The 144,179-nt window shown below is 37.2% G+C and overlaps 2 protein-coding genes across 3 annotated transcripts; both read right to left on the reverse strand.

The window, feature by feature from the left end:
* Positions 1 to 54,482: 54,482 nt before the first annotated feature.
* On the reverse strand, positions 54,483 to 87,280 carry LOC116177354 (dynein heavy chain 7, axonemal-like). 2 transcript variants are annotated; one of them, XM_031496318.1, is made up of 52 exons: positions 87,111 to 87,280; positions 86,855 to 87,061; positions 86,478 to 86,772; positions 86,137 to 86,426; positions 85,964 to 86,086; positions 85,763 to 85,916; positions 80,264 to 80,490; positions 79,934 to 80,207; positions 79,724 to 79,886; positions 79,557 to 79,672; positions 78,611 to 78,752; positions 78,430 to 78,566; positions 78,150 to 78,380; positions 77,942 to 78,107; positions 77,505 to 77,899; positions 77,300 to 77,460; positions 77,085 to 77,256; positions 76,859 to 77,038; positions 76,459 to 76,812; positions 76,215 to 76,412; positions 71,517 to 71,637; positions 71,287 to 71,462; positions 71,094 to 71,242; positions 70,898 to 71,045; positions 70,645 to 70,857; positions 70,421 to 70,593; positions 70,120 to 70,375; positions 69,767 to 70,066; positions 66,099 to 66,328; positions 65,823 to 66,048; positions 65,588 to 65,770; positions 63,973 to 64,198; positions 63,586 to 63,927; positions 63,304 to 63,532; positions 63,088 to 63,241; positions 62,673 to 62,806; positions 62,430 to 62,621; positions 62,159 to 62,385; positions 61,936 to 62,114; positions 61,697 to 61,887; positions 61,462 to 61,646; positions 56,865 to 57,163; positions 56,447 to 56,818; positions 56,246 to 56,402; positions 55,918 to 56,084; positions 55,770 to 55,778; positions 55,687 to 55,704; positions 55,612 to 55,626; positions 55,307 to 55,541; positions 55,105 to 55,256; positions 54,781 to 55,062; positions 54,483 to 54,728 (listed from the first exon to the last, which is right to left on the reverse strand). In XM_031496318.1, the coding sequence occupies exons 1-52, from the start codon at positions 87,263 to 87,265 to the stop codon at positions 54,522 to 54,524; spliced, it is 10,287 nt and encodes a 3,428-aa protein (XP_031352178.1). In that variant the 5' UTR covers positions 87,266 to 87,280; the 3' UTR covers positions 54,483 to 54,521. The 2 variants fall into 2 exon arrangements, with proteins under 2 accessions (XP_031352178.1, XP_031352179.1); XM_031496319.1 differs by lacking the exons at positions 55,612 to 55,626; positions 55,687 to 55,704; positions 55,770 to 55,778.
* A 41,326-nt stretch (positions 87,281 to 128,606) lies between these two features.
* Positions 128,607 to 139,419, reverse strand: LOC116176831. Its single transcript, XM_031495623.1, has 2 exons — positions 138,599 to 139,419; positions 128,607 to 128,638 (listed from the first exon to the last, which is right to left on the reverse strand). The coding sequence occupies exons 1-2, from the start codon at positions 139,396 to 139,398 to the stop codon at positions 128,635 to 128,637; spliced, it is 804 nt and encodes a 267-aa protein (XP_031351483.1). The 5' UTR covers positions 139,399 to 139,419; the 3' UTR covers positions 128,607 to 128,634.
* Between the last annotated feature and the right edge of the window lie 4,760 nt (positions 139,420 to 144,179).

Below are 144,179 nucleotides of genomic sequence, written 5' to 3' on the forward strand. Positions count from 1 at the left end.
GGAACTTACATTATACTAATAAGCGGGTTTGTTGCATTTGTCACGAAACCAAGAGCATAAATACAGCACAGGTCATAAAGTGGGGAGGGGGAGGGGGCTGAACTGATTTCTAATACGTATTCAAGCAAATTATGAAAATGTGGGGAGACAAGAAATATAACTTCGTTTTTTAAAAATGCGAAATTATATAAGCTAATTTGGAATCTTACGTACGTATTACGTCAAAGTCAATTATCGAGCATACATTATTCCTTAATTTCAATTTGCCATGTAGACATCGTTGCAACTGGCACTGCAAACTTGGTAAACGGGTTAAAGGTAGTGAAACAGTATACAGGGTGTCCACTCATGAGCAGAGTTGATTATCATATGGTAAATTAATGTGAACATATTTCTGAATTACATATATTAATGCACTTTGTACACTCACACTTTGTTATTTTAAACGGGTTGGCTTAGTTTATATATTTTTTAAATCAACGCCTAAATTAGCACTAAATTTGATACCGAGAATGTTGTAGGGTACACCTCGTCTTTATTTATCAGACAATAGAACTTGTTTCATGATGATTTTATTAAATAAAGGCCGTTTGAATATTAAAACGCTATAATGGCTGCCCCAATTTTTGATATCGTTTCACTTACTTAAATGGTTTTCATTTTAAGGTCATCGAGTGCAACGTATATGGATTTTTTAGTCACGTGTTTCAAAATTCTGGTACATAAAATTCGCAAATAATTTTATAATTTAATCAACAAAAACCAATACTCTTTGCCTGCGCGTTGGAAATTTTCCACATCTACCTCGTTGATTAAATGATTTGTTTACAATTCTTGTGCATTGGTAATCATCAACAGATCCCAAAAATGTTATTCTCGGCTGCCATCATTTGCTAGTATAAAATCCCAACTAAAAAAATGTTTGCACATCCAAATCTAAGAAGCGTAGGTAACATGATTATCAGAACACCCTGTATAAATTTATTTTATTTATTTATTTTTGACCTTTAGTTAGTGGACTGGGTTTCAGCCAAGGCTGCTCGACCAACCTATCCCACTATACATTTACAAATATTCCTGCCCGAACTCGGATTCGAACCAGGTTCCCTTAGTACTGTAGTCGAGTTTCAACTTCACTGCACTGCACGTGCCTGCAACAATTCTTACACAATAGATAAAGTCTAAGATTAAGACCTAAAGTTGTATAAAATTGTAAAGGCTCGTTAAATAACCCTTATGAACCGGTTTTCAGCAATTGATTCGTATATGTGTTTCCCATAGATAACGTATCTAACCTTATGGCTCCTCGTTGACACCCTGTATAATGGTTTTGGAGATAAGTAGTTTGCTAAAATATTTTAAAATGACATATAAACTTTAAACGATATTGAGCGATATACCTAGTACTCGTAAATTAATACAATGTGTCCCAACGAAAATTTGTACTACGACAAAGATTTGTCGTCGAAACTTCTTCCAAACTATAAGTCATTTGACCCACTGTCCCTTAGAATTTTGTGGGGGGTTGCGTCCCCTGACACAGAGTCATTTATTTTTGCATACAAATCCTAAATATAAAAATCGACCGGTTTTTGGATTTTGGTCAAAACATTTATTTTGTCGAGTTTTTGGGGAGGTTTAAGTTTTCGTTGGAACACAGTGTATACACGGCTTATCCAGGTTAAGATCACGCATAATTTCGTGATTCGCTTGGGCCCCATTGCTTCTTACATTGTAGGACATTAGATCCGTTCTCAAGGATGGAGAAATTTCAATTGCAATTTGAGGGTGATACTGATAACCTTTACATATCCCTCAGAAGACCATGAGTATCGTTTTAATAAAATCAGGGATTTTTTTTAATGTACAGGGTGTCCCATTAATAATGGTCACAGGCCATATCTATGGAACCATTAATTGCCCAGCTTCGGGAAAAAAATTTTGTTAACAAAAGGGGCCAAGAGAAATCGCTGGAAATTATTAGTTTCTAGCTTCGCCGCTAGAGAGCGAACGATTTATGGTTAAGTAGAAAAATGACTTTTTTCCTAAAATATACCCAACAAACTTGCATCAAAAATACATGCATAGCAATCTTGGATGAATATAAATATTGCAATTAAAATTTGTGAATGTTCGTATTTTCTTCATATCTATGCTTAGAAAACAGATATCAAAATGTGGTTTTCACTGATATTATCACTTTTTCATCTCATTTGATGATATCATATAATAATTATATCGTTCCATTTTTTTTATGTGCTGCATCAAAATGATGCAAAATTGATACAAGATTGCTATGCATGTATTTTTTATCCATGTTTGTTGGGTATATTAAAAAAAGTCATTTTTCTAATTAACCATGAATCGTGCGCCCTCTAGCGCGAAGCTAGAAACTTGAAAACAATTTCCAGCGATTTCTCTTGGCTAATTTTCTTAACAACATTTTGTCTGTGCAATTAACGGTTCCATAGATATCGCCTGTGACTATTATTAATGGAACACCCTGTACACATACTTAAAAAAACGGACCAAATTCATGGCATATATGGCAACCAACTTTACTCGATTTTGTTTTAAGTGATCTGCGTCTGCTATGGAAACAGTAACTTGATTATTTAATGTCAAATTAGGGTTAGCTATTAGTCTTTATTTTTATTATTAGCATCAAATTGTGATTTTTTAACACAACGATGTATAGCCAAGACGATAAGGTTAACAAGATATTAGGGTGGTAACAATTTAAAAACTGCAAAAGCAGATCTAGTTTGTCGCGTGTAATGTTGGTTGCCTACAGCCATCTACTCCATGCCGTGATATTTACTAAGTATCATAAGTATCATCATAGAGTAAATAATATTTTACTCTATGGTATCATGATACCATGCATTTGATCTATTTTTTAGCATAATACAACGAAGTTGTGGTAAGGCCTAATTCCGAGTAGCCGGCAGAATGCTTGAAACTGATCTAAGGAAATTCCCATTTATGCCACAGATGAAACATTCACCCCAACTCAGATTCGAACACCCTCCCTCCGATTTTGTAGCTCAACGCTCTACCACTGAGCTACAAAGCCGCCACCTAGAGCCTTCGGGTTTTTTTGCTAATTGATATCTGCTATGGCCTATATTTCCCGTTACGCGGCAACACCTACGACTGGGTTTTGAAACATTTTTTTAAGTACACATAGCCCATATGTACACATTTAGGAAACATTCCCTGCATTTAGATATTCATATGCGAGTGCCAAATTTGCGGATTCTTGTATCTTATAATTAAGACGTTAATTTTGGATCGTTAAATTTAAATTATACCTCCGTAGACGCTAGTCACAATCCATGCGACAATAGTAGCTCAACTCAAGTTGGTCGCGAACAGCGAAAGGCTCAAAGATGAATCAGTGTACTAGTTTTGAATTTAATTCACCTTATTGTAGATACCAAAATTCGCGATCAAGATTGCCGTAAGTAATTATCCGAAACCGGATTTTCCTAAAACGGCTGGGGTACCAATGGAAACGTTGAACATTGAAGAAAGGTACATCAATCGTTCGGAGATTTATTCAAAATATTTCATTGATACTATAAACAACGTATATTATTCGTTTGGGGATCTCGTGATGTTAACCGTAATTTTTCGAAATTGGATTTCTTAAAAAAGGCAGTTTTGTTACAATGAGGTGCATTGAACTCGGAACCAGGTACATTTCGCTTGGAGATGATATTTACGTTTGACCTGAATTGACACCTGATGCAATTTATCATTTGGCTACTTTGATTTCCCACGTGGTAGGCGAAAGTCTGGGCCAAGGAACAGAAAACCCAAATCAAAGCCTATTATGTAGTGCTGACTGGTTGTTGGTACAGTGAAGATGGGGTCTGTAGCTTGTTCCTGTGTCGTTCATTTTCTAGATTATGTTTCGTAAATCATTCCAAGTTTTCAGGTTTGAGGTTTTTGTTCTGTATGATTGAACTGGATCTCGGATTTCTCGAACCAAAGGGCCGGGTTCCGGAATCTTTGCTGATACAAATCCCATTATAGGCTCATAATAGCCCCCTAAACCAACACGGTGGCTAGAATTAAGGAAAACTGATTATGCTTCGTGTTAGTGCTTTAAGGAACCAATACCTACTTAAAATTTCGTCGTTGATCGAGTGTAATATAAGGCAAAAATATACCTAGGTTAACAACGCAAAAACACATACCTAAGTATGCATTGCAAGGTTGCATTCCATGCTGGATGCAAGATTGTGAAATATAGATACATTGGATGGCGACTGGGCAAAAAGCTGGATCAATCAAAAATAAAACTTTCAAGGCTAATTGATAAGCGAACCAAGATATGTAGAAGAAACCATGATCAACCAAGTAACCTAAAACACCAAATTGGGACCAAAACAGAATGGCGAACAGAAACAAGATCAAGCGCAGGTGACTTTTAGACGCCAAGCAGAAACGATAGCTGTTTAATCAGATATCAGAAAAATAACTAAACCTGATACGGTGGGATTAATATGGTGCGAGGACAGTAAATGCTTCTCTTATAGCAAAATAAAAACAATATAATAAGTACGGTATAAGTGTACGGGTTATTGAATAATTAATTGTTATGCAGTAAACTTGTTTATTCTTAATTGGACTAACATTAACACAATGAGAAACATAAACCATACATCAGGTAAAACGGTTATTCTAAGACTACTTTTAGAGGGCGCTATAGGTAACGTTTTTGGTAGCATTCAACACGGGTATGGATGAGCTGTACGATATTTCTGATACTGAGTGTTACTAACCAAATGCCTGGTGAAATTCCACTCGTTCGGTGTTCTTCTTCCTTGATAAGGATTTGCTGTGGGTGGTACTGCTGGAAACCTTTCTGAAATCGGCTTCAAAGGATAGCATATTACGTATAATAGTGCGTATTACGGGTGAGAAGATGTGCACGGTGCCGCGAAGCGACAGAGTGCGACAATTCTACGAACTTGCGAAATGAACATATGGCAAAACCCAAAACGACTTCTGTTGACAGTGTGGCTCATGAATTCGACAGTTTCACTCGCTAAAAAGTCAACTGTTTGACACGCTGAGCGCGACGTTGGTATCCAAGAACTGCGAAGCTGCCGTACGTTAGAATTGTAACATACCTACAGTTCAGGTTCACATAAACAAAATTAGGGCATATCTACGCGGTAGAAATTCGGGCGAAGGTTCAGGAGTTCGCCCCCTGACGACAGGGCAGGTATTAAGTGAGGCACCACTTGGTCCCAGGGAAAGTGACTCTCGTTACCGTTAGGATAGCAAGGGTTTCAGGCGTACAGATGCAGACCAAGAAAACTGCATGCATCTGAAAATCTTCAAAAATGGTTGTAAGAAAGGAGATCATGGTACAAATTGCAACCACAAGTTACATAAAATAATTTATTGGTAGTCAAGCTCGTAGCTAGTGCACAAGGCAACACGAAAATTCTAACGTTTTTCAGAATAAATGACTAAAAAGTAAAATAGAACAGACAAGAGAGACAAGGGCTTCGGCGTCAGGTTACCGAAACAATTAACAATCTTCGTCTTAACTTGAGAATTGAAAGAAATTCTGGAAAGCTCTCAAGCAATTTATTGTTAGTCAACATTTCAATAAAAGTCATAACATTGCCAATTTTCAAATTTGGGATCAGATAACCTCCCTTCCCCACTTCACCTAAAATAATTACCTCGTATCTACTTATTAGGGAGCATGGGCGCCGCTACATAGGAGCAAGGAGGGGCCTTGGCCCCCCCCTGGGAAAAGGGAAAAATAAAAGGTAACACTTGTCGTAAGCAACACAACGGGCAAGGGCCATGTAAATCGTTTCCCTTGCGTTGCGTATTCACTTGAGAAGTGCATAGATCTCTTTGGAACAGATAATAGAAGAGTTATGTTTTTGTTTAAATAAAATGAAACGCAATAAGTTTGTTACTGGCACGTAACCTTGAGTTTGCATACCCTACCCCCTCTACTCACGTCCATATTAATGGTGAGCTTGCCCCCTCCTACAAAATTTCCTGGCGGCGCCCATGTTAGGGAGTTTGCGGTTCGGAAAAGTAGAGGTGTACCTACTCATTTTCGTAGTTATTGTTACAGTATATAGGTAGATACATACATATAGGTAGTCTTGAAAATGACATAATTCAACAATTGACCAACATGTACAATTTTTGAGAGCAAATTTAAACACTGACAAAAACGTTTTTTTGCAGTCAATTTAGTTTTTGCAAACATTTGCAGTTGTTGATGGCTTTCTGGATTGGGGAAGAAGAGAACCGTACATTTGTCCTCCTTTAACACTTCTATTTGCATACGCACTCATTTGAGTAGGTACTAGGAGCGGTAGTATGAATATCTGTTGATCCATTGTGGATTTCCGGGAGCTGTGAGTATAGGTATCTCTTCAAAAATCACTTGGTATAGTAAACATTCCGTTTAGCTCCTTTTCTTTAATGTTTTTTTGTCGGTTTGGAACAACGCTTATAAAAAATACCTAGGTGGTCGGAATTTTTAAAAGTATCCTATAAGTCTGAGATCATATTATATTACAATACAGAGCTTTAGCTGCGTAACTTGCACTGATTATACTCGTACCAAACTAGACGGCAATCATCGCATTGTATTATCGCAGATAGTTGCCCATTGCAAAACTGGTCGCCTTTGAGGTGTACACAAATTATGCAATTATTGGAATATACAGGGTACCCATTATGTATGGAATATAGTACATGTTTCGGTAAATATCGACTACATACAAAATTTTTCTGTATGAAAGTTGTTGTTATTTCAGAAATCAAATGAATAACGAAATACAATTGAATTTTTTTAAATAGCAATTCGCACTTTCATTAGGCTAATTTGATAGAGATTTTTTATCTCTTTTCAATGACGTAACACGTTAGCACCCGTGAAGAAGAAATTAATTTTTTTCAAACTTTTTATGATATGTTATGCCACCGCCTTGCAGTTAATGTTGAACGTTTTGAACATTCATTGCGATAAAAACCATTTTACTGCTAATTTCGTTTTATATTCAAGGTCTAATAAAAAAGCGTACACGTTTATTTGTTTTATTTTGATGTAGGATATCTGAATTAATGTTATTGATCTAATTAGATATAATAAATTTTTTTGAAAAATTTTCTTGAATAAGAGTATACTAACATGTTCGAAAAGAGAAAAAAATCTCTATCAAATGAACCTAATGAAAAGGTGCACTGCCATTTAAAAAAATGCAATTGTTTTTCGTAACTCATTTGTTTTCTGAAATAAAAACAACTGAATGCTGCCATATTATGGAAAATAAAATGTTAAACACCTTTCATATAGAAAAATGTTATACAATTCCATACATAATGGGCACCCTGTATATGATCTAAGGCTATTATATTTTCATCTCTATCTAGCGCTAGCTCATGCGAAGAAAAAGACATAAGTTTTGCAGTGGGCGGCTACCTGCGGCTACCACCTCCCTGACGACGCGACGTCTAGGCACAAAGCGTTTGTCACCAATGTGCCTAGATGGCCTTTTGTTATCATATTCAATAAGAATGAAGCGCCACTGCCGAATCTTTAATACTAATTTTGAGTACTGTGGAAAAATGGTTTTACTGACTTTAAGACTTTTCCGTAATACCATTGCATAACAGTTATAATGGTGTGCGGTAAATTCGCTCCGGAAAATTCGCCCCCGGAATATTCGTCCCCAAGTAAATTCGCCCCCGGAATATTCGCCCCCAAGTAAATTCGCCCTCGGAGTATTAGCCCCCAACAAATTCGTCCCCGGAATATTCGCCCCCAACAAAGTCTCCTCCGAAAAATTCGCCCCGTAGGATTCACCCCATATAATTACCCTCGGAAGTAATAGGTTGGTTTGGTAGCATATTAAACAGAACTGCTGGCCCTGTTACCTCCGAGGATTAATAAATCTTATGGGGCGAATCCTATGGGAGCGGAATTGCCGGGGGCGAATCTTCCAGGAGCGAATGTATCGGGGGCGAACTTGCCGGGGGCGAATTTTCCGGGGCGAATCTTACGGAGGCGAATAGTCCGGGGGCGAATGTACTTGGGGGCGAGTTTCTTTGGGGGCGAATATTCCGGGGGCGAATTTACCGGGGCGAATTTTCGGGGGTGAATCATCCTACAATCGTTATAATACCTACTTATCTGTTAAACTGACGTAACTAGTAATGTCAATGTGGTTGATACGTTACTTATAGCGTCTTGGCCTGTTAAATTCCATAACATTTGTAAACAATGTTTCTATCGCAACGGGAAACGACATCAACTTGATTTATACGTAGGTACATTTTTATTTGGAATTTTATTTTCTAAATTTGAAATTGGGGTCTTTTCGTTTCGTAGGTATAGAACTACTGAACGAAATTCGGCCGATATTCAAATAACGTACCTGGTTAATTTTATTTATTTTATGTTATGTGACACATTCACATATACCGTCCTAATGACGTTAATAACTATAATAATTAAGCACAAGTAGTTACTATGCCGCCATTAGACTTTCATAGCAGATTTTTTGTTACGTGCAATATTTCGTTTGGTTTACCTATAGCTACTACCTATACACTCTGTCCAAGATACGGATGTCTACTATGGGGATCTTTAAAACCATAGAAAATACGACGATGGTTAAATGAGGGAAAAGTTGCGTCATTAAACAGTTTTGGGTGTAGTGCGCAGAAGCACCATCCTGCTGAAACCAACATAGTTGCCAACTTTTGTTTTTTTGGTGTGTGGTACATCGGTGTACTCGTAATAAAATAAATAAAATAATACAGCATGGAATTTTTTTGCGAGCCATATAAAAAACAAAGTTGATGATTTCGCCGAAACGTAACGTTCTATTGAAAATCTCTCAACGATGTATTTTAGAGCTCAAAAAGTGGCAGTGAGAATCTGATTTTTTTATTTTTTGTCTCTGTTCAAATAACAACAGAAAAAATGAAAACGAAATCGGAAAATTTCGGTATTTCTTTTCTCTAATTTGACCATCGTCGAATTTTCTATGGGTTCGAAGATACCAATGATAGGCATCTCTTGGACACAGTGTATATGCCACAGCTAATTCGTCAGCCATTTTGGAGCCCACTGACAATTAACGCTTGCAAAACATGCATATGTCCTGCATGTATGTTTTATTACTTAAAGAAAAACCATTGATTTTTTTACTGTTTATTAATGAATAAAGGTATTTAAGGTAGGACATTATTACACATTAAATAGTTTTTTTCTGCCCATATTTGGACTGCAAGTGGGCTCCAAAATGGTAGACGAGCCTGCTACCTTAATCGAGCGTAGGTTTACCTATAGTGTAAAAATTGCGACATTTGGAGTCACATTACCTTTTATACGGCGCGTGCTGTTTCTGAAAATTCAAGATGCAACTATGAAGTGCGTAGCTTATTGGTATTAACCAAGGATGCTATATATTATGGTATTAACGAATGAATGGAACACAAATCAAGAATTAATAATAATCCAGTCCTCGTCACTAAGATCTTTAAACTTTGTACGTAGTTGACATTAAACTTGTTTTACAAATCAAGACTTTTGACCGTTAACAATATTTCCTACCTTGTCATGGAAACAAATTCGTATAATGCTTTTACGGGAAAAATTAATTAAATGGTTTTTCTGTGCATTTAACCACACTAAACATTGCAATGAATACTTCCATTAATTTTCAATTAGCTACCGATCAATTACCAAAATCAATTTGCACAAAAATCTATTGAAAAATTCATGACTTTGCACATCCATATCTATAGGATCCTTGTCGTCGCCGTCGTCTAACAATGTAGCTGCCACGCGGGCGGCCCGGGTTCGATTCCCAGTCCCATTTTTTAAAAACTTATATATCTAGCATTTCTAAATTTCGCTAAAAGTCAAGACTAATGCTGATCGTTGATGTAGGATGTCCCACACGCCCGGAGGGCCTGGTATTTCTAGTTTCATACTAATTTGTTATAAATCGGCGAGTAAATAAAAATTCTGCTTCACTCGATCGGTAAACCGTTTACTAAGTATATCGCATATTCATTCTGTTCTATTAGTGCTTTATCATGTTAAGGTACACATTTTAATTTAAAAGTCGCAATAGAATTTATTTACTTTCAAAAAGATGCTAATTCATCGGTGGCGGCTTGGAAACGACTGAATTCGAATTAATTCTCTTCAATAACATATAAAAACCTCAATGGGGGGGTCCCCATTCTGTGTAAAAACGCGTTCACGACGGATGAGACAGTATATCACAGTTTGTAGCATGCCACGAATTTGACGTTTTGATGTTTTCTGTGTTTACCTCAAATTGCAATGAGAAAGTCCTCTTCGTTAATAATTCATACTCACTCTACAAGTGCGTTATTTGTCATACATATCGGATTTATGGCTCAGTGGTAGAGCATTGGGTTATAAATCCGGAGGTCGGGTGTTCGAACCTGGGTTGAGGTGAATTTTTCATCTGTGGCGGAGATGGAAATTACCTTAGACCAGTTCCGAGCATTCTACCGGCTACTCCGAATTAGGTTTTCCTGCAGTTTTCCTAATTCGTAAGGTAATACCGGAGTAGTATAGACCAACTTAAGACCTTCCCCTACAATTTTATTTATTTATTTATTTATTATCCCTCTCTTGTTCTGGGCCCTCAACAGGCTTGCAGCCAATTACAGAGTGACCCGCACAATGCTTTTTAGAGGTTCCTCTGCAGAAGGCCTTAAGTTGATCTATACTACTGCGGTATTTACCTTACGAATTAGGAAAGCTGCAGGAAAGCCTAATTCGGAGTAGCCGGCAGTAATGCTCGAAACTGGTCTAAGGTAATTTCCATCTCTGCCACAGATGAAAAATTCACCTCAACCCAGGTTCGAACACCCGACCGGATTTATAGCGCAGCGCTGTACCACTGAACCATAAAGCCACATAGTCTTTGCCCGCTTCATTTGACAATCGGCAATATTACCCCTTCCTTCCATTCTTCCGGTAGCACCCCTCCTGTCCATACCTTGTTTACTACATTTCTAATCTTCAGTCTTTTTTGTTGCTGCTCGATCTCTTCTCTTGTTACCTCATTTGCTTCAACTTTCTCTTTTCCTACCTCTTCCAAGTTCCATAGCCCCCCCTCTTCTGATTTTCTTGTAGTACCTTGATAAAATGTTGTTTCTATTCCTCTAATTGTATTTCTATTGCACTTGTTCGATTTTTCTTTTTCCTCTGTTTATTACCTTCTAACCTTTACATTTTCTTTTTTACTTTTCTATTCTTTCTTGATATCTATATTTCACGCTATTTCTTCTCCGCCTTGTCTCTGGCTCATAACTTTATCCCCCTTCGTCTTTGCGTCTTCTTATTTCTTGATCTTCTTATCTTCACTTGTAGGATGTATTTTGTTTGTGTGTTTATTTATTGTAATTTTTGTGTTCGAAGCTACACGGGGCGCGGGGTTGTGATTGTCACCGAGAAGAGTAGGTATCGTCTTGCTACATTAAAACTTTTAGGATATTGCCCATGACTCAGGCCTATTGCACACGAACGGTTAATCGACCGACCTGCTATTTCGCCAATCGGCAGATAAATTGAGATTATTTCACACACGGTACTAGCGACCGATCGGGAAATTCGGCTATTGAAACAGATACGTCGCCGTCGGTTGATTCATCGCATTTAAGGTTGCGAGAGGAATTTATACATTTCTTCACTTTTTTGGTTTTTTACTTAGTTAAAGTGTAGAAGACGAATGAGTATGGAGTGGAATTATCAATCCTTCTTTAAAAGAATCTTCTTTTGAATAACAGATCTTTAAATCTTTAAAAATTCGTAATCCTCCTTGTAAACACGGTAAACACCGATTGTGGGAAAACGTTCCCAGAAAAATTTTTCGATTCAGGAAGTTCTTCAAAAATGCCATTCTTTGAAATAAATTCTTCAAATAAAGTTTTTCGAACCGGAAATTTCATTCTTAAAAAAATGATTTATTGGGGTTGACTTTTTTAATAAACGTTTACTCGTTAGAGACTATCGGAGTTAACCAGAAGATACCGTGTTCCATAATTTTACGCGCTGTCGCGGTTGTCAACACTTTTTTTTTTCTATGTGTAAATTTTTTTACAAAATAGATATTTTAATTGGTAATGTTCTAGGCAACACTTGCAGAATATTACGGTTGGCAATACGTTTTTGGTTTTTAGCGCATTTTCCAACTCATGTTGGAAGGCGCTATTATGGCCGTTCGACGGTCCGCCCGACCATCCTTCCGAGGCGTTAACTACTCCTACAGGTGTAAAGTTATTTAGTTTCTTCTTTTTAAATTCGGTAGCCTATAGCTCTGGCACCTCAACTAAGAAAAATCTTGACGATTAATGTCGGTATGCTCGATTGAAATATTTCTTTTTGAAATGTTAACCACATATGCTACTAGTAAAGACAAGCATATCGTATATTGTAGCAATTAGATGTGCGCATGCGCGGACAGCGCATTACTAAGTTTGTTAATTATAAGAATATTTATACCATACATATAAGTAGTCCGTTACATGACCTTGTTTGTTTTCGCCTTAATGCGAGTAACTTTAGTGCATTTCCATGAATTGATCAGTACTTCCCGAAAGATCATCTGACGGACTATTTATGTGTACAAAGGAAAATAAGTTGAAGCATACAAATTTTTATAAAATAATAAGAAAATTAGAATTGGGTGCATGCGCACATTAAGCGCCAAGATTGTTCTTGGTTGGGTTACCAGAGCTATAAGCTACCGAAAAAAAAAGAACTAAATATCCTGAAAACTGTAGGAGTAGTCAAGGCTTCGAACGAATGGACGGACAAAGAAAGTGGCCATAATAGTGGCCTCTTCCAACATCTTATGTCTTAAAGTTCATATGAACATAGATCCGCAAACGCTTCGTTATCAATATACAGGGTGTTAAAATTTCTAAATTTTTTAAGTATTGATGTCTATATTTCCTGCGGTTTTGGAGATATTTCGCTCAAATTTGAAATATATTAATTTACGCGGAAGAGATTATATCCTTGGTTATGTCAATGGTAGTGAAAATCTACAGGGAGTTGTTTTTTCAGAGGTTAGTTCCATTTTGTACGCTCTGCGCCACTGGTAGATTATAAAAGAAGAATTTAATTTTTTGATTTGTTTAAAAACCGTTACCGAGAAAAATCAATTTTCGGTAGTCCAATCCAGCCCTGGCTTTATTTGGATCCGGTTTTTAGTAGATTTGACGTCTGCTTGAAAATTGTATTTTGTGATATCGTATCGTATCGTATCGTATGGGTGGCACTCCCCAGGTCCGGCCTTTTTCAGGTCGCATATGATAAATTAAAGGTTCCAATATTGTGTTCGGTAGAACTATATAACACCCTGTAGATCGGCAACGAAGCGTTTGCGGACCTATGTTTATATGACCTTTTATAGGCAATTTCATATTTACATCAAATTTAGGAACACCCTGTAGTTGTGCGCAGAGAGGTGGAGATACCTTAAATGTACTCGTTTGTTATGTATTTTTGGAAAGCCGTTGGTATGGCACAAGGGCAATTAAAATAAATATTTACAATTTTATCAACAAATTATTCAACATTCATTTTTATATAGGGTATCCCATAAATTGTTATATAAAACTATGTAAGATCTTGCTTCGTTTTCGAGTTATGAACTGCAAAACAGAATTAGAGTCACATGTGACGAAATCGTTGCTGAGCAGTGTCTAGGAGCTATTAGTGATGTTAATTGACGTGCCAAAAGCGTGTCTTAGTGCGGGTGGAGGACACTTTGAACAATTATTGAAATAATAAAAAATTTTAGTTTGCGTTTTACGTTTATTTTGTACTACACTGAAAACTAAGGTTAGTGATGGCCGTTTTTTTACCTTCAAGCTGCTATAACTCAAAAATGAAGCACCATCGGACATACGTTTATCTAGTAATTAACCCTTTTGAGGTACTGTATCTGATATTACAAGGTGGGTCTTTAGATATGGGACACCCTGTATATAAACTTCAAAACGATATATTTCAATGAGTTATTGTGTAAAATGACAGACAGCAATAAAAAAAGGTGTCAGAAATTCTGGAGGATCATTAATAAGCCAGGTTTTATCAGTAATGGTACATACGAGATATTAATTTTTCACAATGTTATTTTTATCGTTCCTTATTTATGGAAAGTTTGTTTATTACAAGTCAACATGGAATACCATCCAAATCGACAGCGTAAGATAAAGTATGCTCCAGAGTGATCCATGCGGAACTCCGTGCTCGACTATAAAGTAAATAAAAAATGCGTTATTTATATTTATAACCGTATAATCTGCAAATCATAATATTATTTCGATAAAAAAAATGAAATCGCATTCATTATTGATCAAATAGAATCTAATAAAATTAATGTTTCTAATTTTATACTGCAACATCGCCGACATTGAACGTTTTCAACGAAAGGTTTCGTTTATACATACATTAGATATAGTTTGTAATATTTCAATTTAATTTGCAAACCAGTAGGTACGTCCAAATAAACTTGAATTACATTAAGTTATTCCCTTGGGGTGCGCGGTTCCAGTTACCCCTTATTGTTCTCCTATACCCCGTGGTCAAAGCAACTCAATATTGAAACGACACGCGTCTATTTTTCAATACGTTATGTCTGCTCCAGCAGGATTTGTATGCTAAAATTATGATTCAATTCATATGAGCGGGGTTAACCATTTCGGAGAGTGACGTCGGACGTATACTATTTAATAGTTCCCAAGATCGAAAACGTGTAAAAGACAACTATAACTACTTTTATCGACCATGCTATGGTTTAACGCAATCTAGTGGGGCCGTCGCGGCGGTGGTGACGTCACTGTCTCACGCTATAGTCACGTGTTGGAACAGCTGATAACGCACCCCTGCATATAGCGGCAGAAGTGTCTAACACTTTAATTACTGCCAAATCACTAATTACGTTAAGGAAATGCGCGCGGAGTTTTTTTCCGTGCTTTGCGTTCGGAATTACACTTCCACATCAATCAGGCTTTGCACAAACATGTCGAGCCTTTTATACGACTTCTGTTTATAATCGCCCCTAAGATATTCTGATTGTTTGTTTAATGTTTATGCTTACATAAATCGATACATCAATTATAATTAACACTAATCGACCTTCTCTAATGCATTACATGTTTTCTAGATAAAGAAAAAGCGCTCTATTTTTGAGACATCCTTGGGGACGCCGTGGAAAGTCGTGACTACCTACCTACATATATTAAGGAAAATTAGGAAAACCAAAGCTGTTAGGTAAATACCTAATCTAATTGTTTAAGTCAACCTCAGGACATCAACATTTGTCGTTCTCCTAGTGTTCACTGTTGGCCTGTATGTTAAATGAAGTCATAAGGCACGCGGTGAATGCCAAGAGCAGACTTATCTCTACAATTTCGGGGAGCAGGATTTCCTTTACTCGCCGCAACTAGACTGCGAAAAATGTAATTAAAAACAGGTTTTCGCATAAAAAGTTGATTACTGTTAAAATCAAAACCAACTCGCTGCACGCGCATTGTATTAAACGTCGAGGGGTGTCATTTAGGGATGTCTAAATAGGGTGCATGTTTTATCAGCGCACTCACCCCTGTGCTTACTAGGGTGTTTGATTACAGATATGCAGCATTCTTGTTTGCTACATGACTTCAGTGGCGCGCATAAAAAAATTAGATTGGTAAAATCACACTGCAAAATTAGCACGATAGCTTTCAATGAGAATTGTAAGAAATAAAATAAAATTTCGTAATATTTCGCATGTGATCGCCCTTCGGTATTACATCAACAATTGAATTCGAACCAGCACTAATTTTCATCCATGGGCGGGTATATCTAATTTTATTGTTCCGGATATTTTAAAAAGTCATTATGCAAACATAAATGACGAGAGCGTATTTTCCTCTTAATAATATTAATGCTAGGACCAGGAAAAAATACCGGTAGGCGCACGAGATCCTTGCCCCATCCTCTTTCAAATGAACCGCCTATCGTCGAAGTCTATACAGTTTAATGAAAAATAGTGGAGCATATACAAATACATAGAAATTTTGAAATGGGCATTAGTGTACATATGGAATTTTTTATAAATGCTTTCGTAAATAGCATTGCGTATTCTCTACATTAGAAATTTCATTGAATACCTTCATAAATAAAACCTACAGCATGCCTTAAAAGTAATTTCGAAACCGGTATTAGTTTTAGTTTCATTGAAGGTGTCTACATATGATATTTCGTTTAACTGCTTTCATAAATAAGGAAGTTGCCATTGCGCATGCGCAAAACCAAATTTTAAAACTGATGTTAGATTTGCTTATATTCCAAGTGCTTATGTATTAAATTTCATTTAAATGCTTCAGTAAATAAGGAAGTTGGCATTGCGCATGCGCAAAACAACATTTTGAAAATGTCGTTAATTTTACTTATATTCGTAGTGTTTACATATAAAGTTTCATTTATATATCTTCATAAATAAAAAAGTTAGCATCGCACATGCGTTAAACCAAATTTTTGACACTGCGCATGCGCAAAACCAAAAAATATGGGTATGCACGGAATCCTTGGACCAAGCCCTTTCAAATGAGTCCTATATCGCCAAAATCGGTTCAGTGGTTTAGAAGGAGTACGTGTGACGGACAGACGGACGGACGGACGTCAAAGTGCAGCCAATAGCGATTTTTCACTTTGAGGAAAATACGCTAATAACTACTACGTTTCTTTTGTTTACACTGTTGTCAAACTAGTGTAAGGTGGATTGCATAACTGTCAGGCATATCAATGCATTGACTTGCATATTTAAGAATTGGACATAGGAGAATTTGTATGATCAGAGTAACATTTACTCACTGAGTTTGAGAAAGTAGTGGTCACAGTTTTAAACACATCGTAGATACCTTTTAAAAATTTTCCCAGTACCACCGTTTTACTTTTTGCAGTAAAATGTCGACGTTTTGTGCTCCGATGCCCTACTGCCACCTTTCAAAGGGGTGAGGTTTTTGTAGCACCGCTATTTTGTTGTTTGGAATGAAATTTGACGTTTTGTGTCCTCTACTGACCTAGCGCCAAGATTATAAACCTTGCATCCCCTCCCACCTTTCACTAGCACTACAATCAATTTTGGATGTTTTGAGTTGATGAATGGTTTCCGTCCTTCTCATCTAGCATTATTAAGCTTCTGTATATTAGACTTCTAGTATACTTAGGGATATTAATGTATTTATTTTATAATATAAATATATTTAAAACGAATATGAAACAGTCACTATAAAAGAATGCATGTATCAAATTTCATTTAATCATTGCATAAATAAGAAAGTTGACACTGCGATTGCGTATCCGCAAAACGGTTTTGAAACATGGTGTTATCCGCAAAACGGTTTTGAAACTGGTGTTACATTTGGTTTTATTTCGAATGCCTATGCATCAAATTTTATGCAAATAAATAAAAAAATTTGCATTTCGGTTCATACATGGCCGAAAGGCGAAAAGGACACTGTGAATGTTGAATCGATTCGACTCAACTTTTGGCACTGCGTATTATATGGCTCAAGTTGTGCCTATATTGCATTTCATGCAATTCGGTTTATAACTAACAGAGATGTCAAAAGGGCTTTCCTTATGTTTTGGCCTACATTGTCAATTCACGAACCCCGATCTACAAATTTGATAAAGAATCCACCTGCAAAATTTCATCGCAATCGGTCCATTACTTTTAGAGATATTGTGCTAAGGGACGGGCGGAGGGGCAGACGGACAGATACAGCCAAATTATAAACTCGCTAGGGGCTCTTTAATAATGTGACTACAAGGAAAATCAATGGTCGCTATGGTATTGATTGGGACTATGTCTAAAAAACCATATATGCTGGCCATAGAGATTCTAGCGCCGGAAATTTAAAATGGTGGTGCTAAGTTAACGAAGCCAATGTGTCACATACTTGCATCTGCGTTGATGAGCCGCGAGCGACTTCCGTAATGGGACCGTGTCAATATTAAAACCAAAATTCAACGTTTCGCCCCCTGAAACCGTGAAAAAATGTACTTACAAAATGTCAAATAACCTCGAAACCATGTTAGTTAGACATAGCATCATATTTACAAAGTCATTAGTCCGGTCAAAATAGACATTCACCTTTGCATAAATTCCCAAGAATCTGAAAATTTACATGCGAAAGTTGTCCCCATTGATCCCATGTGTGCAAAAAAATTTACTCAAGGTCCAAGTTCGTAAAAATGGGTTTTTTGAGGAAACGGTTAGTTTTATTATAAAAATAGTTCAGACAAAAATTGTAGATCATACAATTATCTACAAAAATTGCCCTTACACCTTTTCCCGTAATATTCATTATTTCTGAGAAAAATGGATTCTAAAATTTAAGTTGTATTCCCCATAACATGCAACACAATATGAAATGTTCCGGAGGGGTAAAAAAACAGCTTTTAAACTATTTAAAAAACAAGACTCTGTTACATCTGCTAAAGTTTTTGTAGATATCAACGCTGCTCCGGAAACTATAATTACCCACGGAATTCGTTTTTTCTTTCAGTATATGGAGCTCCAAAAAAAGTTACTTGTATAGGTGTTACGTTACTTATCGTTTGCAAAACTTACTCGTAATAAAAAAACGTGTGCCAATACCTTGTCTTCCTCCAACCTCGATTTCTGCTGAACAATACTTTTAACGGGTACTTAGGTATATTATCAGGTTCAAGTTTGGCTTAGTAATCAACTGGATCCAGAAGAATGGGGTTGAAAGCAAATTGATAACGTATTGGCACCAATCCACACATACCCATGACTTTTGTTGTATGATTTGTTACTAATAACAGAAATGTTGAAATTTATTTTTAAATTTGCGGGTATACCAACAGCTTAATAAAAGATGTAAAAAACAGTTTTGTATGCACCTTTTAATTCTGAACAACTTTAAACTCTACAGTTTTTTTTCTGTAAAATGTACAGGAGTGCAGGATATTGCATAGAACGAATTTCCCATGTTAAATCCCTATGTTCCCACTTACCGTGCACCATCCCATTATGTAAATGGGCAAAGAATTGCAGAAGTTTATGTACTTAGATTAAGTTTCCCATCAAAGTGTTTAGGATCACTGGTTTTGTAAAAATCCAATATCGTGTCCATAAAAAACAAGAAAGTTAATGTGATTTGCTCGAAACCCAGATAAAAATAGCATCACCAAAAAGCTGTGAAAAAATTAAAAAATTATTTTTTTATATCTTTGAAAATAAGCGAACGTTAGTGCATTTTGTAAAATTGCAGTTTTCGTTTTTTTGGTCATAACTTCGCTAAAAGAAACTTTGAATGAGAAAATGAATCAGCGATTTTGTTTTTATTTTTTTCTTCTTTCTTTTTCATAACCACTATTTGAGCTCTATAAAACAAATTCAACTGAGACAGTTTCAATACACCGTTTCGTTTCGGAAAAATCATCAACTTTATTTTTTATATGGCCCGTAAAAAAAGTACATACTGTAATGAGTATCATTTTTTATTCCGAATATATCATGTACGGCACACAAAAAGAAACAAAAGTTGGAAACTGTTGGTTTCAACAGGATGATGCACCCGCGCATAATGTCTTAATCGTGCGAGAATACCTATCGGACAAATGTCCTGCAAAATGGAAAATATGTCCGATAGGTATTCTCGCAAGATTAAAGGCCGATTTCCGCGCTGGCAGTTCGTAGTTCACCGAAGATATTGACCAATGGAAAAAGAGACTTTGACAGTTTGACTTTGACACTAATTTGCGCGCCAAATGGTTATCTTTGCTATAATTGTTCACCCATAGCGTAGGATCACCATCATCATCCATGTTAGTTGTTACAGCTGCATCTGAGGCCGTCACTGTTTACATAGCGTTACCGTTCTGTTAATATTCGGTTACCTACTAAACCTTCAGGTCTCCTTCGCGGGAAATAAAAAGAACGAGAAAAAGCACCAACTGAACTTTCTTAGAAACTTCTTAAAACGTTCCCCAGTACCGGATCCACTGTCACCGCTCCTAGGAACGCCCAGGCCTCATCGTCCAGAAGAGGTTCTGTAGGGCTCGCCGTTGCCTGCTTTACTATCACTGCTGTCTGCAAACCCTACACACTAAAAGAAGATATCGTGGGAGCTAACATCGGGCCTACCAATTCCAGTACATTACGCAGAAGTGTGCGTGCAATATAATTCTGTACGACCTCAGACGATTCCGCAGTCACACATTGTTCAGACATTTATCTTTAGAAAAGTGTTCACGTTGTTTTTTAAAAATGTTTAATGTTGTACAATTCTAATGTTCATGTTTAATTGTTCTTGTTAGAATTAGTTGTTTTATATAATGGATGTTCAAATTGTGTTCGCGTTAAATAAACTCAGTTCTTAAAAATTCAACTAAGCTTAAATACAAAAGGTTATTTAATTGTTTTGAATGAGTTGGATTGTAATTCGTCGCCACAGTCGGCAAAGTTTCGGTTTGTGAATTCATTCCCATTTAAATCTAATATAGCCAAGTCAATCTGCAATAGCCAAATAAAGATTAAAAAAGAATTATAATTTTGAAATTTGGGTACTTGGACCTTCCTCTTGGACATATTTAAAAACCCCAAATGTGGGGGGTGCGCAACAATTATGATAAGGGGGAAAGCATTTTGGTATCTGAAGATCATACACGAAAGGGGTTGCTAAGATACAACTCTATCAGTTATTTCCAAAGCTATGTGATTTTTTGATATTACCGTGAATTTCAATTTGATATCAATGCATTATTATCTAAGAGTCGTAGAGAAAATACATCCTGCAACCTGAGATACATAATTATTATACAAGAAATTAGGATTTAGTACATACGAGTGTACCATCGTAGATTAAGTAATCTAAAAAAAAGTAATCACTTTTAACATGTAGGTAATTATTAAATTAAATCAAATATTAGTATTTTCCTGAATGCAGTTCGTTTTGTCAAGTTTGGTCTATCTATTTTTTTTAAATTCATACAGACATTACTATAAGTATCAATTGAAATAATTTTTATTATTTATTGTGTAAGTGTTTTGCATTTGGGTTGAATACGAATGGGTTGTGATGATGGTGTGTATTTGTAGAAGGTGTCGTGTCTTTTACTTGTAGACTTTGTTGCGTTTGTGTACCTATTTGTTGTATTTGTTTATTCAGTAAATTGTATTTGTATGGTTGGCAATATTTACTATGTAAATAGATTTCTTGTATTTTACCTATAAATTTAATGTAGGGTCTATTATAAATTGTGAATAGTTTGGTCGTGAGTACCCCGATATAATTTATGTCTGTAGTTTGCAAGTATTATCTGTGGATTATATTTGTAGTAGTACCTATCTGTAATGGGATTTTGTTTAAGAGTTAATTTTTGATCTATGATTTTAGCTACTTGATCAGGTCTATGTTTGCATTCTGTTTGTATTGTGGACTGTTTCTGATACTCGTGAACAGGGTCCACAAGAATCATGTGACATTGTTCTTTCTTTAAGTATGTGCTTTTACAGTTGCCTGACGCTCTGTTGCTAACAGCAAACCATCATCAGGCTCTGGATGGATATTACGTACAGATAACCTAGGTTCCATATCTGTATATTATTTGTGATTTATACAGTCCAGTCAAATGAAAGTATGAGGTGGAAAGTTCTGGTGATTTTAGTGGTTTATTTTATGTTTTTCCCGCAAATATGAGAAATCATCAAAAAACCACTAAAAATAATGCTTTTTAGTGGTTTCCAGCTTATAATTTGCAAAGAAAGCTATTTACGAAAAAAGTGGTTGTAAAATAGAAAAGGAGAAAATTACCTAAAACATATATATCTCTGAACAGTTTTTTGTAGGTCGTGTAGTTTTCACACCAAAGAGTGTTGACGGACAGCTAATTATTATATGTAAGCATCAAAACTTCACGATGGATGGAACAGAAAGCTAAAGCATCCAATTTGCAAAAACCAATAATATTGAATACACAGAAGCCTGGGATAAAGACGAGAGTACAACAAAAAATTGGATGTTAGGATTTTAATGAAAATGGTCTCTGGAAAGATAGTAGCTTGGATATGAATTTTAGTGATGAAGATGAAAACTTTCCAAAAGTTAATACAAATTGCAGGAGAATATCTTTTAGTCAAGGTAAAGGTGGAAGAGAAAAAGAAATGTTCGTTCATTACGTTGAAAAAGCTTTACATGTAACAAGTTCTTCAGACAGAATTAAAATATCGCACCTCGGAAAACCCCCCTAAATTTTATTTTGCTACTAGATCTTGCTCCCCCGATTTCGTACTCTCGATATTGATGGATATATGATAACAGAAACCCAGCGTAAAGAATCTAAAAATGTGTACACATCGTCACAATACGACGCATGTATCGATCAGTATGTACGCGAAATATCAAGAGTGCGACATCAACGAAAAAATGAGTTTTTAACAAATATTATAATCCGTTCGGGCCCAATCGTGAATCTAAAAATCCGGAGATACACACAACACACAAAAAAAATGTCATCAAAATCCGCCCAGTCGTTTAGGATTTCAGTTACAACACACGTACAGAAGAATTTTATATACAAAAAGATAGAAATTGTCGCAAGTTGTTAAATGAACCAATTTCCAAAGGATCAAGCAAAAGACTTACTGTATACTTACATTTTAAAGAAAATTTGGATGACTGCTAATATTCGTTAATAGGTATTGTGTTATAGTCACAAACCTCCCAACAAAGGTCGGTTCAAACCTCCCTCACATAGTGATGTTTGGGACATCGTGCATTATTTTGTTTAACTTAAATTATAAAATTATGTTATATTTTTCTTAGAATAGTTTTGTTTTATTTTCACCAATAACTTTTCTATCATACACCTGACTTAAATATTTAGGGTTACGAAGGGCTTCTGCTATGGTTTTCAAGATAAATATTTCGAAAGGAAAGGAACTACAGATTAACTAAATTTAATAAATTTGACCCATTTCCAATAGTCTTGTTACATGTGGCATATAGGTCAACTGTGGAAAGTGTTTACAGACCGACAGCCAGGCAGATAGAGAGCTCCCATGAACTATAAAGCTTGCTCTGCCGCTTAATAATTCAGTTAAAGGGAAAATTGCACTTTACTTATTTTTAGCGCATTTTTTAAGAATTGAAAAAAATGTGGTATTGTTTGCGCTTTGTCCGTCCGGACCCACTTCTACCGTTTTGAACTACTTCTAGGGGAATAGTCCTAGAGTCCTGGAATGTTTTGCAGTAGGTAGCCTATACCTTGAAGGTGTGCCAGACGGCCATCAAATTTCGCTGTCTAAAGCCCCCCCCCCCCCACACGAATTGTTTCCTGAGATGCTGTTTTTGAAAGTAAAACGGGCATAACTTTTCACATGCGACAACCAATTGGTCTCAGATTTTGCATACGCATGCCTTTAGTGGTGCCAACTTTAGAAAATGGGGGGGGGGGGGTAAACACATAAACACATGGTCTACCCTTCATGGTATTCTAATAAAAGGTCTCATCGAAATAAATTAGTTTGTACAAACTATAACTTTCCCGTGAGACTCTTTTTAGAGATCAGTGAGGGGGGGGGGGGGTTAAAATTAATTTTATCTCTCATTGTATTCTAATTAAAGGTCTCAACGAAAGGAACAGTTTTCTACAAACTACTGCCCTTCTTTTGTCCTCTTATCAAAGTACGGGGCGGAAGGGGAAGGGGGGTGGGTGGAACTAGTTTTATTTCACAATTTGGTTTTGCGCATGCGCAGTACCAACTTATTACTTACTTATTTATGAAGGGATTTAAATGGAATTTGATACATAGCCACTTGGAATAAAAGAAAATTTAACAACAGTTTCAAAATTTGGTTTTGCGCATGCGCAGTGCCAACTTTCTTATTTATGGAAGAGATTTCGTAGGGATGCTTAAAAAAAATGCGCTTTACCTGCACAAGGGTTGTGCACAATTTGTACTTGTTTTGTTCTATTTTTCAAAATTACTGATTTCCCCAATATTTCAACACCCTTTGGCGCGGAAACCATATGAAGCGACGCGACGTACAAAATATGTTAAGCGATATTTTCCCGAAACTGTCTCATCATGAGTCATGATCCGTACATACCTCACACTAATTACTTGCAAAGCAACCACAACACATCAGAAATAAAGAGAATCACTTTAAAGAAATACGGTGATAGTCAAAACAATGGGCTCTTATTCAGGTAGACAATAAGCCAAGTATCAGTAATGGCATAGGTATCGAGAAAAATAATTTGCACGTAACCAACATGCAGGCAAGATCTTCTCTGAAAAGGAACGGAAAAAGTACAACTGTACGCAAGACCAAATTAAAGAAGGGATGGAATTGGAAGTATCACAGAAAACTTCTGCACGACCTTTGGCGGAGAAACAAAGAACTAAGGTAATAACAAATCTACCATAGAAATAACTTACATTTTAACTAAAGGCGTAGGAATACAAAAATAAACTAGTGTAAAAGTTACTTAAATAGACTTGGGGGAAACAAGTACCATTTTTGGTCTACACCAAAAATTTAACTTCAAATTAATTCACATTAATTCAAATTAATTCACATTAATTCAAATTAATTCACGCTAATTCAAATTAATGCACGTTGAGTGTAATTAATTCAAGTTAATTCAAATGAATTCAGAGGGGTGTACACCAAAAATTCAAAAATAAGGTTACAAAGCACAAGACTCCAATTTGAATTTGTATCTCGATAGTTTTTTCCATTTTAGAATTGTTTGTAAATTGTGTAATTTATTCAATTTAGATAAGACGCATTAAGTAAGAAACATCTGTCAAAATTTTTCGTACTTTATAAAGTGTGTGGGATACAAACTTTTGATATTAGGGGAAAGTTAATTAATTCCAACGAAAATGCCGAAAACGGGATATGCAGGCTGGTGTTCAACGATATGCGTGCGCATTAGTTCGGCGTAAGTGGGAACGCGATCCTGCTGCGTTATCAAGTCTGTGACGGTGTTTTTTGAAAGATCTTGAGGAAGGAGATTACTTTATTGTGGAAGTGGTGTTTCGTTAAATACAGGAATTAACGTAAAAACGAGGCTGTATCACGACAGTTGGAAAGCGTGTGCGTTTCTTTACGCTATTCGGGTAGTCCGCCCGATTTGATTAATTGGAGACATAGTTTGTCTTTATTGTAATAATTATGTGCAAAAGTTGTGTGAGAACTTTAAAGCGGTTTCAGAGCGAAGGCTTACACGGCCAGATCCTGGATTCATTAAGATGCGGGATACTTCTTTGGATTTTCTGAAGTTGATCGAGACTACTGAGTCTTCCAAATTATTAATTTAAGGCAATATTGGATTAAAAATTCTTAGTTTCAATTTTGATTTGTTTGAGGTAGCTGATGGACAGGTGTTACGTGGGCGGTGTCACAGATATATACAATGTATGTATATCTGTGGCGGTGTATATAATTATAGATGATTTTACTACAAATATGTACCTACCTCCAGTTTTCCAGGTTCAAATCAACACTTCTCTCCATACATAGTAACACAATTGATACAAACGTTCCAAACTTCTATCGAGTAGGTATGTTTTAAATATGTTTCCACAGGCCATTAAATTGCCTGAAACAGATGATACGAATGCAGAAGAAGTGGCGACGAAAAAAAAGAAGCAGTAAAGAAATACCTACAGGAAATTGAATTAATACTAAGCAGGTAATGATTTCCTAGTGGATTGGATACAGTCACGTGACGTATAATAGGTACATTTATTAAGCATATGGAAATGATATGGCTTTGTGTTTAGTTACTTTAAATTGCACTTAGCAACGCCATTGAAACCCTGCGAGATCAGTCATCACATTGGCATTGAGCGAGGCGAGGGTGTGCTAAATGACTACTGTTCCGCGAGGCATAACGCTGATAAAGTAAGGGCCGCAGAAATGCCCTTTATATATCCAGACGCACACGTCCTTGATATTGACATTGTCATCTCTCGGCGACTTAAAAAGCAATGTAGGTTATTAAAATAGTTGAATAAAACATTGAAAAAAGTCATCGATTATATTATCCCTAGTTACCACATTTAAAAGTATTCGATTAAACCGCTATGGGAACAAAGCACTTGTGCTAACGCGACGCAAGTCCCCTTTTGTTTAAAACGTGATAAATCAAAAACGAAAGCCTTTTTACGATACTTAAAACAGCGGAAAAAATGCTGCTATATCGGGCAAAAAAAATGCCTCGCGGGGCTCTCTCATTAAACTAGAGTTTCGGAATTATTATCTATACTATAGGTAAATATAGTACATCTGGTCCAGCTCGACCCAACCCAGTTCAGAAGCTCTGGAAAGCGCGCGTACACATTCCCTAGAAAATGATGAAAAGCTCGCTCGGCCCGGCAAATCGATCGCCGTTTCTATAGCAACAACTTGCAGATTTCATCCCGCACACTATGTACCAGCCCCAAATTCGCTAACCAAATATGTAACAGAGTTAGTCCTTATAGTATTCGCGGTATAACGTTATGAATTAATTTAAATGTAAATGAATATCAAGAGTATGCGTTAAAAAAGGAAAATTAGCTATTTAGTCAAAATTAATATGTATTAGGGCTTAAGTTTTAAAAAAAGGACGAGAAGGACGAAGCGTAACAATGATAATTTATTTCCAGGCCTTAGAATTTTCAATGCCGATCCGTTACCGGACTGACGATTAGGTAACGCTAATACGAAAATGAAATTTTTATGTTCATCATTTACCTGTGTTCTAAAACTCTTACAAATCTTCCTTTAAAGTCGAAGGGTGCTTATGTAAGAATTTCGGTACACACATCGGTCTTTAATAAAAATTTAATCACTGCGTAATCTTTCCCATCTGTGGCATAGTTGATACTCTGATTAAGGTATTCCTCAAACAAATATCCTCAAAACTTGCTTATATTTACTTTAATCTCATAATGTCGTTTCTAGAAAATTGTGTTTATTCGTGAAATAAATTTTTTACCACAATTAACTTTCGAAGTTCTGTGAAAATTTACTTTTACTTACATTAAATTTGTCGATAGTAACTCCCCTTACCTTAACTTTATCATTGGTTTTCAATCCCATTTTGATTACTTTTAATTTCTGGTGAGTTTAAATTGCTCGCGAATGTCATTTTAGGCTTTCGTCCCAGAATGCTGCTTTTTGTGTTTCATGTGCGTATAGTGTGAGGTTCACCTTGTCTGATCTCCTTGTTTTGAGACTCTCGAAGTCTCGAAAGATCTGTAATTGGCCATTTCATTACATATTGCCGACATACCACGCATAATTATAGTTTGCGTAAATATTTCACGTTTATCAGAATGACCGATTGCTCTATGAGGAGTTCGTCGTTGATTTAAAGTGAATTTCAGCAATTATTAGATAAAAATACAAAATTCTTGTTTTTATTTAAATTGATAAGACATCGTAAAATGATAAAGTTGTTTTTCTGTTTGCATAGAATTTTTTTTAATTTTAGAAACTATTTGTTACACCCACTTTTAGCACACGCAACAAAAGTGAAGCACGGTAAGCGACGGCGAACAAGGTACACTAAGAGCCAAATTCAGAGTCCTTCCTAATTTCAAACTCACACTCAGATCCTACTAATTTCAACCTAAACTCTGACATTGGTATTCAGAAACAAATTAGACTGAATGAGTGACTAAAATCTTACTAACTAGTGAGTAAGAGATGAGTACGATGTAAGTCAGCTTTGGACTACCCTTAAGTGTCACTAATTTAAAATAACTTGGTTATGTCAAATGTGTTTCCTGTGTTTGTTAGAATATTTTATTGCAAAGTAGTTTTTAAGTGTGTTGTTATAGACATTATCTTAGTAAGTAAGGACACGATTGTCTGCCAGACCTTTTTTCGTTGTGACACGGACACAGCATCGGTCTTCTTACATTCGACGATGTTAATATACCGGGTCACAATTTCTTAAAAAAAATTCACAGATTTCGCAATCCTTGCAACCATCGGGGGCATTGGAAATAATAACCGTACAAGTATCACTTGCTCCACTCGCTCGCAAGCTTGCTCGTGTCGTAACATGGGTGTAATACCATCACGGGCGATGTGCGATAAATTTAGATTCGAATTAACAAAACCCTTGCGCAGTACCTACCGTATCGACAGTATCCGCGACTTTTCCTGAATCTACCGATTGCAGTCAAGTACGGGACAATCATCACTTGATGCGACACCAATTGTCTTCTTTTCTGCTCGACTAACCAGTAACTTCAAACCCATACAAAACATAAGCATTTCCAATGCTAAAAGTCTTCTCATCTCGGGTTATAAATGGTTTTTTATTGGCGTTCATAGTTATGACGATAAGAACAATGTTAACAGTAACAAAATTAATAACCCCAATAACATAAACTAATAAGAAGACTAAAAAAAACTATGAGATTTGCGAAAACGTCAGAAATAAGTTCAAATTAAATATCTGTTTATGCTGAAGTTAGCGTTTCCAGAGCGGTTTGTTAGTTACTTGGGAAAATTTCCACTACCAATCGTTCCCCTAACAATATTTTTGACAGATTCCATACTAAAACCCCACTCAAATTAGTCACTCATTAAGTCATTACAGATGTTCTCTGAATACCAAAAGTGAGAATGAGCAGGATTCGCACTAACTTGAGTTAGAAATGAGTGACTAACTAGTTAAGTGTGAGTTTGAAATTAGGAAGGACTCTGAATTCGGCTCTAAGAGATTCTTGTTCTATTTTTGATAAAGCTAAAAGGGGTTGGACTTACACAATCACGGAAGTCAAAGAATACCTGAAATCGATGGCAATTTAATTTAAAAATATAAAATATAACAAATGATTCTACAAAACAGACTACAAATAGTAAGATATATGATTCTTACTCAAAACCAAAATTTAAATTCAAAGTCATTTCCAAAACGGGATCAACACGTAGTCAGAAAGTAGGTAATTATCGAAATATACTTCCGCTAAAATAACGGAGTTATAATTGTTCAAATGACTTCGCCATCACAAAAAGTATACAGTGCTATTTATTAAGAAGTAGACATAGGGATTTGCATGTATCAGCGGCGATTTTGGGGAGGGGGGGGGCAGGGGCGATCGCCCCCCCCCCAAACATACTGCTCAATTGTTTTTTTATTTCATTAGGTTTACATAATAATCGAATTAAATAGACCTAACCACAAACCACCTGACGGAAAAGTAAAATTGAATAAAATAGGTACATAAATTAATGCCGGCGGGGGTGGAATCGTGTATTGTCCAGACTGCGACTCACGACACATACGAAAAAATAATAAACGAGGCACTTTATAGTCTGTTTATTCAGTCTGACTGAGGTAAAATGTTTTTTGGAGTCACCGACAAATCTACCATTGTTCTCACTGCACAACGCAAGTGCAAGGCTGCAAGCCATCCTATCTTTAGCTTTACCCACTTTACCTGCTTTCTAAACGCTAATTAATGCTAACTCAACCTCAGTTTTCTTTCTACGATCTACGGGCCCTGGTCGGTGGCCGTGACGGCGTATTTTCAATTTTTTGGGCCGGGTATTATGATTGCATGACCAGGCCGGGACGTTCTACGGAACGGCACTGGCGGCAATAGATAGTTTAACAAAAAAACAGCTGAAATTGGGTCAAAGCTACTCAAAAAAAATTTCCGGGCACCTCTGCATCTGCAATCTGCAATTCTGTAGCTTTTTTTATTTTCGCCCCCCCCCCTCCCCTGAGTGGATGTATAAAACCGCCCTTGGCATGTATTGTTTTCCCTATGTATACTTTTACATGACAAAATCACTTCCGAAGGGCGTCTAATTTTATACATTCCACTTAATTTTTTAAAACAAATAAACTGTCATATTAATTAGTTTGAGCCTATACCACCGTGGTTTGAATATTGTCGCTATGGCTTAACAGAAAATAAATCACTTACGCTCCTTAAACTGTTACCGGCACTTTACGAATTGGCAATGTCAACTTTTTCTTCAGTTGAATAAAAGTAGATATAGGGAAAACAATACACATAAATCCCTATGTCTACTTCTTAATACACAGCACTGTCGCTTTATACCGACAAGGTGACAACTTTCGTTTTAAATCGGCAATATATAATGCATAAGCGTAACTTTAACCTAAAAAAACTACTTTACAAATCAAAAATGGCTAAATGTCGATGCAACAAAACTAACCTGACGGATTTATACCTACGTAAGTAAACTAACATGAATGTATTCTTCGAAAGCACATAAAGTAACTTAAATAAAATGTATGGATGCCGGATGTCGTAACTTATATCGAAGCAATTGGCGATAGCAATATTCTCTAAAAACCCTTCTGTAGATAATACTTGCAGTTACAAATCAAGAACAGTAATTCAAGTCGTTAGTAAATAATTTCGATGTAGGTCACGTGGTGTCCTCCAACTTGAAACTTAAAATGGCGGTTGCATGTAAAAATGCGATGTCATCCAAATTCTGATTATTTATCAAATGCGTCGGTGTTGGTCGACACATTCAGGAAGAAAAACTAAAAAAAGAAGAAAGGCGGGAAGAAAACAAAGCTCAAAAAGATCATACGTGTTAAAATAATACGGCGTCATCACCTCGTACCTCACGGCATATAAATCGCTTGTACCTAAATGTAAATCCGCTAAAGCTTATTCTATGGCTCTGTCAACCATTACACCAGAAAGAGAGAAACTCCAAAGAAAATATTATAATAGCCTATACACATCCCATTTAAGATAGACATAAGTTAAGTAAAATAAAGGCGTATTAATATTAACACCAAGGAAAGATTAAGAGAGAGGGAAAACTAGAGAAAGGTACTACATTCGGATGACCTATAGCGGAAGAATACAGAACTATGAAATAACATCGAAATTGATCTATAACGAACTTGTATTTTAAAACATATTAAATATTTGTGAGATTTTAATTTCGTGTAAAAGGGGAAATCTGTATTTAAAGTACATGAGTTTAGATAAGAAAGTAATTGACATCTTAATTACGTGATAAGAAAAGTGTTTTATTATAGTACATTAATATGGATGTGTCATTTCTACCTATTTATGGGATTTTGTTCTTTAATAGCCTATGTCGTCTTCTAGTCCGCCAATTATCTCAGGATTCACATCCGTAACGGACTATGTTCATTTCATTTCTGAAACAGCATGAGATAAACTCGTACCGTGGAAACCACTTGACTTAAAATTTTTGAGTTATTAGGTTCGACAAGCATTGCTATTCCATAGTTTTCGCTTTCATGTTCCTGACAAAAATAAAAACAAAGTAAAATAGATCCAGCATTTAAAAAATGTGTATTAGGATGGTGTATGAAAATAAGTCTGGGGGATTATTTACGAATAAGCACGCACAACGTTAGTTTATATTACATGAATTTGTTTTCTGAGTGTCTATTTTTCCTTTTAGAATTGTTTGTAATTACGTATTATTTTATTGTTTTGAATTTAATTGCTTTTGTAAATTGCTTATTTAGATTTGTAAAACCTGAAATTGTATGTTTAAATGTAGGGACATCTGGTCGTTTGCGATAAGGAGTTTTTTAAGAAGAAATTTTGTTAACGGACGTGTTCTAATTGCGGTTAGTAGTAGTAGTAGTAGTAGTAGGTGGGGACGCGTTCCTTCGAAACCGTCGTATTAAGTCTAATTGTGACTGGCGGTGTTTTTTTGAAAATCCTGAAGGAGAAAATTTTCTAGCGGTAGTTGTGTTCCCTTATATACTGGAATCAACGTAAAAACGCGGCGGCTGCTGCTACGAGTTCCGCGACGGTTAAAGAGCGTGTCAATTTGTTTATGCTAATTTCTCGGGCAGTTGGTCCTATCTGTTTGATTGAAGACGCAGTTCGTCGGTTTCGAAATAAAGTGTGCAGAAGAAGTTAAGCACTCTTAATAAATGATTTAGGTTTTCGTCAAGTGAAGTAGTAAAAGCGTGCGGAACGTTTTCAAAAAGGTCTGTCTGTATTCCGAAAAAGTTAGCTCGAATGGGAGTACACAAAGCAGTTGTCAGCTTAGTAAAACCGTTGTAAAAGGTTGGTCTATAATTAAAAGTTAAAAGTTTCTACCGTCTGAGCGGCCACCGAAAATTTGTTCAGTGTGCTTATCAAACGAGATTTTGTTCAGTGTTTTCAAGAAGTTAAATTCAGAAACTGTTAGCGTATGTGTGAATTTAGTGCGCCTTTATGGCAAAAATGTTTTACGCTCATTATTTGGATGATGAAGAAAAAACCGTAAGTAATTTAAGTGTTTTTTTTATTTTTAATTACCATTGTTTGGCAGCTTTTCTTTCTTTCAGGGGTTTTGTTCTAATTGTTTCATGTTCATGTTTTTTCATTGTCAATGGTGTGTTTATTCGAATCCTTTGTGCGACCCGGATAGAGTTTTCATGTCAAATTTTTTCTATTGGTGCCCATGATTTATTTCATGCATTGATCAAAATTTGTGTAACAAATTCTTTGGAATTTTCGGAAATTATTGGACGGAATTGAAGGCAGAAAATGAATTGCCAAAAAAATAGTCTCGCAGAGTGAAAAAATTGAGAAAATGCATAAGGCGTTTAAGTCATTACCCCCAAGTGTAGCCAGACCTGGACCACATGAGATGCAGTTAGAAGAGAAACCGAACCACGACGAGTTCAAGTTGAATGGGTTCAGTTACAAGAAGAGATTGAAGTTCAGAAACAAGTCGGCGGAAGAAGTTGAAGATAAACAAGAAGCGGTTATAGATGAAGTGGTTGGGAAGAAATAATTTAATGCCATTGCACACAGCATTATAAAATATGTGATGGGATGGTGAAGATTCGCCCAAAAAAGATTGTTTGCACAAGTTCAAGGAAATTGGTTCCGACTTAATTTTTCTTGTTACTCACTGGTGGTTTGAAGCCGAATTTATTCTGACCTAAACTCTACGATGGCCAAAGACGGAATCCTCCCAAAGCGCTCCTCTAGATTAATCCTTACCTCTCTTTTTTATTTAAAGAAGCACCCACAAAAATGGCGCCGAGCAATTGAATTAGCCATCTTTAACCACGAATTAATCCCATTCGCATTTTCCCGGCGAATTATCAGAGTAATAACTAAAAATCTACCACTATTTAATTCTATATCAGCGATTTCGTTCACACGTACCTCGTTAAGACAATGTTATCATCTCTTGTCATCGCCGACAGGCTGTCGCCAACACTTCCGAAAACTATTAAATGGTCACTACGCACATGGAACTCAATTCACCCTAGAAGGAATATCGATATTTTCAAAAAACCTTCAAACTTTTAAAAATCTAGATTTACTAAAATTTTAGAATTATCGACTCTACAATGGAGACTCTAAAAACTGCGTTACCCTAAATAAATTAAATATCAACCATTTTTAAAAGCTTCCACTACATTATATTATATTGACAAAAACTGTTTCAATAAACGAATCGAATGTAGGTATATTCGGTATTGCTAAGAAGCGGGTTAAGTGGAAGAACACCTGGTGGGGATGTTGCCCCTAGGCGAACTCCGCCCTTTAGATTTACATCTAATAAAGACGTTATTACTATTATTATTAAATTGCTCCAAACAACATTATTGCAAAATATTTATTTTAGACCGATTAAGGACAATTGCATAATGCATATTAATATCGAATTACATTGTGTAACTTTCGTCAAATAAAACAGCAGCCAATACGTTGCTATTGGCAGCGTGTCTCCAAAAAACCTCGCCACGTTGTTCTTCTAAAACGTTGTAGTACATTCTGTACGAAAGCTCTCTTACAACATTTGTCTTCCAAATGTTATACTTTCTACAAAATCGTAGAATCACAATTAAAAATACTCCTCCGCAGGTGTTTCATTTTTCAACAAACAGAATACCAAAACGTTCGTTAGCCGTTAGCCTTATATATTTAAACAAATAGGGGTGCATTATGGCGTATAATAAATCTTTGGAATGACAGCAAACTGTTCATATTGCAATTTTCTCGGTGTCAACCTCTAGCCATAATAAAAAGTCAACGTTTTATTTGAATAATACGGCAAAATTTATACGGTTTTGCGTCTTAGTTCAGCTATATAAATAAATTCTAGGAAATGTGACAGTATTGTATAAATTTTCATATAACAAATGTGCCAACTAACTGAGACGAATGGGCTGGAGTATAAGAGAAAAACTTCTCATTAATCTTCTGCCTCACTTCTTGCCTTACGATCAAGCGGCCCAAGCGAGACGTAATCGGTTTTCTTCCACTGCCGTTATGAAATGGACAATACAGGGCGAATGGTCAAGATGGATAATGGAACTACCAACAAGCAAACTACGATTAGTAAAACAATGGAAATTTGTTATGCGAAAATGTTAGTTGTGATGTTTATTATACCCCCCTCATGATAATGCTGGTGCTCGTAGATGTGATTTAAACTTATTATTGATATATTTGTTGAAAAAATGTTTAACATCGTCATGCTCACCAGTTTTTTTTACTTTAGAAACAAAATGAGCGATAAGCCATTTCTCTCCTTCCGCTATCATCCAAACGTTAACCGATTTCGCTGACTAATGAAACTCTCCGATCTCTGTGCTTATAGCTATTGGTTTCGGAAAACAGAAAATTTGCTTTTGTTCTCGAGTTATCGCGTGGATTGACGGGTGGACAGACTAACACAGCGAAACGAAGGGAATGCCAATATATATTGCTCTTGCGCATACGCCACATGGCACGAAGCTCAGCCCAACCATTGCCACCGACTTAAACATATTCGTAAACAATGGCACATAAACTTGAAATAATTGGATATCTTTCACTAAATTTCGTCCACCTAGTGCTCAGCTGCATACGTTCAAGAAGAAGTCATTATCAGAAAGTTTAGAAACCCGAAATGGACTTTTTTATTTAGGTACTAGCTTCTTGCTACTTCCTTTAGTAACAATGGAAGAGATCTTTCCCAAAACCAAACATCTGTAACATCCTTCCTTCCCAGGTCTCGTATAATGAATGGATTCTCTGATTTGTAATTCAAACACAGCCACTGAAAAGATTAGGTGATCCGTCGGTAAAAGTTATTGGGTATAAAAATAGTATATAGTGTATGTTTTAATCCCAAGGGTGCAGTAAACGTAGTTGTAAATAAGTATACAGTTTGAGCATGGGAGTTTAGAGAACTGTTTATAGGGGTAACTATTAATTAGTAGGTCCACTAACAGTGCAAAATTTGACAATCCCTCAAATATTGGTTGTTGTTCTGAAATGTTATAGAAACAAACGACAGCAAAATTACAATGAATAAGCTATGATGCGACCTTGGAACAATCTCTAGCAATTCCAATCATTTGGAAACTCAACATTTTTCTGCTGTACTGTAGTCATGTCGGCAGTTGTGCTTTGGCCCAGGAAGAATTTGGCAAGTGTTCTAGTAAGTTACTGTGATCAGTAACTGTCCATAATAATCAGCGATGGTTCTTATAAATTCGGTAGCAAATGGTCCCCGAACCACATAGGAAAACTGTCCTTGTTTATTTCCCCATGGTAATTTGGATCATCTGTTTTTGAAATTAAAGATGTTCCAGTAATAAAACTATTCATGTTTCCGGCATGTAAATCCACATATCTTAAATAGTTCTAAGATGATACTGTCGTCATCGATACTAGTATGTTACCCGTGTCTCTCGGGTTTAATTTTTCTTGCGCTTTTTGCACTGTGGTCTTGCCATGACTTACACATTGTTACATTTTTAAATACTTACTCACGTTTCAACCAAAAAAACACATTTGCGTCCAGTCTCAAGTTGCATATTTTTTACATAAACATCTAGAAAATGGACTCTTTTGATAGTGCAATATTGAATAACTCCATTAAATCTTTTCTTGGATTATCTTTTTGGTAGCGGAAATCAATATTCGCAACAACTTCACTTAAGGAACTTTTAAACCCCTTAATACGCCTTTTTTTTCTAAAATACAAACTTAAACTTATAATATCTACAAATTACAAACATTAATTTAATATAATATAATCTTTGCACAGTTCAGATAAACGTCTATCTACATTGAAGCATTCAACGCGTGTTTTAACTTACTGTGTTGGATCATGTCGTAGATAGAGTTCCGAATCGCTGCTTGTGTGAAACAATCAACATCGCTAACTGGTTAGATTTAGAAATTTGTGAAATAGAAGCCGCTGTTCGCAGGCGAATATTTAATGCATCCGCAACTCTCTGTGAAGTGAAACTGCAACTGGTAAAAACTCAAAGAAGGATTTATTTTTGTACTTAACCTTCAGGTTGAACAATTTCATGGAATGAACTTGAGAGGAACCCGACGAGAATGTGATGGGAACATGCAGGAATCATAAATGAAATTTTAGGGGTAACTTGAGAGCGTCGTATAAGAAAATTGAGTAAACGTCAAAGGAAATTTGAGGAAAACATGAGCAGGGTTTGAGAGGAGCCTGATGACACTTTTAGGAGAAACTTGAACGCGAGGTTGAACGAAACAGCGGCTGAGATCACGGGAAACTTAAATATGAATTTGAGACTCTCATGGAATTTTATCAGAGGACTTGTATCTATTATTTAATTCTTTGTTGTTGTTCTAGATATATTTTTAAAGAGTAATAATAAAATAATAATGATAGAAACGGTTCTTTTCTATTCCGATATTTTATGATTATCATATTATACTCGTAGATAAACAAGCAATCGTTTGAAATACTGAATGTTAGGCAACCCATAATACGTATAATCAAAGTGTGTTTGTATTCAATGGTGTAGCGACGGTGGTGAAGTTCACAACTTTTTAGCGCATTTTTTAAGAATTAAAAAAATGTGCTATTGTTTGCGTTTTGTCCATTCGTCCGTCCGTCCGGACCAACTTCTGTCGTTTCGAACTACTTCTAGGGGAATGGTCCTAGAGTCCTTTGCAGTAGGTCGCCTATACTTTGAAGGTGTGCCAGACGGCCATCAAATTTCTGCATTTTCAGCGGATTTTTGCAAATTTATTTGTAAAAGGGCAGCTTTTAATATCACTTTCGCCGGCTGACTGGCTGGCAGCAAATAAGAACCCGTAGAAGAACGCTTGTATAAAGACTAAAGATGAGGAGAGTACGTGTACCTACCCGGTCACGTAATTAACAACTTTAAGGACGGGAATACATTATGTGGGGTCGACGACATCTGGGCGCCATCCCAGAGCGTGATAGTGATTTTTCAGTTTTTTATTATGTTCTTCTACACTTTTGGTCCGATTGTTTTCAAATTGGTGTCGCCGGAAATATTTTGTAAACACGCACAGTCGCACAATTCCTGCGTGACGGAATTTTGTTTTTCCCCTAGGGGCATAATTAACCACGCGCAAGGCAAGGACTTCGGGCGCCCAAAAGTTTCTTTCAGTTCGAATTGCGGTATCTTTCTCGTGTCTCGAGCATAGTAATACTGCAACAGTAAAAGAGCGAAAACTTGATCTTGATCTTTGCACGACATGGTTAGTCTGATAAATTTTAAATTCAAATAATTTCTCAATTCCTGGCACATTAGTCACTAAACACCAGAGTATGCTCAAAGCAACGGATTTATAGAACGTGCAAACTATAAAATGAATTTTCAAAAGGGTATATTGTTGTGTACCCAACGTTATGCTGAGGTTTGGTTTGGAATCGGCACCTATAACAACAATGGGTCACCCTGTATGTGGAATATCAATTTTTTTGAAGTGTAAAATGGTTTTTGATTATTGATGGACGTTAGTTGATTTAAAGTAGGACGTCATCCAATGAATTAGTCGAGTTCATGAGAAGGGGGGGGGGGGGGGCAACTAGTTTTATCCTTCATGGTACTCTAATGAAACGTCTCAACGAAAGGAATTAATTTCTACCAACCATAGTCCTCTTCCTCGACCTCTTATCGTGATCATATTATTATATCATATCGGGTATATTCCTTTATACCTCAAGAACGGATTGTCAGGAGAGCGTCCTCACAAAGGGCGATTGAGACGTCTGCAAGAAATATATCCATTGGTGATGTCAAAACAAAAGCTATTTCGGTTAAAAAAAATGCGCTTTATCTGCACAGGAGTTGTGCACAATTTATACTTGTTTAGAATATAGAATTTATCAAAGCTATCAAAAAATGACAACGTAAGGATTTTAAAGGGAATAAGATCCTTGTACAGTTATCAGACCTGATGAAGTAAGAGCCAGAGGCTACAATGGTAAACATAATGTATCTGGCAGAATATTTATTTACTTATTGTCCCTCTTGTTCTAGGCCCTCAACAGGCTTACATCTACCGGGTGATTCATTAGAAGTGATGAACGCTTGAATTTCGCGCGTAAGGTTTTAGTATTTTTTGCATTGTTACATTGACGGTTTGAATTTCGTTAGTAATTTTTTCTGTCACGACTGTCATTTAAGAAACCAGTGTCGTCGTTAATTGTTGTGTGCCATTTGCGGTTTATTACTTTTTCCATTTTGAACAATTTTTAGAGTTGATGCACTAAAATATGTAAGAAACGTGACTGTGTCTAGTGTTAGTTTATAATTTGTGGTAAAACAGAAGCAGGATTTGTAGATTATAAATAAGTAAACGATTTACTGAATGCATGATGATACACCACTGCAATTAAATAAATTATCATCAGTTAGTACCAACTTCATAATTTTTTTGATTTGCGGGAAATTCAAATTGTCCTCACTTCTAATGAATCACCCGGTAATTACAAACACAGGTATTTAGTCCAAATAAACGTTTACTCAGAAAATTTTGTGTTAATAATTTTAGAAATAGAGATTTTGATATTATATACAGAATGTTCTTAAATATAATGTAAATACGGAAGGGGCTAATTCATTGACTTATTTTATCACTAAAAGTTAATATAAACATAGGTACGCAAACGCTTCGTTTTTGATCTACAGTGTGTCAAAGTTTTTAGAATGTATAAGTTTTTTATTTATCTCTCCTGCAGTTTCTCAGATATTTGGTTCAAATTTGGATTATAAGTTACGCTGAAGGGCTTACATCATTAGTCATGTCAATAATAGTGAGTATCCACAGGGTGTTGTTTTTTCAGGGTCATGTTCCATTTTCTAACCCTGATTTTTTTCGATGTGCCACTGTTAGATTGTAAAATAAGAAATTGTCTTGTCTCTTGTAATGTTTCTGTATTTGTCACCGTTAACGAGAATAAAAGTAAAAATAATTTTCGGTAGTTACCTAATTACCCGTATGACTTGGAGTTATTTGGATAATCCTTTTTTATTAGTTTTGACAGTTAACATATTAAATTGTACTTATCTTGTGTTTGTATAGGTATACCTATTCTGATAACTTAACGGTTTAATTTGTAAAGTGTATATACGGTGTAAAATTAGAACACCCTGTATGTTTGCTTATATGACTTCTTGGTCATAAAATAAGTCAAAGACTTAGCTTAGCCCCTTCCGTATTTACATCATATTTAGGAACACCCTGTACAATGAATTGTATGATTAAAACATGAAAAAATATGAGACACATGAAATGATGATTGAAACACCAGGAAAAAGTGAAATACCAATAGTAGTGCAAAGAATAACCAAAATGTAACCAATAGGTAGTTAATAGACGTTGTTTCAAGTAGAAACTTCAAAAATCACGTTAGGTATAGATGTACATAACTTGGCAACTATGTAACTGACAGTGGATGTTTTGTAGGAATTGTATCTTGAATTTGTTTGCCATCCCCATATTAATAACAAGAGTTATATAACAGCGTACGTCTGTGTGTCTGAAGTCGAAACTCATAACTCAAAAAACACACAGACGAATTCAATGAAACTTGGAACGTAGGTATACCTACGGATCAGGAACAAAGGTAAAACTAATTGCAAACGAGTTTGAAACCCAAGGATTAGATAACTTCTGGAAATCCCACCCTGCAGACGGGCGGCCAGTATATACAGAGTGGCTCAACGAGAAGTATACAGAGGGCTTTTAGGGTATTAAATTTAGAAATATCGAAAAATCCTCGAACACGTCAATTTTGTATTCGAGGGGGACAACTTTTGAAATACAAATCACGAGCCCAAGTCTTCACCCCTCTACGTAGGGAGCTTAACTCCTAAAATTTTAAATGGAATCCTATGGCAAATGGCACATTATTTGAAAGCCAATTTAATCGTGATTACTAATCTGCTTTGCTTTTTAAATTCTATTGATTTGTTTCGGAGATATTCGCATTTGAAGTGGTTTTTTCCCCTGATTTAAGTCCTTTAGATTGTACTTCTTGTGGAGATATTTAAAGAATAAAGTTTATGCTACTCCACCCGAAACATTACAAGGGTTGCGAGCACGTATAACCATAGTGTAAGAATAGAATACACTATGGTATAACTCAACAATTACGAGCGATTACCCCTGAAATCTTGCAATATGTACGGCAGCGTTTTGAAGCAAATCTTTATTATTGCATGGAAGCAGGCGGAAGGCAATTCGAGTATTTATTGAAATAAATGTTGTATGTTTAAAGTTATTTGTTATTTTTTGCACAATTTAAACCTTGTATTAAAATTTAAAAATTTTAATGCAAGGTGACTTAGATCGCATTTGTTTTGGTTTTTTTTAGGAAAAACCATTTCAAATGCGAATATCTCCGAAACGAATCAATAGAATTTAAAAAGCAAAGCAGATTAGTAATGACGATTAAATTGGCTTTCAAATAATGCGCCATTTGCATTTTAGGGGTTAAGCTCCCTACGTAGAGGGGTGAAGACCTGGGTTCGTGATTTGCATTCCAAAAGTTGTCCCCCTCGAATACAAAATTGACGTGTTCGAGGATTTTTCGAAATTTCTAAATTTAATACCCTAAAAGCCCTCTGTATACTTCTCGTTGAGCCACTCTGTATATACATCTATAGTTCATTTTAAGATGTTAATTATTTTAATGACTTATCAGGAACTTTAGAACTATGATTTTTTCGGAATAGACAACCTGATATAGTCCTTCACACTATAGATAATATGAACCAAACAGACATTGATTGTATCTCTATACGTGGAATTAAGTCAAAAATGCAAACAAAGTATGACCCATAGGTAGGTATCATATTTAACTGCATTGTTTAATATGCAAAACAGAGGTTTGCTTGCACCACCTTTATTTAACATATAGGTACAGAGTAAGTATGCATTTTTTGTGGAAAAACGTCCAAAAAGTGAACTACGACGGCTAAAATATATTCGCTGCACAAATGTAGATTTTATAAATTCGCATGGCGTTTGCCCGTTTGTCTCATGTGGAAGTATCTACTGAATTTCAAATTTCTAACATCGCTTCTCGCTTAGGTACGTATAGGTAGGTACTACCTACACATACATTTTGCTATAGAAACATTTTCAAAGCATCTCTTCTACCTACACCAATACCTTTTCCACCATCAGCACACATGATATTAAAAGGGTTGTATAAAATATGTTGATTATATTCCCATTGGAACACTGTTGATGATTTCCACGGCAAGTTTGAATTTTGAAGAGATCGCAAATATTCGTATGCTACCAAAATATTGGACAAACCGGTGATGAGTGACCGAATGAGCGAGATAGCTTTATCTCATATGCAATCAAAAAATTCGGTCGGTGGAATAAATGTTTGGAATCGTTCCATCTGACAATCACGTTGCTAATTTTAAATAAATTTGAATGAAGACTGGATGCTATCGTGTTTGTGTTATTTCACGAGTCAACTCGTAATATGAGTGACGTTTGACAAAAGCTCATTTTATGACCCTTCTCTAACAGTCGAATCGCCATTTTCAGTTTTACGATTTGTTTGCTCAAAGAGGCGTAAATGGGAGGACAGAAGAGGAAAACGCTTCAGCTCGATCGTTCTTATCGTGAAGTGAAGGTCACTAACTACTAAGCAAAAGTGTTGAAGCTTGAAGGGAACAATTACCTATCCGTGATTCAACGGAAACATGAAAGCTTCGGATTAAAGGTGTTAAGAACGCTACAATCGGAAACAAAAGCAATCACAACGGAATAAAAGCACAAAGTAAAAAAATTACGTAAAAACATCAAAGAAAGGGGGTAACGAGAAAAGAATAACAGCGCGCTTCGCAAATTATATGTGTAAAAGAAGGTAAAAACTGCATTTGATGTAATTTTTTGGGCCGCGAATTTCAGAGCTTTAGCATCCCTGAAAGTCGGTGGTAGGGAGGATTTCCTGAAAGATCAATATCGAGCCTCGCAGGGACGTTGCCGTGGCGACCAGCTGCTGCGAGACAGTGTGCCGCCCACGCCCGGGTCGACCACGCCCAACATGCGCTTCCCTAAGCGGGACACCCCCGCAAAAATAACGAGAAAAGCGGCCCAAGCTTCGAAAATGTGCTTAATCGCTTTCGGAGTTGTCGTTTAGGAATTAATTACGAGCACCAACCTGATTTGTACCTACCTGCATTGTAAGTGTAAAGATCATCCATCGATTCTTCTATTACAATAGCTTTCAAGTGCCCAACTTCGCCGCGACTTTCACATTCACGCATTCTTGATAATCACATTATATTTCGTTTCATATTTTCTCAAAACAAACGAATATACGAAAGCGTAAGACGTTGGGGTTAGATACGTGCACGCAATTTAATTAGATGCATTACAGATGAAGTGATTTTTGGATTGTTTCCACACGGTTAACACGTAAAGTTTGTGTAAAGTTGGCAGGGGCGGACTGGGGACAACTGACCGGCCCTGTGATTTGAAGAGTATGTAGGTGGCGTTCGAAAATATTGGGGTGGAAATATTATGGTCTGTCGTTTCTACTTCAGAGGAACCATGCAACCGATTTCGGGATTAGTCATTGGCGATAAGGAATAAGAGCGGATGAGAAATAAGATCAGTATTCTATTAGCCAGTTTTGACTCCACCATCAATATGATCTTGTCGAAGGCCACCACATTCCCTTTGTCGGTACCCACTTCCGACGTTTCGTTCACCCGCTATTCGCATTTTGGTGGATTTCGCTAAAACCCTCCACAAAATAGTACTCATTCAATTTTTGGGGAACTTACCTATATCTCAAGCGACACGAGAAAGAGAAACCGCGATTCGATCTTTAAGAAACTTTTGGCCGACATAAATGGACAACCCCTCGAAGACGCGTAATTTGGAAAAGGGGGCTAATTTAGCCCCTAGGAAAAAAACAAGATTCCGTTATGCAAAAGTTTACAAGATCATTCCGACGACAACAATTTGAAAACAATCTGACCAAAACGGTAGAAGAGGAAAGTAAAAAAAAACTAAAAAAATCACCACGTTAGTATACCACCATCCGTGATGGCGCCCAGATGTCGCGGACCGCACATAATGTCACCTCGTTTATCTTTTAACAAATAAATTTGCAAAAATGCGATAAAAAGTAAAGAAGATATGTTAGCGCAGCTACAGCTTAAGTGCAGAGGTCGTGGCGTAAACAATTTATTGACGTACACAAAGCCACGATTTTAGAGAAAGTTAAACGCCTTATCATCGCGTCAATAGCTTAATAAAATTGCATACTACCTAAGTAATAAAGTATTATTATTATTAATTATTTACATATTTTCCGTTACTAAAGGAAGAGATAAAACATAAAAAAGTGTATTGCAAATGCTGGCTAATGTTTTATTTACTAAGAGCCATGCACCTTCTTTTTTTACGGCTAACAATTACAATGAGAAGAAAATTCTGAATCATTGTACACGAAGGGTAAATATATGCGAAAAATCTGGAGCAATATCTGCAATATACAACAATTAACAATCCGAGGAACTAACTCTTGAATTTGAATAATTTAAATCTGACTTTAATGTAATACAAAATTTGATATGCTCAAAAGTAGTCAACTCAAATACCTAGATTTAAAAGCAACTCCACCCCTCTCCCGTTTGAGAAAAATAACATTCCGAAGTTTCTTACATACAGTAGATGAAATACAGTGACGGATCATGAGTTACGTAGCCGGTGAGGCTGCCGGGCATGATAAAGGCGGAGGGGGAGGGGATTAGGTACAATGTATCACCATACATATGGGCGCCTTTTCGCGATGGATTGTGTGCGCCTCTTCTCTGCGAGCACTATAATAAATTCTCTTTGTCAGTTGGATAAGTACTTTTTACAGGCAGTTTCTAATTCTGCCCTTAAATTTATTTGACAATTAACGATGATTTTAACCCCGTTACTTAAATCATAAATCCCGTGAACCAATCATTTTTTTCACACCATTTCTTAGTAAGCTCTATTTGATTTTCCACAAAATAAGAATTATTTTGTTCCAGATATCTTGTGCACACTGTATGTATGGTTTAACATTTCATTACACGCCACTTTTTAACTAGAAGAAACTTAACAAAAAATGCGGAATATTTTTTATGCTTACGTTAATTAACGAACAGGAACAGGACCCTTCTACCACTACCACCGCAAATTATATGAATATTATTATATTTTCATTCTATCATACATTAAATAATAAAACTCAATCGGCATTCGTCGTCCTCCCCGGTCAAAATTCGCTGCTCCGCAATCGAAAACGCCCGACGACAGTATTTCGGTCATGGAATCGAATCTTTACCATCTAGTTTACACTTTAGCTACTAAACGGGTAGAGGCTTGCCTCAAATCGGTCTTTGTTTATCATACAGTATTTAAACTGCCGTGGAAAATATTCGTAATGTACCAAATTAGAAATCTACAGGTAAGGCCTCACTTGCCTCATCAAGCAGAAATACTTTGTTAATTATCGGAACCTTCTCCAATCCAGAAGGTATCTGGAGGTCCTGGATACGGTAACCTTAAATTGAAGTTAAGTTAAAAAAAGGCAGATTCATATACAAAGAATTGAAATCGCTAATCAAACTAAACGAGTTTAAACATCAAAGGAACTGGTCAATATTAAACAAATCAAAATAGGAATAACATTGAAAGTGAAACAATTAAATAACAAACAAATTCAAGGGTTACCTACCCTTAGTTACAAATAGCTGAAGAATTACAATTAAAATTAAGCATTATTACCTATCCATACTGTAGAAAACGAAATAAAAAAGCACAAAAGCGTTGGTGTTCATTAGTAAAATTAAAACTTACGTGCTAGCGATGAATGCGGTTCCCAGAATGAAGCATGAATGCGCAATTCAAGCGGTCAGATTCAAAGCTAAGATTCAGCCATCTATGATAAAATGCATATACGTCAGAAATAGACGTTACAAGGTTTTTGGTAGGTCTATAACTATATTCGCACACTGACATTCTCGGTATGCGTATAACTAAAGCGAACCCCCCTAAAAAAGTTAGCAACAAACGATATGATGCGGAAAAATAATGAGAGTTGCCTTTGAAATTCCGTATGAAAAATTTCTATAATTTCTCATAAATCATATACATATGTATATAGTTTGGAAAGTAAAATTTACTACACATTTTTGAAATTTTTCCAAAATTTCCTATACTTTTCCACATTTGAGATACGTTTTTGAAACATTTTCCATATTTTTCCATCACCTCTGATATATTTTTTGATTTTTCTAAACATTTCCAAATTATCATTTGCACCATCCAAACATTTTCTACACGTTCTTTGGAAAGCGTTACCAAAGTGTCTTAAACATTTTCAAAATTTCCTACATTGCCCTCAAATTTACAATAAGTATACGTAAATTGGTAGCGAACTTTTTATAATTTGGGATACCTACCATAAATAGTTTCTTTGAAAAAAATCTTGGTTCTAGTGTTCCAGACAAGATGTTCACCCTGTATGCACGATAGTGGAAAAATCAAACTCAACATACAACTTAATCTTAATCTAACAATAAACGAACAGCATTAGAAGTTATTATGGAGAGTGCCTCGAATTTCCCGCTTGGATAGACTGATTTAAAGAGTGGAAGGATTAAAACGAAGAAAAATAGGAAGTTTTTACTTGTTGTCGAGCAAAGTTTTAATATAAGTTTATTTCGCGCTCGGAATTCTGGTAGCGAAATGCTGTTGGCGGCGTGCCATTTTTATCTCTGTTCGATACTTTAATGTAACCCACTCTCGCGGTGCACGTATACCTCATGAAATATATCCAAAGTCAAAACAAAAAGGCTTCCATCTTGATGTTGTAGCAAGAATTTGGCACGGCTTAAATTATATCCTTCTATGTTTCAAACTTTCAGTGCCATTTATAAAGACTCATCAATTGCCTCTCTCCTCCCTATAAATTACTCTACGATGAAATACCGCTTACCTCATACCTGAAGTTTCGGAATGCCCGCACTCCTTTCCAATGGCGATTCAGAAAGTGGTCGATTGTTTTAGAGAGAGTGAATTTCAAAAACGTTGATTAATAATTTGTATATTAGGTAGGTACATATGTAAAGGATCATTTTTAAATTAAAGTAGATAGTAAATTGAAGTACACAAATATCCAAAAGTAATTTGGTTTAAGTACTTAGTTTTATTTCAGAAAACGTCATTGGAAATTGAGAAAATGCCATTTGCAATTTGGATTCCGTATACTTCTTTTTATGTAAATAATTAATATTTCATTACGGGAATATAGTCTAAAACTCACAATAACACTTTTTCTATAATCGAGGATAAAATCCTAAAAACACAATATATCGTTGCGAACCTTCTAGAACGTTATCGAGGCGTCATAAAAGACTATTTATAAAATATGTCATATCCTTGTATTTAAATTTGTTTGCAAGTAAGCAGTAAATATTAACTAAACTGATTTACTTATTTTTTATTTTTTTAGGTTTTGTGTCCTACGTCGGTTGATATGACGTGATTATCTAGGGTTACGGGAAAATGTTTGTTTATGTTGGATTCGTTGTTATCTGGCTTTTGCGTTGTGTAAGATTACGTTGAGTAGATGGAAAATATTGGACGGGCGAAGTTGATTGAATCTTAATACAATTTTCCACAAATAAATTGGTACTCCGGTCAAAAATTCGCACGTATAGGATCAAGTACACGTAAAATATATAAGGCAACTCTTAGCTGGAATAAAGTTAGACGCCAAGAAATGAGCTCAGTTCTCGCATCCATCTGAAAACAATCAAAGAGAAAAGAAACTCCCAAACCGCAGGGCTCGGTATATATAATTAGTTGATTAATGCCTGAAGGGCCTCTATGTACTCGTAATCTGCTTTTATACCAGGTACGGTTTAATTGGTCAATCCCTTCAGAAGCAGGTGGTGGTTTCGAACAATATACGCGTTTCAAACTCGATGATAACTTAACAGAAATGGCAAAGATACTGAAGTTTACAAATCACTTAAATGTAATCGCATATAACCCTGAAGGGGCAAACTAGTTATCCACTAACACGTTAAAAATTTACGAAAGTTGTCCCTTAGGCAAGTCGATCCTTGACATTAAATCTCCTTCATGATCCGGTGACCCATTTCACAGCAAAATGGCCGCTTGTTATCTGCAGGTAGAAACATCAGTGAAGGGCCTGGGTCTTTAAAGTAGAAATTAAACTGGAACTAAAACCCTAGATTTACCTGCCTTTTAAATAAGAGGGATAATCGTAGACGAAGCAACCATTGTCGATGAAAATTGTACTACAAGAATTAGAAATTACAGCCGAAACCTAAAGGAGGTACACTCTAAATTAACGAAATGCAAATGGCGGTACCTACTTACGATAAGAAAGGAGGAACGCAAATTTATATCCTCACTAGGAGCATTGATGGGTGAATCCTGTCCAAATGAATTACTTCGGAATCCCCCAATTATGAATCCAATCGCCAGAGATCAATATATACGGAAGATAGCAATTAAAATTCCATGCATTCCACCTTATGCTTTCAGCTATTTTATTAAGCGACGAGTACCTCGACACAGCGCATGAAGGAAAGGAAGGCGACAATCAACAACTACCTGGCGCAAGCAAAGTGCGGTCAAAGCAATTTTGTGATCGAAAAGCATTCATTCTACGGTTAATTATACTCACTTAATTGTCCGGATTAAAATTTCTAGATTCATAAATCTAGTTATACCCCTTTTTTACTTGAAATGTTTAGGTTAGTCGCAAAAGTCCGCCTTGTATACGTAAACTGCACGGCAATTTTAGCAAATCAAATTACGTTTCATGGCAATTCTGATTTCAATGCCAAAGTAATAAACAATTCGCGCTGTTATAAATATTGTGTATATGTGAGTGAAAAATAATATTTTGGTTTATATATTATAATAACATATTCGTTTCGTGTCGTGAAGCGATATGCCTAGAAAATCTGTGGAGTGAAAAAGGATGAAATCGTAGAGAGAACCGAGGACTGGCACTCAGCGCGTTTGAGGCGTTGTGCTACTCTTAGTTCTGTTCGGTATCTCCGGTCCCAGAAAGTTTAGCTTATTTTTACTGAACAACCAAAGAGTACCAATCGAACAACAAAACCGTTGTACCCTAATATTAAGTTTTTCGTATTTCTTCCTCGTCGCCAGTTACGAATTTTCAAGCTTGCAACTTTTCCAAACGACAACGATCTCTTGACGATTACATATTCTGAAAGTACTGATGCTAACGTTTCTATAATTTCGCTTTCAGGTTTCAGGGTAATTTTTACGCTTTTATCTCTTATATGTACAAGTAGCAGCGCCCCCAATTAATAAAAACCTTCTATTGTTTTCCAGACATTGTGGCTATCTACAACTCTTTAACGGTTTTCCATGTAGCGATTGTGTATTTTGAAATACACGAAACCCGGGGGGCCATAGGAGGAGGGCGGGGGAGGCTAGTGGAGAGATTCTTACATATCTTCGCATGCGGGCTTTTTGCTACAAATGTTACAAATTTTATTTAATTTGCTGTTCAAAATACACTTCACTTTACAAATACGCCACAAAAACAACATAAGAACAAGATGTATTTTAACTACAAATAGAAGTCTTCTCATATAAAACTATTATTACACTCACTTTCGGCCCTATTCCATAATCGTATGTCGCAATATTCCTATTAAACAATATATACATATGCTTCGTAGACACCTTACCCCAAACACCTTGACAATGGACATACATTGTGGTAAACAATAAAAGTAAAAGAAACAATTTCGTATATTGGTAAGAGATCGTATAAATTTAACATGAGACGTCGTTCACTAAATGCAATTGGTAAATACACAGTCGGAGGGAGCAGGACTTTCCCTACTCTTCCAATTTCGTATTACGCTTCTTGCTACCGGTACAGAGGCTAAAGTGCCCACTTAATGCAACATTACTTTCGAGATCCGGGCGCTCTATTTAACCATTTTATGAAACACTCAGTTTTTATGTCGGATGCTCCCTTTTGGGTGTTTTTAATTTATATTTTGTGGAAGTACCTCTTGAAAAGGCCGGGGATGCTTTTTACGGATCTCCGAAGAAAGTCACTCCACAATGAAATGGTATCTTGTAATTATGCCGAAAATAAGTTGTAAATTGGGCACACCTAATTGAACACAATGACGGATGTGGGTATCCGTTCTGAAAAAATTTCATGTTTGTACCTCTTTTTATAAAGATAAAATTAATTCATTTTTGTCTGTTGTTGTCTGGGGAGAGACCGGTCACCCCGCAGATAGTTTCGTCTTTGATTAAAATAATGTAGGTCAGATGTACGCGCAGAATGGTTGCTTAGTTTAACTTGGTACTTATGAGGTTTAAATTAAATGCAATTTGCAGGCGTGTCCTTTTATAAAATTTTTGTTTTAAGATTATTGTTAGGCGATCGACGAGCGTGTTCATAAACGGGGTTTAAAGAAAGAAAGTTGGGCATTCATGTCATTCAAATTATTCAGTGAATTGACGTAGATGCACGTACAGCGAAAGAAGAAGAAGTCAACAAGTATGTAAACCAGCGACGTGGGTGACATGTATTTGGCGAATATTAAATTTGTTTTGTGGTAGATTAAGTTTAGATGCAGGTTGTAGAAAAAAGTTAATTTACAATATGTAAATTTATAATACGAGCGCGAATTTCATTATTTGTCACTTCGAAACTTAAATTAAGTACAATGTAATTTGCTTATAATAGAGCACCCAATAACCCCTAAAAGTCTAGAATAAGCATATCATATTTCCTGGAAAAAATGCGACACATCCACATTCCCTTTCATTTGGTGGCGACTTGTTGACGCCTCGACATCGCTCTAGAAGATTCCATACAGCATTATATCATAGTATTATATTATGATTATATTTTACTGATGCAAATTGGGTAGAGTAGACGTATACGATCATTAATGTTAAAACATTTCTCTGGAAGAAAATACAGGTTGCTAAATAGAGATGATGTTGTATTTCACCGCCCAACTAAAAACAAAAAGTGTTTACCCATGAAAGGTCCTATAAAATATAAAGGGCAGCGTACACATGCCTATGAAGATGGAGCCGCCCTTCCCGTCGTGACTCGTAATTCATGAATCCTATTAAGTCTCGTTTCCTAAGTCTTGTATCTTCAACTACGTATTTTATAGTATGTGGGAAAGACCATTAAAAATAAAGTTAAACTTCTCAAAAATAAAGTCTTATTTTGGTTGAGCTGCAGTGTATCTCAACTGTTTTTAAAGATGATTTGCGGTTTTGGCGACTCTGTCCCACTGTTTTGCGAAACTTTTAATACCCACCACAAACAGAATCAATCTCGTTATGTTTGTTTCTGAGATAGAGGGTGAAAACGCAACTTTTTGGGATGTTATCATATCTTACTACCCATAAGATAGAAGAAAAGGTCAAAACTGCCTATTTTATAGTATTCTACATTATTACCCAAGTAGGTAAGGGAGTTCTTACTGGCGACAAGAGAAGTTGACTATAGCGAGCCGTCAGGCGATCCTGTCATCTCCTAGAGCCAGTATAAACTAATATATTACCTGGTGTATACTGTACACTATTTTATTTGTTACTCATTTATAAGCAATAATAAACATAAATAATTAGTTCTAAAATTGATCTGTAAGAAATGTGCAGGGTGCTCCAAATTGTTTGTTTTCGATATTTTTCGGGTATATTTTGAAAACTAGAAGAGATAGAGTGATGTGGTTTGCACTTCTCGGAGTTACTTTTCATAGCTGCCTAGACTGACGATCACTTGCGCGAACGTGGCAACAGCGCAAAAGTCCAGTTCTCGAGGGCGACGAGTTAAAAAGCTCGAGGGCATATGGCCCGAGAGCTTTTTAGTCGCCCGAGAGTATAAACATCAGTTTATGCCCGTGGTACATACACAATTTTATGTTTTACAAATAGTTTTCTTCGTCAAAATTCGTTTACAAAATAATTCATTATGTTTGATCGAGTATGCGTGGTTCAAATTTGTTAATGTGATTGAAACCATCCAAACGTCAAACGTAATTTTAAATAATTCAATTCATCGTGAATGAGCAAGAAGTTCCAGAAACTATACGAAATAAGGCTACTCTTGTGATTTAGTAGGTATTGACAATTAATAATTGACGTTTCTAATTTTCAATGACCTGCAAATATTTGTTCCTTTTGTCATTAAGTATAAAAGAGTTACTATGGTGATACTTAATGCTCTAGGGTATAAAGTGGTACTTTATGCCCGCGTATTACAGATATAAAATGTGCTGTGATAGGTTAGTAAGACATAAAAATATATACAGATATCTCCAAACAGGTGGAACAATCTCTAACATTAAAGTTACTAGAATCTGGTAACTTCCGCCATTTTTGGGCAAAAATCATGCGTTCTCTCTCTAACACACGAGCCCAAAGGGTTGCGGTACTTTCTATATTTAGTCACTTTAGAATATAAGTGTTGTTCAACTATTTCCAAATATGCAATTGACTTGTAGTCCTTGACAGTACGTATTTTCGCATCGACTCGCCTCTTCTAATTGTTTACCAAATCTAAATATTTCGGCTACCTCTAAGGGAGCTGATGAGTAGGAATGGTCCAATGTCTGTATTATTCCTGGAAACGTTTTACTTTCGAGAGATAATATGTTTGCGAGGATGTCGTACGTATTTACTCCAATGGAGTACATTTTTATATCGTTCGTAGGATTGAATACCTTGAACGCACTTTCTAGACGTTTTACCCACCTGGCTCATGACGTTGCACTTGGATTGAATTGGATAGAATGCTTCAATTGTAAATGACGACTGCACTGTATTCGTAGATGTGGCGAGTTTATATAACTGTGGAAGCGTCAGAAGTGGGTACCGACAAGGGAAATATGGTAACTACGAACAAGATCTGGCTGATGGTGGAGTCAAAATTTCAAACGCGATTTTCGAGCGAACGGAACGTCGCAAGTGGGTACCGACAAAGGAAATGTGGTAGCCTTCGACATGATCTTATTGATGGTGAAACTAGCTAATAGAATTAATACTGATCTGCCACACAAAAATGGGCTCTTCGATCTCAGACGAGGACTGTCATAATTTTTTTCTTTGTCCTCGAATTGCCACTTGTTGTATGTATTTGTAGGTCGTAGGTTCGGTGTGTAAAAAACTGAAAATAAAAATGTTAACAATATTTAGCGCGTAATCTGAAGAGATCCATAACAAAGAGAGTCCTAACCAACGAGAGAAATTTACTCGCCATAAGAAAACACATTTTACATTCGCACTAAATGAACAACAAAGGAATTCACGACTTTCGGGTCACAATAAAAATAGAAATTAAAATTTATGCACTGTGGGCACTTTGATGGGTCATCACCATCAGCGATTATATGGTCCTCCTAAATCAACCTGTAACGGGGCTTATCCTGACTGGCCTAAACCGGTGGCATTCTCAAGGGTACTAGGGGTGAACATCGATCTCTAAAGCGTAACCCTAGCAACCACATGAAGGTATTATCTAAAGACGTTATACTAACAGGATGCTAACTTATTATCGCCACTTTTTCCCTTACATTTGCATATTGTCTACATTCTTTACGTCGAAAGAGGGCATTTAGAAGAGAACAGCGGGCCAACAAACATTTACGTTATTCTCTTTACAGAGAGATTCAAATTAAATTCAACCTTTGTGTCTTTGGAGCACAAAGTAATGTACCTACCTACACGGAATTGGAATTAATTAAAATATGCAGGTACACAGTGCGCTGAAGTAATTGGATTAGCACTGCCGGCAATTGTCGTTGTGTACAAACGCAAATCGTCCCTTCAACAACCTACCTTTGATTTGTAGAAGTAGGTATTTGATTTCAATGTGGTAAGAAATGGATTGTTTAGCGTATATACTGCCAAAATGAGATCGCAATTTGGGAGTGGAAATTTCGACTGAATTAACATTCAGGAGTTTCTTTCATCGCCTTGTACGAGGCGTGCAGAACAGTAGGCGTAAGTCGGGTAAGATGACTTTGAAATTAACAATTTTACTTTATGGTGGCGTCATCTATCCTCAACTAGAAGAATTTCTCCCTATAGGTAGCTTCTACAGATTCCGAAAATGCTATATTAAGCGATCTTTTTGCTGAACACGTGTTGTAATATCTCTTTGGCGTCATCAACAAGTTTTTCAAACTGTGTATTGTGTTTGGCCATTAATAATACTTTTTTTCTTTTAAATTTAAGTATACATTAAGTATATATATATTGGTGAAGCGGATTTCACAGTGGAGTGACTTTGTTTATGGACCAAGGCCGTGGTCTTGGTGCCGTAACTAAGGCGTGATCTTGTTTTTATAGTGCGAAAAAATCAAAAGCAAAACGTTCGATAAATAAATAATATGAGAGAAAAATGCCGTATTGCAATATCTAAGCTACACTTAAAAAATGACAAATTATGCATTTCAAATTTACCACAGCTCCAATTTGGTCAAGATTGTATAAATACTTTAGGAGATAGCGTTAGCATGCCAAAAGAGGTTTCTGCACTCGGAATATTCATATTAATGCTAATTAACCGTATTTCAAATTTCATTAAAAAAAACTGGATGGGTAGTTTAGCAGATAGCATTGGAAATTCCAAAAGGGCACATGACGATTATTTTTGCAGTTTCGGGAATTTAAATCAATGAATTGAAGCATTTCTTTTGAAATTAAACTTTGATATTGATAAATTAATTCTGCTACTTGATTTAAAGGAACCTATAGAGAGAAAAGAGAGTGATGCCATATTACAAAACCTAAGTTACTCTAATTAGGAACGCGATTTTTTCCAAACGTATTACAAGTCAACTTTGCACAATCAAATGATCTTCAGGCATCTGTAACCTTGTAAGTTTTTCAAACGTATTCGGTGGCTTTGGTTACATAACTAACTAAGGGGTGACCTTGTTTTATGGTGCAGGGTCGCCATCGGAAATTTCCCTTGCGTTTTTAAGTTTAATTTTATACAATTCTGGGGGATTTATTTGAGGTGATTAAATATAACATAGAATTGACGTCCATGGTTTACATTTGTATATATTGGTGTATAAAATTATAAAAATAATAAATACTACTTTTGTAAATGTAAAGTCATTGTGATAATTGGCACAGTAAAGCCACGCCTCGCATGATCCAGTGCTCTGGCGGTTTCTGAGTCGGTAACGTGATCGGTATCACAAAATTAGTCGAATGTCCGGTAGTAGACAAGACACCTCTTCGCTCGGAAGTCTTATACACGGGAGAGGTGTAACAAAATCTGGGAACTAAATCACTCCTTTTCAATGGAATGAACCACATCTAAAACATTTGTCTTTTTAAAATCATGTTTGATATCCTGTAATCTACTAACGAATGGCATGGTATCGTACAGTACTTTGGGGTAGGATTCGCTCAAAACCATAGTATTCAAATCAAATCTAGCGCCTTCCAGGTATAAACCATAGATGTACACGCCGTTTTCGGGCGGTGTTTTGAATGTGGTTTGTTTTAATATCTGGTAGTCAAACGCAAGAAGGTCAATTGGGATCTTGTACTTTCTGGCAAAGTTTTGCTGTGCTCCCGTTAGGAACGCTTGGGTAAAGAAGAATCCCGACAACCAAAAGGTGACAGGGGCACCATCGTCGTACCATTTCTAAATTTTTCGATCAGAAACAGCAGTCGCGCATTTTTTTACCTGTAAAAATTCCAATCGCGCCAAGAAATCGTGGACATAACTTCCTAGTGGTTTTAAAGATGGATACGAATTTTTAGCCCACATTTTAGGTATTTTTCCTGTCAACATGCTTGTTACAACTTCCTCCAAATCGTCGGACATAATAATTTGACCTGTTGACAAAAATAGTGTGTCAAACCCGCATGTGACTAAACTAAATTACCTTTTATAGCTTTTTTTACATTAACAAGGCTGTTTCTAATGCACGTCAGCAGTTTGTTGAATCTTACAAACTCCTGTACCAAGACTGTGTTCATGCTTTGCATGTATTCGGTTGGGTATTTTTCCATCGCTGCGTCGCGATCAAAATTTGGAGGTAGTTTTTTTAGAATGTCAGTGGCCACATCAAAGACAACTTCGTCGGGAGACTTGGCGGACCCTCCACTAGCAAGTGCATCCTAAGAGGTAGGGGTAAGGTAAATAACGACACACATTTCCGAGATTTTTAGTTTAGTTGGAGAGACTCACCTGGATTTTTAAATCCTAGTGTGCAAAAAAGTGCATGAAACAATCTATACTTTGAAAATAAAAGGTGTGACTTACCCGCAATAGTTTCAAATCCTGGTATTGCAATACAATAAGGTAGGTATATTATAAATTGGAAGCTTAATCAATGTGTAACTTACGGTTCGGTCCTGAAGAGTCAAGCAGCAAGAGGTAATATTAGTTAATATTAGAGAGAATAAAAAAATACAAGAATGGTTTGCAATACCTACCTTTAGCTATATTATAAAGAAATGACACCTTTTGCAAACTAATTTATGTAAATGATACCTGTGTTAGCAGAACAGTTGAGAATAGTAAATCCGTTTCCTTCTGGTCCTTTACAATGTCGGCATTTTCATTCATTCCAAATACTTCAGGATGCGTTATCAGAGGAAGAGATTTCGTATAATTCATAAATTCATCGTAATCGGTGAGATCGGGAGCATAGTATCGCCCTACAAGTTTATTACATCAAAGTAATCGTAATGCCATACAAGTTTGTTAATTTAAATTTAATGAACATTGCTAGCCGGTCTCACCTATCGGTACACTCGAATTTAAAAGAGATACTATACTACATAAGTCGTAGGTACGTAGTAACATTATTCCTACCTACCTGTGGAATCAAGAGGGTAATTCGGTGTCTCAACCAACGCAGGACAATAAAAACGCCTTAAAATCGTCATCAAGCATCTTCTATCCCAATCGTCCGTAACTCGACCGCCATAATTACATTCGCCTGTCAAGTAAGTTATAGCGTCATATTGAATATCCTAAAAAAATCCATTATTGAATAAAAATTGCGAGCTTAATTTACTTCATATTGGTTTAAGAATATTTGAAGTTGCATAACGCTGATTCGCAAATCAGTTTCGTTAAATTCGTAAGGTATGTTCCAACCTAAAGGGCCGAAGCTTCTTCTTTCTTGAATCAGTGCATGAAAAAAGCATAAGCTGAATAATAATTTCTTAAAAGCGGGCCCTTGCTGACAACCATCGAACCAATCGGGGTTCGAGACGGGATCACTTAAGTATGATCTTGTTATATTTGCCCGTAGACCTTTTGGCGGTTCGTTAGTCATTTTTACGCCGTTTTGGAGAATGACGACAGGAAAATGGTCCGCCGGGTACGAAGTTAACCACAAACGAAAATCGGGATTAGTCGAATCCGGTGCAAAACTTTCACAAATCTAAAAGTGCCGTAAGACCAACTGTGCCGTGCGAGTATAGTATTACCCTTTCTAACGTTGGCATGAAGCTCTTCGCGAGGTGACAATTTTGTAGAACCACCCACGTGCCATTTCTAATTCCATCATCAATTAGTCGAATCGCAATTGGTCCCTGTCCTTGTCCTAATGACAACGAGAACAGTCGCGAAGTTCCAAATCCTTGATCGTCGGCGAATTTTAACAGCAACGCCATCGGGTCGGCTCCGGGTGTTAAAATAAATATTAGTGGTATGCAGCAGTGCGAATCGTAGTAAGATGATGTTAAATCAAAAGGCGGTGGTTCGATGTATCGTCTTCCCAGTTGTGCTGCAAAATCGCGATTCAATAACAAACTAACAATTTCGTGAAGTGAGCATAATAATAATTTTGTCAGTTAAAAGTTTTATGCTGTTGGATTCATCAAGACACTAAAAAAGACACAAGCGGTCACATGCCACTGTATTACGTATTATGCAAGCAAAGTTTTTAAAAGGTAACAAACAATTTTGTGTTGATTTTGTGCTGTTATTTTTAACAAGAGACACAAATTTTGTACTCATTAATGGTGCAAACAATCTCTGAAGAAAGGTGAGTGCAGTAAATTTTACTCTCCTTAGCCTATAGATTTTTTTGTGTAAGTGGGCGTGGTTTCAGCCCTGCCCGAAGCCAGATCCGAACCGGGGATTGTTAGTTCCGCAGTCTCGTTTGCACTCTGCTGTGACAAGCGGGCCGGCTGCACCAAGGTCTCCTTGTTTATGCTGAGTCCGTCCTTCCGTCTGTCAATGCGAATGACAGATATCAGCACAGAAAAGCCGTAGAAAGCTCATTGATGTCTCATTCCATTGATATGGGTCCCCCATTAGAGCAGCAAGAAGTGTTTTTTTCCTAACCTAATTATGTTCTATAAACCTAAATGAATGAATGAATCTCGAGTCCAAATTGAAAAGAAACACACGGAGTACATGAACGGGACGCAATTTTTAGAAATCTTCATGTAGTGCTGTGTTTATTTCGTCCGGCAGGATGAAATATTCGGAAAACCTAATTAAGGCGGTCTCCTTTTCTAATTAATTTTATTATTTGTCGTTGCTGTATATAACGGCATGGAGATTATTTTGTCATACGAGAAAGCAGTCAAGGTTGTTTTGTTTACATTTTATTTAATCGTAGAAAGTTCCGGGAATTTTGTTGGGTCTTTACCTGGTATCAAATGTAAATGCTTAATTTAATAGACAGGTAGATGTGATTTATCGCCTTTTCTGTGTAGGTAAGAGAGATTGAATTTTATTTTTTCTGGAATATAAGTTTGGATTTATCTCTTAATGTCTGATAACTACGAAGCTCTGGATAGGACACATAGGAAATTATTTTGTAAATTACAGTTGTAACTGGGAATTATACTAATTTACAGTTGTAACTGGGAATTAGTTTATAATTTACAGTTGTAATCGGGAATTACACTAATTTACAGTTGTAACTGGGAATCATGCTAATTTACAGTTGTAACTGGGAATAATACTAATTTACAGTTGTAACTGGGAATTATCCTTGACAGTTACAACGGTAAATTAGTTTAATTCCCAGTTATAACTGTAAATTAGTGTAATTCCCAATGACAACTGTAAATTATAAACTAATTCCTAGTTACAACTGTAAATTAGTATAATTCCCAGTTACAACTGTAAATTAGTATAATTCCTAGTTACAACTGTAAATTAGCATAATTCCCAGTTACAACTGTAAATTAGTGTAATTCCCAATTACAACTGTAGATTATAAACTAATTCCCAGTTACAACTGTAATTTACAAAATAATTTCCTCTGTGTCCTATCCAGAGCTTCGTAGATAACAAATTGATTTAAAAAAATTAATCTACCTCTATTTTCTTGGCCTAATAACGTTCGTTGATAAGATAGTTTTGTTTCTCTCTTTGTGGTCAACTTTGTATCATTGGTTGTTGTAATTTTTGTTTTCGGAAGAAGGGTTTCACAAAAGCGTCGCTTTCAGCCATAGTCTACGCAGAGTTACGTTTCGTGGAAGAATTTAAAATCAGCTTTTAGCCACGTTCAGCGCCGAGATACATTTCGTTTGAAGATTTAGTTCCATAGTTGAATTACGGTCAGTTTATTATTTATTTGAAGCTACAGCCAGCATCAAAAGTTTTCGTTCAATGTGAGATTCAGGTGAGATTGAAGACTGAAGAAGTTCCGTTTGTGAAGCCGGAAGCCGAATTCGCGGCTAATTATTGTTCTACGTTTGTTCGTGCATAGTACAACGCCGAAGTTTTTTTTATCTTACCGACTGGAGGATTATCGTAAAGCTTTGGCCATCAAATGTGCTGCAAGGAGAGGTGTTTGTCGGCCTGTGTTTTCAACGTGACTCAGTTTGAAGTTGAGTTTTTTTATTGAACGTCTTTGTCTACCCTAAGAGAAGATGTGGCGATTAGCTAATGTCGTTAGTGTAAAGTGTCAATTGTATTAATTGAAATTTTTTTGTGAACTGTGTACGGATACCTTTTATTTGGATATTCCAATTCCCGGACAAGTATGTATGTAGTAAGTCGTAATTTTAGTACATTATTGTAATAATTGTTTATGTTTTTGTACCATTTTCCTTTTGTGTGTTAAGATTAAATCACACTTTTGTAATTTTCACATTAATTTTTAAGCAGTTCACTTAAGTTTTTTTTAATTGCCGCTAGAGGTCTCGTTCTTTGAAAGGCGAATATAATATTTACTTTTTTTACTTACATATTTTATTGTAACTTTAAATATTTATATTGATAACATGCAGTAATTGATACTTTGTAAGTTTAATGTAAGAAACTTGACGCAGTTGACATAGATTGAACAAATCTGATCACATCTGTAAAGGGGATACACTTTTATTAACATAAACCCCATTCCTTTATTGAGTGGTAGAGTCCAGTCGCAATGACGTCACGCATAGGCATACCTTGTCTTATTGTACCATGCAAATATCCATGCCCGAACCCGGATTCGAACCAGGGACCCTTAGTACCGCAGTCCAGCTTCAACTGAACCGGGCCACACGGACCCGCGTTTGTATCTATGTGGACAGCGTCTTCAGAATGAACCACAGTAAGTCACATGACTTTGGTGTTCAGATTTCGTGCGTTAATTACGAGTGTGTTCATTAACAGACATTCTGTTAGAGTTAATTTTGGAATAAGGGAATAGTCGGTGGTAGTGGGATGGGGGGGGGGGGGGCGAGGACATCCCTAATCGTGTCTTGTGCTGGGTAGGCGCCGGCGTCCGCTTCTGGTCTGCGTGGGGAACAGTGACGACATTTATTAATAACTACGGTTACAATATACATACACGTGAGTGTTGGCACCGCGATACACCGGTCAGGGAGGACCGTCAACGCGGAAAGTGATGGATTAGAGCCAATTGACCAGTCTAAGTCGCTTGTAGAAGGATAGTGGAAGACTTGTCCAAATCCCGTGCCTTCTGGGCGTCTCGGATGCTGTATTTATTTCCTGCCGAACCTTTGTTCTGAGGTTCGGCCACTGGCGGGTCGGGTCGTAATCCTTTTGATGGGGGTTGATGGCGGAGCTGGACCGGGGGGGTGTAACAATCGAGCGCATTCTGTGAGCGGTCCGTGTATTTCTAACGTGGTATCTAGGTACACTCCTCTTATACTGACCGTTTATTTTGACGTCTATCGCCAAGTATTGCGTTTCGTTAACAATTTGGGTAAAGATTTTCGCGTGGTCATTTAATTTAGAGATTATTTCTATTGCAAAAAGATTTCAAATCGGTCGCTTACGTTTTCGTTGTTTTGTCAGTAGAGGTATCAATTTGTTATAGGTCCATTGGCCTTGTTTCTAATTAGCATGAGTAAAGTAGGTGTAAACGTTTGTTGTTTGATATGTCAGTATTTTGTGTGCAAGTAGTTTACTTTTACAGTACCTTCAAGGTGAATTAATAGGGGTAATTATATATACATTTTTTGCTTTAACTAAAAATAAATTGATAAATAGTGAGAGTGTGGCGTTAACATTTGCTTTTTCAGTCACTTGCCTCGTTCTTTTTCTTTCAGCGGTACAAGCGGTACAATTCATAAGACATAAAACCCCTTTCGCGAAACAAATAAATAAAGATTACTGTCCCTTATTTTCACATATCCTTTTCGAGGCGATAAAAATCGGCTAGCCGAGGTCTTATATACACGAATCCCACAGAAGGAGGGGTACTTTTACATTACGTGGACAACGTGAAGGTTTTTCTTGGTTCTTTGAACAAATGCTACGGATGTATCATTACATTTTGGCCACCTGTGATGATTCCTCATTCTGTTTGAGAGTACAAAATTTGTAACACTCGGCAATAAGATAAATAGAAAATGGAAAGGAAAATAAATCGGCGCGTGCAGCAGCATCGACCCCCTCCTACTTCGTTGCGGAATTGCAATGAATGAGAGCATAGAATGTGTTCTTTGGTGATGAAATGATTGTTATAAATTTTGCTTTGCCTCGCAATATTCGCTTTTATAATAATTATCAGAACAGCATAATATTTTTAAGGCCGAAATCAAGTTGTATCAAATTGGCGGTTGGGTACCCACAGCCAAGTTCACGGATCTCAAACTAATTACCTACCTTCGACAAACTTCTGTATCGCGGGTACTATCTTGTCGGGCCTGATGCACCGCAAGACCAACAAAGCTTGAAACTGGGACAGCTTCGTATCCCAAGGGTTAGGTAATGGGAACATGTGAGGTTCGGGGTGATCAAACATTTCTCTCCAGTCTGTAATGTGTTTCGAAAAGTGATCCTTAATGCCCCTACAACAACCGCTCAGAAAAAAAATTGGTTAGCTTCAGCTCGTACTTACGAAAACGTGGGATAATTGTCTAAACGACACAGCTCGTCCCAACTCTTCGTTACCAACCAATTACTGGGATTTTTATTTGGATTATCCAACCCAACACCGCCAGTAAGTAAAAACATCCACTCGCCAATGTCAACGGCGTTGATACTCTTGAGCAAGTTTATCGACAAAATCAAGGAAAAGAGAAGTTTGTCCTAGAAACTGATTGTGCAAGACTATAGTAAAGTACCGTTAACCGTTACCTTCTCAAACAAGCTTCTGCATATGTTCACATAGAGCGAATATGTGAACGCACTTTCTAAGTCCTTCAATCGCTGTTCCACATCCTCAACACGTTCAGTGTTGTCTATACAAGTGCGGAATAAATTCATAAACCAGACCAATGAGTACTGATACATAGGGTCAATATTCGCAAGATCCGCTAAAAGTAATGTTGTAAGTCGGCCACATAGCCTGGATACTTACCAATTGTAAAAAATAATATTGCGGAATGAACAGCAATGGGTGTATATGCCAGCCTTGCCATATCGATATTCTTCTCGGTCACTTCTGCTACGGCTTGTTTCGCTGCAATGTCGTTCGACAGAACCTTTGAAGAGCTCAAAATCTGCACACCGGTCTCATCCTCCAATATATTCCCTTGCGACTCACTCAGAACTGCCAGAATCTTATCTTCGATCTCTTTCAACATTCTAAATGACGCAGTTAGTGTCGGTTTGACCCAAAATATACTTACCGCTTATTTTGAGCGCCCTGTATAATCAATTGATTCTTTTCGGTCTCTAAGTCGGGCCTTTCTTTAGCCACGGTAATGCCGAGCAGTTGATCCTCTAGTCCGACGCTCGTAATCATGAAGTTAACCAAAGTGACTTTTACAGCAACCTCGGGTAGGTAGTGGGGATTGCGAAGCTTGGTGGTGATGTAAAACCTGCACGCTTGCTGTAACTAAGTGGCTGTCGCTGCAACTATGGTTACTTACTTGAACAAGTGGTTGTACTCGATTATTGTATCGCCCAGTTTTAAGCAAAGCGCGCCGCCCTGTTTGAAAGTTTGCTTCCCTAAAACGGATTCTAAAATCGGATCCAGTTCTTGTCCTACGTTTTCGAGAAGGACCTATATAAAAAAATTATTTTGATCATTAAATAACCGTTAATCGAATAAGAATAAGATTTAAGAGTTCCCATCCATGGAGTGTTTTCCAATGGTGATTAAAGCTCTGCTAGATGATAGCCATTATTTGAGAATGGAGAAAAAACGTATAAAGTGGTCTAAAAAATATATGACACATTCGAAGAAAATTGGGGAAATTGGGAAAATAAGACGAATCTCAAAGTTACATTGATTAATGCCGAAATTCTGTCTTTTAATTACTAAAAACAAAGAAAGTTAAGTACCGGTTGTCCAAACTGAATGGCGTTCTCCAGCATTCGTACGTAGTCGGATTGATTTAAACGGATAACTATTAAGTTGTTTTGTTTTTCCATATTTCTAATCCACTTATTGGCTTGTCCCTGAGGATCAATCAATAGCGGCCATCTTCTCGAATTTCTAATATAAAAAAATCCAATATTTTTTGAGACTACTCTACCTTGTGGATAATGCAGACTTACGCAACAATGATTCCATTATCAATACTAAACGAGTCAGTTGGCAATCCAAATATATTCCACTGTCTTATTACCACTGGTTCTCCTAACACTGCTGTCAATTGGAAATCTTTTGAACAAGTAATTCCCAATTGGCTTAAATGCTTTGCCCAAGCCTCAATTTGCAAAACTCGAAATTGTAAAGTAAATGGTCCCAGATAGGCTACAACGCCGGAACTTATTAAAATGTCTCCTAAAATAAATCCAGTGGTAGTAGGTACCATAAATAATACGGCATCAGTTTACCTGTCAGCAGCATGTAGGTAACTCCTAATTCCTTCGCCGTGTTTGACCACCGGGTCTTCTCCCCGCCCAAACCACCGATTAACTCTTCAGCCCTTTGAAGCTTCTTAGCACAAAGTTCGGCTTCATCATTTAATTGCTGGAACTTGGTCTTCTCCGTGTCTAACAACGCCTCCAGTTTGGCAACGCGTTCTCGCGCAGCTCTCAGCATGCTCCTCTTTATCTCCAATGCGGACATAGCGGTTTGGAACTCTCCTTCGGCCTTGGCCAGCGCAAGTTTTTTGGGCGCTACAACTTTCGCCACCTTATCATACTTTGAAATCGCTATCACCCACTTGCATAAACCTAGACAAAGCGTTCAGATGGTCTCCGTCGCTATTAAGAGTTCACCTTCCGCGGCGGTGGACGCTGACTTGACCTTGTCCGGGTCGAAATTTTCGTCGGTTAAAATGGTGCTCGCCAATTTCTTCATGTATTCGGGTGGAATGTTGTCCTTGTCAAATAGGATTAAATTTTCCAAAAATTTCATGTCGCCCAATAGTTTTTTGGAAGGCCCCCAGTAGTCTTCGACGGTACCAATTCCACTAGGAGCAGGCACTTTATCCGGTTTTATACCCTACATAGGAAACGTTTGATTATATTGTGTCAAGTGCGATCACAATTGCCCAATAGAAATATTGTTCATCAATGCCAACCATATTTAAGAAAGTAAGTGTGAGTGTAAATTTGCATAAAATAAAATACGCATCATAGGTCTTTATCGCTAGCAGTTAAAAGCGCGTCAGCAGGAACCTGGCACCATCTACTTGTGGAAGTTGCGAAACTTTTCGGAACAATTCCTATAGAATATAGGCAGACTACCGTTACAGTAGTTCTATTTACACAACTTGTGAATCGGCAATCTATTACAATAACATATGCTGTAATGTAAGTATAAAAAAATTGTACTTGACTTTTGTTAAATTAAAATAAACAAATCCTCCAACCAGCTGCCATATGCCTCATAATGTCAAACTCCAAGAGTAAAATTAAGGAATTAAGGTATTTAACGAATTTTCGTTATTTTTTAGCGCATTTCCACAAAAATATAAAAAAATGCGCTATTGTGGTCACTTTGTCCGTTCGTCCGTCCGTTTTTTACATGTTCCACAATTTTACACTTTTGCCGTTTATTAACGATCCTAGAGATCGTTTATAATTTTGTATTGTTGTCTGTCGTCTGTCTGTTGGTCTGTCCATCTGTTCCTTTGTCTGTCTGTCCCTCTATCTGTTCATGTGAACGATAACTCTGTTTAGAAATGTCCGATTGCTTTTACATCTCCGTTAGTTATTAACTGAATTGCATGAAATTCAATATGGACATAGCTTTAGCCATATAATACGCAATGCCAAAAGTTGAGTCGAATCGATTCAAAATTCACAGTGCCCTTTTCGGATCTCGACCATTTATATACCGAATTGCAAACTTTTTTATTTATAAAAGTATTTGAATGAAATTGATACATAGGCAGTTGGAATAAATGAAAATGTAATGCCAATTTCAAAATTTGGTTTTGCGCATGCGCAGTGCCAACTTTTTTTCTATGGAAGCATTTAAGTGAAATTTGATACTTAGGCACTTGGAACAAAGGAAAATCTAACATTAGTTTCAAAATTTAGGTTTGCGCATGCGCAGTTCCAACTTTCTTATTTAGAAAAGCATTGAAATGAAATTCTTCTTATAAACTGAAATTGAAATAGCATGTCAAAAATGGATGGCTCATGTGCAACGTTATCTTTCATATTGTGGCCGGATTTTTACGATTTTAACAGAAGTTGCATCTTACAAATGGGAAATGAATGCAAGTGGAAATGCGCTTTATGTAAATCGTTTACGATTACTTTTTAACTGTTTGCTTATTTCGAAAGTAAAATCATATTTCGTAGATAAAAGTAAATTTTGCTGCACTTCGTGTTTTGCCACTTGGTAATTGCAAGGAGGAATTTAAAGGGCGCATCTTTGTACCTTAACAATGCAAACAGCTTCCATAACCAGTTTGACTCCTTTTGGAGGATTTTTCATGGTTTTTACGATAGTTATATCCGCAGGCGTCAATGTATTTAATGCCGCCAAAGCCGCTTCTAAAATCGGCATTGCCTCGGCAAGGTTTGCGTCACACTCGTCCTTAATGGCTTGGGCTGCTTTCGCCTAAAATAGACGAAAATTAACCTATATACCTTTAACCTCTAAATCAACAAACCTGCTCGTTTGCAACCGCCTCGTCGACCATAACAACTTTCTCAACCTCAGACGCCTCGGCCGACTCGGCCACCACTTTCTTCATCGTCTCGCCCACCGCAGCCGCCGCAACCACCAGCTGAGGCTGTAGAGCTTCCAAACTTTCCTGCATGATTGCCACCTGCGCTCCGGCGTAGTCCAGTTTTTCCAAGCCTACCTCATACCGCCTTTTCATTTTCAGTATCTCCCTGCAAGGTACGTGGTCAGTTAGCGAAAATCGTAAGCGGGAATGACTTACTCCCGTTTTTTCGTTAGAAATCCTTTAAAAGTGTTAATTAGTTCCAAGTATGACGTGGGTGTGACGTAATTGTGACGTTTCAATCTTAAGTAGAATTCGGCGGACAGATCTTGGGTACTCACGTGGAACGCCTGGCACATTTCGATGCAGGCGGATCTTTCGTCGGTTGTCAACTCAATGTCTCCTAAGAATCTGGTGGCTACCGCCAACAGAGCATCTTCAGGCCAAGGCTGTATAAAAAAGGGAGATATTATACCAGATGTGTACGGTGTGTAAATAAGTATTTGAAAAAATTGGGTAATAGGGCACCAATACAAATATGTTTTTTGAAATACACAAAGGGTCTTGCGTTTTGAAGCCACCCTAAGAAAAAAGTGGTAACATATTCGGGTAAAAATGACCCCCACACTCTCCGACGGAAATACACATTTGAAGCACCAGGAATCCGAATAAAAAGTATGCTGTGACTACCACAGATACCACTTGCACACCTGCATATGCGTGATTCTGCCCTTTTATGTCTAAGAATATGTGTACCAAATTAGGTTCCATTCGGTTCAGCCGTTTAGCCGGAAATCAGAGTTTGGCACACTTGGGCATGCACGATCCTGTCCAAAAGCTCTTCAGCACTTCCTTTTATGTCTAATAATGTGGATATCAAATTTTGTTCCAATCGGTTCGAGATGACAGTACTGACGGACCGACAGACCGACATCATCCAGATTTTGTTTGATTCGAATTCCTGGTGCTTCAAAACGTGTATTTTCGCGGGGGGTCATTTTTTACCCCAATGAAATACCTCCCTTTACTAACGCGCGTGTGGTAAAAATCTCGATGATGTCTGTCTGTCTGTCGGTCCGTCTGTACTCTCATTTCCAGTTAAACAGCTGAACCGATTTGAACCAAATTTGGTACACCTATTCTTAGACATCGGCTCCCACTACCGATGATAGATGATATTACAGGAATCTAAAAGAACTAATTTCATACCAACCATAGACTTAAAATTACCCATAGACAGAGATAAAGTTACGTTTGTAACGCGGTATTCATAATGTATAGATTCATAGTATTGCATTGTTTAATTTGATATGGGAAAATACATGACAACGAATTCGAGTCGGTGCATTTTCGAGAAAGCGGTTTACGAGTGGTTTTGTTTCGCAAATTTGAAAGACGACAAACTAATATTGTGGTTACAATCGTGATTCTAAGAATAGAAAGCAACAAATCTGTACCTTGACATCAGGAAAGCAGAAATCACCATAGATCACTAACACCTGGCATAATGACCGACAATCGAAATTCCGACCCCGCAGTAAATTATGGTGCTGAGGGGTCGTATCAGAAAGTTGCAAAAAGATATTACTGACCCGGAAAGAAGCGTTACATAACCCAATCCGTTAGCAAACGCATGGGGTGCCAGATGTACAGAGTGGCCCAATAAGAATGCGAGGTACTGTATCTGGGAACCTGTCCATGGTAAAAAAATTTATTACTAAAACGGCCACGAGAAAAACCTGGAAAATATTTTTAAGTTTCTGCAATGGCCGCTAGGGGGCGTAACTGCAATCTGGAATCTAAAAAAGTGAGTTTTTTCTGTGAATTCCGCTATACTAACCTAACAAAAAAGTCCGGTCTTTCAAGTTGGCGATAATCTGAACCTTTTTGTTTGACATTTTTTCCTGTATCTCTAAAAATGAAGTGGTGGGGGGTATTCAAAGGTTTCCGTAAAGAACACCCTGTATCTTCGAAACGACTGAGCCGATTTTAACAAACTCGGGTTAATTGAAAAGAGTTATTCTTCAGCTACAAATATTATAATATTTGAAGTTTTGTTAGTTTCACATATCGCCGCTTGAGGGCTTTTTTCGACATTCCGACAGAAATGGTTAATTTTCTCAACAAAATTAAATACGTTGGTTTGATTTTTTTTCATGAAGAAGTAGCTAAATGGTGCCTAAACAAGCTCGCGAAAACCGCATCTCGATATCTTGTTTCTAACCTAAAATTTAGGCCAAAGAAATTTTATACCCTCAAAATTTTATTTTGAAGGTATTTTTTCCGGAATTATTTTTATTATATAATTTGTGGCCCTAAGGTGGATCGATTTAGAAAAGGAAGCTTTTAATGCCGCCGTAAATGCCCGAAATGCTGGCTATCACGATATAAAAATATACTATATCTCAAGATATCGAGATGCTGTTTTGGCGAGTTTGTTTAGGCATCATTTAGCTACTTTTTCATGAAAAAAAATCAAACCAACGTATTTAATTTTTTTTGAGAAAATTAACCATTTCTGTCGGAATGTCGAAAAAACCCTCAAGCGGTGATATGTGAAACTAACAAAACTTGAAATAGTATAATATTTGTAGCTGAAAAATAGCTCTTTTGAACTAACCCGAGTTTGTTTAAATCGGCTCAGCCGTTTCGAAGATACAGGGTGTTCTTTACGGAAACCTTTGAATACCCCCACCACTTCATTTTTAGAGATACAGAAAAAATTGTCAAACAAAAATTGTTCAGATTATCGTCAACTTCAAAGATTGGACATTTTTTTGTTAGGTTAATATAGCGGAATTCACAGAAACATCACTTTTTTAGATTCCAGATTGCAGTTACGCCCCCTAGCGGTCATTTCAGAAACTTAAAAATATTTTCCAGGTTTTGCTCGTTGCCATTTTAGTAATATATTTTTTTACCGCAAGCCTCTGCGATGGATAGATTCTCAGATACAGTACCTCAGATACAGTACCTCAGATACAGTACCTTAGATACAGTACCTCAGATACAGTACCTCAGATACAGTACCTCAGATACAGTACCTCAGATACAGTACCTCAGATACAGTACCTGAGCCGATTTTAACGAACTCGGGTTAATTGAAAAGAGTTATTCTTCGGCTACAAATATTCTTAGTTGGCCACCCTGTACATACAAGCCTACCAACCTAAAACCAGCTAGATTCTTGCAAACACTTTCGTTTGTCTGAATATTTGAGGTGTTGTCAATTGATTTTATATACACGTACCTACTCTACCACAGAAGGCACTACGTGTTGTAGGAGGCTACTAAACAAAGGTAAGTCAACCGCAAACCTAGCGTTGGAGTTTGGTTGTGTTGCGTGGGCGAAAAATACGGTCCTGCGTTTGAAAACTCAAGGCGCCAGTGAGCCGTGAGATGTCGCGTGATTGGTTCAGATTACAGGAAAAATTTTGTTCATTGTACAGTCGTCGTTATGCTACGTAGCGTGGGTTTTACAAGATCCGCGGAAAATTACTCCACATTCGGTCGATGTATTGGTGGCAAGTAATTGTCTGACTGGTTGTACAAAATTTGTCTTATTAGTGAAAACGGCTTGCGTCCCGGAATTGGTGCCAATCAAGAAAAAAAGTAGCGGGAAGTTCGTTGTTTTAGGAGAACCGTCAGGCGTCAGGCAATTCGCGTCGAACCACGAGAGCACATTGGCGTAAAGCGGTCAGCGCAGTTACTCGGTCGCCTGTAAATTACCGTAGGGTGGTTTTACTTTTGTGGGAAATGCGCGTTGAATCGTGAGCCAAAGTAAATCGGTGACCTACAATTTAACGCAATGTGGTTTTATAGTCTGGGATGGGGGGTGTCAATGATTCTTTCACAAGCCAAGTGAATTTGATACGATTGCTATTTACCTGGAACCAATCTATGGTGCAACAATTTACGATCGCCGGAAATTTCCGAATTCTGTTCCTAAAGCCGTCACCAATAGGACTCATCACCAACACAACGTGCAGCTGCTCTCTCACAATTTGCACGAACAAATTAAACAAAGCAGCCGCACTTCCGTCCGTTTGTACCGATTTGTCCCTTTGTCGATCTATTTGTCGCATTTTCTCGCATAACTCCATCTTTTCTTCCGTCGAGAACAAATTGGGCACTTCTCCCGAATTCAGTAGATTACTCAAATCCTCTAGAAACGATTCTTCTTTTATCTAAATAAGAACGTGTCAAATTCGAATATTTTTTACCATCATTGGAAATTCACCTGAGCATCTGAGAACATCAACACTCCATGCTGATCACTTGCGCTAGATTTCCTTAAGATAATTTTTACATCTTCGCGCCATTCGACTGCGCCATATGTTTTTGTAATTTCCACTTGAAACAGTTCGTATTCGGCGATATGAGTTGAGAGCCTAGTCAACGATTGCCTACCAGACCCTCCTACTCCAACCAGTAAACAGTGGCTTCTGGGTTGCTTGACCACTCGACAAATTTTAGACAAGTGCTCAATTGCGAACCTAAAATATTGCGTTAGTTCTTGCGTTCGCGCCGATTGCAAATACCTAAATAATACAAGATTCATTGGCTTCTTAGACATATTGTTAAACTCTGCCAAATATCCTTCGACTATTTCGCGTAGTTGATTCAAGTCCAAAACTTCTGCATAATTGCGCGTATCGGCTTTGGGATTGGCGAAATCACAATAAACCAGTTGTCTGAGTTCTCCTTCGCCAATCTAAGCAAAGAAACTGTACCATAAATCGTATTCGTACCGTAGAACGCTTACGTAGCTTCTGTTTGGCAAGGCGAGACGTTCAAACATAAGATCCATGTCTTCATTTAAGTACGTGGTGCAGACCTCGTGCAGCATTTCAAAGATCCAAGCTCTGTCCGCGTCGTCCACGAGCCTATCGTAATAAACTCTCAGGACCTCATGCACCCACAACCTTTTCATCGATAACAGATCCTCTATCGCCTCTGGAACCGACAGCAAAACACCCTAAAACTAAATTAAACCAGCCCTTACTGTCTAGACGTACCTGAATAACACGAGAGAAGTCTCTTAAATTAAATAAGTAATGCGACTTTGCTGGTGTCGGTAGCAAATTCTTTCTACTCGACTTGTATACCATTAGCGTTGCCGTTACTATTTCGTCTATGCACGGATCAAATTCTTTAGAGAATCCTCTGAAAACCAAGCAATTGGAAAAAAACCAGGTGTTTAATTTGACGCACCTCGTATCTAAATGCCAAAGCATAATTTTGCTGAAAATGTTAACCATAACGGCATCGTCGAACTCGTCAATACAGACGTGGTTGAAATGCCTTGCAAATCTGGGGGTTACCGTATTACCTCCGCTTGGTGGTCCCATGGCGCACATAAACTGAAACGATCGTCTCAATTTTTGAGCACTTTTCCATTGGTTACCTGTATATCGATTAACTTCATCTGGACAATGTCCTTTAGGTCGTACCACATTTGGTGATCGAACCATTGCCTTAAAAGCTCAATTGGGGGCTGAGCCCCGTAAGTTTCTTTAAGTGGCATGCTAACGTCATCCACAAAGATTACGTAGTTTTTTCCAACGGGTGGCCCGAATACTCCTGAAACGTTAACGAACTGGGATTACCACCTGATGGAGAATTTATCGTACCTACCTTTTCTTCGTTTATCCAATTTGCTCATTATAATGTTTTGTGTCTGATTGGCAGATGTTTGGGCGGAGAAATTGATAAACAACGGGATGAAGGTCTTTTTGTTTTTCTTCAGCAGAAATTCCTAGAAAAAGATCCGTGTGCAAATGAGTTGAAGGACGGACTGCGATGTGTGAAAGAAGAATGACGTCCAGAGAACCGAACCGAAACGAAGTAGTAGTAGTAAAACAACAACAACACTAAATAATTTACTGATTTACTCTAAGAAAAAACGTTACGGCCTGGATACCTGGATGGAAAGAAGAGCTTACAAATGAAGAGCATACAAATAGTACCCAAGGAATTTTAACGTAATCTCGGAAATTAACTTGTTTATATTTCATATGGCGGCTTTATGTTAAGATTATGAAGGTAATATGTTGCTGTATGCAATGGAAAACGGTCACTAAGCCACCCCAAAACTCCTGTTCAGTTAATAACTTATTATAAATTTCTCAAGACACTTTCGATCTCCACTACAATCAAAACAATCTCGATAAAAACTTCATTTTATTAATTTAGGAATCATAGCAGCCTTGATCACTTTCAACAACTGCAAAGAATTGTTTAAAAAAATTTTGAATAACACCTGGGAAAGAATACCAAAATTTAACATAAAAACTCGAACCTAACCTAAATTTAGGGTTGGATTAAACACAAAATTGTTCATTGCCAGATAAAATAATATTTATCCGGGCTACACTTACATTAACAAAGCTGAAAGATATGCTCTTAGGGCCTGTTTACAGATACCACACATGCAAGCGATCGATTGACATTTAATCAAAGAGATCTTAAATACTTGCATTGAATCAATTAAACTTCTTCAATAAACAAACTTCTCTATCAAAAAGAGGAACGCCGTCTTAAGTCTTAATATCCAACCTACCCAAAATGGTTTTTTTAACATGCACTAATACTGTCGGACCACCATCGAAAAAAGCTACGTTTTTCGTTGTTCGCGTATTTAAAGGATCTTCTCCCTTTCACTTTGATTCTTTGATTTCGTAAACAAACAACCAATCAGAACTTAGCTTTAATTAACCCCCGCTTCGAAACAAACTGCCCGCCTGTTGTGTTCTTATCGGCGATAAACATGTGCTTATCTTGAAACTAATCAAATTTCACTTTAAGCAACGCAATAACAAATGTGCTTATCGCAATGGCCAGATGAACCTTGTTACGCGCAAACACGACCAGATGTTCCTGACTTTTAACACTTAATTATACTTTTATTATTAAATAAACAAACCAAAGTAAACAAATTACATGGTGATCAAAATAAACAAAACTTAAACATTAAACAATTCTTATACAAAACCGAGATAAACTTCAAATTTAAATTTTAAAAAACAATCGCCGTGTTTAATTCAAAACCACCTACCAAGTTTACACAAATTTGGTAATCCACATACAATAAGGTATTATTATTATTGCCGAGCCCAAACAAAGCGTCTGCATTGTTTACACACCATTAGCGCGCACTGATACTGTATTGTATGACTAAACCAGTTGACCTTCATCGATCACCACGTAGGTTATGTACCTAATACAGTGGCTGTGATAACGCATAATTTTAGTTTGCGTAATTTTATTATGTAATGAGAAAGGCTTGCCATCAGCTTATACCTTGTTCGATTTTGTTTAATTGAATTCGGGCCTTTATTAGATATGCGAAATTATTGCGTTTATTTAATTTGACAAGACATTTCAAGTTAATTAAAATTTTGCAGGTGTTTTTTTGAGCAGAATTTCCTTATTATTTAGGTTGATAACTGTTTAATGTCGTAAAAATAATAAATTTGAGATGGGGATTACTATAACGCTTGTTTAGTGAAGTAGAAGTGTTAGTAAGTAAAATCCTCACGGACCCTTAGTCAGTTTCCGTTTTTACGGTTATCCAGTTTTGCGTCAGTCATGTTCTCGCAATACAATTGAGAGTCGACCTAAAATTAACAAGTGTACAAGATTATCATAATAACCAACCTAGCGTCTAAATTTAACAAAAAGAATACTGTATGCATTTTTTACTATGTTTATCTGTAGTGTTTGATGCAGATTAAATATGTTTTGAGTAGATTTAATTTAGGTAGTATTGGGAAAGGTTTAGTTTTAAATTCAAGGTGTTTGTAATTGTTTTTAAAAATGTTGGCACGTGTGTTAACGAACTCAGTAAGTTTGAGTCTCTTGTTAATTTGGGCAAGCAAAAAATTTGTGGAAATAAAATAATTACGTTGTGTTATAAAACTAGGTTTCATGGGGTGGGGTCATTTATATTGATATCTAGGAACCCGTAGCTCTGCGTAACATTTCAGAATGTAACATTGTGTAGCTCATACGGAATAGATAATCGAGTTCCGTTCACTACCGCTAGTGATTGAATGAAGCATGAGTTTCGTCGCCAACCAATCACAGTGCGCCGTCCCGCCGTCAGACGTATTACGGATCTCAATATATTGTCGTATAAACTACGTCAGGCGGACATTTGGCTATTTTGGCTCTGTATGTGCCTTTCAACATTGTTAACGTTAAATGTGGTTGTTTATTAGAGATTAAACACAATGTCGTACATATTATTTGATTTTGAAGTCAATGATTTGTATCAGAATTACTGATGTTTGATTTTGTTTATTTAGTTTTGGTAATTGTAACTTTAAGTTACATGTTAAAATACTAGATTTATTCAGTTAAGAATTATGTGCGTAGTATTTGTGAAAGTTAATCTCATGTTTTTCTCCGGTCGTAGATAAGAGGTTTTCTTATCGTTGCGTAAGCTAACTAGTTTCAAGATAAGTACGTGTTATTGCCGAAGTTTATCACAAGTGCGGATTATTCAAAGACGGCGCTTTATTTTGTAAAGGAATGGGAAGGCAAGATTTAAATAAGCGTTCACGTTAATCCTGGCTCTTTTTGGTGGAAGACGTGAATCGAGTTTTTTGGACGTTGAAACATAGCTGTATGTCGTTATCGAGGCTTTTTGAGACATAGTAGTCAGTCTAAAGTGTACAAGAAAGTAGGGTGTTTTGAATTTTCTTTCCGTCGTAATAAAAAGCCGAGGTGTGTCTTGACTTTTACGGAAAAGTTTAGTCGGCGTGCTGTGATTATCGACCGTTTGTTCACAGAGGGTCTTCAAGTTATCAGTTAAAGGGAGTTTTTCCATCACAAAAAGCTAAATTTCGAACAAACCCAGTGTGGTATCACTCGAGACTCGAGTGCTACAATTGAAGTCAAAAGGTAAAGTTTCGAAGCAATATTACCTGGTGTTTTGTGTTTGTGCAACATTTATTGTAATCGTAGATAGGTACAACCGGAGATTTTGGATTAGAGACACTTTTTTGATTTTTTTAATTAATCGGGAGCTATCGATCGCTTGTTCGTGGTATGTTATTCTGGCCCTGAGATGATTCCCGTAAAAACGGACTTGGAACATCCCTCCGTGCAGAGACAATATTTCGGAAATTGACCAATGGGAACTGAAAATTGGATCTTAGTACCGCTATCTTCAATTCTATGGATTTTCTAAGAATAGATGCTCTCTGGAGATAATTTCGCGAACTTTGAACTTCTGTGTTTATTATTACTGGCAAACGAAATTATTTGCTTCTACTGCAGTTTGTCCATAGCCTTCTTTGTTTGACTACAACTGTTCCTATTTTCAATGGTTCTGAACGCTTTGAAGTTCCACGAAAGGAAAGACTCGTTAAGTAATATTGAACACTACTTCTTACCCATAATTTTGCAAATACGTTCATTTACGATTTTATGCCACAAGCTCTTATGACAAAGGTTAACCCCTTTTAATTCTCGAAAAACCTTGGCACAGACACGTTTCATTATTCCGCCTTGGCGTTAAGGTTAGTTTTTCCTTTTACTTGCACAATAATCCTTTTGGCTAGCAACACGTTTACTTAAATGGCTTACGAAAAACTCGCCTAAAACTCTCTCCTGGCTTTAACCACAGATCTGTGCTTTAACCTAAACTTTTTTATGATGGCCCAAAAACACAGAACTTCTCGCCCTAGCGACTCCAAAAAGGATTTTTTACGGCGGTTCCCGTGGTTAATTCTTGCATAATCAAAAGACCGAATCTCCCAAAATACTTCTCCGGATTAATCCCTACCTATCTTTTTGCAATTAATTAACGCCCCTTCAAAATGGCGCCTTGTAATTAAGTAAACCTGCATTTTTCAAGAACAAATCTGATTGGTTGTGTCCCGCGAATTACACACGAGTTAGGCCGTTCATCGTTATCTCACGCGTTTGGTTTTTCTGCAAGCTTCCCTTTCCACAAGCAAGCAATGATCTCATCTTGATTTCGCAATTTGGAGCACGCAAAATCAATTCAGATAAAACTATCCACGCTGAAAGACCGACATGTTGGAGCCAAGGAACTCGCTTTACAAGGTCACTGCGTTTCTCGAACTCAATGACGTATTAAAAAAATGATTCGTGAACTTTGTCTATTGCCCACAAACTTCTAAAACCTAAGCCCCGAATTTCATTTGACTTCTTCAGTTTCAAAATACACACAAAAGGAAATACCACCATCACCATCAGGTACCAATTTATATACTGAAATCGCAATCTGCAAAATATGATACACCTGGAAGTCACTTTCCTTTTACTAACGCTGTCTGTTTGTTCCATTTTTGAGAGCCTTACAATCACATACACCGACTTTCCTGTACCGGTTGGACCGACAATCATCATCGGCTTCCGATGCTGTACCAATAACGTCATCAGGGCCATATTTCGGATAGTTTCAATAGTGGTCACGATGATTTGGTTAACCGGGATATCGCGGGGAATCGGAGGAGCGGTCATTAGATCGTCGGACCACAATCTCCACTTTCCCTTACCCTGAAAAGCGCGCAAGTGCCAGCCAATTTCTACGCGTTTGCCTTACCTCCTTAATATATCTGTAATCGAATACGGTTCCGCCAGACGGAATACTGAAGATATACGGTTTCTCCGGTTTGGCTATGGTAAACGGTATGTCCAGCTGTTTCGCAACAGAAGCGGGAAATTCCTTCTCTAAAAGAGCTCTGAATAAAATATTAAATTTGGGCTTGCTCGACGAATCCAAGGTAGCGCCAAGAGACCAAATGCAAGAGAAAAATACGGCGCCTTCCAACTGAGCTCGAACGTCTAGGTCTGATGTTTGCCCCATAAAGGCTTCGTCGAGGAAGTCGTCCATAAAGCAGTCGAACAAATTCATGGCGGAAACCATCAGATTAGAGTCGGAAGTCGTCGCCAGTTCCTGGTATCGCATCGATGACAATTTGCAGTGTGCCATGTTGGCTTACCTTCACGCCTCCTTTGCGAACAAACCACAAGAGTGCTCGGCCGAATCTCAGAAACATGTTATTAACCATTGCCGTGTGGTGTTCAGACAGCAGTGGGGGAAGAGTGTTTATCCATGACGTTAGAAGTGGTTCCCAACCCAATGTTGAGGGCTCCAGATATATCATACCACAACGTGATACCTAAACAGCATTTCTAGTATAGTGGAGGAGGTGACAGGTTGCATACCGTAGCAGGAGAAGCGACTTCCAAATCCATAGGCTCAAATATGAGATTTGTGGTATTTGCCAACTGAATTATTTCCCCAGACATCAAACACAATTTTTTGTTGTCATCCAACACTGTGTTCATGTTTTCAATCCAGATGGCATCGACTGGTCCATCAAAAAGCAACCACTTCCTAAAAATGTGTACTAATTAGCGGCTCAAATGTTCGCGAGTACCTTTCCAGTGTAGTTGACATGGCGTACACTCGGTAGTTGACAGCCAGAACACCATCTGACCATTCGTGAGACACCGGATCAAATTGTCCGTACAATTGGCCCATCGTGATTGATTTAGGATTCATGACAGTATATATCGCTCTATGCTCATCCATTCCACCCTGCAATTTGTTACAGCGTGGACAATTTTCAGTAGTTACATTACCCTCTCCTCAATCAAGCCTAGCGCGTCCGCCAATACGCGATAGCACCGAGTCTTTCCGCCGAACGGTAAACCGACAAGCATAAGTCCGTGACGTACGACAATCATTTCGTACAATTGCTGCGTCTTTTCCAAGAAGAATGGGGTGCACTGTAAATTATACTGCTCGCACGTATCTCTGACGGCCACATCAAAAACGTCGTAATCAGGAGGAGGTAGTTCGACTCCCGGAAACAAATCCGATGTAATTCCCTGAAATAGAGGAACGTCTTGATTTAGGAACTTTGCCAAGTTTACGTCTTTAATTGAACGTAGAACTAGTATGTCTTCCTCTTCGTCCGGATAGCGCAATTTTAAAGCACCCGCGGCTCTCAATACAGATTTCACCGCTCGCATTCCTAGAAGAAGCACTTATAATAGGCAGTGACATGGTAAGATACCGTAGTCATAATGGCACTGTGAGGATAACTGTTCTGAGCACAAACGGTAGGTGGCGACAATTTTAACTGCCAGCGGCTTCGCGTTTAGAAAACCGTAAGAGTACAGCTCAATTTCAGAGATTAAAGCGTAATCCGGTACCATCATCGCAACGGATCTAAATAGTGCCTACAACTGGCGTTAGTGAAACTCATGGTGTACTAAGGTTACCTTCAAGTTATCGGGTAATTCTGACCGCCCGGCGTATCCCGGATTCATGGTGATAAAGACCGCACACGTGGGGTCGAGATTCAATTCCGTGCCCTCAAATACCATCTTGTCAGAACCTGAATTGATTCCGCGTTGAATGGTTAGTATCTGCTGGGCGACTACTGAGAGTACTTCCAAATCAATCCTGTTGAATTCGTCAAAGCACGACCACGCTCCACACGATGCCAAACCCTAATCCATCTCATTGCATTCTGACGCGGGTGGGTTAAGAACTACAAACCTTGAAAAATTTCCCCAAGGCGAGGTAATCCAAACCGTCCGAACAATTAAACACCACGCACTGCTTCGCGACCGCTTTCGCCAGATCTTTTGTCGTTTCGGTTTTTCCGGTACCTGCGGGACCTTCGGGTGCGCCACCTACGGCAACAATTAGCTGGTTGGGGCGTAAGCGGATCATTTACCTAAATGCAAATGTAACGCGCCAAAGAGGGTTCGAAAGCAGCGATCTGTCAAAGGAGTCACCACCAATCTACCGACATTACCTAAATACTCGTAGCCATACATCAAAGTAGAGTTGATCATTCGTGTCGCCATTTGGTTTTCCTAAAATTTTAAGTACTTCATTTAGGCCAACCGGTGTTGAAAGTGGGTCCCTCTTACTATTTATGTTAGTGTTTTTAAGTTTTTAAAATCATTGAATCTTTAGCGTAGGTAAGAAAAATAAAATCCAGTATCCTAGAAGTACCTGTTTATTTTCGGCTAACCGATTGAGCGGGTGGCGAGGCAATTTAGGTATTAATTATGAGAGGTTCCACCCTGTATACATAACTTTTACGACGCTACACACACTTTAAACGGGGAAAGCTGACTGCGCCGTCTCGGAGAGCACGAAGGTTTCTTACGTGACAGCCATCTTAGTTTGAACTTTCGTCAAGAGAGGTTTCTCCAAAATGTTGTTGCTCTATTGTTTTTTTGGTTCAATGGTTTCGCAATAAGTTCGGTCGCTTTATTGGTTTTAAGTCAATGGTTTCCGGATACGGCATTGGCCGATTAATTGCGTGAGAAAGTTGGTCGCGCCCGTCTGGCGGGAGATTAGGCAGAATTAATGGGTTATAAGTGTAAATATCTGATGAGTTGGATAAGTTTCATGACGCAGCATGAGAACTGATTATTCAGGGTTTTTAACGACCGAGTCTTCAAGAAATCACTTTTCTAAACGGGATTGGTCAATGGGGATGAAATGTAATGGGTTAAACTAATAAATATGGTCGCTTATCCACCATTTTGAAGGTGTGGTTGTAAAATTGGAATTAAGCGAGAGAGGTTTTCGGAGAGCATTATGCGGGCCAAAGCGTTTGCAACCAACCGTTACAATATTGACAGGAATTCTATCGCACAGTTACTTACCTCCCAGTAATAACGAATTTGTGACAACCACTGAAAATCGGTAATAAATTTGACTTTCAACTCAATTAGCTCCGAGAGTACGTCTCTAGCGTGCACATCGAGAACTACCAACGCTCCTGAAACACAACACCACTATCAGAACTTGAGCAGATTTATAAAACTATTACCAAGAGTAATTCGATTTTGTGGATTCAGTTTCCCTCGAACTAAATTTACAACTTTCGATATTTCATAATTGCTTTGTTCTAAACATTCTTCCATCGCATCCAGGCTAACTGTGATTGCCTGATGGACGTCTGTAGTCCAATACGTCATTGCTACACTTTGCACCTGTAATTTACCGGATTCGAGTTTAGCTCGTCGAACATCATACATACCGTTTGTCCGGGCCAAAGTAGGACCCAGCTATCTCTAGGACGCTTGGGATAGTCAGTAATGGCGCCTTCGACCATCTTGTGCACTGATTTCTTCATATCTGTTTCTAGTTCGAGCAACCATTTCTCGACCTGCCCGTGCGCGTCCGCTGTTCGAATTACGTCGACCAAGGGAACCTCCTCACCTTCGCTCGATTTCATTTTGGTCACCTCCAATTCTTCGGTGAATTCTAATTTTGCAATGCCCTCGAAGCACTTCTTCAGGTGCGGTTGAACTCTGTTAACATGTTCAGTTGGATGCCCACATAATCACGAACGGTTAGAAGTAGGTACCTTGTAGGATCCTTAGTTTCAGATAATATCTCCAACAGCTCGTCGTTAGACAAGAAGAAGAACCGAGGGAAATACAACCTTTTCTTTTCTAGATACTCGTTTAGCCCGCGGAGGATCAGGTCTAAAAGATTGTTGCACTTCGAAAGACGTTCCAGCATTTTGTCTATTTCGACAACCATCATAACTCTTGGCTCACCGAAGCAAATCTTCATGATGTCGCGCCATATCTACAGCATGAAAAATTTATACCTGTTACTGTTTTTTTCGGTATATGTTAAAATTCGTCTTTACTCTCGAATGTTATTAAGACCATTCCGTACCGTACTAAAAACGAAAGTCAAGCGCAAGCCGTTTTCAAATAGATGAGACACATTTGCAAAAAAACGTGTATCCATTCTCCCTTGCTTGCATCAAACAACCATTTATTTTATTTTGTTTATCATTTATCAGATCACATGGTGCAATATAGGATAAAAGACTGTATTATTGCCAAAGGAGAGTGCAGTTTGAAATTAAAAGTTTAAATGATTTAGACGGTAGACCGTACAGTAACCATTTAAATTCACATATATACTGGCCACCTCTCAGAGTTGACAGAGTTTCAATAACAAGCAATAAAGTGTACTGTGAATTGATGTTTTAAGATCGCCACGAGCAACAGGACTAGAATACAGATTACGGGTTATGGTTAATCATGTAGCAAAAGTCTAAGATTTTTCACAGTAGGAAGGTACGTTGGCATTGTTATAGTTGGAGTTAGCAGTCAAAGTAGGGAAAGAATAGCGTGAAGTAAGGACTTCTTGGTCTCTTAGTAACCAACTAGCGGTAAAACCAAGTGAGGTATAGGTATGGAAGTTTGTTCGAGTGAACACAACAGCCACCCACAGAGCTGAAGCAACACCTCCACATCTCAGGCGTCATCACCATCCAATACACTCTCGACGAACAGGTAGAGCGAGACTAATTCCTTGTCGCTTCAAACCTCGTATCACCCATCTTCCTCGACCAAGTTTGGCTAAAGAAACCGTAGGTCGTACTGGATTACGAACGGGGCTGCATCCACTGGGGGGCGACCCAACGTCGCACTAAATATTGATGCAGGAAAACTAAGACTTCCAGACACCAGCCCACTATCACTACGAAAGACGTCCAACACGTGTTCCGACAACCAGTCATACCCCAGCTGCTACAAACATTCCAATACACGAACGCACCCCGCCGTTCACCATCGCCTTCGCCACTCACCATATGCGGCCACGCCAAGATACACCCTTCCGAGCGCCCCGTGCAATATTCCCCGGAGAAGAAACGACGAAGTCGAAGTAATGTTGACAGCCAGGATAATCGAGAACACGTCAGAATACTGTTCGCCCATCGTGATGGTGAAAAACAGAGACGGGCAACCCAGGTTCGGCGTGGACTACCGGCGACTGGACAAAATCACATTGGACGAGAGCTCTAACCTGCCACACATCAACGAGACGTTCCGCGACATTGAACCAGCAAAACTCTTCCTTGTGATAGACCGAAGTAAAATCAGGCTACTGGCAAGTACGTCTCAACGCACACTCGCAACCACTCACCAGCCCGGTCAGCATTTAATTTTGGAGTATTTGCCAAAGACGATATGGTGAGAATTTGGGGAGGTCAGAGGAATGCGCATCGAACTAAAATTAAGTTCCACATCACCATTAGGTGACTGCAATTCGATTTGTATTGGCGCCAAAGATAACGTCACTCGTTCCATAAAGGCACCTATTTCTTTTTCATTATCTATGTTTTGCATAATTGCATGTGAACTAAAAGTGATTCATCTAAACGATCTTTGGAATTATTGCTGTTCTGCAAGAAGTAGTAAAAAGATACATATTTGTTTCAAAGAGAGCCAACACCGAAATTTACATAAATTCTCTAGATTCAACTGTAAATTTTGAACCTATATTTTTCCAAATAATGATTACAAATTCTTGACAATAAGATATATCAGTGAAAGCGGAATGAACTAAGTACATTCTTAATTATATACCATTTTTTACCTGACCTAGCTAGAAGTAAAAGTCCAAAAAGGTAAGTTCCAAAAGTACTTTAGCAACATAATAAGACGAAAAAATTACAAGAAGAAAGAAAAAATCACACGACGAACCTGAGAAAACTTTCAACCCTTTGCAAGGAACCAATACACATTGACACCCCTCCTCCGGTCAGAATTACCGAACCACCCTATAATTTGAAACCATCCGTTACACGATATTGCGGGTGCGTCCATTAGACGCCGCCACAAGCTAACTCACAGGCGACACCAGAAAATAATTAAAAAGTAATCGTAAACGATTTATAAAAAGCGCATTTCCACTTGCATTTATTACCCATTTGTAAGATGCAACTTCTGTTAAAATCGTAAAAATCCGCCACAAATATGAAAGATAGCGTTGCACATGTCCAATCCATTTTTGACGTGCTACTTCAATTTCAGTTTATAAGAAGAATTTCATTTCAATGCTTTTCTAAATATGAAAGTTAGAACTGTGCATGCGCAAATCTGAATTTTGAAATTAACGTTAGATTTTCCTTTGTTCCAAGCGCCTATGTATCAAATTTCATTTAAATGCTTCCATAAATAAAAAAGTTGACACTGCGCATGCGCAAAACCAAGTTTTGAAACTGGCGTTTGATTTTCCTTTATTCCAAGTGCCTATGTATCAAATTTCATTCAAATACTTTTATAAATAAAAAAGTTTGCAATTCGGTTTATTAATGGTCGAGATGCCAAAAGGACACTGTGACTTTTGCATCGATTCGATTCAACTTTTGGCATTGCGTATTATATGGCTAAAGCTATGCCCATATTGAATTTCATGCAATTCAGTTCATAACTAACGGGAGATGTCAAAGCGATCGGACATTTCTAACCAAAGTTATCGTTCACACGGACAGATAGAGGGACAGACAGACAAAGGAACAGATGGACAAATCAACAGACAGACGACAGACAGCAATACAAAATTATAAACGATCTCTAGGATTGTTAAAAACGGCAAAAGTGTAAAATTATGGAACATATAAAAAACGGTTTTTTGGTTTTTTACAATATCTTTTTTAGCAATAAACGCAGAAAAAATTCCTTCCTTGGTGCAAGCCTAGATACCATAAGGAACCAAATAGCTCTTAAGATAAAGAACTAGTAGCGTCTCAACGAACGAGCGGACGGACGGACGGGCAAAGTGGCCACAATAGCGCATTTTTTTTCATTTTTGTGGAAATGCGCTAAAAAAGGGCCGCCGAATCCGCTGCGAACAAAAAGACCCCAAGACATGGGACGACATCCTAACCATATTTCTCTACACTCTCCGGACGAGAAAGAACGCTGTCGCCGAAACAACCTCAAGTCACTCCCTCCTAAAGTACGAGCTTCCTCGGCCGGGTGACTGGTACGCGCAGTCAGACTCACCACCCAGTGAAACAGGGCGAACCGCAGGAAGAATGTGTGGTTCACCGGAATCAACACTGCTACCGATCGTACTACGCCACCTACGGATCCACTACCGCCCAATTAAAAGATAAAGAATTAGTAGCGTCTCAACCGAACGAGCGGACGGACGGACAATGTGGCCACAATAGAACATTTTTTTAATTTCTATGGAAATGCGCTAAAAACGGTTATATGGTGATAAAACGATCCAGGTACAGTACTTGATTAAGGTCGCAGACTCGTCTGCCATTTTGGAGCCCTCTGATAGTTTAAATTTATGCACGGTAAACTGTTTAATTTGTAAAATCTTACCTTAAATACCTGTATGCATTAATAAACGTTAAAAAATCGATAACTTTTCTTTAAATGATAGACATACATACGAGCATACATACATGCAAGAGATGCAACGTTTTGCAAGCGTGAATTGTTAGTGGGCTCCAAAATGGCGGACGAGTTTACAGATCAAGCTTACGGGCGAGTCAGGCTGTGATATACATAGTAGCTATTGATACAGGGATAACGCGAGATTTTGGTCGAAATTTACACGGTCCCTATCCCGTCATCACATACACCAGGATAAACGCATGTTGGATTGGGAAAGACAACGGGGAGCAGGTAAAGGTACGCATCCAGGACCTGCGCCCTGCATCGGAACTTCCACGCACACAACCACCTGCAGCAGGAACACCTCCACCCAGGATCGCATCGCCTACACTCGCTCAACTTACCCAAATACTATTTGGCAATAGCAAAGTTAGATATTTTTTAGCAATAGTGCACTGTGAGAATGGAAATCCCCAAGGTTATTTTATTTCAAAGGTTACCTGGTAACTATGTGGGCGGAAGCGGGAGGGACGGAATGTATACGTCATCGAGAATTCAGACATTGACGTTCAACATTGTTTGTAGTCGCGCGGGTGCTTAATTTTCTTGAGTTATAGTTTATTTGTTTAAAATTTGTTGAATTTTGAAGTGCATAGGAACATATATTAGCTGTAGATACCTGTTTGCTGCAATATAAAGACATTTAGTTTGTGAATTTTGTGGATTTTCATAGCCGTGATTGAAAGGTTAGTTCATCAATTATATGCACTTTTGTATGTTATAATTAAGTATTTTTTTAGATAAGTGGCGGTAACACTAAAATTCCTCATCCTGGTGTAAATAAAATCTCAGTTTTTACGTTTCCCAAAGACCCTACCGTTCTTAAAGAATGGGTAAGAAAATGTTTCACATGCGGCAGCAAACTTAAATGTGCTGGGCTCCCATTGGTCAAAACGGCCAACGGACGAAAGCTTAGCGTCCCTGGCCGCAAACGTTTAAAAGCAGAGCCACGAACTCTGCAAAGTGCAACGCAATTTCTACATCGACTGCATTTCAAGAAACAAAAAGCTTTCCACCTGCAGAACCAGGTCGCCTTGCCAGCTCGACCTCGCGCCACACTCCATCAGTCAGAAGACCTGCCCCTGGGCTCACCCCAACGACAGAGCTCGCCGTGTGCACATCGGTTACCATTTTATACATACTATAAATATACATATTCCATAAAACGCAAAAGCATTTTATTTGGTGTCATCCGGTAAAGAATGTTTAGAGTTTTAATTCCCAAAGCCTAGGTACTAATACATAGGGGTGGTTCCTATTTTGTAGATTGTCTGGCCTGTTTATCCATTTCCACCTCTAAAATTAATTTGATTACATTTTCACAAGTCCTCGTGCAATGTAAAATAGCTTACGCACAACACTCATTTTTTCAATACTTTGCTTGCTTTCAAAGGTTGAGGTCGATAAACATCCAAGATTTCCAATATAAGATCCACCCTAATATAAATATACCCATATACTCGTAAATCCAAAAATATACTGCAAAAACTAAATTTTTTACCCCTTTTATTAGCATTGTAACCTATGAGCAATTTTAAATGTGAATTCTGGATGACGTTTTCCCGCCTTCAAAATGCAAGCATTCTATTGGTTTAGAGTTACCAGACAACCTTTTACATAAAACAACCTTGGGAAATCCCTACCTTATCTACGGCACTAAATCTACGCCCTTCTTCCGGCATTTGTTGCTGAATGTCTGGTGACGAAAAGATCGGTTCCAGATACATCCAAGTCGCCTGCACTTTCAACCATTCATCCAGAATTGCTTGAAGCAACACCAGTTTGGCTTCCCAAGCGCTAAAACGAACAATACAAGCAACAGTCCTATTTTTGAAAATACCTACATAATTTCCTTTTCAAAAGGTTTAATATAGGGCGAATTTTTCATTGTTTGCGTCTTCACAATGTGGTCATCCAGCAATACTTGGATATCGTCAACCGATGATAAAATATACGTACCCGTATCTCTACAACAATACCTAATTAGGTACGTAGGAAAACGCCAACCGATACTTACCTGTAGATCAAAATGCTAAATTCAATCTCAACCCATTCCGATATCATTTTGTTCAAGTGTTTCTCGAGATTATTCTCCTTTGTCGCCGCTTCCGATATCGCCTCAAATTTGGGTATGAATTCTTCCAAACCGTAACCGATGATCTTCTGCAAGCTCAAGTCCTCGTCGACAACAATAGGAAAACCGACAACTTCGGAAACCCGCTCCCAATGCCTCTCCTTCATTCCAGGATTGCCAAGAGTTTGAACTATAGGCAACTGCTCCTTAAACTCTTCCACTTTGATTCGAACCTAAAGATGATATAGGTAAAACGCATATTGCAAAGCGATCAAGAAACCTACTTTCGTTGCCAGTTCCTGTGCCGCCGGTCTGTCGCTGAATACCTTTTCGAGTTTATAAATGTTCCTATAACACGTCCCGACTTCAGTTTCGATCATTTCGGGATCAAAAGAACCAATTTTTGATGTCATCCAATTGTGATGTTGGTTAATGAAGTCCATGGAAAGGTCGTACAGCTTTTTGAACGGTGATAACTTGTCGTGAATTTGCTTTCGCAGAGGATACTGGGATAACTCGAAACCATACGCTCCTTCTTCCGTATTGAAACCGTCTATTCTTTCCATAGCAAGTATCAGCCTACAAAATTATAGGTAATAATATTTTATTCTAGCAAGGTTCTTTCTAAGATTCAATTATCCAGTCCATTTGCTCATCTCACCTGTTATCCAATTGTGTCGCTTTCTTGTGATATTTGGGCAGATCATCTATATTGCCATTGTACTGCAGTTGATCAACCATTTTTGCGTAAATATCCAAATCGTCTTTGAATTTTTGAATTCTAACATTGAGCAACTGCTGAAATTCGACTACCTTAACGTCAACTATTTGCCTGTGCTCTTCTATAACTTTCGGCATTCGTATGTTCCTGAAACACCGTGCTGTTCCCTATCGCCATTTATATTTCGTCAACCTACCACAAAAACGCTGTGTTGTTATGCTTTATTTCTACTGGCGTGAACAGTGTGTGGTCCGACAGAAATATGATGTATTTCAAAACTACACCAAGCTCCTTTTCCAATTGCCGCAACGTGACCGTTTCGGTTTCTTTACAATACGCCAATAGATCCATTAACTCAGCCGTGTTTGATGGAACCGTTAGTAGCCTATCTGATATCTTTTGAAACGTATCGCCCAATCTGTAATTTGTAATACTTTTTCCAACCATAACGTTCACAACATGGTAACCATCTGCTTTTTTTTTAATAGAACCAAATAATGAACTATACATTGGGTGGAGCATTAACTGAATTTTTTTATTAAGACTACTGCTGAAAGGAAAATGTGTGGAAGCGGCGTGGTGGGCAAAAACCTCGATTTTTTTCACTTTTTCTCGTTTTTGACAATAACAGGTATCATTTATTTTGAAAGATAGCACTCATATACTTAATTTGTAAGATTTTTAGCTTAAAACCAGCTCTACACAACTTTTGGTTTCCGAGAGAAGTGTATAGGAATCCCGTTAAGGATTTTTTATTTTATTTGAATTCGCATTATTTTTATTGGCGAAGACGGCGTAGTCAGGGAATGGGTGTGATCAGGAATTAGGTTATTGGGAAAGAACCGTGAGATAATTGAGATTAAGCCGGGAGCAATTTCGCGTCGAGCGCAAAATATTAAACCGACGGAAAAAGATTCGCGTCGTTAAGACGAGTGTGGAAGGGTAGAAATGAAGTCGATCAGTGGTGAATTAGGTAGAGTTTATTATGCCTAATTTTATGTTGTGTCAAAAAAATAAGGGGAGCGTACAGCAGTTATTTCGGCCACACACTGTGATAATCCACCCTTATGGTTAGGCAACACACCTTTACATCTGAAACAAAAATATGATATGCTCTGTATATAACCAATCGACCGTTTTGCGCAGATGCCGAATACTAGGGGATTTTGGTAACGAAGCTAGGGGAGAATGAAGAAGATGGCGATGAGGTCGACGGAAGGCATCACGCGTTCCCGGTTTTTATTCTTGATTATTTTGGTTGTGGTGTTTTGAAGGTGTATTTACAGGTAGTAACCATTTTATTCTTTCTTGTACTAGCTATTAATAATTGAATTTCTTGCCACAATTTGATATTATTTACCTTTTGCTGATTTTGCATAAACTGCGATATCTGAATCATGGCGTACTCCATGCCTTTGTTTTGAGTACCGTTATCTAAATCATCACTGTACAGGTGATTATACCATTATTTTGTTTTATTAAGTATTTACTTCTGTATTCACGAGGAGTTGATTACCAGTGTGATGTTGCTCTGATCAATTAAATAGTAACTTCCGTGAGGGAAGTACTTACTACAGTTTGACTGTTCGCTGTATCTGTTACTTTCTGATTCGTGGCGCGGTGCAGTTCTTGTGCGTTAGCTATACGAAGGGGGGCTCTCTTATTTGATGTTTCGATGTTTGTGTAGTTCATTCTGTTTCCGTGGAGTAGGTACCTAATACAGTTCGATCTTTCGCTGTATCTGTTGCCCAATCGTCTCGTGCGGAATGTAGTTCTTAGCATCTTAGCAATGCGAGTAGGGGCCCTCTCATTAACATTTCCACTATTTAAAATATGTTCTGCTTGAGCGATAATCGATTTTCACATGAATACTTGTAATTGGCCATTGGCATTCTCACATGTACTTTTCGTGTTAAATAAAATTATGCTAATGAAGGCTGAAGTAGAGCCACACCATTTACATGTTTCCTATGTACATGCAATTTATTTATTTTACGAGTTGTGTTATCTCAATTGATTGTACAGGTATTTTGATTTTGTACTGAATTGACTTATCATGTTTTCCACTGCATTTATGATGTCTTGTGTATTTTGTTTTTATGAACTTGTTTAATTGCATTTGATTTGATTATCTGATTTTTATCATACAATTTGAGTTGTTTTATTTATGTGTATTTTCTCTTGCATTTTATTGCTGTAGGTGATTTATTTCATGTATTGTGTGGCCTATGCCTGGGTTTTTGTCCCATAAAAGGTTTCCGTGGCATGGTCTTGTTGTGTGCGCAATATATTTATTTGTTCTTGTCATTTCGTACGCACAAAAGTTCTGTCTTTTATTTAATTCCCCTCTCGATTATGTCTCACGTCCCAACACATACAAGAACCGATTACACAACGTAGGAGTCCATTCGTGCCACCCATATCGAGCCGACTGCCATCCAAATTCAGAAGTGGCGCGAAACGTCCATCGTTTCGACTTGAAACGTAGGTGACTTTGTTTGTAGTTTTTTCCCAGAGTTGCCAACGGTAAGTGTAGGGAAAGTCAACGTTTTCAGTGCCGGCTTGATAGACCCCCCTAGGAACATTACAACGTATTGTTACTACCAGTTTTAACAAATTTACCATCATCTTTATCTTAGTTACGCGATTATAGTGATAACTGTGCATCTCTCTTCATGTGTAAAACTAAAAAAAGAAAGGACTAGCATAACGTTATGTGTAAGTAAACTTTTCGCTCGCTTGCTTCGTCCTCGTCTTTGTAAAATTTTGAAATGCATAATTTGTCATTTAGGTTTTTTGCAATACAGCATATTTTGCTTATCATCTTGTTTACTAATGCGCTTTTGTTTTTGTACGCGATCATCTCTCAGATTACAATAAAGTCACGTGTTAGTTACGGTACCAACGCCACGACCTTGAACAACAAACAAGGTCCCAAGCCCGCGACTTTTTGACGTAACCAGGGGAAATCCCAAGGTCTCGACCTCGGGAAAAAGTCCAACACTCAAAACCATGACCTTGGTAAAAATTCAAGGCCAAAACCTTGGTCCAACACCAAACGCAATGACGTTTGACCAAGGTTCAAAGTTACGACCTTGGAAATCCCATGGTTATAATCTTGGGAATCCCAGGACCATGACCTTGGGAATCCCAGGTTTATGACCTTGGAAATTGGAGGGCCATGATCTTGGACATTTCAGGGGGGGAAGAGGGGGGGGGGAGCCATGACCTTAAAAAGTCCGCTTTCATTCCCAGTTCTCATAATTAAAATTTTTGACTTTGCCTGAAACTTTGATTTAAATGTACAAATCTAGGTACAAACTCAACCGTACCATTCGAATTTCGGATTTAATTCCTCCCAGAGCGCACATCCGACAAAACTGATTGCGCTCGCTGCGACGCAAAGACACCTGGCACAAATATTCCTGTAAGATAAGAAAAAAATTTATTTTCGTCACTAAAGTCTGCGTATGGGTATTTCCAAAGACGAAACGGGTGCACCTCGAGTAATCAACGTATTACGCGCTCAAACTCTAATTCACTAATACTCGTATTACAATACGCAATAAAAAGTACGCTCTCCGCCATAAAAACGGTATATTATTCTTCTCCCCAGCAGTTATTACACACTCTATACTCGCGTTCTCTACCAATCGCAATCTACTATGCTTATCTGTAAACTGTGCCGACCAGAAAAAAACCGAAACGGACCCACAGCAAATTGGAACACTCGTATTTATACCACGATATCCATTGTCGCCATTAAACCAACTCGAGATTCTCATTCGCATTGAGCGGTACATATGAAAATTTCAGCACAAAAATTTAAAAAAAATATTTGTATTTGAAAAAAAAAAACCGCCATTTGCATGTAAAGCTTTTGTTGTTGGCTATTAAAACGCCGTATTTTATGTAGCAGTAACATTCAAATCAAAGAGCTGTCAAAAAGATGTAAGATTGCAATGAGGCCTTCGTTGTAATAATCCTGTCATTGCAGTCGTTGCACGTCGAAACTTGAACCGTATCAGTAGAATATTTGTTCAGTTTGTAAATTAATTTAGATATATTTTTTCAGTTGGGAAGATTACATAGAATTGTTTATTCTATTTACCTAAAGTATAACCTATAACGTTTGCATCATAAATAAAGCAGACGATGCATTCCCTGCATTTCACAGTATTTATTGATTTAAAAATATAATTCAGGTAATCTATCGATTTTGATCTTGTTGCGATATTCAAATTGCCGCTTTATCCGAGCATAAAGTTCCCAAATTTGCTCGTCATACATCTATCCCAATTATGTTTTGGATATAGTAATAACACATTATTTCTTTACTATAACTACTTTACTACACGTATTTATATAGGCAAGCAAAAAAGGTAAGGTAAGCACTTGAGTGTCGATTAAGTAATGAAATATAATTATTTTGCCGAAACATGGCTTCACTTTGCGGTGGGGGTTAGACAATTACTTGTTTTAGTAGTAGTAGTGATTCCTATAATTTCTGTACGCTTTAAACTGACAGGTTAGATATAAACATTCAGGCATACATAATTAGAACTGGAGTGACTAAATTGGTGCGCGAGAAATCCGGATGGAGACTGTCAATACCAGAGAAAGTGTAGGAAATTGTCGCTAGTTCCCTTCACACTCAAATTCCAATAATGTGGTTTTCTTCTCACTAGGTCTATGCTTATCGCAGCTGGGATGCTCGACAACAGGCTTGAGAGTACTTAGTTCTAACCCATATTCAGGAATAGTAAGTGCATAATGGGTTAGTTCGCTGTACTTGACACTGCCCACTTGCAAATAAAATCAAATTAAAAAAGTGTGCTTTTTGTAATGTAATGTGCGTTTTCGGTCTTCCTTAAAATAATCAAAAAATAAAATAATTTAAATAAAAATGAAAGTCTAAGGATTTTTGATTAAGTACCACGCAATCGAATTCCGCAAATGATACTGAAAAACTATTTTTACACATAAATCGTTAAAACGCTACTTGAACTGTATAAGTAATTAAATATTTAAATTATTTCTTACTGTGCTTCTAAACGTTTCCATTACAGAAAGTGATTCTAAACCTCTATGTTCAGAGTTGCCGAACTTTAATTAGAATTAAGCTTTACGGATTTCCTACTCACAATGTTATTCATTTTGAAACTATTTCACCTTACATGAAATATTGGATATTTAGCCAATTGAGAAATGAAATTAGGTAATTTGGCGTCCATTGTATACTCAAAATGGGAGATTGAATACGAGTAAATCCAAAGATCACAATGGGAATGGTTTTGTGATCTTTGGATTTACTCGTGAGAAATGAAAATTGAAGGTTGTATATGAAGATGAACGCTATAGTGGGAAGTGAACCTTCCGACTAACCCATTTCGCGCAACGCTAGAAAATTGATGCTGAAAATACCGCTGAATTTGCTGTGTAATGAAAATGGATAAAATGTTCATTTCTAATCCGTGGATAACTGAATTTATTTTGGGGTTGGATGAATATGTTTTTTTTAACTTTTATTTTAGGTACCTCATATCCATTAACTTTCTCTCCCAGGGAGGGAATTAAGAAAATAAGAACCGTTACGTTATAGATATTAATGATATTAAATTTTCAATCAATGAAACAAAATAACCAAAAACCCTTTGTTTGAAATCGATTTTTATAAATATATAAAATAGAAAATCTGTTTCGTGCAAATGGTCTTCATAGGTCGATTCCTTTAGGAATATTAAAATTACTTATGTAAATTCCTAAAAATAACGACCACTACTTTTATACAAATCAAAAAATTTAATACAGGGTGTAAGAACCATATTTTGGGGTAGTCCTTAATAACGAAAAACTAAAATGTCAACGCAACCCCTATTTGATAAATGTGAATGTCGTTCCCAGGTAGGGCAATGAGCGACATAGATCGACGTTACTGATCTATTGACCAAGGGTCCTGATCAGAGGGCCGAAGCGTTATGTATATCCTAAATAATACATGCGCGCGGCGTAACCCTTTCCCAAATAGGTATGAGCTCCATCTTAACCATCAGGAAGTCATCCTCAACGACGCATTCAACCCCAATCGCCAACCGGAGTGCTCGGAAGTCCAGGAGAGCTTTGTGCACGAACTTATAAAGTAAGATGGACGGCTGATCAGAGGTATAAATGGGCCTAGCATAGGCGCCGCCATGATGTGCACATTTTAGTTATTTTCTAGGGGAATTTTCCTAGTGCTCAAGTTTTGAGACTATTGCAGCCTTGGAAAATGACATGTGTCACAGTAATTTATTTAGAAAACGTGAGGTTAATGTTGGGTTAATGCTTGTTTATTAGTTGATTTGAATTTCGCGCCATGTGAGTGCACATCATGGCGGCCCCCATGTAGGTATCATTTGTTAATTCAGCATTAGCAGTCCATCTTAATTTATACGTTCGTGGCTTAGTGCCAGCTCGGGGTTAACGGCCCCCCGGTGAGTTACTTAATTAATTGGCGAGGATCGCGGTTAAGCAGTCGCGATACTTGTTTACATGACCCTTGAGCGCGGGACACGACCAGTCAGACTGAATGCTGCCATGCCAACCCCTTATGCGTAGATTACAGGACGTGTCTAATGAAAGGTGAGTTCTGACCAACAATTAGCTCTCATTTAATTACCGATTTCCCTTGTTGTTCTATAAAATACCCCCCATTACAAGGGCAACTCTTTAACAAATTGATATTATCTCTCTCCTTGGAAAATGCAGATTCCTTTCGAAATATGAAAACAAATATCGCTTTCATGGTATAATTGACTTTTTCCCCTACCCTGGTAGCGTTATCTTCGTGACGAATGCAAAGTTTGGCGGAAGAAAAGTTCGTATGGGTCGCGAATGCAAGCAAACCGGCTTCTATTTCGCGAATGTTATACTCGAAATCTTTTTGTGAAATGAATAAAATGCTAATGTTCCGATGGGTTGATAGTAATTTTCTCTCAATTTATTAACTAGATTTTGTTGCGCGTAAATCTTATCGCACAAGGTGCTGTCCAAAGGCGTCACTAAACTTGAAGAAACTTGCTTTCAACCAGCCGTTACTGCAAACATAAATTACGAGAGCGTATTTTCCTCCTAATAATATTAATGCTAAGACCAGGAAAAAATACCGATTGGCACGAGATCCTTACCCCATTCTCTTTCAAATGAGCCGCCTATCGTCGAAGTCTATAAAGGGTAATGAAAAATAGTGGAGCGTATACAAATACATACAATTTTTGAAATGGGCATTAGTTTTACTTTTATTCGAAGTGCCTACATATGGAACTTTTTATAATTGCTTTTGTAAATAGCATTGCGCATTGTCAACATTAGAAATTTCATTGAATACCTTCATAAATAAAATATACAGCATGCCTTAAAAGTAATTTTGAAATCGGTATTAGTTTTTGTTTCATTCAAGGTACCTGCATATGATATTTCGTTTAACTGCTTTCATAAATAAGAAAGTTGCCATTGCGCATGCGCAAAACTAAATTTTAAAAATAGTGTTAGATTTGCTTGTATTCCAAGTGCATTAAATTTCATTTAATGTTTCAGTAAATAAGGAAGTTGACATTGCGCATGCGCAAAACCAAATTTTGCAACTGGTGTTAGATTTGTCTTTATGCCAAATGCCTATGTATAATATTTCATTTAAATGCCTTCATAAATACGAAAGTTGGCATTGCGCATGTGCAAAACAACATTTTAGAAAGGTCGATAATTTGAGTTATATTCGTAGTGTTTACATATAATGTTTCATGTAAATATCTTCATAAATAAAAAAGTTAGCATCGCACATGCTACCAAATTTTTGACACTGCCCATGCGCAAAACCAAAAAATATGGGTATGCACGGAATCCTTGGACCAAGCCCTTTCAAATGAGTCCTATATCGCCAAAATCGGTTCAGTAGTCTAGGAGTACGTGTGACAGACGGACGGACGTCAAAGTGCAGCCCAATAGCGATTTTTCACTTTGAGGAAAATACGCTAAAAATTACAATGAGTTAATATCAGTTTATTTAATCCCGTTTTTTATTTGAAAAGCGGTTCTTCTACTCAAAAACGTTCCTTCGCGTATATTCTACCACTTGTAAATAAAAGGTCTTGCTACAAATCAGGTTGCTAAAAAAATACCAAAATTTACTGTAATTCGTCTATTCGAGAATCAGCTATGAATAATCTCACACACAAATAGTACGTGCTAGCTTAATCTCGTCGTTAATTTTCACGCACCAATATTTTTACGCGATTTCTCTTGAAGCTAAAACAAAGACGCACCATCGAAGGGCACGTGCTCGCTGACGGTCTAACTCGGACTGACCTAAAAATCCTCGTACAATCCGGTCTCGCTTATCTCGAAACGCATACTTCTGTCGAAAATGCACGAGTTGGTACCGCTTTTATTCCAGACATACTTTTGATCACGTCAATTTTTTTATTGCATATCAAAGGGTTTTTGTGCCCGTAAAGTGCTGCCAAGTTATGTTTAAAATGGTATTGAAAAGGTTTCCTTTGGAATCTGTTACGATAAGAAAAACGCTATCAGTCTAATTAGTAATTTGTTACCGTTTGAGAAATAAGAGCTCGGGTTACCGACCTACGCATATGACATTTATTACGTAACGATTTACAGAGACGCTCATTGATTCGTTTGTATTAAAAACGGCTTTGAGCCCATACGCTTAGAACGAGTAATTGTTGTTGTACTGTTCGTTTTGCTCACTGTTGTCAGTTGCCTCAGGTTAGCCTTCGCTATTACATTTTCTTAAAACGGAATACGTTTTGAAATATCAGATTACTCCCAGCTTTTCTTAACTTTCCCTTAACTTTTTGTAATCACAGTTGCTAGACAAAGGATTCTTTTCACATTTACAATAAAACTTGGTATAATTGTCGACGTACTTGACAAAACACGTAGATAAACTTTAGAAGAGACTATTACTTACTAACTTATTAATGACGGCCATCTTGTTTGAAAGATACTCACCTAGAACAAACAAAAAAACTTTAGTACAGTTTAGTCATTTCATACAGCAATGTTTTGAGGTAGGATTGTCAAACATGTCAGTTATGAAACTTCATTCATTTTTAAGCCCATCTTTTATCCTTTTAACAACCAATTTCGTGTAATGCTCAACCGAAATCACATGGCAATAATGTTTACACTATTATAAAATTTAGCAAAGCCTAGGTTTGTACATTTACATTATAGGTTGGTTTAAGTTCCTTAAATTTAGTTTCAATAATTTTTCGATTATTGAAATTCGGAATTTATTTACGATGCTAATCCTAGCAAGTTATCGAAGTGCAATATACTCGGTTTTTGTCAAATACGACGACACCCCGACGCGACGTACAAAATCCGCGAGTGTGTTTCAATTAAATGTTATAGATGTGGTTGAAGTGACAAATACTAATGGAACTGCTATAAATCAAGACCGTCTTTATTTGCTTTGTTTATTGTTAATAGTGTTAGTTCTAGTAAATATATTATTGATTAGTTTTATATAAATTAATAACGTACTGAATTTATGTTACATTTATTTATTGACGGATTTAACCCAAAAATGTGGAATAGCGTAGTAGGATACGATCAGCTCAAGGCATCACACTTAAAGAGTGTAAAAATTAAAATAACAGATCATTATCATTAATACGATAATACGTCCACGTCAATATGTGAAGTATATAACTTGAATATAAATTAAATTAGTGTGTGATACGTTTAACATAATCAATGATTAAACACTCCTTGGACATACCTGTCCGCCATGCTGAAAAATTGTTAAGCTTATAAAGGTGTTTGTAATTTGTGACATGAAATATGGTTAGCAATTGCTTCACGCTGGTGTTACAAGACCATAAAAATACTCGAAACTAAGAGTATGATTTCAATTAATTTAAAATGCGTCGTCGTCATGTATTGATGTTACGTGCTTCGTTAATTACCATTTAAAAGTAACACGATATTTATCTTTATCAAAACGCTGTAAAGTACCACGGGGACACTTACTCATTTACACCTCGCAATTCCCAGAGGTCGGAAAATAAATTATGTTTGCATTGTAAATGTAGAAGAACCGAATGGAACATAATTTTGACAAGTGGATAGGGAAGGAAGCAGGCACAATTTAATCAACTTGTCCAACCGACTGTAATCGCATTATATCTTAAAATATCGGAAAGAAATTAAATCCGTACGGTAAGGGAATGATATTACGATATCGATTTACACTGTCACGTGTAGAGTCTTGAAGATATCTGTACTAGTCGAACAAGCGATTCATAAATCATACGGCATATTTAAATAGGACAACTGCATTGCCGTCTGGATGTAAAATACAAACCTGCGACCTATGACCTACTTTACCTCGCCACTTTGTTGTCGGATGGGTAATATTCACGGAAACTACAGCTATCGATATCATTACGACCATGGCGTAATTGGATTTCGTTCGCGTATTTTAAATTTTAATCAAAGACACTTGCGTTAGTTTACAGCATCGTCCATTTGGGAGATTAAACATAAAAAGTAACACATTAAACTTATTGATCAACATTTATTACCCCATTTGTACTTATACGTCTTAGTTTATTGATTTTTATAGACGTTTTCCTAGTAAGCAAAGTATTTACATTATCGTTCGACGGGGAGGATGGAAAAACTACCCCCAACTACTCGACTATTTTCAATGAACTCATACGACAATCACACAGGTTGTCAGGTTGTTGTTGATAAAAGGCATCAAGAGTTCCATATTTCTACGACCTAATTTGTAAGAAGTAACGCGACAAGCGCGATCTCACAGTAACTGGAGTAAGGAAGTTTCAATAATTCTACCGCTTGCTTCTTTAGTTAAATTTTGAATCAGTTCAGCTAATTTTAGTGTATACCTTAAAAATATTTCGGTTTGCTGCTAAACAATTCAAACCTGAGATGCAAACAAAAATTAAATATCATGAAAGAAATTTAATAACACACAATTTAATGAAATCACTTCATACAAAACAAGTTGTATTAAAATCAATTTTCCGAACGCTACGAATTATTTAAATACTGAAAATTGGCAAGATTTTTATTAGAAAAAAAATTATTGGCGTGAATTAATAAATTTATTTACAAAAATGATAACGAAACCTGTTTTTCGAAAACTTAAGCTATGCCAAACAAATTTAATTCCTATTCTAGTTAAGTTCTATTGCACCGATGTGATGTCGTGTACATTTAGAACGCTAATAATTTCTGTACAAAACGAGTTATGCAAATTTAGTTAGTTGCATCAATTCGATATTTCTGCCATCATTCGTAATTTGTTTATTAAACCAACTAAATTACGCCAAACCGTACAACATAAATTTATTAACACTACTAATCGTATAAACTCATGAAATAAATGACTTGAAATGATATTAGCATCAAATTCACGAGGGTGAATCAAGTTCCCCCTTTAAATGCAAAATTTTCGTATCATAGCAAAACAGTCAAATCCAGTAGATATCTTTCTGCTTCCTTAACCGTGCAGTTATTTTTTAAAGTGAAACCGTTATGCAAGAAATACTTGCTCTCACTCGATAGGGAGGGATTGATAATGGAAAACGTGCTTAGGCATGCAAACGGTATCTCACAATTCATGATTCGATTATTGTATTATCGAGGTGGATAAATCATATCTTAATTAGATTAGAACAATCCATATTGGAAACCTCTTTCAAATAAAAAAAACAGCACTTGTGTTTATAGAAATCGTATCATAACTTCAAAACTAAGCGTCCAAGAGGTAAGACAAAAGCAGACTAAGAATCAAAACCATAAGAAGCGGCGATACGCCTATAAATTGAAACTAGTGCACTAATAAACGAAAAACTTCAAAAGTCAGTGCCGGAAAAAACCTGGTACATATAAAAGCACTAGTTTCTACTGATTTCGTCAATATTCGAACAAAAACCAATATTCACTATTGAACCACCCTTCATCACAAACATTTAAAGGGTTTTCAAAGGAAAGATTTGGGGAGAATCTCTCTTCCAAAACACCCTTACTCAAAATGTATGGACACACCGTATATAGATGACCGCTACCAGCTTTATTGAACACCCGGTATTTAGAGGCGCTTCGTTACGAAAAGTGTTCCGGAATTCATTTTTTTTAGGGTTGCAGACAGAAGGTAGGTGTTGCTTCAATTTCTAGCGCCGTCATTAGCCGCCGATAAGCAAACCAATTGCCCTATATAATTTTTGCAGTTGTTTTTATATAATTGTTCCCGTAGACATGTACCTTATTTTGTAGCATCCGACAGCCCTCGGCATGGGAAACAAGGAAAAAATTAATCATTTAGAATTTTATCTAATATTAGATGATTCTTGTTTCCTATATTAATTTAAAACCAGCATTAAAGCTACACGGTAGGGTAATTTATTTCATTATCGCAGACCTGTGGCGTTTGACGCGAAATTCCAAGTAACAATGTGTTACCGAATTTGGAAATTTTAATCCGGCAAATTAGGTACGTGTAATTAACAGTAGCTAATGAAATGAGTTGCATTAAACAACATCCGAACCAGTCGTTATTTATTTTAATTCTGTACGTTTATTTTCCAATAAATATTTTTTTACGTTCTATTGTAAATTGTCTCTAACGCTTTCAGATGCACTAACGTCTGACAATCGGTTACTACAATCACTTTTAACTCGTACACGAAATGTCTTATTCAACCAGGCTAATACACAATTGCGAGTAATTAGAGCTTACATGACGGATAATTTGCTTCTGCTGGTGTAGTTTTTTAGAAATATAATAGTGCAGAGTTTCCTGACTGTCTCTTTCCAGTTCATATAAATTTTCCTCCTTTTTTCATTAAATCGGTAAGTTCAATGAAACGTCTAACTTCTTTAGACATCGGATCAAATGAAGAAACAGAAGTCGAAGTAGAACAAGAAGAAGAAATAGAATCGGGGAAGACACAATCAGAAACAAAACCACAAAAACGTAATCATTAAAACAAAAGTAGGAAAAAAAGCAAAAGTATAAATAGAATGATAGACACTGAAATGCAGAATCATGATTAAACTCAAATGCAACCCCATTTATATCCAAAACTGAGAGAAAAACCGAAACGCAAAAATGAACAAGAATACAACAGCATGCGCAACAATGGAAGCACAACAAGAGAAATAGAACTGATCCGAATAAATCGAAACGCAGTAACTTCATCAATACTAAAAGCAGGAAGTGGAGTACTAGAAAAGCAGAATTATAGGAAAAATAGAAGATCTGAAAAATAAACAAAAACAGCAGCAGGAAAAAAACGCAAAAGCAAAGCTAGAACAAAAGCGGAAATTGAAACGCATAAACAGAACCATGAATAGCATCTGGACGGCCCACCCTGTAAATGAGAGAGACGTTAATTTATTAAAGTAAATCGAGGACGGAAGTAAGGAATCTTATCGGACGTAATTCAATTAAGGCACGTGTTCTGGTAGTAATAACAAGAGATGTAGGGGGCGGATTATTTTCGGCGCAAGTGGGAGCGCGTTCTTTTGAAGCAAGGCTTATTGTAACTGGCGCACTATTTTCTAAATACTGAAAGAAGGAGTTTTTGTTTGGTGGGGGTGGGGTTTCGGTAAATACTAGAGATAACGAAAAACCGAGGCTGCTATCGAGCTGTTTCGCGACGGTTCGAAAAGAGTGTACATTTTACGTTATTTATTTGGGCTGTCCGCAGTTCATTTTCATAATATTTCTGTGAGAAGTTTAAAGGCGCGTGTTCCGTTTTAGTCGAGTTGAAGTTAAAAAAAAACAATCAATTTAGTCCAGCGGGAGGCAATCTGACAAGGTTCTCTTTTTATCAAAGTGAAAAGTATAAACCTACCGAAAATGTTTGTCATGGTCTTCAATATGGCAGTTCGTTTATCATCAAGTTTGTGTGTTTATGAAAAGTGAAGTTCGACCGTTTGCGTACGGGGTACCATGTAAAAATAAGCTTTGTAAGTTTCTCTCTGTTTCAGGAATGTTCTTTTTATTTTCATTTAATGTGTTTCGGAATAAATTTTTGTTATTGTCTGTCACCTAATTGTGTGTTTATTCGAATCCATTGTACGACCCGCACAGTATTTCTCAGATTTTTCTCTTTGTGTCAATATTAGAATTTTTCTGTGTTGCAGATTCCGGAAGTGAACGAGGAGAAATTAGAAAAATTCTAAGTTTCAATGTTTATTTGTTTTGAGCTAGCTGGACAAGTATTTTGCAGGTGGTGTAGTTGACCGCTTACCATTGCACACAGCATTATGCATTTGGAGCCCAACGTGGGGCCACATCAGTCAATTAATTTATTACCTATACATTTTTTAAAATTTACTATAAGACGAATCCGGTTTACTAAATTTTCGGTGACACATTAACCAAAGTTATCAACTGTCTTTTAGATATTCTTTTAGAAAGTTGCACAGCGAACGTAGGAAACGTAGATTGGGAAAGATTTAAAGACACAATAAGGCTTCAATAAATTATCGTGTGCGTTTCCAGCGAAATGCAAACTAATAAAGCATCGCTATCTTTCACGATTACAACGATATCACATTTTATCTCGAGAACAGCGCCAAGGTGTTTTATTATGATCAAACACAATATTGTACGAAACCTACGCAATAAAATTCCAACGTAGCAATGCGTTTCTTGGATACAAGGCGGGTTTCGACCTGCTTTCAGTGCAATTATTTTTTAGAGCTGTTATGCAAAACAAGAAACCAAATAAGCTAATCTCAATTTACATTCTCTTATGTAACGATCGCAATCATTATCGACAAGCCTTTTGTGTTTTGCGAAATTGTCTTGTCAACTGAAATTCGATCAATCACAAGTTCCGAAAATCTCCACAATGTAGCAGTATTTGAAGCGAAAACCCCACGGAGATGCGTTAATCCTGTACAAAATTAGAGTTATTAGAGTTATATAACTTTGTCGGATTTCTAATGCTCTAATTTTGACCAAATTGTTAATCCATCGGCCTCTGAAGGTCTTTTACAACTAAAAGTTGGTACGATATACTGACATTTCGTTGGATTTTCTGTGTTGGGAATAAAAGGCAATCTAAAATGGGTAACAACATTCATATTTTCAACAAAGCAACGATTTTCTCGGTGAGTATATTTGTTTGTGAACGTAAATTGCCAATTTTGTGGAATAACGTTGAATATGTTATTGTATGAAATTGAAATTATGAATATGGCTATTATTTTTTAAATCATAATCGCGAAAATAATAAAAACATAACCACAACAAATATTTCCAGCAACCCACCCACGTCACTACCGGTATGCGCATAACCAAAACGGACCCCCCTAAAAAAAAGTTAGCAAAAACGATGATACGAAAAAATATCGTACATACAGGCGATTGATTGAATAAATTGTTGAACTTAACGGTCTGCGGTATACTTTTGGCCCGTAAATTAAAAATTACGTAGCTGGCATCTTAGACCAGTCAATATGTAGTTATTGTATGATGTCAAAAATGCCAGTGGTCATATCACTTCGAGGATCTTAAATTTGGCATGTTCCCGTTATCATTTCATGCATACATTTTAAACAGGGATTTGGAATTATTTTGGAAGATCAAAATCATGATTTAAGATCATATTCTCACGTTTGGCCTTAACATTTTAAAGGGAAGCATAGACACACAGTCTTCTTGCGTAGAATTCATGTTAATCGCATTACCTATATTAAAACATTCTTTTAGGCTACAATTAAACTGTAACTGAACATGAATTGTATAATAGCCCAAGGAAAAAATCAGATTGGGTCAAACCAGATTTTGCAGCTATGTCAATGAAAATTTTCTCATCTACAGCAATTTCAGACAATGTACTGTGATGATCCAACCTTATGGTTAGGCAACACACCTTTACATCTGAAACAAAAATATGATATGCTCTGTATATAACCAATCGACCGTTTTGCGCAGATGCCGAATACTAGGGGATTCTCATAACAAAGCTAGGGGAGAATGAAGAAGATGGCGACGAGGTCGACGGAAGGCATCACGCTTTCCCGGTTTTGCTTTATTCTTGATTATTTTGGTTGTGGTTTTTTTAAGGTGTAATTACAGGTAGTAACCATTTTATTCCTTCTTGTACTAACTATTGATCATTGAATTTCTTGCCACAATTTGATATTATTTACATTTTGCTGATTTTGCATAAACTATGATATCTGAATCATGGCGTACTCCATGCCATTGTTTTGAGTACGGTTAGATGAATCGTGTTTGTTATACTTTACAGATGATTATGCCATTATTTTGTTTAATTAAGGATTTATTTCTGTATTCACGAGGAGTTGATTATCAGTGCGATGTTGCTCTGTCCGATTGAATCGTAACAATTCTGTGAGGGAAGTACCTAATACAGTTTGATTGTTCGCTGTATCTGTTACTTTCTGATTCGTGGCGCGCTGCAGTTCTTGTGCGTAAGCTATACGAAGGGGGGCTCTCTTATTTGATGTTTCGATGTTTGTGTGTGCGAGTGGGTCATTCTGTCTCCGTGGAGTAGGTACCTAATACAGTTCAATCTTTCGCTGTATCTGTTGCCTACTCTGCAGCTCTTAGCATCTTAGCAATGAGAGTGGGGGCCCTCTCATTAACATTTCCACTATTTAAAATATGTTCTGCTTGAGCGATAATCGATTTTCACATGAATACTTGCTATTGGCCATTGCCATTCTCACATGTACTTTTCGTGTTAAATTAATTTATGTTAACTGAAGGCTGGATTAGAGCCACACCATTTTGATGTTTCCTATGTACATGCCATTTATTATTTTACGAGTTGTTATCTCAATTGATCGTACAGGTATTTTGAAGTATTTTTGTGCTGAATTGATTTATCATGTTTTCCACTGTATTTATGATGTCTTGTGTATTTTGTTTTTATGAACTTGTTTAATTGTATTTGATTTGATTATCTGATTTTTATCATACAATTTGAGATGTTTTATTTATGTGTATTTTATCTTGCATTTTATTGTTGTAGGTGATTTATTTCATGTATTTGTGTGGCCTATGCCAGGGTTTTAGTCCGGTAGAAGGTTTCCCTGGCATGGTCTTGTTGCGTGCGTAATATATTTATTTTTTCTTGTCATTTCGTACGCACAAAAGTTCTGTCTTTTATTTAATTCCCTTCCCGATTATGTCTCACGTCCCAACACATAAAAGAACCGATTACACAGCGTAGGAGTTCATTCGTGCCATCCATATCGAGCCGACTGCCATCTAAATTCAAAAGTGCCGCGAAACGTCCATCGTTTCGACTTGAAAGGTAGGTGGCTCTGCTTGTAGATTTTTTGCCAGAGTTGCCAACGGTAATTATAGGGTAAGTCAACGTTTTCCGTGTCGGCTTGATAGACCCCTAGGAACAATTGGCAGTCGTCCGTTTCTATTGATAAAATAACTTGTTGGAATTATAGTAATTCTGGACACTTCAATATAAGCAACCTAAAACACTACATTGCTACAAATGTGACTGTCCAAATGCTATTAATAAATCTGTGTAAAATGCAATCCCACTTAGGGAAATGGCAACAGAAAATTTTGAATGATCGACCAGATTCTTCATCCACTTAAAAATCGACCAACGATCTAGAATCCAATAGAAACAAAATTGTGCTAGATTACATTTTATACCATGTTGGAAATGACCAACGGCTCTCAATAGTTTCATTAATTATACATTGTTCCTGTAAAGTTTATGTTTGTGTATCTTATTATACAATTGTATTAAATTCTGTCTTCTGACTGTTAGCTAGTTGAAAACTATTGTTCTATTATTTTCAAGTTTCCATAAGAAGTTTTGCTACAATTTTTTTTTAATTTTCGTAATATTTGTGCAGGAAATTTTTTAAGATATAGAAATGTTTCAGAATGTTAGAAAAGTGCAAAAAATTTGAAAATATTAGCAAAGTGTTTAAAGAATTTTGGAAATGCTTCAAAAAATATTTCAAAAATGCTTCGGAACTATTGGAAACGTTTCATAAACGTTGAAAATTGGGTGAAATTCTAAAAGTTTTGAAAATGGAAGAATTTTTAACAATTTTGGAAATGTTTTCGAATCGCGTACATAATATGTGTAAAAACGACATTTTGGAAAGGTTTTGAAAAATTAAGAAATGTTTCTGAAATGCGAGGAAAATGTTTCACAATGTGTTTCAAGGTTTGGAACTTTAGGAAACGTTTCAGAATTATGTAGCAGTTTTGGAAATGATTAAAGCCGAGATTAAAGCATTTTGGACATGGTTCCCATAATTTGTAAGTAAACTAAGAAAGTAAGAAATGTTGGAAAAGCAACCAAAAATGTCAGAATTTTTCAAAAATGAAAAAAAAATATGGAAATGTTTTATAAACTAGAAACGTATAGTAAAACGATATTTGACTGTTTAGAAACACAATAAGTAATACAAATATGAGCGAAATGTTTCATGTGTCTCAAGTATGGAAATGGAAATGTGAAGGAAATCTTGGAACTGATTCAGAAACGTGCAGTAAGTTTTAGCAATGCTTTCCAAATTACGCAAAATCTCTAAAAAATTATAGAAATGTTTCATACGGTGGCTTCCAATGGTTTGTATATTAGATTTCCCGTGTTTGTCTTAAAACCATTCGAATTGCATATAAAATTATTATTGAACATGAACCAACTGTTGACAGTAACAAAATTATTATTTGTTACACATACTATGGGCCACACTGTATATAACGACTTCCACAAAAAAACCAAGTACAAATTGTGCACAACCCTTGTGCAGATAAAGCGCATTTTTTTAATCACCCCTACGAAATTTCTTCCATAGATAAGAAAGTTGGCACTGCACATCCTACACAAAACCAAATTTGGAAAATGGCGCTACATTTGCTTTTATTCCAAGTGGCTATGTATCAAATTTCATTTAAATGCCAAATGGTTATATTTCTTCCAAACGTCCGAATCGCCCTTTGTAGGTACCTTCCATTGAAAATTCAGTCTTAAGATATAAGGAATTATAACCTATCACGACAAGGGATCAAGGAGGAAGACTATGGTTAGTATAAATTAATTCCATCCGTTGAGACTTTTTATTAGATTACCATGGAGGATAAAACTAGCATTGTTTTTAATTCTTAAAAAATGCGCTAAAAACACCTGGAAATAGTTTCAACAATGCACCTGTTATTCCTCTGATTAAACGGACGAACAAGAAGAATAGTTACGAAATGCACAATGACAATTGATTTTACGCATACAGGGTCAAATATTTAATGACCAATTTCATCATTTCCGTGGCGTTTTTTTCCAAATATGATGCAGAATTTCGTAAATCGATTCACTTTAACTGCCTCTATATATATTTCTAACAGTTTTCTTATTACGGCAATAAAATTCCAAAGCACCAGCTCATAGATAGTGTGGTAATAGGCATCCACACTTCTGGACCAATCCCCCACCGAAATTGGCAGATGATCTAAGTGAACGGAAGTTATATCGAATAATGGACCTCCAGCGGCCCCATCTCCAAGGTCTTTATGTAGTAAACAGGGAGCAATTCCTAGCCTGTGTTTCGGAAGTATTCGTAATGAGCGAAACGTTCTTATCGTTAAATGACAGGGGTTATATAAGCGCGACAGCCGCATTGAAAGCAGCAGTTTTCGTTAAAAATCAGTGGCTTCCAGACGATAGGCTGCGCAAGATCCACATTTTCGTAAGAGACTAGGAAAGAGAGGGGACAAGTAATATAAGCAAAGTCGAATGCTACGTGTTGAAGCAAATTTCTGTGTAACGGCCATATTCTCGGTGCCAAACAAACTGTGTTTACCTACTTCTTGTTTAGTGCGTTACACCAAATTGATGAATAGTTTAAATTTATCTATCATACGTTTGTATTTATGGTATGTACCGACGGTTGCCACTTTAATATTAAGCCAACGAACTGTAGGTGGCCATTCTAACGGTGCCAAGCAACGAAAAAATTTTTTAATTTGTACTCGCTCCTTCATCTTTTATACTCTAAGACTAAGGAATTCCGTTGTTTGCCAATGATGAATAGGATGGTCTGTGCCGTAGTGGGCTAGTCCAATAGTCCATGGATTAACATCGTTTTAATCCAATCAGTTCTTTTTGACAAGACACAACGTACGATAGAGGTTGGTTGCATTTTCGCGGTAACGATAACATTGTTGGTAGGATTAAACGACGCCGATGGGTGGTAATTCAGCTTTAGCGAAGGCGACAAGAACAACGAATTTTTGAGTTGCATACAAGGATAACGACGAGAGCTTTCAAGGTGACGTACAAATTAAATTCGGCGAAATTACATGGTGCTTTTTAACAGTCATGTTCAGTCTCGAGCTCTCGACGATTGTACCTCTTCTTTTCGATTGTTTGACTTGTGAGCCTATTCAGGTCATGTTAATTCTAATTTCGACAGCTCATAAGCCCCACATAACAAGTGGGCATATATACAGGGGCAGGCGAAATAGTTATACTTCTATACAGGGCGTGCTAAGCATAATTTCTTTGACGGAATATCTGAATGAAAGACTTCTATTTTGAGGACGAATGTGTTTTTCAATTATCTACGGTGTCCACCTCATTTATTAACTTGCATTCTCTTTCAGCGGGAATTTAAGAAAATAAGAACTTTTTGAGATATTGAGATTATTAATTAATAAGTAAAGTACTGTTTACCTTCCTATCTATCCCATAAGAGAAGAGAAAAAGGGAGTAACAAGAAAAGAATCCAATCCCGCAAATTATCAATGCAATTACCGTTTCATTTTGTCGCCCAATATTGAGGCTAAAATAAAGAACCCTAAATTCAATAATCACACCACAATTTATGAATGTAATTACCGTTGCAACTTTGCTATTCGCTACAAACACCACTCGGTATAGTAAACATTTTGAAGGAGAACATATCGTTAAACGGTTACCAGTAAATGCAATGCCCTCTGAAGTACAAATTACTTTCGCTTGTTATATAGGTACCTGTAACAATAGTTGAAAGTTTAGAGCCCGCTAGGCATTTGAAACTGCAATCTGAAAGCAACGTGTGTACATTCGTTAAGGGTCCCAAAAGCGACATCTCCCGTTGTATTAATAATTAATAACTCGATCAATGTGTAATCAGCCAGTAACAATTACCTACAACTTTATCCCGATTATGGAATTCGAGTACTTAATTAAAATTACCATGCTACGACAACACAATTTATCAGATATTTAGGTACACAATGTAGTTGCATTCAAACCAAGGCAGCGCTGACGAAGAGAATGTCTTTTGTTCCAACGTATATTTTGTAATCGACATCTGAGAGTGCTGGTTTGTTTTTGTTTTAATGAAAGACACGTTTTGATATACATATATGGGAAAATTGTGCCGGGTGGATTTCGTTAAGGGAAAAGGATTGTAAAAGCAGCGATATGTTGCTCGGCGAAATTGATATTTAAGTTGGAAATACGAGGCTTAGTGTTCAGTAAGGGAATAATTTAACTCAGGATTAAAGAGAGGGCGAAATGATTTCGATTTTAGATAAATTTGAATTATGTGTTATGATACTATGCAAATGGGCAAAAGGATAAGAGGTTCAACCCCGTCAATTTAAAGCCCCCATTACTTTGCGACTAGTTACATAATGGTTAGAATGTTTACGTTATATGTAATGCATACTTCGGAATCAGTGGCGCATTATCCATAAGGTACAATACTTTTGTTTCCACAAGGGTCAAGAGATGAGAAACTTTTGTGCCGGTAGTTTTTTATTTTGGATTTGAATTTTGTTTAATTTTTTTTCGCTGAGGTTCTAAACTATTTCCCTAAATAAATATTGGTCGTGATAATGCAAAATTGTAAATAATTTATCTGGGTTATTGTAGTCAATGTAACACGCATCATAGATTATTAACCTTGTTCGCCAAGGAACATTAATTAAAATTTAAGTTGTACGACAAAGAAACGAAAACTTTCACTTTTTGGAAAAAATCAATAGGATTATTTAGTGAAATTTTGACTAGTATTCACTAAATTTTGTGCTAGTGAAGAAAGTTCCTGATCAGTAATAACATTAAAACAACCCCCAGAAATTCGTTATCTTCAAAATTTTCCCCGGAGTCTACAATTTCAAGATGATTTTAAGGCCACTGGAATTCTCAATCTCGATCCAGATAAGCAGTTTTCCATTGTACCGAAAAAACCTGGTTCGTTAAATATCTGATGGCAAACGTCAATTTCAGAAACGTTACCAAAAAAGATGTTGTGACATCTGTAATATCGGAGAACGTAAGATAATCGCGTTCCAGTCAGATCGAATCGATCTAATTCAGGAATTCGGTAAATCGGTGCAGTATCCGATAACGGAGGTCGACAGGCTGTACCCTACACGAATGTCGTTACGACTAACACAAAAAATAATACAAAATTTACAGATCGGATAAAAAATAATGAAACTAAAGAAACAACTAAACGGTTCTGGAATACGGTTTTGGTCGGTGGAAAGTCTCAGGAAAGGTCTGGAAAAAGTCTTTTGAATTAGGAATGACAAGCGACATCTAACGGAGGAATTTTACAACACATAATACAGGATGTTTACCCATAAAATTTGGACGTTACTACTAATTTTCTTAGAAGTTATCAATATATTTGCGTTTATATCACGGTGTAATTGCTATTGTTTATTAATCAGGAGGTTGTAACCACACCGAAATTATAGTTGCAAGTGAAAAAATATTTGTTATCGAGCTTTTAACTCCTCTTCTAAAGAGTACGTCTATATTTCAACCCCAAATTATTTGGTAGTGCCAATAATGGTAGTGTTAAGGTATTGTATAATAAAATTTCCATTTTCAGCTTTAATTACGAAACTAATAGCGAAACTGTACCTAAATATTAATCAGTTTCAGGAAAGTTTGATGCAGAAAAGGTCGTTTCCGGTTGTAGGCTAACTTTGTTACAACCATGTTCAAAAGTTCCCAATGAAGTTATACTGATACAATTAGTTTTCCGTATGTTGAAAGGTGGAAATGGGTAATACAATTAGCTTAATTATGTAAGAATCGTAGCGGTTTTCATAATGAATTTACGTTGCGATTATGATCTTGTTTGTTTTTGTGTTGAAAATCCTTTCAATGCTTCCAATGTGGCGCTACCTACTTGTTTACAATAGTTAAATTTTCATGAGTATGTAATTGTTCCAATTTAATTGTAGGCAAATTAAATTGTTTTGTGTAATGCCGATTACTCCATATCTGTTTCCACATGTAGAAAGGCAAATGCTGGTTGTTCTGCCAAGTCGTTCAGATTATTAAATTGGCAACATTTCTATCTTTATTAGTTGTAGAATTAGAAAGACGGGTAAATTATAAAAATTGTGTATTTTTTCTACTGAATCCAAATTCCTAATTTCAAAAAAAAAAACAAAACAAAACAATTCGCAATTTTCAGATAGTAAGAAACATGCAACACCCTGTATAATTATTATCATGTCAGAGTATTAAATTCTATACAGAAGTTCTTAATGCATCATATTCATAACCAAAATACTTTTTAGCGCATTTTTTAAGAATTAAAAAAAATGTGCTATTGTTTGCGTTTTGTCCGTCTGTCCGTCCGTCCGTCCGGACCCACTTCTACCGTTTTGAACTACTTCTAGGAGAATGGTCCTAGAGTCCTGGAATTTTTTGCATTATGTAACTGTAGCCTATATCTTGAAGGTGTGCCAGACGGCCATCAAATTTCGCTGTCTAAAAGGGGGCCCCCCCACGAATTATTTCCTGAGATGCTGTTTTTGAAAATATAACTTTTACAATGTCTCAACGAAAGGAACCGTTTTCTACCAACGACTGCTCTTCTTTCTGTCCTCTTATCAAAGTACGGGGTGGAGGGGGAGGGGGGAGTGGAACTAGTTTTATCATCCACTCTAATACTCTAATGAAAGGTCTCAACGAAAGGAATTAATTTCCACCAACCATAGCCCTCCTCCTCGACCTCTTATCGTGATCGGGTATATTCCCTTATACCTCAAGAACGGATTGTCGGAAGAGGGTACTCACAAAGGGCGATTGAGACGTCTGCAAGAAATATATCCATTGATGATATCAAAACAAAAGCTATTTCGGTTTAAAAAATGCGCTTTATATCTGCACAAGAGTTGTGCACAATTTATACTTGTTTTTAATTATTTTCACTGCGATCTAGTTAGATGTATATTGATTTGATACGATCAACGATGATACAAACCAAAAAATAAAAAGGTTGTGTCCACGCGAAATACAATATTCAAAGTGTGCATTACGAAATTTGAGCGCCTCGAAATTCACGAACAATTTATCTACGAGGAATTTATTCATTAACAATAACGACGCACCTTGACTTAAGAAAAGCTGAAGACGTATAAATTTAATAAGGATCTGGGAAAATCTATCCACTTCTTGTGAGCCACTGTTCATATTTGGATTTCACATACCACTAAGGGGATTTTGTTTTTAGACCGAATCTGTTACAAGATACAAGGAAGTGTGTTATACTATACTATTCACCATTTTTATAGCGGACATCCCACCAACAATAGACAATAGACATAGAGAAAAACAATATACATAAATCCCTATGTCTACTTCTGAATAAATAACACCGTATATAGTAATTTAATAGCTACTGTTTGTTAAATGATATGGTTTTGCATAAATCATTTATGAAGCAAGGTAAATTGCCCTTAGAGTTCAGCGATAACCGCTCATACTCGGTTTGGCAAGGGGAAAAATACCACATTTCGGCAGAGGAAGACTAAATTAGCACGATTGATTGGAATTTCGATTTTACAAGGGCTCTTTAACTTAAAGCTTTAGACGTTAACTTTGTATGGCAATTGAGCAGAAGTGTGCAAATCAACCAACTCTAACACAGGAAATTTGCACTTTGTAGATATAAATCGCAAGGAAAGTCTTAACGAAATGCGCTAAGTTTCTTGCTTTACGGAACCTTTCACATCAATTACGCATGAAACTGAAACTTCAAATGCAATGGAATTAAAAATTGTCATCGGTTCCTTTTGCCAAGTAAATTCCGATTTGAATCACTATTTATTTAAGAGATTTTGGCCGTGGCACAATTAACATACAATGAAGGCAAAGGTAAATGTGATAAAAGATTTACAACAAAGTGTCAGAACAGACCATTACGCATTTTTAATTTTCAAATTTGACGAGGATTAGATACCTCCCCTATGTAGGTCAGACTTTCGGTGTCGAAAGATCCTAATGTTCTTAAGCACCAACCTTCACTGATTGCACGAAAACGGGAGCTTATAAACAGCAAGGTTTGCGAAAATAGTATATTGAAAGACAAGTGTTACAATGCGACCTATTGTAATACGACTATCTTGTTACGAGTGGCGACGCGAAGCGTAGTGTCCGCAAGAGTATGTAACACGCGTTTTTCATACTATTTTTTCTATTTCGTAATGTCATTAGAACTAACATATATTTAAAAAGCGTAGTAAGATTGACATTTTGCATGGAAGTACCCAAACCTACTTGTACTAACTAGTAGCTCCAAATATAATCACTGATGTTAAAACAGCGTAGAAAAAAGCAATTTCTGCGTCAGTTATTGTCAAGAGTTGTAACGCTTCACCGTATTCAAAAATATATTTAAAAAGTACTTTTGCCAAACCAAAAATAGCTCAAATACGATTTAAGCGTTTGTGTAAAACTAAAAATCTTGACATAGTACCCATCTGTAATGGAGGATAGGGAAGTAACTATAAAATTAGGTGCAAATACACAAGAAGGACTGATGTTTAGATACAAGGTAACGAAAACATATCTTGGAATCGATGCAAGTCGGCACAATGAACTTTTCGTCAAAAAATGTGTTTTCCTTTAATTTATTTATTTCTTTATTATCCCTCTCTTGTTCTGGACCTTCAACAGGCTTGCGCCTAATTACACAGTGACCCGCATAATGCCTCTGCAGAAGGTCTTAAGTTGTTCTAAACTACTCCGGTATTTACCTTACGAATTATGAAAACTGCAGGAAAACCTAATTCGAACTAGCCGGCAGAATGCTCGAAACTGGTCTAAGGAAATTCCCATCTCTGTTACAGATAAAAAATTCTTACCTCAGTCCAGGTTCGAACAACTGATCTCCGACTTTATAGCCCAACGCTCTACCATTGAACCACAAAGTCGGATTAGCAGGTCAATAGGCACAAGGGAATTCCTTAACAACTATCTCAAATCGCTCGCGTATGTCACACATGAATATCTCTCGCGAAGAGTGTCGAAAGAGGATACTCTCAAAAGGATAACGATAGTTGACGCCTAAACGTTTCCGAAGTTAAAATGTCAAATGCAAATATCTCAAGAAGGTAATGTCAGAAGTTCTTACACGTAAAGGGAACCTGATAGGTCTCGGTGAGATGCGTCCATTGGACTTGATCGGATCACTAGTAACTTAAATTTTCGAGAACGAGCTTTTGGAAAGTGCAAACGTCCCGAATACCCAAAATTATGAATCTTACTACTACTCTTACCACAAGCCAATTGCCATTTGTAATACTAAAAAACCGCACTTAATGTTTTCTCAATTGAATTTTTGAATTTCTATTTGTATTTACTGTAAATTGTATACGACTCTTCACATCTTGTTTTCTTTCATACGCGCTTATATGTATATCAGATATCACGAAGTAAGATATAAAGTCCCACTTCATTTGGTCTTTTTTTCCTCGCCTTATTTGAAGATAAACGTACAGAAGTATAAAAACGATTACAGAATAGAAAGAAGAAATAAAGGAAGAGGGGAGGGGGCATGCAGTAGAGATGGGTGGGAGAGAACCAGGGGACTATATTGGAAGAAGATCTAAACGCTCGAAAGAATTACATAAGAAGGCCGGAGCAATGAAATGAAGAAGAATGTCATACCACAAGAAGAATAAAAACAAATGAAGGAGAGTATTTAGAAATCCAATATCATGGGAAAAGGTACAAGAAAGGGATGGGGGAAGAAATAGATGGAATAGTGGGATCGGAGTTGTACGGAAGAAAAAAAAAGATACAGAACAACAAAAGGTATCTATACCAAAGACGAAGAAGCGGAAAGCATATGAAGAAGAGGTCGGGTAAATTAAGTTTGTACAAACCAATTTATTTCGATGAGACCTTTCATTAGAATACCATGAAGGGTAGAACATGTGTTTACCCCTCTCCCCCCCCTCATTTTCTAAAGATTAACTTGGCACCACTAAAAGTATGCGTATGCAAAATCTGAGACCAATTCGTTATCGTTTGTAAAAGTTACGCACGTTTTACTTTTAAAAACAGCATCTTAGGAAATAATTCGTGGGGGGGGGGGGCTTTTACACAGCGAAATTTGATGTCCGTCTGGCACACCTTCAAGGTATAAGCTACCGACTGCAAACATTCCAGGACTCGAGGATCATTCCCCTAGAAGTAGTTCGAAACGGCAGAAGTGAGTCCGGACGGACGGACAAACAATAGCACAGTTTTTTAAATTCTTAAAAAATGCGCTAAAAACATAGTGCGTTGTGCCCGTGTCGTTTTTTTTTAATTCGGCGAACACATTTGAGAAAATTGGCCGAATTCTGAAACCGAGAACGTCGAGCGCGACATTTTTAAAGCTCATAACACTTATTTTCAATTGAAAGGCAAGACGAGATTGTACAATCAAAGAATACGAATGAACTGTTAGCTGTAGTATTTTACGTACGTGAAAGTTTAGTGCGAAAGTTGAAGCTAATTACTGGAATACACTGTGTCGCAATTTCGACGAAATTATTGTCGCGTGTGCTTTTAAATTTGTGACGCATTACAAATGGCTGGTTTGTGCAAAAAAGCAACTTGATTGCGTAGCGGAATTGATCGGCCGGTTGATATAATTTTCAAGCGTGAATCGTGCGAGTTTTAAATCGTAAGCGAACAAATTCGTTACGTCGTATTAGCGGAGTAGCGTAAAAATAAGTTATCACTGGAAGGTGTGGTGGTTAAATGATATAAAGTTGCATTGCGCTATATTTGTGGAGTGTTAAAAAAACCAGTTTATCTATCAAATTTGTGCGCCCATTTTGTTTATACGATATGATAATAAAATTTTGAATGCAGTGGCAACCGGTAAAAAAGTTAAAGCGCATGTGCATCAATATATTCAATTTTTTTCATATTAAATTAGTTGATAGAAACGGAAAACTCGTGCCAAAATGTGTAATCGTCATAAATCATTTAATGCAATCAATTCTACCCGTTTGATTCTCTATTCTCGTTTTATTATAAGCACAAGTTATGTTACACAGTCGTAATGTTTGATGTGATATTAAAATGTGGGCAAAGTTTGCCAGAAATTCGCACTTAATAGATTTAAATGACAATCGACATAAATTTTGGACAGTAACGAATTTTAAATTAGGAACGACGGCCCAAAGTTGAGTTATCGAAACTTTTATCACATTTTTATACAAAAAAAGGTGTGTTCGGCTCGACAGTTCTAAATGAAAAACTAATATTAATGATAGCATGGCAAACTTTACAAGTCGTTCTAAAGCAATAAATCATTAGACAAAGACATAATTAGATACAGAACAATCATAATTGGGTTACAAATAAACAATTTAAGGGCTAAAGGGAAATTTTCCATTTGCATGCGTCATGTATCTCTATTATCAGCTTTATCTTCCACAATACATTATATCGCATGTACGGCGAATGCGGAACTTTTATTATCCCATACATGATCTCTTTAAACGTTTTTGTTTTAAAGGATAATTACTATTTTTAGCGGAGCGCTTTAAACCAATTTATAATGCTAACAATACTTTAGATCTCGCGTGGGCAACGGCGTGCGAGAGAAAATAACCGACCGTGCGGAGTTTAGGCGAATGAAAAATTGTTAAGGAAACAAGGACGACATGGAAAAATACTTTCTCATCCCAAGATATTAAACTAAGCTTTCTCCATTAATTTAGTTAATTACGGTTATTATGTAGTGTAATCTTAATTAGTGCAGTAATAATAATTATTACCAGGTACACTGGTTGTAGTACTAGCGGTATACCAAAAGATACTGCATTTTCTTATACCAAGGTACCACTTGGTACAGCTGTTCCTTAGAGCCATTTAGACGATTTGGCCCGAAGAACACTTGACATTTTCCGTGTGGGTAGATTTTAGAGGGGGTGGGGGTGATTTATTGTAACTTTTTTAAAAACTAAATATGGCCTAGAGACGAGATCTGAGTGTCGATTTCGTATGATTTTAACCCGAGGAATCCAATGGTAGCGCCAGAAATGTAATCCGGATACATGAAGTCCGTGAAAAGCCGCCATTTTTAGAAAATGACAGACTTTTGATCGAATTATATTTCTAAGGCACACCGGGTCGTGTAAGGTGTCTAGAGTTATGTTTTTGGGGTCAGGGAATTCATTTATGATAACAAAAATAACCTACTGGCATCGGAATTGCATAAGAGGCTTCTCTACTGCACTTTTTGTAGACGTCGCACGCGGTGAAACCCAAAATATTCCAAAGTTTTAATACCTATATAAATTTGTAATATTTTATTTAATAAAAATACACATTAACAAAACATAAAATATATTAAAACATGGGGTAAAAAATTTATAAGGCTCTGAAGGATCACCAAGTACATCGCTGGCCTCCTCTGGGCTCTGATATTCCGTTATCACCACTGAAAAGGAATTTCACATACTGGGTGAATATTTTAAAACCGAACGTAGGAAATTAATATGCGAAAAACTTTTTTTGCCGATCGTTGCTCCTCATGTTAACTTAGAGGGTTTGTAATGACACCAATCAAAAGAAGATTTTTTTCTCATCTAATGATATACGAATTAGCTTATTTTCAGGTGTATTTCTCATTATTTTATCAAACATTCGGCAATAAATCCAATTAGCAAAATCATGTCAAGCCATGGAAATTTCCTAACGAATTGAAATTGGTTTTCACATCCACGGAAAACAAATATCGCGTACTAGGGTAAATATTTCCACCATAAACGTTGTTTATTATAAATACTTTTTCCTCAGTGAACCGCATTTTACAAAAAAATTAATGCCAGGTGTCATAAACTGAAATTGATTTCGACGTTTGAATCTGATTTTTGTCTTAGTCATGGCTAACATGATTTGGGTAAGTGGATTTCTCGAGTTTTTGATAATATAGTGAGAAATACACCTGAAAATGAACTAATTCGTATATCATTAGACGAGGAAAAAATCTTCTTTCGATTGGTGTCATGATCAACCCTCTAAGTTAACATGGGGGGCAACTATCTACCAAAACCCTTTTTCCCATGTTAATTCCCTAGGTTCGTTTTGGGAATATTCACCCGGTATAAATATTAAAGGTTCGGTAGTAAATTAAGTATATCCTAAAGTATCCAAGCAATCTCCCATACATTTTTGGCATGCAGGGGAACATGGCAATCGGTCTCGCAGCCTGTCGCGCAGCCACACCTGTCCAGAGCACGGAATGCCTTCCATACTTGTGGTAGCTTGGACTACAGAACCTTCCAGCCTTTGGCTTCAAGAGTTCATCCCCATCCTTCTGGACTTGTAGAGCTTCTCATTACCTGGTTTGCACATCCCCAGATATGGCCAGCGACATACGCCGCCCTCCTTATGTGCTCCTCCAACTCGTGCTGCGGCGACACGGATTGCCATGTCCCCTGCATGCCAAAAATGTATGGGAGATGGGGAGGACTGCTCAAACAAAAGATAAGAATATTATACTTTCGATATAATTTACTACCGAACCTTTAATATTTATATGTAAAATTCCTTTTCAGTGGTGATAACGCAACCTCAGTGGAGGTCAGCGATGTACTTGGTGATTCTTCATAGGCTTATACATTTTTTACCCCATGTTTTAATATATCTTATGTTTTGTTAATGTGTATTTTTATTAAATAAAATATAATAAGTTTATAACTATATTAAAACTTTGGAATATCTTGGGTTTCACCGCGATGCGACGTCTTCAAAAAGTGCAGTAGGGAAGCCTCTTATGCAGTTCCGATGCCAGTAGGGTATTTTTGTTATCATAAATGAATTCCCTGACCCCAAAACCATAACTCTAGACACCTTACACGACCCGGTGTGCCTTAAAAATATAATTCGATCAAAAGTCTGTCATTTTCTAAAAATGGCGGCTTTTCACGGACTTCCTGTATCCGGATTACATTTCTGGTGCTACCATTGGATTCCTCGGGTTAAAATCATACGAAATCGACACCCAGATCTCGTCTCTAGACCATATTTAGTTTTTAAAAAAATGTTACAATAAATCACCCCCACCCCCTCTAAAATCTACCCACACGGAAAATGTCAAGTGTTCTTCGGGTCAAATCGTTTAAATGGCTCTAAGGAACAACTGTACCAAGTGGCACCTTGGTATAAGAAAATGCAGTATCTTTCAAGAATTTCCGTTATACCGCTAGTACTATTGTATCCAGGTGCCACAAATATTAAGTGCAATGTTTATTGGGAATACAGAGTTGGGTTCCAGTCATTAATAATTCCTTTTCTTTGAACACATAGCAAGCTTTTAGTTCGTCAACCCTTTCTATCAAATTTGGCACCCAACTTCCGCACCTGGTCACTTAGTTCGGCAGCTGTCGGTTTATTTTTTGCTGCTGGCGAATCTGAACTTCTGTTCTGGAAATGTTCATACCTGGTTTTTGGTATAGCCGATCTCGAAGATGTGGGTTCTTTAATCTTTTGCTTTTCTTGCTCTAAGTCAACTAAGAGTAAATTGTGGGGAAAACTCTACTACCAGTTTTCCTGCTGCTATCCTGAATGCATGCGCCAAAGCTACCAACCTCTCTCATAGCACGTTGCTAAATGGGGATTTACTTGAGCGTCGTACGTACATATTTTTTAATAATTTCCTTCGAAATAAAAAATTCTAAACGCTCGAGAATCTCAAGGTAACGTTTTTTGCAAGTTTGTGACCTTCCCACTCCCTCGCGTTACGCTCAAATCGCCAGATGATTGAAATTCACACTTTTCAACACGTAGTCAACTCACCTTACTTGAATCTAACGCTCTTGAGTAAATCACAAAATCCCCTATTGGGCTCCCCACTATTGGTAGAAATTTCTATTAATTCAGGAATTCCTACAGATGTTCTACATAAGGGCCAGTAATAAATATTTTACGTCGAACTCCAGGACATGCGCCAAAGCTTTTTCCAATTGCTCCTGTCGTGCAAGTTTCAGAACTTGTTGTGTTACCAAATCGAGAACACCATCCATGAACGTTCGCACCGGCAATTGCTCTGCGTAGCTTTCTGGAGCCGTACGATACGGCAATATTGTCAACCGAGTCATATCCGCTTCGAGCTCTTGCAAACACTCGCCTGATTTTGAGGTTCGGTTCTTTAATTGAACGTACCTTTTATTTTGTGTTGACCAGCTTTTATGATCTGTAAACTGGCTTTCATTTCTTGCATTGATTGCAACAGTAGACCACGGAAACGATGGATGGACCGGCTTAGCAAGGATACGAGGGTAGTTGGTGTCGCACACGAAGGTGCAATGATCCAGACCCTGCAATTGTACGGGAATAACGCCAGGAAGAAGAAGAACAAGTACGACCAGATTATTTAGATTATTAAAAAACTGTAAATAATTAAAATAAAAAATTATTTTTAATTATCGACCGTCTGAGTGCGGGGTATTATCCAAATAAGCTTTGTAAATTTCTTTTTCTTTCAGGGATTTTATTCTAATTATTGTTTCATGTATTTCGGAATAAATGAATAAATTTCTGTCATTATCGATCAATGAAATGTGTTTATTCGAATCCATTGTGTGACCCGGATCGAGTTTTTCATGGCAGATTTTTGTGTTCCTTTCCAAGAATTATGTCAGTAGTTAATTCTTTGTAATTTTTGTAAGTTGATTGAGGCCACGGAATCTTTCAAATTGGGAAATTTCTAGTCATTATTAGGGTTGTTCTTTGTAGCAATTGCCTGATATGTACAAGAAAAATTACAAAATTTTTAATTTAAGGCTTGTTTTGTTTTGAGCTAGCTGGATAGGTGGTTTGTGGGTGGCGTAGTGACCGCCGACCCTCGCACGTAGCATTATTAATGAAAAAAATAATAGTCTAAAATTATAAGTGCGCAATAAACAAACCATAGAAAATTGCTATTCCGAAAACTTGTATTTGGTTTGGCAATGGTATGCAGTAATAACGTTATGTGCGTTAATGCCTTCCATCAACGGAATTTATATTAGGCAAAGTGTAGCACGTAAATCACAATGACAACATTTGTATATTTGGGAGGTTCGCTTCCGAAAAGGGTTGCAAGGGTCAAGAGACCGAATTGCAGATTGAAAAAATTTGGCGACTAGAAAAAGGTGTCCATATTTTTAGGCGATATCGTGACGGGTTTTTCAGATCTTATCTCCAATTTCCGTGCCTACTGAAATATATTCCAAGATAAATTACTGGGAACGCTAACGGCAGATATGTACCCCACACTTGGACGCTTCCACCCTTTTGAATAACTCTAACATTATCCTATCGTGACTATCCCGTTTTATTTCGGTCGTAGGTTGCATGCGGAGATGTTTAGGAGATATAAATTTCAGTTCAAGGACGAAATAGATTTTCAGATCGATATCGCGACGAGATTTACGAATTAATTTTCGCAGAAAATTGGTGATTAATTGTCTCACGAAAGTGACATTTTAATTAAGACTTGAAACGAATTAAGCGTGTAATACATTAATAACGACAAATTAGTTTTGTGGTTTGTCGACTTTAGCAAAATTAAGCACTTTGGGATGAAGATACCGAAACGTGTCTCTTTGCGAGGCAGATCAAAGGATTGCGATTCTGAAATGGAATAATTATTAATTTATCCTTGCGCGTCTGTAAACTTTTGTTCTTGCTTAATGAGAATCTATTCATATCACAAGCACAGGTTAAATATATAATCTCCATCTAAATGGAATACCATATTCGATTACACCTGGGAATGATGCCGTTACAGACTGGAAATATTCTGAATTTACACCAAACTAACATGTCACAGTCACATTGCCTATTTTTGCAACTAAAACCATAGTGTCTATGCTAAAACTAATTGTTTATCAGGTGTAACTGAGTAACACCCTGGCCTAAACTATCAAGACGAATAAAGGTAGAATGGCGTGACTAAAAGTGAAAAAAAAGTTCTGGCAGAGAATATATCTACGTTAAGAATAAATGTGTTCTCGAATCCACTTAACTGGTAATAACTCTATTAAATAATAGACATGATGAAATAAAATTGCATGCTCTTTTTCTGAAAATGAAATTTAAGAAATACTTTCTAACTTGCTTCCCAGGTAAATAAGCACCAAATTAGAATAAACTTGGAGTGTATAATCAACCAATTTTTTTAGCAAATTCAGTGCCAATGAGTTCATAAATCATCAATTTCATGTAATACAACCGGCTCCAATTTACCTATAGGTTGAGATCTTTAAGAAAAATCCAATTTTCCTACTTCTCTGAATTCTCTAGGCGATCCTTACTCTCTAGATGATTCGTTTTGGAAATTAAACTTCTATGTTTAGAGATTGTGGGCAAGCAAAATTCCCATTTAAAAAGACCGTAATCCAATACGGTTACTCATTAAGAATTTCATGTTTCCCATGTTTTATGCGCAATTCAATAGTACGTAGTTGGGAAAAGTTCAAATGAATTAAATCATTTAAATTATCTTTCGTCATTGTGTTAAAATGTTCAATCTCTGAACTTATTCCCATTTAGGTTAAATCATGTAGTAGTTGACACCAACAGGTAATAATAGTCCACTATAGTACGAAAATACTACACCGGCACGTTTAATTGATTTGTCCTCGAACGCACACGGTTATAATTTATGCCGCGGGAAATGGGTTTTTCCGCGTTACAGTTTTTCTTTATTTTAAATGCGCAATAAATCCTTCTCTGGGGTAAGTTTCAAAACAAACACGGTTAATTAATTCACTTATAGGTGTTGGACGGCATAGAAAGGGTTTGGGTGGACATCAACCCGTGTCGCTTAAGGAAACGCGTGGAGGTGAGGAAATGCCCCTAAGTGCTGACGAGCCGCGGCAAGGACCTACAAAACCGATGTTTCAATTGTGAGCAAGAGGGACACTATAGAGAGAAATGTCAAAACCCTAAAAGGTGCGGGGTGTGCGAAGAGGAAGGACATGCCACGTGGACCATGACGTGCCCAACATTTAAGGAGGCAATTCGGAAGGCCGAAAGGCCACGAGTCCAAAAAATAAGGCTAGTGAACCAACCAATAAAGTGAAATCATAACTAATTGTTACTTATAATCCCGTGCCGTCCTTCTTATGTGACTGTTACTTGCCCGACATTACTATATTAATGTTTTACAAAGGGGCGTTTTTAAATTATACGAAAACTTTCATGTGGTTTAAGTGTTATGTAAAACTGTCTTTGAAGAAGGAGTGCCAGAGCCCTGCGTTTTATGTCCAAGCGGCAATCCAGTTTTATACCAACATCAGTGTCCGTCCGTTTACCATTAATTGGTCACCTTTAACAAAAACAAATTGATTAAACCGCCAGACAATATTCGGTAGACATAATATCAGAGGTGGAGAAAGGGAATGCGAGGGGAGGACTTCTTACAAACTTAATGGGGAAAGTGCCCATTATGTGAGTTAATAGGGCGGAGAGGGGAGGGCTACGTGTGGGTCCAACTTGAGGAGTGATATATTTATGGTGTGTATTTCCCACCAAACGACACGGTGGGTCAGTTTGAGATGACACTAGACAGTCTGGCTAGGGATAGGGCGAACAGGGTCCGAAAAACCATAGTGGCCGGGGACATAACCGCGGTATCTCCTACCTGAGAGACAACCGCCGTTATCAGAAGGGGGAATATGGTGGAAGAATGGACAGCAGAACTAGATCTCGCAGCGGTAAATCCTGGGAACAAGTCAACCTTCCAACAGGGAACTCGCAAATCAGTTGTCGATGCGATATTTGCCACAAACATACATAAAGATCAAGTGAAGGACTGGGAGGTTATGGAGGACGAGACCCTAAATGACCACCATTACATATTGTGGAAAGTTGGGGAAAGGCAAGGCAGGGGCTCGACCTGAGGCGCAGGGCGAAAGTCCCAGAAAGGGTGGAACAGTAGGAGGATCAACTGCGCGGCCCTAGAGACGACGCTACGGAGGACAGAGAACGAGAAGGAATGGTACGTACCGTAACTCATTAAGAACCTCGAAAGAGTATGTGACAAAACGATTCCGAGGAGATTGGTCAATTGGTCGAGCGAGGATATCGCCAGGAAGAGGTAGACTTGTGTAAGAACAAGAAGACAGCTCCAGCACAGGCGGCGCGGAGGCTTGAACACCATGGAAGAGGAGGAGCAACGGAAGAAACTCATCATCCCATGATTGGGCAAGGATGCAGTCTGGAATGAAGGTATGCGACGAGCTGGACCGCGGCTGGTGGCGAAAGCGGTTCCAGATCTTAGGCAGATATGGACCCAGATTGAGACTTTAGCCATGCAGACGGAGAACTACACGAAGGAATTGAAGTGGAGTCTCCTAATTACCATTCCGAAGGGAACAGGGCCCTCCGGCCCATATGTCCGATAGATTTTGCCGGCAAGATACTGGAGAAGATAATACAAGGGAGGCGATCGGCTTAAGCGTTGATCGACTTAGGGGCGGAAGAGTACATGGAGGAGCTGGTGCGCAGCTATCTCACCATGAGGATAGTGACTGCCAAAAAGTCCTAGGGTGAGCTGCATAAGTTTAGATCGAGTGCGGGAGTGCCGCAAGGGTCCGTCTTAGGACCCTTGCTGTGGAAAGCGATGTTCGATGGGGTGCTAATATTACCATACGAGAATGAGGAAAGTGGTAGGTTTCGCAGACAACCTGACCCGGGATAGAAGTCTCGACCGAAAAAAATGTGGCTTTAATGACGGAAAGTCGAAGGATCTGCGATTATACGGTCGAGTTGTTACTGCTGTTAGGCCAGCGACTTACCGCCGAGCCCAGAATAAAGATCTTGGGAGTCACGATAGACCAAAACTCAATCTTAGAACATACGCCAAAACAGCTAGCTAAAAAGCCCTGAAAATTCATGTCCCACGTAGGAATGCAAGCCTCGAAAAGAAAGGCGACGGAAGCAATCTCTGTGCTATTTAACGGGGTGGAGGTTTGGAGACCAGCGATCGCAAAGGTGGAACAGGTTACGCCGGGGGGCTTATTCCAGCGCAAATCTCAATAATCGGATAGGGGGGTAAAATAGGCAGCGAGCAGGGCCGTAGCTAGAACGAAAATTGTAAGGGTGCAAACGAAATGTTGGAGGGTGCACTTATTGTTTACAAAAATGAAGTCTCGAGAGACTTGTTTGTCAAAAAAGCAAAAAATATATTAAAAAAACTAATTTTATCCGATATATATATTAAATATTAAAAAAAAACAAAAGATGTAACATAAAATAAACGTAACATAAATATAAGTCAATCGAATCAATACTTAAGCATACATAAAAATATTAGATAAAAATATAGTTTATCTAATACAATTTATTTATAACAATAGAAAAAAGCTGGAATTGCAACCTTCTCTCTTTGGCATTACGAAATTCTCTTAGAAGTGTGTTCATGTCTATATTTTTAGTTCTTTCCTTTTCGAATGTAATCATCGATGTTGCTAACTTGTCAAGCAAGAAACAAGCCTAGAGATAGAAAGTCCATAACTTCAGATTTCAGATATGTCTGAATCTGAGTTATTTAAACTTGTTACTTTTGAATCAAATTGCATAATTCTAATAACCATTATTGTACTCATACTACAAAGTGTAGTATGTAGGTATTATAATTATCAAGAATAATCATTTTTATTCAATTTTTTTGTAATAATTATGAACAACAATAATATTGAACAACAATAATATTGTATATTTGTGACTATTCAATTCATCTAACATTTGTCACATTTCAACCAGTGAAATGTCTCGATTTCAAATTGCTGCGCCAATGGGAACGAATTATAGTGATAATTGCACGTGTGGTATTTCAGCGACAATTCAACTCATGTATAAAAAATCGCATAAGCCGCAGTGTAATTGTCACTTTGACAGCGGCAAAAGTTACCTGCAACTTTTCCAGCGACAAATGCACTAGTGGTTTTTTCACTTATTCATTTTCGAACCAATAATCGCATTATCCTTACCCATATGACTAGTTTGACGTCTGTCAATAATTGATTAGTTTGGTGAATTTCTTGTTCGTTAAATTGTCCTGCCGAATTACACTCGAGGTTTGTATTTAAACCGAGTAAATTTGGGTTGTGGCAATTCAAATCTGTTTCCTTTTAGCAATTGGACTCGAAAAACTGTCAACCTAAAAATGCTCCACCTGCGGTGTCGCATTTTTATTAGTTGACAGTTTTTCTCGTCTAATTGCTAGGCAACAGATTTTCATTACCTAAACAACCCAAATTTACTCGGTAAACAAACCTCTTGTGCAATTATAAGTGATAATTTCACGTGTGGTATTTCAGCGACAATTCAATGCGATTATTCAATGACATTTGTCAAACTTCCACCAGTGAAATGACGCGAAATTTTGTCATATTAACCGGAACATTCTTCTTAGTTTGTTAATCAATTTCGACAACCGACTTATCACCACATCTTTTAATTTAATCACTCATAACGAATTAGCTTGGAGCACAAAAGTTCGAATAGAATCAATAGCAAAATGAAAAGCAACTTCCATAATTTATTTTGACGTTTATTGTTGTCATGGAAATACATTCGCGTGGGTAATTATGCTTAATTTTTCTTTTGATTCATTGAATAGTCCTCCGAATACCATTCGTAGTCGAAGTATTTGTAGATTATTTTTGAGCTGCTGCTCCACTCATGCTAGTTACGCTTTTTAATACCACTCGCGCAAGCGTCGTGGTATTAATCAGCGTAACTAGCATTCGTGACAGCACCTCAAAAATATTCGACAATACTTCGACTACTTATGGTATTATATATGATAATTAATTTACAACGTACAAAAATAGCACTTTGTACATTTTTATTTGACGATTCGGATCGTGATCGGTCACAGGGTGCCACTTAATATCCAGAGGGTGCCAGGCACCCTCTGGCACCCCCCTGGCTACGGCCCTTGCGACTAATGCACGAGTGGCAGCAAAGGTGGGAAAAAAGAAACTCCTGGACGCGGGCCTTGATACCCAGGACCAATAAGTCCGTGGACAAAAATATGGGGAGGTTGACTATCACTTTGCCCATTCGTGGCTGGGGAACCCGATTAGCATGGAAAACATCATAGAGGAAATAACCAGCCTGGTGGGGAAGTAGCACAAAATAGCGCAACTAATAACAAAAATTGTGCCCACAAGAGAAAAGAGGGCTATTATTCCAAAAACCTCAGAACGAATTTTATCGCATGGTTGAAAATGGAATCTCCCGAAAAACTTTATTTTGAGCAGTACGGTTAACGCTCCCGTGGATCAAAACCGAACATTGATCTGAGCTCTTAGCTAACAAGCTCTACGCCGGCCTGACTCGTAATGCCTTCAAAAACCTTTTCAGATTAATCCCTCCCTATTCTTTTTTAGTTAATTAACGCCCTTTTCGAGAGGAAATAAGTTTTTCAAGAACAAATTTGATTGGTTATGTTCCCCTCGATTTACACGCGAGTCGTAACAACATCCTACCCAACTTTAAAAGCGCAACATTGGAGTTTTGGGATATGAGAAACTAATTAGATAGTGAACCGTTATACTGTCGTAAGGTCAACATGCTATATAATTCAAATCACGCATAAAAAATAATTGCTAAACTTTAATTGAAAACTCCGAACTTCCCTACAAATCTACATTTACTAAAAGTTTGTAATTACCAAGCCATCGGCCACCCTGCACCGTGTGTATCACTACGCGCACCCCTAAAAAATCCCCACAAAATTCAACTTCACAAAGTAAAATCTAATTACACACATATTAATGATAATACCCAAGAAACCTAGCAATAAAGCTAACAAAAATTTAATCCATCTCTCTCGGAACACCCAACCCCAATTTTCCTTTAATAAAACGGCAAATTCACTCCAAATTTGATTATGTTATAAACTATAAACAAGACATTTACATTTGGAACGAAGCCCTGTAAAAAAGTACAAGACCGTGTAAGACGATCTAAACCCCGATTGAATTTCTGGGAGACGTTATGCTGGTTTAAATACGCCTTGCCCCTTTTGCATCGACAAATTTAAGCGGAGCTTAGCTTACACGTCTCTTAAAATCCATGGCAACGATTATTGAGACAATGGTTGCCATGGATTTTAAGGGACGCTTAAGCTAAGCTCCGATTAAGATTTGTCGGTGCAAACGGGCATAAATCCCATTAGATAGGACTTTTTCAAGGATTTTTGACGTAAGGGGAAGAATGCTGTCTTAGATGGTTTTGCATGGCAGAATCTTGAGAACCCAAAGGTTTTTAAAGACCCCGAATACCCCATATCCTAAAGGCCTTCAATTTTCTTAAAACCTCCATGTAAAGGGTTCTTAAAAGTATTACAGTCTCTTGAACGCTATCAAAGTGCGTAAAAGACCCACGAATGATCTTGGAGAAGCTTAAACTCGTTCAATAAATTTCAACACGATCGGACCTTAAGAAGACGGACGACAACAACACAAAATTATAAAAGATCTGAGGATCATCAATCATTTAATAAAGGTTCGCCCCGAACATGTGTTTGAACGCTCTGTAATGTGCTTTGGGTGCGCTATGTTTTAGCGGAGTGTCGATGTGTTAATAATAAATAATACTCCGTGGGAATTAATTATTCGTGTTCTTTCGGTTCTCGTGTGGTGTTGGCCAGTGTATGGTTAAGTACGTAGTGCCGTACTGTTGGTAGATATCCTACATGCGTAGTTCGATCACGCTCTTATAGCTGTTAAGGATTCTAAGAAACCCTCTAAGACCATTAAAAATAATCAAAAGCAAAAGAGAGGAAAATGAGCGTTTGAAAGGCTATTGGAGACTTTTCCAGGTCCTTGAAAACGTTGGAGTTAGAGTCTACAGACACAGGTAATCAAATAAACCAGATAAACACGTAAACAGATAAACAAGTGAACAGACAAACGGGTATACCGATAAACAGGGTGTGGTTCTCAATAATGCTGTTTTTTTACAGTTTTCTTGTTCGCCAGTTTATCTGGTTATGCGGGTTTAGCTGTTTACCTGTTTTAGTAAAAAACGCCATTATTGTCTGAGAGGTCTGAAATCTGACACACAAACATTTTTGCTTGGTTTGCTTGTTTGCATTACTCAAAAGAGTGCCATTTTCCCCCCGGCCTGTGTGGCGCAGTTCAGTTAAAGCTGAACTGTGGTGCTAAGGGTCCCTGGTTCGATCCGAGTTCGGGCATGGATATTTGTAAATATATAGTGAATTGGGTTGGTAGAGCAGCCTTGGATGAAACCCCGCCCACTCAAAAATGAAGGCAAAAATAAAAAATAAAAATAAAAAAATAATTCGTCGTGAAAGATATGCGAATTTGAAGATCTATTCCAAAAATACCAGAACATAATAACGAAGCTAGTACTTACTGCGCTACTTCTAGTTGAAATTGAAGATGGTACTCACCTAAAACAAAGAAACAGTATAAGTCATGCTAAATAAATAAAATAAAATGTTGTTTTAGGAAATTAGACAAAACTACTAGTGTAGAAAATTGTCAACTTGGATTCATTTTAACTAATACAGGTGTCGATCAGGCATTTTTTATTACCCTATTCATTGAAGTTACTGCGTACCTATAAGGTTAGCATAATACGTATATGGTGGTTATAAGCAAAACTAGCTGACCCGATCCAGTCTATCTACTGCATTATTATTAGTCTGGAGCGACGTAAGTAAATTGAACTACGTTGCCCTGTAAAAAGTAATTCAGTGGCGAGGTCAGCTTGGAGAACACCCCACCGAAATCTATAATTAATATTGATAATAGGTCAAGACCTCTTTACGTTTAGAGTCAAAGAAGGCAAGGGTAGGACAAGTAAACAGCATTCTATCAGAACAGATGATGTCATATAATCATGGTTATGTTGAAAAATACGAACCTCGGGTAAATGACTTGATTTTAAAATATTCGTTTACTTCCAAAACTCTCTATGGAACTGCAGGGCTCTATTTATAATTGTCGAGTAATCAATACGTAATCCGTACCTGCGGCATTACCTCTACGCAGTTATAATAAAATAAATATAGTAAAATAATGAGCAGGGAGAGAAATAAACGTTAGACCTTCAAAGTGCAAAGTTCAATTAATGGCAATAAATAGGTATACTGCAAAACGGGAAAACATTCGACAATACAAATCAATATGGATCGGCGATGCCTGACATTTTGACGCGGCTGTTTGTCGTGAAAGCGATACATTCTAGTGAATTTAATTGCCTACAATCGCGAGTTCAAACATATTTCGGGACAAAGGTTTCCAGGTCTATCCGATCTTACCTTATGAATTATACCAATTTCAGTGACGCACGCAGCCTATTTCAATCATCCAGCCACCCAGTGATTGCTTCAGGCATCTACGTCAACACATAACAAAATTAACAAAGAAGAAAATTTTATAGCACGCCGACAACGCAATTAGATTCAATTTAAACGAACCATTAGAATAACAGTACAATTATACGTTAAGACCAATTAAAGCACATCGAGTTCGTGATAAATTTGCAACAAAGCTCCCGACAATGCTGGAATATAAGCAATGGAAATTAATCTTGTACGTATAAATGCTAATCTCATTCCTACTAATTGCGCCTGTCGCAGGCGGTTGCTTCGACTAAAACTCTGGTTAATGCATTCTTTTTAAAATCCACCTATGTTTAATTGATGCTTTTACTTATGTCAACACATTTCCTCGCCCTTCGTATTTTAACCCCAAACGATGGGGTTAAAAGTATACTACCATACAATCGACAAAATTATCGAAATTCGTTTAACACGAACATATTTGCGTCCCTTGCGTTAGAAATTCATACAGCCTGTCAATCAAATGGATCAAAATCCTAATTATAAAATTCGATTATCCAGAGCGAAGATAGTCGCTGATTTCTAGCGTAGTCATTCGCCAATTCAATTTTCTATTTACAAGGATCCGTATTTTTCTGGCGTCCCATGTTTTACTACCCAATAAAGTATCGTGGTGATTAATGGTGAATGGGGAACCGTACTGTGTATTTTCTGTTCAGTTATTGGATTCGAAATCCTACGCATTACTGTAACCGGGCGGATTTGAAGGATTTTCGGGGATGCGTTATGCGTTATACTGATCTGAAAGCCTCGCGTCATATTTTGCTGACGGCTACAGATAACATCATTATTATTGTTTAGCTGTGTGCTCCCCCCACCATTTTGCCAATAATTACTTCTTTGCATCCATTTCAGCTTACAATCCAAAGCAAACTTGCCGTCTGTGGGTCAATTTTCACAGAAAAGCCTAATGTAGGATGGCGCATACACCAAAAATGGTTATTGTAAATTTGCCCACTGTGAATTTAACAAATATACTAGCTCCGTCCTATTCATTTGATTGACAATATTGAAAAACTCGTTTTACTTGAATATTAATTTGTATACTGAGTGTGTGCCAACTTCTTATGGCACCTTTGCTTAAATCTATTTTTGTTGCCATATCTATTTGGATGTGCGATTGTTATGCAGTTAGGTCTAATTCCAACACAATAACAAAAATCGAGCCTAAAATATGACAGCGATTTAGGGGAATTATCAACAAATATTTAGTTCCTGCTTTGTATGTGTGTGCTATGGTTTCTGAACAAAAAAACAAGAAACGGATTTTTGTGATCCTATTTGCATGTTTACCACTATCAACATGTATCATGTGTCGCGAGTGGTGTTGCATTTGGTATATATTCGTAATAGTTATTGACTTAAATGTCAAGAAAGTGACACCTTACTGGCGAGGAAATTGCAGTACGAGGTCCCTAGGAGGCCAAATATTTTAATTTCCGAGTCAAATAATGTCATTTTACGGACGATCTTGTATAATATTTGTCCCAAAAGTCGTCTTTTTTAATATAAAGTTTCTAATCGAGTTTCTAATCATATATGGTTAAGCTCCTGTAACGTTCCGTTTTTGCGTTGAATGTTACCTTAGGTTGAATGATTGGCTGAAAGCGCTTTTAGTGAGTTAGGTGAGTGCAAGTTTGTAGGAATGGGGTTATCATTTATGTCGTTGTCATTGACTGAAAGGCACTTACTTTTCGAAAGATTTGAAATCTGAGGTGCAAATTATATATCTAAAGGTATTTACGTGAATGAGGAATTGTTGATACCTTTTAATTTACATATATCGCAATCCGAAACGCATTTATCAATTGGTTTTTTGGTTGTACCTTTTTCGAATTAAAGAAGTACCGTTGTTCTGGAATAAATGCTAGCACTCATTTTCGAATCGAAGACTATCTGTCGGCTGGAACTGATCTAACACATTGTACTTAAGATCGACGAACTGCTACGCAAATGATTATCTGAAATACCGGAGCTGCAATCGGGCAGGTAACCTGTAAAGTGCCTTTGTTGTTAGTTTATCTTCCCGTTTATCTTTGCCATTGTCGTGACCAATTGCTCTACAATTGATTACCTTAGTAGAAAAGTAGCGGAAGTATAATAAACTGTAAAGTTTCTTGCCATTTATCTTTGCCTTTATCGCTAATGTAAACGCGAGGTTACATCTTTCTGTCTGTTAAGATGATTAGATTATAAGTTGTAGTTTCTAATGACAGCTGGCCTACGAATTCGAATTTAATTAAGTGTAACCTGGATCTGAATTGTAAATTTATTTATTGTTTTATGCAATTAAATATCATACGTGTGTATATATCGTTCTTTGCGAAGACGAGAGTATCATACTCATCAGTGCGTAAGTAGTCACAAATCTTGTATTATTAATTCATATTTAGTTTGTGTTTTTATGTATTTTTTTTGTGTGACGTGTCCACACCTGGCCCCTAATATTATAAGCTGTGTCCAAGCTCGATGGCGTTTTCGTTATTATTTTTATGACGTCAAAGGGGCGGCAAATTATGATTCCGCCTTGGGCGACAATGGCCCACGCTACGCCACTGCCAGGAGAGGATGCCGGTCATACACCCGATGACGGTCTACTATGTTTTCATATTAAACCATTCGATTGTAGACCGGAATCAGGTGTTCTGTGACCGGCATCCTCTCCTGGCGAGCATAATACTCAAGAAGCGAACGAAAAGCATAGAGATAATAGCAAGTTAGGGATGGAAGGGTTACTCGGGAACAAAGTTAGTAAAGTTAATTACAACCTTTGACGGTGCGTGGATAAATTGAGATGTAAAAGGGAATAGGAATAAGGAAGGAGAGGGGGAGATCCCAGCGAGTTGGTGCCTTCTGCTATTCAACTCAACTTTTTCCAAGCAACACTTACTACCTTACTACCTTGTTAGTCGATTAATTTGAATATAGAATTAAAATACAGGGTGCCCATTATGTATGGAATATCGTATATATGTCAGTAAATATCGAATGTACAGGGTGGCCAATTAAGAATGCGAGGTACTGTATCTGAGAATCTATCCATCGTAGAAGCTTGCGGTAAAAAATTTACTACTAAAACGGCCACGAGAAAAACCTGGAAAATATTTTTAAGTTTCTGAAATGGCCGCTAGGGGGCGTAACTGCAATGTGGAATCTAAAAAAGTGATGTTTCTGTGAATTCCGCTATATTATCCTAACAAAAAAATGTCCGGTCTTTGAAGTTGACGATAATCTGAACAATTTTTGTTTGACAATTTTTCCTGTATCTCTAAAAATGAAGTGGTGGGGGGTATTCAGAGGTTTCTGTAAAGAACACCTTGTATCTTCGAAACGGCTGAGCCGATTTAAAGAAAGTCGGTTTAGTTCAAAAGAGTTACTCTTCACCTACAAATATTATACTAGGTATTTGAAGTTTTGTTAGTTTCACAATATCACCGCTTGAGGGCTTTTTTCGACATTCCGACAGAAATGGTTAATTTTCTCAAAAAAATGAAATGCATTGGTCCGATTTTTTTTCATGAAAAAGTTGCTAAATGATGTCTAAACAAGTTCGCGAAAACAGCATCTCGATATCTTAGGGCCACAAATTATATAATAATAATAATTCCGGAAAAATTAGCTTAAAAAAATTAAATTTTGAGGGTATAAAATTTTCTTTGGCCTACATTTTAGGTTAGGAACAAGATATCGAGATGCGGTTTTCGCGAGCTTGTTTAGGCATCATTTAGCTACTTTTTTATGAAAAAAAAATCAAACCAACGCATTTAATTTTTTTGAGAAAATTAACCATCCCTGTCGGAATGTCTAAAAAAGCCCTCAAGCGGCGATATGTGAAACTAACAAAACTTCAAATAGTATAATATTTGTAAGTGAAGAGTAGCTCTTTTCAATTAATCCGAGTTTGTTAAAATCGGTTCAATCGTTTCGAAGATACAGGGTGTTCTTTACGGAAACCTTTGAATACCCCCCACCACTTCATTTTTAGAGATACAGGAAAAATTGTCAAACAAAAAAGGTTTAGATTATCGTCAACTTCAAAGATCGGACATTTTTTTGTTAGGTTAATATAGCGGAATTCACAGAAAAATCACTTTTTTAGATTCCAGATTGCAATTACGTCCCCTAGCGGCCATTGCAGAAACTTAAAAATATTTTCCAGGTTTTTCTCGTGGCCGTTCTAGTAATAAATTTTTTTACCGCAAGCCTCTACGATGGACAGGTTCCCAGATACAGTACCTCGCACCCTGTACACAACAATTTTTTATATGAAAGTTGTAGAACATTTTAAATGGCAGTGCACCTGTTCATTAGGCTCATTTGATAGTGATTTTTTTTCTCTTTTCGATAATATAACATGTTAGTATCCTTATTCATGTTTTCTGAAATAAAAACAATGGAATGCTGCTTTATTATGGGAAATAAAATGCTAAACAACTTTCATATATTAAAATTTTGTACACAGTCAATATTTATCTAGATATATACTATATTCCATACATAATGGACACCCTGTATATTTTGACTATACGATTATTTCTCTACTGCCAGTGGAAAATGTAAACTCACGTATGAGACTCAAAGACCCAGTGGTAAAAACTCTCCGCCCAGTTAAAGTTATTTACAAAAACAGAAGAATTTATATTTGTTAAATTAATCTCATTATTTTATTTATCCTAATGAGATGAAAATAAACCTCTAATTTCGGACAGTCTGTTCCAAAATCGGCTCTAGCGACCACAAAAATTTAATTTCGAAAATTTTAATTTTGGCACGTTTTGATCGAGTGGTTTTCTTCTTATGAGGCTCCAAAGTTAGGTGTACCATGAAAAACCCTAAAAATCGGACACTTTGTTGGTATTAAAATATCATATAAAAAATATGGTAAAAGTGAAAGTTGTGCCAGTTAGTTCTGGATCTAGAAAGGCAAAGAATAATGTTTGTGAACTAAATCATGACAATGGGAGCTTCTTAAATAAAATACAGCAACTGAGTGCATGAATACTTTCCACCATCCCACTCGTGAATTTTGAGCTGCTCTCAAACCACCTGCAAAGATTTAATAACTTCAAACGGGTATCGTATCTCAAAAGAAGAATAACAAAATATTTTCAAAGTAGGAAACGGAATGGCAGGATATCAGTGATATTCAATACAATGAAGAAAATTTCAACTAAGATTTCCTTAAATCGAAGTAAGTTGTGTATGATTCATCGCCTAAAACTGTTCCCATCATGAGACCAAAAATGTCTCGGTTGCCAGTTCGTATTGAAGAACTATTCAAAACATTTACATGCTTTTTGTAATCATGTTAAAAAGGACAAGTGATACACAACTTCCTTGGATTTGAATTGTACAATTCACAAAATGTATCTAGTTAGATACTAGGCCGACCCAAATCCCAAAGCTCATTTTGCAATCCCTGACGTAAAGCTCCCTTATACATCAAACGTCGTTATTTATGGTGTCGAAAGTGTACTGCTGAATTATGGATAACACGGCCTAAATGAGTTTCAACTCTAAAATGAATCAAAGACGTTCGGGCGTTTGAATCGAACGAGGAGCCTTCCATAATCTCGACGATTTTTGTTGTTGTCGATGTACGCCACCGGCGCGTGAGCTTAATTCCCTATACAGGCGAATTAAGCGAAACCGGCGGAAGTAAGCCTTTGAGATAAAAGCGGCGGATGCTGAATGGATGAGCCCACATGAAATTAATCAAAGTCTTCCTACACCCTCGAATTTGAAAAGATACTTGACAGGGGATGTCCTAGAAAAAGATTTATGCGCAACACACTAACCTTGTTCGAACTTTATGAATGAGTGACTGATGCCATAATAACGTTCCTTGAGAAACTACCTAATCCTTTGTGCGGTCTTTCAAAATTTGTGGTTGAAACAAAACGATATAAAATGGATCAGAAACAAACGTAGAGGTCCTTGAGGTTTTGGAGCGATAACAATTAAAGGCGCTTCAAGTCAAAACAATTTAATTAATCTTGTCATTCATTCCTAAAGTACTTAGGTACATTATTAATGCCTTCGGTTCATTTATATTTCACCTCAAAGGCTGTAATGCGTTTTGCAAAGTGCTAATTATTCCCGCGTGTTTCTTGGACGTGGCATTCATTTAATTTATAGATTTTACTATTTAGAGGTGCTTCTAAACTGTCCAGGACGCTTCCTGTTGCTTCATGGCATGCTGAAGATCTTGAAATTCAGTTATATCCTGAGGCCCCGAAACGTCCAGATCCCTTGTAACGGGAGCATTTAAATACGGTTTAAATTTTTCGATTTTTTTAATAGATGTAAAGGGGTTGCATATTTTGCTAATTCTGTATTAGAAAGTATACGAGGTGTCTCCATTACGGGGTTGACAATTTTAAAATTTTAGTAAATCTTAGTTTGTAAGTTCTTGGTAAAATTACCGATCATTTTTTAGCGTTCATGCGCAATAACCGTTTAAAGGCTTTCGGGTGTCTTGGTGACAACCTCTCCGCGATAAAAGGACGTAGAAAATGCGCAGTATGATTTAACCGCAAACTTCGGAAAAGCAATATTGCACATTTAAACGTGGGATTTTGAGTTACGGCTCTAGAACTAGTGTAATTAGTAGATATTAAACGAATCAAAAGAGTTAATGGTTAAAAATGGCCGATTTCGTTAATACAGTGCCATTTTGGAAGCATCAATTAATAAGCAAATTAGATAGGAATGCGTTATTGAGAGAAAAAATTTAGAATTTCTGCGTAAAGCCACCGCAAAATTTTAATACGGGTAGTTCGAAGCCAGAACATGCCATTCGTTGGTTACATGCATCCGCGAAAACATACAGTGAATACAAGATTTTACACAGTGGGTCCAGGAATTTAGGATACATTACGTGGGTTTTCTGTTTAACAGAGAAGCAAGTTATTGCGCCACAAGGGATGATAATCAAGATTGATTAAATCGGTTCCATGGAATTGCAGAGAACATTTTCGTGCGTAAAAACGACAACCCTTTTTAAGAGGGGGAGGGAGTAGATGCATGTTATACCGTAAACGATTTGAGCATGGAATTTGAGCACAGGAGACCCACGATTACTTGAGGGTCACTAGGAAAAATACGTACCTACATATTCCTCGATTATTCTCAGAGTAGGTACGCTTACAAACAATATTATTATTATTATAAGAAGGTATACTATCAAAGGAGGTTTTGCATCCTGCTTGATGGGTTCATTATGCCTCAACTAGGTGATCACAGAGTCTGTATTGTTTGGAGAGTGGAGGGAGGAGGGAGGAGGGGGCCCGTCCAAGCGGCCCACTTCTTTATCTATGGTGGGATCCATGTCACGGCCCTCAACCTCGTCCTGGTCGGCATCTGTCAGATCTTCCTCATCCCCATCGCCCAGCAGAAATAGTATGATGTTGTTGCAGCTGATCCTACTAAAACCATGCCCTCATGCATGTGCAGGCTCTATTTCCGCCTTTTTGCAACTACAATGAAACGAAACAAGAATGGTGGTACAGAGTTGTTCCCCATCAAAGTAGTTCCCCAACCACCTTTGGATTTGGTGGTAAACTAGTAGGCCAGTAACCTAAAAGTTCATTCCATTTGAGGCGGCTGAAAAAGCCGAAATGCTGGTTTGCTATTGGCTGTTAGGGCACGTCGGTCGAGGTCATTGCGTTTATAAAAGATGGCCCGCTTCGGTTTTTCTAGCGGACTAGATTCAACTAGCGAGAGCAGTTAGAGAGCGAAATAATAAAGTATTAAAGAATTAGCAGTTTAACTTCGCATAAAAATGTATGAAGTAGCGAGAACTCCTACATTTCGTGTACGTAGTGGAGAAACAAATTAAACAAATTCGAATTTGTGAAAAATTTCGGGTTACCTGCAATTTTATATGCCAATAAACGAATTTCGTGCCGAAGAAAAACTTATAAGTAGCCTGATTCATAGCAAAGCGTTTTATTTACGAGTGGTAAAATATACGCGAAGGAACGTTTTCAAATCGGAGAACGTCAAAACCACGCGCAAAACACCAAAACCGCAAATGAAACGTCACAACCCAAATCAAGATGTCAGATATCAACGGTAGGACCCGCAAACTAAGAAGGAGTACAAGCACCAGCACTGCATTAGTACCAGGACCAGCATAAGCACACAACAGGCTACCGAGCCAGAAAGTTACTGAGTCGCTGAGATACAGCACACCACAAACGCATGTGCAACAGTTGCAAACAGGCTGCTACAATCCCTTTGATCCAATCGGTTGCTAACAAACATCCTCGTCACACAAAAGAGACCCAACCAGGAGGACACCGTCGAGCTGATGAGCGCCATTGCCAACATAACTCCAACGACACACGTCCACCACACCAACGAAGAAATTCAGCACCTAATTCACCACAGATCACATCCCCGTCAAGAAGCGGAAGGCAAGTGAAGAAAATAGTACGATTTTGCGACTCCGTCACTAGAAAGGGGGTACTCTAGCGTTTATAAGATAACGCCACATCTTTATGATCAACTGGCAGACACGCAATGGTCGAGACAACACTGCCGCTGACGATGTGAACATTTGATTAGCTGACACCCCATCAAAGAAACGGGGGTATAAAAGGGCGTTCTAAAAGACGCCTATAAAATATTCAGTTGGTTCGAATAGAAATTTCAACTCATCTTTTTCGCCTACTAGCCTTCAATACGGTTTGCAACGAAAGATCATATAAATGCCGATACTCAGTATCTCTAGATGAGATCTTGGAGGGCTAAAAGTGACCTCCATTAGTAAACGCTAAGAATTTCTGAAGTTTTTTTTGTTAAGAAATTGAATCAAATATAACAGAAGCAGGATGACAATTTTGGCCCACTTGCAGTATAGTCACAGTTACTCCTTCTCTAAGGAAAATCAACGTTTCTTCGATAAAGATAAATGACTGTTGGACAATTGGTCAGATGTGTCAGATCAGGTGTAATGAGAAAATAGAATAATGATTGAGATCGGCTGCAAATACTTACTCAATATTCTCCGAAAAAACTTCACTGATCTCGGATTCGCTTCTAGGCAACACAAGTTTAGGCAATATCATAGCTTTCTTCCTTCTGGTTTTGAGGGTAATCTGAGACATGTGAAACAAATCCTGTCCTCTGTGAGGGGAATGAGGGGATAATATAGTCAGTCTTCTATCTCCCGGACTTAAACTTAAATATCCGGACGGTGGCGGCAAACTGAGATGCTGGGGCACCTTCATCCTTCCGGACCACAGCCCTCTTCGCTTTTCGGCGCTGATCATTTCCTCGGAGGACGCGAGCATGGCGCCTTCGCCACTCACCGCGTGCCTCCGCAGTTTCATTTCGCGTTCCAAACTCTCCAGCGACTTTGTTTCGACCGATTCGGATATGAAACGTCGCATATCACATTGGCTTGTCGAGTGATACGCCCTGGATGTACGCAGGCTTTCCATGCTTCTGGTGGTCTCCTGCCTAAACCCCGTAGTAGTTAAGTACTGACCCTTATGCTTATCAACTTCGTACTCCTCCTGTGATGAGCTTGAATGTGGCGATTTACTAATAAGCGGTGAGTATCTAGGCGACGAAGACAAGCGGTGCGATGTCGAATCTTCACTCTCTACAGAATCTCCACTAGCTTGGTGCGTTACTATTTGACATTGCGGTATTGTTTCAAACGAAGCACTATTTTCACTACTCAAAGCTGTGGATGAAAATGTTTTAACTGTCGCTAAACTGTGCTGGGTTAGCGTTATGGTCGACGAAGTCTGTGAAGTCGAAGGAGTTATTTCTTCTTCCTCATCCTCCATTTAATTTGGAATATCCTCGTTAAAGCTAAATTAAGAGAACACAAATCAATACCAACCAGAAATACTCGCTCGTAAACCACCAGGCTATGGTTAAATAAACATAAAAATGTTCAATTTCGTTTCGTTGTCGCAGTAAAAGGCGTCTTTACCTTTCTAAATTAAACACAATTCTACTCCTTTCGAGCCAACGTAAATTGGATCGTTAGAATCACGTAACGAACCAAAAAGGCAATTTGACACACTGTTAGTAGTTCGCAGTGGTTGCACCTCTATGCACTTTTGATTAAAAACTTACAGATGCGCCAGAGCATTTTTATAAATCTGTGCAAGGACGTCGTGATTATATTTTAAAACTTTTCGTGTTATTACGCTCGGTCTGCGACAAACTTCCGTCAAACTTTTAACGAGTATCGCGCAATTGTTTAATAAAAAAATCAAATTACGCATACAAAATCAGTGAAAGACAAATAGGCAATTACGAAAAGTGTGCAGATTTTTTCATAGCCCCGAAACAATCGATCAAACTCGGGTATATTGCACTAAAACAACCTTATTAATTGGAGTCAAGTCTTTTTATTAGTTACTTATTCGTATATACTTTGTATATGAGATTTTTCTTACTAGAGATACATTATAAATACGAATTAGTTATTAATCATTGCACTCGCCATTCGTATTTTAAATAACAGGTCAAAGGTAGTTCATTCTTGCATCAATGTTGACTTAGTACGACTCGAAATGGAAAAGAAGAGAGATTCAGTATCTTCGGTACACGATCACCTATAGGAAGCATTTCCGGTTGAAGAAGAGAGGAGAGGAAGCACAAGAAACTTTCATATATGTGAACAGCGTCTGCAGACAGGAACAGCAGGCACTGTAATTCACATTATTTGCCATTTGATAACCGGTTTTCTTGTGGTTAATTACGAGTGAGTTCACTAATATACCTCCAACGTTTTCCTTTTGAGTGTGATTTACTTGTAAAGATTTTGCAAGCAAAGAATAAATTTCCTGTAACTTACTGCGTTGTACCTTGACGGGTTTTGTAGTCACTTCGTGAATTATTGATTTTGCGATTTGCTGTTTAATTACATTTAATTTAAGATCAAAGGGGACGACAAGATATACGTTTTTTGCCATTTAAATATAGATACTCCTTACGCCATCTGTATAATTTTTCCGTAAATTCGGTGTAGTTATTATTGGTATACATGCCACCTCGTAGTTCCTTATTCTGCCTCTAGAGGTCACGCACAGTATCTTTCTTGTACTTTTTTGGTCGATTTCCCTTTCCTGTATTTATCGGCAAGTATTATCGATTACCTTTTTGCCCAAATGCTGATTGCTAATTACTTGACCATTGAACTCTCCTAAGCACCATGGTTATCAAAACCCGTTTAGAATGTTTGGGGTTGACTACTGTGGCTCAGTTAAGCTCATAAGAGTAGATGTTACCTACTCACAAAGGCGCTAACTAGCCGATTTCTGAAATCGCATAAAGTTTTTATGGCCCTCAGCGGAAATATCTGAGCCATTTCAGTGCGAGTTGCCATTGTACGTCATTTACTAGACTATCTAGGATCTCTCAATGAGCCATGCGGTAAAATATGGTTAACTGCTAATTAGGTATAAAATGGAAGGGGAGGGGGGGGGGTCATTAATCCTGGGAGTTATTAATTTTAGACACCATTCTAACACCCGATATCTATACTTAATCCAGTTTCTAGCTTCATGCCGACCTTTTTGTCATTGATTGGGGGGAATACGTAATAAAGGGTTTGTTGTAAAATTTTACTCAACCCTAAAAACATAATAGGTAATGTAAAACTTATTAGTGTCTTTGTACCTAGTCCCTCCTTAAAAACTTTTGAACACTATGCAGAGGGCTTGTTCGAACCACACTCGCAATCAACGAGAGCAGGATGTGCACCTACACCCCGAAGGGGTAGGCAACCCGTACCTTTGAGTGCTATAAAAACTATGTGATTTAATTACTTAACTAAAACACTGAAAAAACGTGCCTTAAGTGCACGTAACAAAGGTGCATTGGAAGATCTCAAAAAAGACGGGTAGATGACACAAGAATTGGCGAAAAATAGAAATAATTAGGAAAGGCTTACATTATTAATTTTTCAAAAATGGCTAAAATCTTATAAAATTTTTATCCTTAAAAAGAACATTATTTATACAGAATGTTTCCTTCTCATAAAGACATCATTTTCAGCATTTTCAAATGCCCCCCCCCCCCGCATGCGGTCACACAAAAATCGTAAGAAAGTGACTGAAGTTTCCCTGGACATAACTGTGAGCCCGTGGTTCTTAGATCTAATGAATGCTTTCTAACCCTATATTCAAAGGACTATGACAGTAAACATCTGATTTCTGATTTAAACGCCTCCCGTTTAACGCTCACAGCTGCTTAGGCAACTGAGCAGACACTCTTCACTGCAGAAGAGAAGTTTTTGACAACTCTGTAGGGAATCCCCTTCATCAATAAATAAATAAAATAAATAAAATAAATAAAATAAATAAAATAAATAAAATAAATAAAATAAATAAAATAAATAAAATAAATAAAATAAATAAAATAAATAAATAAAATAAATAAAATAAATAAAATAAATAAAATAAATAAAATAAATAAAATAAATAAAATAAATAAAATAAATAAAATAAATAAAATAAATAAATTAAATAAAAAAATAAAATAAAAATAAATAAAAATCAGGAGCTGCGGTATGTGGACAGCGCCAAATATTCACGGTCTGACTATAAAATAATCCGCGCAAACCTAGGCACAAACTAACAATTCCCCTTTCTCGCAGCAAAAAAAAGTTCGATGTCACTCCGTGCTCCTTTTTCACTATTTCGTTTTCGTATTCCTAATATACTGTTGTGTAAACTACATGGAGGTGACGTTTCGCTAGGTTGAAACAATGCCGAAGATGAGAGCGAGCCACCTTTTAATGTAAAAATACGTGTAGTTAACGTAATATCGGTCGGAATGTCGGAAATAGTAATCGGAACACAGTATATATTCAAGACATTTCATAAGAACTAGTTAGGTATTTCAAAAGAGTACAGAATGGGAAAAATTTGTTGAACTGTCATTTTTAATGTTACTTTCTTATTGTAAATTTAGCCGGTAATTGTTTAATTCGTTTAATTATAGTTCTCGTATTTAGTTTGTATGACAAATTTAAAACGCATAATTAAGTGAATTTTTAATCGTAATGTTAAAAGTTTCCGTTGACCACAACAATGTCACGTGCGAGATAAGCAACGCAGGCGTCGATAAGTTCGAGCGACCGAACGGAATTTCGAATGTCGCCGGGGAACAACAATGTGGAATTTATTAGTGGAAGTGAAGAATAAACGGGGCTGTTGAGCCGAAGGGAACTGTTTCGGGTTATTACGAAAGAGATCGTAAATTCTATGACGCTAAGCGAGTTTAAAAGAAGAAAAACGTAGTTATTTTTATGTTAACAAAGTAGTAAGAGTTTATAAGAGCTTTAAGTCGATGTTAGGACTTCCTTGTTGTGTCGGAACGCAGTTGTATCCTGAGAGAGAATTTAAAAAGAAAAAAAAAGTATAATTTGGGCTAGTTTAGGTAAGTGTCTGTTGCGCATGGCACTTTCGCCTTCTTATTGTGCCGGTACCAGTACGTACATACATACATACCGATGGAAAGAAATTATAAAAGCTGCTTAAGATAATCTAAAACGTCGACATATGATGAAATTCTAAAGCTAAATTTCAAAATTGCAGCTTAAAAGAGCTCAAAACTATCTTTAAAGTATTTCCTATACCTATTAAAATAATAATATTTGGTTATGGTTCACGGAACGGAAAAATTATTAATAATAAAATAATGTAAATTTGTGATTGTTTGATAAAAGTAGTTAGGTATTTTCGTATGACGTGAAATTTCTCCTTTCTAAAGTAGGTTTTATTCGTGCTATTTGCTTTTCATTACGGATATAAAAATGTAGAGCGTCTGGTTTGCCAGTTTTCTAAGAGTTTATTTCTTGTCTTTGATCTTTAATCTTGAAGTATCAAACATGTTGAACAGCCTTGCATCATACCCGTCAAAGGAGATGTCAGAGACGTGAATCTGAATCAAAGAATATAAATACGGTATGCTTCATGCACAAGCATGCTTTACATGACCGCTTTGGGATCCTTTAATCGCGTCAATCTAACTTCGCTTTTACCACCCGCAAAGCTCAATTTGCGGATTAGCACCTTCGACACGCGACCGTGTAAAAATTAAGATTGATTGAGTTATGGAAGCAATTTCGCCTACATAATCAATCGATCGATATGCATATTACGGGGCTAATATCGTTAAAATAGAGCGACTGGCGAAATTGGATAACTTTATTCATAAAATTATAATTAAGATTGGATCAACGGCGTACTAAAATTGAAGTTTAATTTCCAAATATTTTCACAGCGCGAGCGTCTGCGAAACGCGCAACGTGACGAGAACTGTCAAGGGGAAAAACGTTGTGTCCAATCTAATTCGTTACGAAGTGGCAAATTGGCTAATTAAATGAATAAATTGGGAAGCGTAGTAGAAATCAGATGGCAAAATACGGTAATTAATTAACGCGATGTGAACGCGCTCATTACATTGATGTGGACTGAATTTTCAATAGATCATTGTTTAATTAGAAATTACAACCGAAATGAGCCCACTGTTGACTTTCAGTAAATGGAAGGGATCTGACAAGACTGAATACGAATTTAGTTATTCTTTACTAAATTCAAAGTTTTAC

The sequence above is a fragment of the Photinus pyralis genome, unplaced genomic scaffold (genome assembly GCF_008802855.1).
Source record: "Photinus pyralis isolate 1611_PpyrPB1 unplaced genomic scaffold, Ppyr1.3 Ppyr1.4_LG7, whole genome shotgun sequence".
NCBI lineage: Eukaryota > Metazoa > Arthropoda > Insecta > Coleoptera > Lampyridae > Photinus > Photinus pyralis.

Bases quoted from the DNA above. Each gene is read 5' to 3' on its own strand.
- LOC116177354 (XM_031496318.1), bottom strand. From the start codon at position 87,265: ATGGATCTATTGGCGTATTGTAAAGAAACCGAAACGGTCACGTTGCGG. The intron at 64,199-65,587 runs GTACAAAGATGC...TTTCCTATGTAG, and splicing joins AAGCTGTTTGCATTGTTAAG to GGTATAAAACCGGATAAAGT. The intron at 63,533-63,585 runs GTAAACTGATGC...GATTTATTTTAG, and splicing joins TACCTACATGCTGCTGACAG to GAGACATTTTAATAAGTTCC.
- LOC116176831 (XM_031495623.1), bottom strand. From the start codon at position 139,398: ATGGAGGATGAGGAAGAAGAAATAACTCCTTCGACTTCACAGACTTCG.